At 37.0% G+C, this 144179-nt stretch overlaps 1 protein-coding gene and 3 long non-coding RNA genes across 8 annotated transcripts; 2 read left to right on the top strand and 2 right to left on the bottom strand.

The window, feature by feature from the left end:
- Window positions 1-23608: 23608 nt before the first annotated feature.
- Window positions 23609-86626, bottom strand: LOC132694657 (uncharacterized). 2 transcript variants are annotated; one of them, XR_009617426.3, is made up of 9 exons: window positions 83716-86626; window positions 46198-46317; window positions 45598-45755; window positions 36846-37032; window positions 36052-36125; window positions 30811-30866; window positions 27611-27719; window positions 24916-26810; window positions 23609-23911 (listed from the first exon to the last, which is right to left on the bottom strand). It is a non-coding gene; the product is annotated as an uncharacterized LOC132694657 (long non-coding RNA). The 2 variants fall into 2 exon arrangements; XR_013556854.2 differs by having other exon boundaries at window positions 36846-36992.
- LOC132694658 (uncharacterized) lies at window positions 65839-72099 on the top strand. Its single transcript, XR_009617428.2, has 2 exons — window positions 65839-66096; window positions 71887-72099. It is a non-coding gene; the product is annotated as an uncharacterized LOC132694658 (long non-coding RNA).
- Window positions 86627-108542: 21916 nt separating the features above from the next.
- MGST1 (microsomal glutathione S-transferase 1) lies at window positions 108543-128524 on the bottom strand. 4 transcript variants are annotated; one of them, XM_060658260.3, is made up of 4 exons: window positions 128339-128501; window positions 122191-122338; window positions 119873-119967; window positions 108543-109151 (listed from the first exon to the last, which is right to left on the bottom strand). In XM_060658260.3, exons 2-4 carry the CDS (start codon window positions 122314-122316, stop codon window positions 108905-108907), a joined length of 468 nt encoding a protein of 155 aa, XP_060514243.1. In that variant the 5' UTR covers window positions 122317-122338; window positions 128339-128501; the 3' UTR covers window positions 108543-108904. The 4 variants fall into 4 exon arrangements, with proteins under 4 accessions (XP_060514243.1, XP_060514242.1, XP_078306191.1 ...); XM_060658259.3 differs by having other exon boundaries at window positions 128308-128500; XM_078450065.2 differs by lacking the exon at window positions 108543-109151 and adding an exon at window positions 109327-112139 and having other exon boundaries at window positions 128308-128524.
- A 117-nt stretch (window positions 128525-128641) lies between these two features.
- LOC132694659 (uncharacterized) lies at window positions 128642-138150 on the top strand. The gene is made up of 3 exons (XR_009617429.3): window positions 128642-128712; window positions 129324-129512; window positions 135898-138150. It is a non-coding gene; the product is annotated as an uncharacterized LOC132694659 (long non-coding RNA).
- The last annotated feature ends 6029 nt before the right edge of the window (window positions 138151-144179 follow it).

Below are 144179 nucleotides of genomic sequence, written 5' to 3'. Positions count from 1 at the left end.
CACCCAGTGCTCATCCCAACAAGTGCCCTCCTTAATGTACATCACCCATTTAGCCCATCTTCCCACCTACCTCCCCTCCAGCAACCCTCACATTGTTCTCTGTATTTAAGATTCTCTTATGATTTGCCACCCTTTCTCTTTTATCTTATTTTTCCTTCCCTTATGTTCATGTTTTGCTTCTTAAATTCCACATGAGTAAAATCATACAATATTTGTCTTTCTCTGACTGACTTGTGTTGCTTAGCATAATACACTCTAGTTCCATCCACGTTGTTGCAAATAGCAAGATTTTTCATTCTTTTTGATTGCCAAGTAGTATTCCATTATGTGTATGTATATATATATATACATATATACACACATTTATATATACACATATATATAATGGAATTGTATACACACACACACACACACACACATATGTATATAATGGAATTGTATATATATACAATTGCCAAGTAGTATTCCATTGTGTGTGTGTGTGTGTGTGTGTGTGTGTATGTATATATATATATAATGGAATACATATATAGAATGCAATTATATATAATATAAACATACACATATAATATATGTAATTTATTACATATATTACACATATATTATATTATGTATATTATATTACATTATAATATATTATATGTATTATATATAATGGAATTGTATACCTTTATAATGGAATTGTGTATATATATATATATATATATATATAAATAAATTGAATTGTGTATAGGTACATGTGTGTATATGTATATGCAATAGAATCTATAAATGTATGTATGTATATGTATACACACAATGGAATTGTACATATATATATAAATTGAATTGAATATATATGAATGTATATATATGTATGTATGTGTGTATATAAACATTCCATGCCCATGGATTGGAAAAACAAATATTGTTAAAATGTTAATACTACCCAAGGTAATCTACAAGTTTAATGCAATCCCAATCAAAATAACACCAACATTCTTTGCAGAGCTAGAGCAAACAATCCAGAAAAGAACTTGAATAGCCAAAGTAATGTTGAAAAAAAATCAAAGCTGGAGGCATCACTATTTCAGACTTCAAGCTACATTACAAAGCTGTAATTATCAAGACAGTATGGTACTGGCACAAAAACAGACACACAGATTAGTGGAACAGAATAGAGAATGTAGAATGGAACCAGAAATATAGGGCCAACTAATCTTTGACAAAACAGAAAAGAATATCCAATAGAAAAAAGATAGTCTCTTCAGAAAATGGTGCTGGGAAAACTGGACAGAGACATGCAGAAAAATGAAACTGGACCACTTTCTTACAACATACACAAAAGTAAATTCGAAATGGATAAAAGATCTAAATGTGAGACAGGAAACCATCAAAACCTACAGGAGAAAACAGGCAGCAACTCTTTGACCTTGGCGTCAGCAACTTTTTACTAGACATGTCTCTGGAGTCAAAGGAAATAAAAACAAACATGAACTATTGGGACCTTATCAAGATAAAAAGCTTCTGCACAGCAAAGGAAACAATCAACAAAACTAAAAGGCAATCAATGGAATGGGAGAAGGTATTTGCAAATGACATATCAGTTAAATAGTATCCAAAATCTATAAAAAAAAAAAAAACTTATCAAATTCAACACCCAAGAGACAAACAATCCAGTGAAGAAATGGGCAGAAGACATGAATAGACACTTTTCCAAAGAAGACATCCAAATGGCTAACAGACACATGAAAAGATGCTCAAAATCATTCACCATCAGAAAAATATGTATCAAACCTCACATCTGTCGGCATGACTAAAATTAACAACTCAGGAAACAACAGATATTAGCAAGGATGCTAATATGCTAAAAGGATGCTAAAATGGAGAAACGGGAACACTTTTGCACTGCTGGTGGAAATGCAAACTAGTGCAGCCACTCTGGAAAACAACATGAAGTTCCTCAAAAAACTTATAATCACATTTTATTTTTCCCAATCCTTTCTCTTCATGCTTCTCTCTGTGTGGTCTTTAATCAACCTTCTAGATAATTAATTATTTCTTTAGTCATGTGAGTTTTTGTGAGTTTATACTTTGCTGCCCTAAATCTGATTTGAGAGCCCATTCCACAGAAATGATGGGTTTTTGTTTCCTCCAAGTATCTCTGGACATGTCTTACTCAAGTCTACTTTGTTTTCCATGTAAGTAATTCAATACTTATTTTTTTAATATGAAATTTATTGTCATATTGGTTTCCATACAACACCCAGTGCTCATCTCAACAGGTGCCCTCCTCAATGCCCATCACCCACTTTCCTCTCCCTCCCACCCCCCATCAACCCTCAGTTTATTCTCAGTTTTTAAGAGTCTCTTATGGTTTGGCTCTCTCCCTCTCTAACTTTTTTATTCCCCTTCCCCTCCCCCATTGTCCTCTGTTAAGTTTCTCAGGATCCACATAAGAGTGAAAACATGGTATCTGTCTTTCTCTGTATGACTTATTTCACTTAGCGTAACAGTTCCATCCACATTGCAACTCAAGTCTACTTTAATTAAACATTTTGGCTTCAGGTTCCTGGACCATAATGATAATTTGAACCATAAACACATGTGAAGATAGAGATGTTGTTATAAATTTCCACTAAGTTTTTTTTTTTTTCTATTCTACTTGGAAGCTTAGGCTCTAGGGCAGCAAACTCTGATTGACAACCAAATCTTACCTGCAGTCTGCTTTTGTACAGTGTATGTGTCACAAAAAAAGGGTTTTGTGTTTTAACATTTTTAAAAGTGATGAAAGTAATTACATAAATAAAGAATATGTGACAAAGATCACATGTATAGCCCTCAAAGCCAAAAATATTTATTATCTATTCTTTTACTAAATAAAATGGCTAATCTCTCAGATTAGAGATCAAGGAAGGACCTTTTGTTTAAGTATCTATCCAAATCTTTTGCCCATTTCTTATGTTAACTTGTTTGTTCTTTTTTTATTGACTTGTAAGTTTTCTTTATGTGTTCTGTATACAAATTCATCATCCAATATGTGTTTTGCAAGTATTATCTCCCAGTCTCTGGCCTGTCTTTTGATTTTCTTAATAGTTTCTTTCAAAAAGCAGGTTTTTATTTTAATGAAATTTAATTATCATTTCTTCTTTTAAATTTTCTGTGTCCTATCAAAGGAATTTTGCCTAATCTAATGCTACAGAGATTTATTCATATATTTTCTTCTAGTATTTTCAGAGTTTTAACTCTTACATTTACTTTGTGATCCATTTTGTGTCTTGATTTTTGTTCATAAAATCATGGGGGTTTTTAGGTATTTTAAAATATTTAAACTATTACGTAGCAGGATTATATGAGAAATCTGTGCTTTCTGTTCAATTTTTATGTGAACCTAAAGTTGCTCTAAAAAAAAAAGTCTAAAGGAAATCCTGCCATTTGCAACAATATGAATAAACCTGGAAGACATTATCTTAAGTGAAATAAGCCACACATAGGAAGACAAATACTTTATGATCTCACTTATATGTAGAATCTAAAAATGTGAAACTTACAGAACCAGAGAATAGAATGGTGCTTACCAAGGATTGGGGAATAGGGCTAATGTTGGTCAAGGGTACAAACTTTTAGTTATAAAATAAGTTGTGGGGATCTAATGTACAGCATAACGACTATAGTTAATAATACTATATTGTATTCTTAAAATTTATCAAGAGAGAAATCTTAAGGGTTCTCACCACACACACACACACACACACACACACACACACACACAAAGATTTTAAAAAGGTAACTGTGAGGTAATAGATATATTAATTAACTTGATCATGGTAATCATTTTGCCTTATATATATATATTTATATATATATAATTACAAGATAATTATGATTATAGTATATAATCATAATATGTATATAATATATATAATCATCATGTTATCCACCTTAAAAATCACATTGTATGGCCTAAATATATGAAATTTTAATTTGTCAATCATACCTCAAAAAAGCTGGAAAAAATGTTCAGTAATGTCTGTTAAAAAATTTGTGGTATATTATGAAACACTATATGCCAACAAATTGGACAAACTGGAAGAAATGGATAAATTCTTAAAAATATATAAACTACCAAAACAAACAGGAAGAAATAGGAAACTTGAATAGACTGTTAACCAGTAAAGAAACTGAATCAGTAATCAAAAATATCCCAACAAACAAAAAGTCCAGGACCAGATTGCTTCACAGGGTAATTCTACCAAACATTTAAAGAAGAGTTAACATCTATCCTCCTCAAACTATTCCCAAAAATAGAAATGGATGGAAAAATTCCAAATTTATTCCATGAGGGCTGCATTACCCTGATACTAAAACCAGACAGTGACACCGCTAAGAAAACTACAGGCCAATTCCCTGATGAACATGGATGCAAAAAATCTCAATAAAATACTGGCAAACTGAATCCAACAATACATTAAAACAATCATTCACCACAATTAAGTGGGATTTATTCCTGGGCTGCAAGGGTGGTTCAATATTCACAAATCAATCAATGTGAAACTCCACATTAATAAAAGAAAGAATAAGAACCATATGATCCTTTCAATAGATGCATATAAAGCATTTGGCAAAGTACAACATCCATTTATGATAAAAACTCTCAGCAAAGTAGGGTTAGAGGGAACATACCTCAACTTCATAAAGCCCATTTATGAAAAGCCCACAGCTAATATCATCCTCAATGGGGAAAAACTGAGAACTTTCCTTCTATAGTCAGGAACAAGACAGGGATGTCCACTTTCACCACTGTTATTTAACATAATACTGGAAATCCTAGCCACAGCAATCAGACAACACAAAGAAATAAAAGGCATCCAAAGGAAGAAGTCAAACTTTCACTATTGGCAGATGACATGATACTCTATATAGAAAACCCAAAAGACTCCACCAAGAAATTGCTAGAACTGATATACAAATTCAGCAAAGTCACAGGATACAAAATCAATGTACAGAAATCTGTTGCATTCCTATACACCAATAATGAAGCAACAGAAAAAGAAATCAAGGAATTGATCCAATTTATAATCGCACCAAAAACCATAAGATACCTAGAAATAAACCTAACAAAAGAAGTAAAAGATCTGTACTCTGAAAAATATAAAACATTGATTAAAAAAAAATTGAAGTGGAACAAAGAAATGGAAAAACATTCTATGCTCATGGATTGGAAGAACAAATATTGTGAAAATGTCTATATTACCCAAAGCAATCTACACATTCAATGCAATTCCTATAAAAATACCACTAGCACTTTTCACAGAACTAGAACAAACAATCCTAAAATTTGTATAGACCCACAAGAGACCCCAAGTAGTCAAAGCAATCTTGAAAAAGAAAAGCAAAGCTGGAGGAATCACTATTCCAGACTTCAAGTTATATTACAAAGCTGTAGTGTTCAGGACAGTATGGTACTGACACAAAAACACACACATAGATCAGTAGAACAGAGTAGAAAATCCAGAAAGGAACCCACAAGTATATGGCCAACTAATCTTCAACAAAGCAGCAAAGAATATCCAATGGAAAAAAGACAGTATCTTCAGCAAATGGCGTTGTGAAAACTGGAAAGCAACATGCAAAAGAATGAAACTGGACCAGTTTCTTACACCATACACAAAAATAAATTCAAACTGGGAGAAGACCTAAATGTGAGACAGGAAACCATCCATCAAAATCCTGCAAGAAAACACAGGCAGTAACTTCTTTGACATCAGCCATAACAACTTCCTACTAGGTATATCTCCTGAGGCAAGGAAAACAAAAGCAAAATAAACTATTAAGACTTCATTGAAATAAAACATTTCTGCACAACAAAGGAAACAATCAACAAAACTGAAAAGTAACTTTCAGAATGGGAGGAGATATTTACAAATGACATATGTAATAGTATTCAAAATATACAAAGCACTTATAAAACTCAACACCTGAAAAAACAAATAATCCAGTTAAAAAATGGGCAGAAGACATGAGTAGACATTTTTCCAAAGAAAGTGTACAGATGGTCGACAGACACATGAAAAGATGTTCCACATCACTCATCATCAGGGAAATACAAGTCAAAACTACAATGACATATCTCCCCACACCAGTCAGAATGGCTAAAACTAATAACACAGGAAACAACGTATGTTGCAAGGATGCAGAGAAAGGGAAACCCTCTTACACTGTTGATGGGAATGCTGCTCTGGAATTTCCAGACTACAGCCTCTCTGGAAAACTGAAATTCCCCCAAAAAGTTAAAAATAGAGCTTCCCTACATCTCAGCAATTGCACTACTAGGTATTTACCCAAAGGATACAAAAATAATAATTCAAAGGGAAATATGTAACCCAATATTTATAGCAGCATTATCAACAATAGCCAAATTTGGGAAGAGTCCAAATGTCCACTGACTGATGAATGGATAAAGATGATGTGCTATATATGCAATGGAATATTACTCAGCCATTAAAAGAATAAAATCTTGCCATTTGCAATGACATGGATGGAGCTAGAGAATATTACGCTAAGTGAAATAAGTCAGTCAGAAAAAGACAAATAACATACGATTTCACTCATGAGTGGAATTTAAGAAAGAAAACAGATGAACATGGTAGGGAGAAAGAGAGAGAGGCAAATCATAAAATAAACTCTATAGAGAACATATGGATGGTTATCAGGGGGGAGGCTGGCAGAGAGATGGGTTAAATAGGTGATGGGTTTACCAAGGGCACTTATGATGAGCACTGAGTTTTTTATAAGGGTGATGAATCACTAAATTCTACTCCTGAAACCAGTATTACACTATATGTTAACTAACTGGAATTTTAAAAAAATTTTTTTTAATGTTTATTATTTCTGAGACAGAGAGAGTCAGAGCATGAGTGAGGGAGGGGCAGAGAGAGAGGGAGACACAGAAGCAGAAGCAGGCTCCAGGCTCTGAGCTGTCAGCACAGAGCCCGATGCGGCGCACAAACTCACAAACCATGAGATCATGACCTGAGCCGAAGTCAGTCTCTCAACCAATTGAGCCACCCAGGCACCCCTACTAACTGGAATTTAAATAAGAATTTGGGAGTGAGGTGGGGAGGAAACTTGGAAGGAAAAAAATGTGATATATACATATAATGGAATACTATTTGGCCAGAAAAAGAAATGAAATACTAATATATGCAACATGAATAAACACCAAAAAATTGCTAAGTAAAAAAGCCAGACACAAAAGGTCACATATTGTATGATTCCCCTTATATCTACTTATATTCCATGAAAACATCCAGAACAGGTGAAGTCCGTAAAGAAAGAATGCTGATCAATGTTTATCAATGTTTATGAGGGGTTGGGCGCAGGGGTGAATGGGGAAAACTGTTTAATGATACAGTGTTTTCTTTTGGAACAATGGAAATGTTTTGGAACTAGATAGAAGTGGTACATTCACAATGCACAACACTGTGTACTAAATGTTACTGAGTTGTTCACTTTAAAATGAGAAATTTTATGTTATGTGTATTTCACCACAATAAATTCTTTGAATGTTTATTTATTTATTTTTGAGAGAGAGAGAGACAGAGAGAAAGCGAGAGAGAGAATGAGTGGGAGGGGAGCAGTGAGAGAGGGAGAGACACAGAATCCTAATGCAGGGCTCAAACTCATGAACCTGAGTTGATCATGACCTAAGTGGAAATCAAGAGTCAGACACTTCACTAACTGAGCCACCCAGGCATCACTATCACTGCAATAAATTTTTAAAAATTTAAGAATCAAGGTGAATTCCTTATAAGCTTAATTCTTTTTAATGTGACCAAATCTATAAATTTATAAATTTTTAGATATTATCATTTAACATCTATTTTATATTTAAAATATCTTTCCAACCTTCTGAAATTTGCAAAAACAAAACAAAACAAAACCCAATCACCAGAATTTTCTTCTACTAGCTTTATGGTTTAACCAATCTGAAACATATTTTGATATAAAATATGTAATAAAATATAAATATAGTAACAGCAGGCCTTCACAGGGAAAGAATCATGTGGGTTTGGAAAAAGTGTTTTGGAATGGAAAATATAACCGCAAGGCTATGAGTTAATGAGAAACCAGAGAGTATCCAATTGTCCTGTATCATAAAAATGAGAAGAATTTTTCATTTTGTTTTATGTTGGGCTTTGAAATGAGTGAAACATAAAGGAAGGCTAAAACCTGATTTTCAGAAGACACCTACAAATGGACAGTTGAGGAAATGAAATGTTTGATATTCAATTTTTATGTTTATAGTGCTGCATTGTCAATCCCATTTATTTCCCCCAAAGAATCCTTAACCTTGGCTAACACCAAAAGCTCTTGAAAGCAGATGAGCAAGGTGAGTTTCATCTCCAGGACAATGTAGTGGAACAAGGTAGCAAAATGACCTGGGGGCTGAAATACCTCATAAGAAGCAGAAATCTCAGGTAGGATGTATTTTCTCACACTGGACTTTCTACTGGACATAAAATAAGGGTTCAAGTTCATCTTTCTTAGATTTTTAAGAGGCAGTATGACTTTAGCTAATAGCTGAGCACTAGGTATAGACAAGAATGAAGACATTTCTAATCTATTCTACAATTATGATTGTTCAAAGGCACTTTAATAGAAAAGTAATTTAGTAAGTTTGTCAGGGAAAAAAAAAAACACCCTGAAGTATATGCTTGAAAGAAACTTGTTTGTATTAGCCTTTTTGAAATCACTAAAATTTAAGTTAGGGAAGATCCAATTTGTATTATGCAGATAGGAAAAACAAACTCAAAACCAAAAATTATTTCATGCATTTAACTCATTTTGGAATGAAATTTCATAAGTTTACTTGTCACTTTTTAGGTTATAAAAAAACAGATGCTATTTTTGAACTCTAGGTGTTCAAAGAGAATGGCTGATAATCTACTTTGCTAAGGACAATAAATTTTATCTCATGCTCAGAAAAAATCAGGAGGACATTTTTACCGATTTTACCAAACCAGCAGGATTAACTTCCAACTAATCTTTCTGTTTTAGCAAAACCACATATAAAAGTGAATGAATATAAGATTTTAAAATAATTCCTTAGATATGAGTAATATCTTTCTTCTAAGAGCTCAAAGCAATTTGCTTTCTGTTCTTATTCAGTCAAGAAACACTTCTGTGAAGAAGATGTGCATTACGTGAGAGATAAATATGTATTTTCACTCTCATTTTATAAATAGGAAAATTAAAACTTGATAGACTAAGTTGAGATTAAGTTTTGAGATTAAAACTTGATTTTGAGATTAAAAATTTGAGATTAAGTTTTGGCTCAAGATTACAAAGCTAAACTCAGATGTCCTGACTTCCTGACTTAATCTCTCTCCAAAGACTACTTACTCTCTGAGCAATGCAGAAATCCCCTTATCTTTTGCTGGATTTCAGTGAATGACCTTGTCAGGTCGGGCAGGTACCATGCTGTCTTCCCAAAACTAGTTTCTTTTTCACTTCCATATTTTCATCTATCTGGAATGTTCCTTACCCCTTTATGTATTCAAATACATCCTTCATGTCCCATCTCATCTAAAAATTATCCTTGGACTAAGGAGACTCAATTTCAGTTGGTTTAACCCACAAAACGAATATATTTAACCAAGGTTTAACCAATCATGACCATGATTCTGGTGTAGATATCAGCACCTTTCAGAAGAAAATACCCAGTTAGTTTGTCCTCTTTGAGGGCAGAAACCATGTCTTAGTCATCTTTGTTCATTTAGTACCTATATAAGGCCAGATACAGTAGACAATGAGAGTAAATCTTGCTGAGAAGATTGCTATATGTCGCCATGTTGATATATTTTATATATATATATGTATTAACTTATACTAATGACATATTAATAACTTAGATTAACTAACCTGCATACCTTATACTAACTATTCTATTAATAACTTCTGAAACATATTAATATGTTTAAATAACAGAGCACAGTACTGATTTAGTTGATGGCAAATAAAGCTGGCAATGACCTCACAACCACTATTGGCTCCCTATCCATGCTGCAATGTCTTTGATGTCTGTCAACTAGATTATGGTGTTTAAAAATATGAGGAGTCTTTTTATTGGTGCTCTTTACATCACACCATTCTTAGTCTCTAGCTGCAATCACTATGGTTATTCCCCTTTGCACACTTGGCTTATTCTTCACCATTTACTCATATATTACCAGGTCCTCATAGGGTTTGGAACATGGTTATGAGAGTGGGGGGTGGGTGATGGCAGATGTAGGATGGCAACTGAGTGATCAGCTTCCTCTTTCTAGCCATGGCCACATTCCCTTTTAACATGTCTCCAACTCTTTCCTGAACTTCCAGACAGACATGTTTTCTAGATGGCTATGGGCTTTCTGCTTTACTAGATCATTTTACCTGTGGTTCTCTAGGTACTTAACAATGAATCAGGCACATAGTAGATGCTCAGTAAATACTAATTAATTCATCAGCCACCTGGAAAGGGAGTGCAGCAGAGGCACTTCTGAAATACCAGAAGAGCCAAGGTGACTGATCTCAATAAGAATTACTATTCATCCCAAGAATCAGCAAAAGAACTGCTATTGCCAATAATGCTCTTAACTAACACAAGCCCAATCCAGCAAGCCATATTGGTATTTAGTCCAGTTGCCATCTATTCCACTCTTGTCAAAGGGGGATAAGAAATGCCTTTTAGTTAAAATAACAGGACCATAGACTTCCTACTTTTCCATCTTCTTGGTTCACTGGAATAAGCAAAACAGAAATGGTAATGCTATTGACAACAGAGATATGTAAGAGATTGTGAGATCATCAAAGAACTGGGATTTATCTACGAATAATTAAGAATATGTATTAAATATATGTATTAGGAGGAGGAGCCAAGATAGTGGAACAGCATGGAAGGTTTTTGTGTGTCTCGCATCCATGAAATACAGCCAGACCAACACTTAACCATCCCACACACCTAGAAACCTGATTGGAGGATTAATACAACAATCTGCACAACCTGAACCACAGAATTCAGCAGGTATGCAGAGTGGAGAAGTGAACTTGGGGAGCAAGAAGCCGAGAAAGGTAGGGAACCGCTTTTGAGGGCAGAGAGAGGACAGACTGGGGAGGGGGGAGAATACAGGAAAAGCACCCCTCCCCAAAAGCAGTTGGAGAGAAAGTGGAAAATTGGAAACAGCTGCAGGCACTACACTAAAAAGGGAGAAAGGAGAAAGGAGAAAGGAGAAAGGAGAAAGGAGAGGGCTTAAATTCCATTAAGACTCTAAACAAGGGGAGAGCAAAGGCTGCAACGCCACAGCTCGATACCTGGTGGTGCTCCGGTGGGAAGGGCGAATCCCCAGGAACAAAGTGGGGTCCGGGAGGTTCTTGGGCCACATGGGGAAAAGCGGTTCCACTGCTGGAAGGACATTTGGTAGAGACTGTTGAAGCCACCTGGTCCCAGCAGACTCCAGAGGGAGGCCACATTCGCTGGTGCTAGAATAAGGTCGTTAAGCGTGAAGCCTGGTGCCAGATGTCTGTTGTGATTTTCCGTAATCCCTGAAACGCTGCTGCTACACTATCTCGCAAACTTTTTCTGAGGCGGGCTGGCACCTGGCTGCCGTCTCGGGGCACCAGCAGCAGCAAGCGTTCCTGGCTGCAGCTGACATTTGGCCATTGCTCATTCGGCCATTGCTCGGTGAGACCCTCCCGCAGAGGGACGGAACAGGTCAAAGCCGCAGTCCTTCAGAAGTAAGGGGCCGGGGAAAACAGCCACATCTGAGACAAAACTCGGGAGTGAGGTATTGCCTGAGGCCTGATCACGGAGAGTGGAAAAGCGGGGAGTAGATGAGAGCTGAAGACAGAGGACAGGTGCGCTATTGCTGATCCAGGAGAACAGACTGGGTGGCTGGGTGGTGCCATTTTTCACCAATCCCGCGCATGCGCATGCGCACTGAGGAGCACCGCAAGAATCCACCCCAGTAGGCTAGCAGCGCCATCTAGTGGAGAACGGAGCTGTTACACAGAGCCCCGCCCAACTGGGCCAACTTCACTCTTCAAGAACACAAGTCTCACCACCAGCTTAATTTATGGACTATAAAGAGCTACATAGACTGATTTCTAGGGGAAAACGAAGCAATTTCAGTCCTACTTCAATCTGTTAGCAGGTTCATCTATTCAATTTTTTTTCTTTTTTTTTCCTTTTTCTCTTTTGCAATTATTTTCTTTTTCTTGAATACAGAAAGAGAAGAAATTCATTTTTATTTTTAATGTTTATTAAAAATATCTTTCTTTAATTTTTATTACTATATTTTTTACTTTTGTGTAAATTTTTCCAAATTCTACTTTACTGCCATCATTTTATTTTAGTATACTTCACACCTTTTCAAATTTTCAAACAATTTCCTTTTTTTCTTTCTTTTTCTTTTTCCTCTTTTTCATTTTTTTCTTTCTCTTGAATGCAGAAAGAGAAAAACTTCATTTTTACTTTCAATTTCTATTAAAAAGATTTTTAATTTTTATTACTATATTTTTTGCTGTTATGTAAATTTTTTCAAATTATATTTTACTTCCACCATTTTATTTTAGTCTACTACAGTGTATTCACTTTTTCAAATTTTCAAACACTTTCTTTTTTTTCCTTTTCTTTTTTATCTTTTTTCTTTTTCATTTCTTTTCATTTTTCTTAAATACAGAAAACGAAAAAATTCATATTGATTTTTAATTTCTATTAAAAATATTTTTCTTTAATTTTTTTCTACTATATTCTTTACTTTTGTGTATATTTTTTCCAATCCTATTTTACCTTCATCATCTCATTTTAGTCTACTTCAGGGTATTCATTTTTCAAATTCTCAAGCGATTTCCTTTTTTTTCTCCCTCCCCCCCTTTTTTCCCCTCTAATCTGTCAAACCAATTTCAACACCCAGACCAAAACACACCTAGGATCTAGCATCATCTATTCGATTTTGTGTGTGTGTGTTTAATTTCTAATTTTAATATTTTTTTAATTTTAATTTTTTTATTTCAATTTTTCTACCTCATTAATTCCTTTTCTCCCTTCAAAATGACAAAACGAAAAATACACCCCAAAAGAAAGAGTACGAAGAAACGACAGCCAGGGATTTAACCAACACAGATACAAGCAAGATGTCTGAACCAGAATTTAGAATCATGATAATAAGAATATTAGCTGGGGTCAAAAATAGATTAGAATCCCTTTCTGCAGAGATAAAAGAAGTAAAAAATAGCCAGAATGAAATTAAAAATGCTATAACTGAGCTGCAATCATGGATGGATGCAGCAGCGGCAAGGATGGATGAGGTAGAACAGAGAATCAGCGATACAGAGGACAAACTTATAGAGAATAATGAAGCAGAAAAAAAGAGGCAAAAGAGCACGATTTAAGAATTAGATAAATCAGTGACTCATTAAAAAGGAACAACATCACAGAGTGCCTGGGTAGCTCAGTCAGTGAAGTGGCTGATTTCTGCTCAGGTCATGATCTCACAGTCCATGAGTTCGAGCCCTGGGTCGGGCTCTGTGCTGATAGCTTGGAGCATGGAGCCTGCTTGTGTTTCTGTGTCTCCCTCTCTCTCTGCCCCTCCCACATTCGCTCTCTGTCTCTCTCTGCCTTTCAAAAATGAATAAATGTTAAAAAAAAATAAATAAAAAAAAATAAAGGAACAACATCAGAATCATAGGGGTCCCAGAAGAGGAAGAGAGAGAAATAGGTGTAGAAGGGTTATGTGAGCAAATCATAGCGGAAAACTTTCCTAACCTGGGGAAAGACACAGACCTCAAAATCCAGGAAGCACAGAGGACCCCCATTAGATTCAATAAAAACCGACCATCAACAAGGCATATCATAGTCAAATTCACAAAACACTCAGGTAAGGAGAGGATCATGAAAGCAGCAAGGGAAAAAAAGTCCCTAACCTACAAGGGAAGACAGATCAGGTTTGCAGCAGACCTGGCACAGAAACTTGGCAGGCCAGAAAGGAGTGGCAGGAAATATTCAGTGTGCTGAATCAGAAAAATATGCAGCCAAGAATTCTTTATCCAGCAAGACTGTCATTCAAAGTGGCATATACCAAAAGCAACAAAGATTAGAAAGGACCAGAGAACATCAAAAGAAACTCCAACTCTACAAGCATCATAATGGCAACAAATTCATATCTTTTAGTACTCAGTCTAAATGTCAATGGACTCAATGCTCCCATCAAAAGACATAGGGTAACAGAATGGATAAGAAAACAAGATCAATCTATATGCTGTTTACAAGAGACCCCCTTTAGACCTAAAGACACCTTCAGACTGAAAATGAGGGCATGGAGAACCATCTATTATGCTAATGGTCAACAAAAGAAAGCCAGAGTAGCCATACTTATATCAGGCAATCTAGACTTTAAAATAAAAACCATATTAAGAGATGCAGAAGGGCATTATATCATAATCAAGGGGTCTATCCACAAAGAAGACCTAACAACTGTAAACATTTATGCGCCAAATGTGGAAACACGCAAATATATAACTCAATCACAAACATAAAGAAACTCATCTATAGTAATACCATAATAGTAGGAGACTTCAACACCCCACTCACAGCAATGGGCAGATCATCTAATAAAAAAATCAACAAGGAAACAATGGCTTTGAATGACACACTGGACCAGATGGACTTAATAGATATATTCGGAACATGTCATCCTAAAGCAGCAGAATATACATTCTTCTCCAGTGCACATGGAACGTTCTCCAGAATAGACCATATACTGGGACACAAATCAGCCCTAAGTAAGTACAAAAAGATTGAGATCATACCATGTATATTTTCAGGCCACAATGCTATGAAACTTGAAATCAACAAGAAAAAATTTGGAAAGGTAACAAATACTTGGAGACTGAAGAACATTCTACTAAGGAATGAATGGGCTTAAAGAGGGAATTTAAAAGTATATGGAAGTCAATGAAAATGATAACACCACAACCCAAAACCTCTGGGACGCAGCAAAGGCAGTCATAAGAGGAAAGTATATAGCAACCCAGGCCTTCCTAAAGAAGGAAGAAAGATCTCAGATACACAACCTAGCCTTACGCCTTAAGGAGCTGGAAAAAGAACAGCAAATAAAACCCAAAACTAGCAGAAGACAGGAAATAATAAAGATTAGAGCAGAAATTAATGCTATTGAAACGAAAAAAAAAAAACCAAAAAACAGTAGAACAGATCAATGAAACCAGAAGCTGGTTCCTTGAAAGAATTAACAAAATTGATAAACCACTAGCCAGTTTGATCAAGAAGAAAAAGGAAAGGACCCAAATAAATAAAATCAAGAATGAAAGAGGAGAGATCACAACCAACACAGCAGATATAAAAACAATAATAAGAGAATATTATGAGCAATTATATGCCAATAAAATGGTAATCTGGAAGAAATGGACAAATTCCTAGAAACATACACACTACCAAAACTGAAACAGGAAGAAATAAAAAATTTCAACAGACCCATAACCAGTAAGGAAATCGAACTAGTAATAAAAAATCTGCCAAAAAACAAGAGTCCAGGACCAGATGGCTTTCCAGGGCATTCTACCAAACATTTAAGGAAGAGTTAACACCTATTCTCTTGAAACTGTTCCAAAAAATAGAAATGGAAGGAAAACTTCCAAACTCTTTCTATGAAGCCAGCATTACCCTGATTCCAAAACCAGACAGAGACCCAACTAAAAAGGAAAACTATAGACTAATTTCCCTGATGAACATGGATGCAAAGATCCTCAACAAGATATTAGCCAACTGGATCCAACAATACACTAAAAAAATTATTCACCACACCAAGTGGGATTTATACCTGGGATGCAGTGCTGGTTCAATATCTGCAAAACAATTAATGTGATTCATCACATCAATAAAAGAAAGGACAAGAACCATATGATCCTCTCAATAGATGCAGAGAAAGCATTTGACAAAATACAGCATCCTTTCTTGATAAAAACTGTCAAGAAAGTAGGGATAGAACGAGCATATCCCCAGATCATAAAAGCCATATATGAACAATCCAATGCTAATATCATCCTCAAAGGGGAAAAATTGACAGCTTTCCCCCTAAGGTCAGGAACAAGACAGGGATGCCTATTCTCACCACTGCTATTCAACATAGTATTGGAAGTCTTAGCCTCTGTAATCAGACAACATAAAGAAATAAAAGGCATCCAAATCAGCCAGGAGGAGGTCAAACTTTCACTCTGCGCAGATGACATGATAGTCTATATGGAAAACCCAAAAGATTCCACCAAAAAACTGCTAGAATTGATTCATGAATTCAGCAAAGTTGCGGAATATAAAATCAATGCACAGAAATCAGTTGCATTCCTATACACCAATAATGAAGCAACAGAAAGTGAAATCAAGGAATTGATCCCATTTACAGTTGCACAAAAAACCATAAAAGACCTAGGAATAAATCGAACCAAAGAGGTGAAAAATCTATACACTGAAAACTATAGAAAGCTTATGAAAGAAATTGAAGAAGACACACACACACACACACACACACACACACACACACAGATTCCATGCTCCTGGATAGAAAGAACAAATATTGTTAAAATGTTGATACTACCCGAAGCAATCTACATATTCAATGCAATTCCTATCAAACTAACACCAGCATTCTTCACAGAGCTAGAATAAGTAATCCTAAAATTTGTATGAAACCAGAAAAGACCTGAATAGCCAAAGCAATCTTGAAAAAGAATACAAAAGCAGGAGGCATCACAATCCTTGACTTTAAGCTATACTACAAAGCTGTAATCATTAAGACAGTATGGTACTGACACAAGAACAGACACTGATCAATGGAACAGAATAGAGAACACACAAATGGACCCACAAACTTATGGCCAACTAATCTTTGACAAAACAGGAAAGAATATCCAATGGAATAAAGAGAGTGTTTTCAGCAAGTGGTGCTGGGAAAACTGGACAGCGACATGCAGAAGAATGAACCTGGACCACTTTCTTACACCATACACAAAAATAAACTCAAACTCGATGAAAAACCTCAATGTAAGACAAGAAGCCATCAAAATCATCTAGGAGAAAGCAGACAAAAACCTCTTTGATCTTGCCCACAGCAACATCTTACTCAACATGTCTCCAGAGGAAAGGGAAACAAAACAAATTGAATTACAAAAACAAAAATGAATTACTGGGACCTCATCAAAATAAAAAGCTTTTGCACAGCGAAGGAAACAATCAGCAAAACTAAAAGGCAACCGACAGAATGGGAGAAGATATTTGCAAATGACACATCAGATAAAGGGTTAGTATCCAGTCTATAAAGAACTTCTCAAACTCAACACCCGAAAAACAAATAATCCAGTGAAGAAATGGGCAAAAGAGATGAATAGACACTTCTCCAAGGAAGATATCCAGATGGCCAACCAACACATGAAAAAATGCTCAACATCCCTCATCATCAGGGAAATACAAATCAAAACCACAATGAGATACCACCTTATACCTGTCAGAATAGCTAACACTAACAACTCAGGCAACAACAGCTGTTGGCGAGGATGCAGAGAAAGAAGATCTCTTTTGCATTGTTGGTGGGAATGCAAGCTGGTGCAGTCGCTCTAAAAAACAGTATGGAGGTTCCTCAAAAAACTAAAAATAGAACTACCCTATGACCCAGCAATTGCACTACTAGGCATTTATCCACGGGATACAGGTGTGCTGTTTCAAAGGGACACATGCACCCCACGTGTATAGCAGCACTGTGAACAATAGCCAAACTATGGAAAGAACCCAAATGTCCATTGATGGATGAATGGATAAAGAAGATGTGGTATATATACACAATGGAGTATTACCCGGCAATCAAAAAGAATGAAATCTTGCCATTTGCAACTATGTGGTTGGAACTGGAAGGTGTTATGCTAAGTGAAATTAGTCAGTCAGAGAAAGACAAAAATCATAAGACTTCACTTCTATGAGGACTTTAAGAGACAAAACAGATGAACATAAGGGAAGGGAAACAAAAATAATATAAAAACAAGGAGGGGGACAAACAGAAGAGACTCTAAATATGGAGAACAAACAGGGTTGCTGGAAGGGTTGTGAGAGGGGGGATGGGCTAAATGGGTAAGCGGCTTTACGGAATCTACGTCTGAAATCATTGTTTCACTATATGCTAACTAATTTGGATGTATTAATTTAAAAAATAAAATAAAAAAATTTCAATGGCAAAAAAAAAATAGGTATTAAAACATGGCAGATCCCCAATAGCATAGAGACTCAAGCACTTGCATTTTAAAAATCATGTTCATCAGCTTTAATTTATAAGGCAAAGCTTTCAAACTGAGAATTAATTGATTCTCTTACTCTTCCTTTTCACTGTTCATTAAAAAAAAATAGGTGTGGTACTCTCTCACTTATTTTTTTCCTCTCACCCATTTTTATTAACATTATTTAACATTCGTTGAACAACTCATGTATATACTAGGCCCTGTTAGGGATATAGAATTGGTCTTCTGTTTTACATTGTCTTGCAAAGGCACCTTCTGAAACATGATTTGCTACTGTAATCCACAAATGGAACATGATTGTACCCTTTGTTTCACCTTAAGCCAAAAGCAGCTCAAGTTAAATGCCAAGCTTCCCTGAGTTACAAATTTAGAATCTCTCTGAGGTGCTTGTTCACATGGTGCATTAGCCTACTGCACTGGTTGATTAGCAATGCTCTCTCAGAGTGGTATATTGACTTCCATGTGCGCTTATCATTTATCATACTTATGTTCATTTTATTCTTATCCCAATAATGACAGCTTTCATGTAAAATGAAAGGAGAAAATAAGATTAATACCTTCTTAGGACACCTTTCACACCATGCACAAATACGCAGGCTTCTGAATCAAACACATCTCTGAATTTGTATTTTTGTATCATTATTATTATTATTATTACTCTCATTCAAACATGATCTGAAGATAACCATTTGTCATTTCTTCAGGAATGGTCGAGCAATAAAAGTGGCAGAGGAGTACAGAAAGCAAGAGAAAGGGGATAGAGAGGTTATTTGATGTGCATGTTCAGTAAGGAGAAAAGCAATGACAACGGAAAATCAGACCAGTCGTCTGAGACAATACTCATTTTTAAACTTAATCATTTGAGAGTTTATTGAAGATATATATTCAGCTTTGGAGCAATTTTGAAAGTCTGTGTTGGTGTTGATATCCAAGAGCTGCAGCAAGTTTGAATGAATTCCAACAACTGTAAACTTTTTTTTATAGGTACTTCTATCAGTTCAGAATTAACAGGATAAATGACAGCTGATTAATGCACCCTATCCTCTAGAAAAATTTAAAATTAGAAATATCCCTACTCCTGGAGCTGCAAAGATACCTTTGCATGTTCTGTCACTTTATGACATTTTGTCTTTTTTGCTAGTGGGCATGAAATGGTTAAAGAGGGAAAAAATTGAGTAGTTGCAGCAAGTGGGGTCGAGAAGTAAGTGGATTTTTACTGATGTTGTACAGGAATGTCATAGTGTTTATATTTACAGTCAATGAAGGGTGCCTTTCCAAATGGAACTTCCTCAGGAAGTGATCTTTTCCGTGGAAGGTTGAAGAACAAATCTCTCACTCTGTCTCAGTATGGCACAGAATGGTCAGTTTAGATACAGAGCTGCTGAGCAAGCAAAACTCCCATAGGAATAATAGGACAAAGGCTGCTGCTTAAAATTAATCTGAGGCCATTGCATTCTCAGTGATTAGACTTATTTGCAAATAGCAATGCAGAGCATGAAACAAGGACATGACCAAACAAAACACAGATGACCTAGTGAATTGCGTGGGAGACAGGCACGTCAGCATCACCAGAAAACTGAGGAACTGACCAGAAATATATAGAAGGGCTCTTCCTAGTTCCTTAGAGAGGAGCACTAAAAATGGGTATCAGAAGCCTAGTGTATTACTTTGAGAATTGTATATGTTTATGTTTAACTTAAGTCCCAGTCTATGCCTGCAATTCTCATTCCCGAATGTGTGGGCCAACATTTTAACTTTCTCTGGTTGTGTTCCTAACGCCCTTTATTTGGAACAGGGCTTCTTAACCTCAGCACTATTGACATTTTGGACCAGACAATTCTTTATTGTGGGTGGAATGCTCTCTACGATGTAGGATGTCTAGCAGCATTCCAGACTGCTACCCATTTTATGCCAGTACCAGCCCCACGGTGGGGACAATAATAATGTCTCCAGACATTGACAAATGTTCTGGGGCAGGAGTGATGTGGAGACAAAATTGCTCCCTTTGAGAATCACTGACTTGGAGAGATATATAAACCTTATACTAAAGTCAAGGTTCTGGCTAACAGATTTAAAAATTGTCTAGTAGAATTATGGATGGAGTCTTGGCCAGGTTTATTTCTGACTGGATATGCTCCATGTAAAAGGCAGGGACTGATTTTGCTGGAAGAATTATTTGCTCTGAAGGAGTTCTTTTTGCCTCCATGGAAAGACTAACCTACAAAATGCAAGGAGCTAAGGAACTGATTCAAGGATTTCCAGATGTCTTTAGAGCTGGGCTCAATATCAGCATTCCACCTCTTATTGGAAGAAAGCGAAAGGTTTTCAGTTTTGGTTTTGGTTTGTTTTGGAGTTTTTGGGTTGTTTTTTTTTTGAGCCTCTTCTTTTACTGTCAGTAAAGTACAAAGCCAATGGAAATAAACTATTTCAACTACTTACCTATTAAAGGAGCACTTTAAAAGCTTATTCAGTCCCTAAGCATATTCATTTGGATATCTTTAGTCATCCATGGTCATATATGATTTTATTATCCTTCAATATGGATAACAACAAATATTGAAAAAAATATCTCCAAAGGAATTTGTCATTTCAGGAAAAAGAGTTTATTAAATTAGTAGCTGATATATCAGCACTTTGGAGGGTGGAAATGATGTCTGATACTATCTTCAGCCACTAACACTCACCATTTTTCAGCTCAGCCGAGTAACCCAGGTGTGCAGGTGTTTACCCAAATTATTTAAAACTCTTGATTTCTGAACATTAAGGAGGTCTTGTTCAAAACAGGTGGTCTCATCATTAGTGGGACTTGTCGTTTGGTCAGTACTGCTAATTAACAAATATTCACTTTTGACCCTCAATTTTTTTTTCTGATTGTGAAGATCAGAAAAAAAGCTGTTTTATAAATATATTTTATTGGCCAAGTGAAGAGTTGACTGACGGAGTACACACATTTTATGCACTTATAATTCCTTGAGGGATTATAGCAGTTTATGCAAGAATGTGCATAATGTATATAATCTCAGAGGAAAGTCATGTATATTCACTTGGGGAGAGGTAAGGAAGGGATTAGCAGAGGGTAAGGTGAAGGCAAGTAATGGGTTTGGGGAACACCAGGAAGTTGATGACTGGCGCATTGGAGAGATCGTGTATGAGTGTGTTTGAGGTCTACAGTTGGTAAGTATTCTGTTTGTTGCATCTGCCTGTAACTTCAGAGATGGGTCAAGATGCCTCCATAGCACTTTCTTCAACAACATTAGTGAGTTGTCAAGGAAGATTAAAATATGTAGGTCTATATTCTGGTCAGTTCATTAATCACTCAGAATAAGATTGTTCTGCTACTATCTATAGTAACTTTTCTATAAAATTAGATAATGTTAAATTTCTGGACCTGAAAGCTGAACTTTTGTAGCAAATACATCTTTATGTAGACTCTGCACTATTCACTGAAATTAAATGGCACTTTTTTTTTGCTTTGTAGCTGAAAGTCCTCATATTTTCCTCATGCTCAAAAATCATAGCATTAAAATACCCAGTGTTAGTGCAATAAGATTATTTCATATACAGAAATACAGAAATACCATACAGATTATTAAGTATAATTCAGTACAATAATTTTAACAGAACTGGTTAGTTTATTGATTGATAAAAATATTAATAATGTAAACAGATGGGGGTGTTTCAATTCTAATATTCCATAGTCTAAGATTACCAACTGAGAAAATAATTATTCCCCTAAAAAATGGCTTGTGCTCACGTTGCATAATTCTGCTGTTCTCCATTGTCTTCAATATTGGCCACCGCCAGAGGCAAGTGTTAGACAAGACAGACAAATGGTCTGATCTAGAATGGCAAATTCTATGTTTCCTTAATACGGTCTCCTGGAATGACAGCAGTTATGTATTTTTAAGTCTGCTCTTCCATTATGGCGATAAATGGTTATTTAAATACAGTCAGGTTCAAATTATACTAGTGGAAAATGCAGTAGGGAAAAGTATCAAAGACAAAGAACTTTTAAATAAATCTCATCTCTCCTCCCACCATATGAGTTAATTTCTATGCCAGATGGCAGATGTTTATGCTGGTACTTAAAAGAAGTAAAAATTAAATGGATCTCAAAACTTAATTGTTTTTAGTTTAGAAATGTTCTCAAATAAAGGGAGGTTGGTAGAAATTTTACTTAAAATGATCCCCCAAACTCAGGATCTTAGTATATAATTGTAATTTGGAAAAAAATAGGTAGCTTTCAAGTAACTGATTATTTTTTCAGTCCATTATTGAATTTTGCTATTATTTTTCAGGTAATTTTAAAAAATGCAAGCAGTTATTTTTTTCTAGAAGTGATTGCCAAAAATCTTCAAAGGACTATATTTAAATGTATAGTGATTCAATTAGCTCTTTAAAATCGAGCCATAAATGAGGTTTTTAGACACTCTTAATCATCATCTATGTCAGTCTAAGTCACAAAGGTACCTATCCAAGGCTATTTTATTTTGATGTGGATTAACACAACACAAATAACAGAGAGTCTTCCTGAAACAAGTAATTGCTACATGATTAAGTCCTGTTTACCCAGACAGAACTGATCAGCTTAACAACAAGAAAGCTTTTCTTTTCTCAAAAGGTTAGTATTATGGAGAAAAATTATGTTATTATGACATCGACATTTATTGCTCAAAATAGCAAACTTGACCTAAATGTTATATAGAGATTTTCTTTCCTTTTCTGCAAATACATTGACCCTATCAGAAATAAACACTGCCTTCTTAATCTAAAATGCAGAATAAAATTTATGGCAGATATTTCTGGAAATCTCAACTGAAGGACAGCTATAAGCTCAAATAACTCTAGTAATCACTTGATTTTTTTGTGTTCAGTAAACTCCCCCAAACATTTCCTTTTGTACTAGAATAATGGCCATTTTGTATTTGGCCAAAACAAACAAACAAACAAACAAAAATGACCAAAAAATAGTATTTTGATTAGTAAATTATAGTGAAACTTTTTCCAATTGTTAGTCATAGAAACTAGGAAATCTGTAACATTCTCGAGTATCTGTATTCTGAACAATCAATTAAACAAGTCTCAATTGAGCCCCAAAGTTAAGTTTACTGTTTTACTCTGTACAATAATATGATTTCTGTGTAAGCAGAAATATAAAACAACTTTTTTCTTCCATTTGTTTATAATGTGTGTGTGTGTGTGTGTGGCCACAAAGAAGCTTTTAGAAAAAAAAATAGTTTCATCATCCAAGGCTAAGTTTAAGCTTTGTTTTCAGTTATTTATAAAGCCTAAAAGTAATTCCTGTTGATTTTATTTGAGGCAGAGTTACGGATTGCATAATCGATGAAGGTAGCTTGGTCTGAGGATCTGTGTGGTGCTGACTTCTCAAATGTGCAGCACCTCTTTACAAGGAAGACTTCAACTCCAACCAATTTTTCCCATATTTTACTTGGGAGCTGGCATTCTTAACAGAGTCCTCTTCAGTCTTCAACATGTAGGACACAAACCCTCTTGCAAGGGTCCGGTCTAGCTGCTTTCTCAGATTATCATAGACCTACTAGGGGACAACAGGTGAATCCATGAAATTCTAGAATGGCACCTATGGAAAAGAACATTATGCATTTATGTAAAAGAGGCTGCTAGTGAAGGTGCAGTGACAAAGATACTCCAAAATACAATCACTCAAAAAGAAAATAGAACTTTATTTCTTTCACATGTAACAGTGCAGCGATAGGGGACACGTTTCTAACACATAAAAAGCTTTACTTTATCTAGATTCCTTCTGCCTCATTTTCTAGCATTCCCTAAGTGTTGCTCATCTCACATGAGTGAAGATGGCTCACCACCACCCCTGAAAAGATGAAAGAGATAGAAGGTACCAGTTTCATTGTTAAAGAAATGAGCTAGACATTGAACATATTACCTAACTGCTAGCCTGCTGTCTGCTATCTGCTGCTATCTATCTGCTAGATGGAGAAATGTAGTCCCTAACAAGACAGCCGTGTGCCCTGCTAAAACTGGAGGATGGGGATAGGCATTGTGTTCCTACAGGAAAGAAGAAGTGAGTAGATATTAGGGGGCAATTAACAATCTGTACTTAAGCATTTAATAGATAGCTTATAATATAATGCTTTTGATTAATTTATCTTGTAACATATTTTTCCTGAGTGCCTACTTTGTATACAGCACTTCACTAGGGCCCGCAAGGGATTTTAAATATATACCAATTTTTACTCAAAAGCAAGGTCTGAAATTTTTAGGGAAATCAGCTATATACACCAAATTCCATCAATAATAACATGAATTATAATGCTGCTGATAACGGAACATATGAAGGATGCTAAATGAGTGGCGTGGAAGATGTGTGCTATTCATATTCAGTGTTCATTTCCTGCTGGAAGACGGAATGAGAGGCATTAGCTGGCTCATGGGTGCCCACTCTTGTTTTGCACTTTTCACCCAATAACAAGGGCCCAATACAAATAAGGGCATTTCATACCATGAATCTATGTATAAATTTATGTGTATCCATATCTGTATATAAATTAACAAAGAGCCTGCTATTTTTCTAAATTCTGACGTAGATGTTATGCCTATACTCACCTTTTAGTTAAACAGCATCCGTTCTTATTGTTAGTGAGGTTGAATCAATCAATTGCATTCTCTAATGATGGAAGCAGATGGAAATAGAATGAGCTTCTGAATCTTCCTCAAGGGCATTGTAGAGGATGCTGCACCCTTGACTGAAAATTGCTCAATTTTGCAATAGAGTTGGCCAATGTAGACATAGTCTTATATTTTCACTAATTTTGAATTAATACTCTAGAAACCAGCAGCTGACAATGAGCCTGAACAGTTGGTTTCACACCTGAGGCCTCTTTTAAAAGACCATTCTCATCACAGTCAAACAACAGGAGGATATATTAGAGGGGAAATTAGCGCATTTTCTCTAAGACTACTTAAGTAGAGTTTCTCTTGAACTAATTAAGATTCGATTCTATTTCGGAAACTAATGTCTAAAGCAGACATTCTGTTTGGGAGTTATTAATAAACGAAAGCAGGAGGTTCCAGAACACTCGAAATGGTACATTTTTGCCTGGTGGATGTTCAATAAAAGCGCTTGTTGGAAACAATTAAGTAGAGAATGGCATTTTAAACGTATTAGCAAATGTTCAAGGTGAATGATTATGGTATATAAAATTATTAATGGGAACTAAGAACTTTGAAAAAGTAGAATGAGTGACACTCTTGACTATTGAAAACATCCCTGATGCTCTCCACATTAAGCTTGTAGGCTCTTAGAATTTTTAGATGTGTGGAGGGAACACAGGACAGCAACCTGACTTTTTTTTTTTCCAGACTATATTGGCTATAATATGAATTCTGGTTCCAATTTGAAAGGAAAAATATTTAAATATACCTATGAAATTTACATACTGGATGTGATAATTCATGCAGCCCAATTCAAAAAGATCAGCTGGTCTAAACCAGAAAATGCTAATGTAGCATGGAGGAAAATATTTTTGCCTGGCAACTTCAATAAGTGCTCACAAGTTGTCTGAGTTGCACTCTGCATTTTCATATAATAATTGCTACACGTGTAAGTAGTGGGCCAGAAAGCACTGTCTTGCCTTTCGCACAATGCATCTTTCACGGAGACCTGAAGGTGGATGTTACATTTACCTTCCAGTGATAACCATGCTATGTGAAGTTAGTGACTGCCAAAGCCCTTAGATTTGTATTTCACATCATATGACAACCCTTATTTTTTTTTTTCAAATAAAAGAAACTTCTCTGTGGTGTTTCCTGTCATTTTATTTTAATAGCAGAAATAGGCATTCACGAAAGCCATCTGCCACCCACTATGAAGTCTCAGGGTCAGACTGCCTTTTACAAGTTGCATGGAACTGAGATTATCAGGGGACAGGAGTGATAGTTATCAGTGCTACAAAATTGTGGGAAATGTTAAATTCTTAGAAAAAAGGGAGGAAACATCAAAATGCTCAATATTCAAGATTTTAGGGCAGGCATGTTTTTTAGTGCCTGATACAAAAGAGGGGGTGTGTCAAGAGAAAGAAAAATAAAGAGTTCGTTATTGGACTCCTTTATCTTTGTTACCAGTTTCCATCCAGAGGAAAAACATGTCTAATTGGGATTCTTGTAGTTTTCTGAGGCGGCTCATTCTGTTCCATGCTGATACAAACAATATCCTCTGCTGTAGCCATTTTAGACGACTCATTTTTCTTTCCTTCAAGCGGTTCATGTCTAATGACCTCAAACTAGAAATCTTTTCTTCTTCACTGTGGTATCAAAACCGTTCTTAAACCAAGGTTGATGAATTTAAGACTAGATGACAAAAGTAAGCTGTACCAGTTTCTTTGTCATGGCCAAGTTTCAATAATAACCTTCTCTTTATGCAAAACTGTTCTGTCAAAGTCCAATTACATACAGTAGAATCCTTCACTTTTCATCAGAATCATTATGCTTGACCTAGACAGCTGTTGAAAAAAATTCAGGGTTCTGTGAGAGGAATAGTAGTACAAAAACCTCAAACCATTCACAAATCCATTCCTTCTTTTCCCAGGGCACAAAAATACACTACCTACTGCCGGGTTCAGTATGGCCATGTGACTATTTGCCAATAACTATGCGCAGAAAATGCAAATGGTATGTGTGTGTGCGTGCGTGTGTGTGTGTTTAAATATAATTACTGTACTAATCAGCTTATTATACAAATTAATAATTCTTGAATAATCAAGCAATTGAGTCTTTAAATAAGTACAGATATTTCCATAAAATAAATGTTCGTTTTTACCTCCAGAGAAACTTCAATACTTAAAAAAGAATAAGGAAAGTAAGACCTATAAGTTATGTCTTAACTGAGAAACAACATGCAAGTCAGAGAATATGAATGACAGGCCTAAAGCGAAAAGGCTGAAGGGGTGGGAGATGTAAAATTTTGGGGAACATAGCCCATCACACTTTCTGTACTAATAGCCCCAATCCATTTAAATGTTAACTAGTTAAATTTAGACCTTAAAATACTGGATGTGAGCAGAGTTGAATCTGGTTGGTCACACTTTCCATTAAGATGTATGCCCTTCAGAATAAAGTGAATTAGAGAAATGGTTTCATATTCTTCACCTTGTGTTTCGTAAACGTTTTGAGTTCAAAGGGATTCTATTTAAGAACAAGCCCCTGCTGGTCTGTGGAGCGATTCTTCCCTGTCCCAGCGCGCACCCTACCACCCCCCTTCACCTGGCCACTATCCACATTGAGGTCAATAAGGGAAACGTACAGTCTCGCATCTAGGATGCATCTGGAAAACGGGCTGCTCATACACACCATTCTCTGCCGAGAGGCAGTCTTGGTACAGAGTACGGTATTTCTAGTTTGCTGTTCCAAGTCTGTAGAACACACAGCCCTGCTGGTGTCAAGCAAACATGTGCACAGGGGGAAATGAGGCATGGGTTCTTAGAAAGCAGGCAGATTGGAAAGCAAAAGGACTTTCTCTTTGAGAATTCCCTTCTCTTTATTTGTAGAGGTTATCCAACAATTTATTGAATTACAACACATTGCACCCGAGAGGACTACAAAGCTGTAGGATATAGAGGGGCCCCAAGATGGAAGGCTGCTCGGTGTCACAGTCACTACATAAAGCCTTGTACTGACTCAGGAACACGGGACTGACTGTCATTTGAGCAGAAATGCGTAACTATTAGGTTCAGGTTCTAAACCGTTGAAGTTATGTGCCAGGGTAATGCCCGTGAGTGCCTGTGAGTAGGAAGCCAGGGCATACAAACTCCATGGCTCAGGAAGGAACCTTACTCTACACTGTAATTCCAACAACTGGTAGCTTGTTGGTTGGCATGACACTTGCCCTGAAGCAAAATACACACAGCCCTTGCTTAATTATTATCATAGACTCTTGGATTTAAATTTTTAATCATACTACGATCTGAAGCCAAATCACTCTGGGGCAAAAGAAATCATTTACCAGAGAAACTACCCATTTTACCAAAGCGGGAAAAAAACCTTTTCTCTAGAGGCTACCAGTCAGGAAAAAAAAAAAAAAACCAAGAAGATATTAATCATGAAAGCTTTTCTTGTTTATGGCATTCGATAGATTAAAGTAGGAAGAATAGTGTGATGCGAGAAATGTTACTTTGCATTTCTACCGCATTAAGTGTTTCATGATAACCACTATCGAGCATTCACTAGGTGCCAGGCTGCATGAGAAGTATTTTTACACAGATTCTTTTACATAATTCTCATGACCTATAAAGTAAATAGTATTTTTATACCCACTTTACAGATGAAACTTGTAAGTCACAGTCACATAGTCAGTAAGCCATGAAACTGGCATTTGAACCCAGGACGATTCATTGAAATAACTTATCATCCCCTTAGCTTCGGTTGTCTCCAAAGCACCCCCACTTTATTTTCCTTGTTTTTTTTTCTATTGCTTTATCACTTCTATTTTGCTTTACTGTTAGTTAATTTGTGTAACATTCACTTCATCCACTTATTGTGCATCTTCCTCTGCATCTTCTCTTAAACTTTCTCCACCATGCAAGTAGGTTAAATATATGATTTAAGAGTTGCTTGGAAAGCTTCATGCTTTATACTATCTCCTTTAATGGCCTGCTATGGAACCTAGAAATTTACCTTTTAAGAACAGTTACCTGTTAAGAATAGTTTGTAAAAGTTCAGGTACGGCATCACCAGACATCTGTTAAAACACAAAAACCCCTCTGAGTGTTCATTCACTCACTTCATCACCCACTCCATAAACAACTTATTTGAAAAACAAACAAAAAAACCCAAGCCATTGCAATTTAATCGGAATTTAAATGTGAAATCATTTACCAAAGATGGAGTATAAAGAATGGGTTAAAAGTGAATAGGGTGGAGGCGATTAACAACAAAAACAGCACCCAAAGCATGAGATATTTCTCCAAAGAAAGTTACCCTGAATCCACTGCCATCCTAGGAAGTATTAGGCAGCCTCAAACAGTGAGGGAAAGTCACACTAAAGAAGAGATGCCTGGGCGGAACAGAGACCACTTAAGGTTGGGAGCAGAGCTCTCACAAGGAAGGTGGGAGTAGGTAAGAGAAAATGTTTAGTAGTTTTTCATTTTGTCTAGGCCTACTTAAGTTCTTGGCAGCCCATATCACCTTGTCCTGCATGAACTCTAACTCTCTAACTGACCATATGGCTCCTCGAGTTCTCTCAATTTCTCATTCTGTCAGGAGAAAATGTCCATGCCATGCTTTTTCACTCACAGTTTCATTGAATGATAATGATAGCTCAAGTGGACATTTAGTTTTTCATCCAAACCGTTGTAAGGGGACACTACAAGAAACCACAGCTATCCTAGGCAACCCAGACATGTGTCTTCCTATTAACAAATAACCTTTATTGAGAATACACTGTAGCAAGCACTATACTAGATTCCTTACATGGACTGTCTCAATTAATCTCCACATCAACCCTAGATATGAAGTGTCCTCTATCATCATCCTGAAACTACTGAGGAAACTGAAACATAGAAGGATTGTATAACATTTCCAATCCATTTAGCTTTTATTTCCATAATACAAGTGGGTAAAAAATGTGATATTCAGATCCATAAAGTATGCCTCTTCCATAGCCCATAGTCAATCCTTGTTGCTGTTTGAGATTGTTGAAACAAAGCCACTATAGAGACCTTCCCCATAAAGACAGACATGACCCAAGGCCATATTTGAAGTAAATTTCCACTGGGCTTTACATGTACCATCAAGGTCATGAGGGCAAAAGATGTAGTTGAGAAGCTGAGTTCCAGAATTGTTTGAGATATTCTAGCAAAAACCTGAAGCACATCCTGAATCAGATAAGATTCTCTACCTTGATCTGACCCTTGATCTGACATTTCCTTCCCACCTCTTCATTCCTGACCTTGGTTGAATCAAAAAATAAAAGTTGGCCGTACGTACTATTGTTAAATTAACCTCAAGTAATAAAAATTAGACAGAAACGTTTTTGATCTCATTTTCTTTTTCCTTTACCATACTATGCCACATTAGAGAGCCCCATGCAACAGGTAATTCAGACACCCCAAACTCATGGGATGAGTAGGAAGTTTCTTAGATGTTGGTGTTCTCATCCCCATGCTTCTTTGGGTTTAAAATTTCCAAGAGGTGGGGAATCTTCTGGAGTTTACTATTCATAATTTGAGAGGGAAGCGAATGAAAGAGAAGTTAACTGATTAATTTTGGAAAAACAAATAATGCCCTATTGTCATAAAGCTTTAATAGGCTTTTGCAGTTTTAAGCGTTTTATAATTTGATAACAATATGTAAGCCAGAGTTGTCCCTAAAGCTCAGTAGTGCTCCAGGTATAAAATACTGTCCCAAATTGCCGGGACCTGTTTGGATTTCTGTTAGAATTCCCAGCTTTCTCACTCTAGCTCAGCAGGATAGGTCATATAGCTTCCCTAACAAGCCACTACTTACCACTGAACATGGAGACTTCGAGATGTACTTAACCTTGATGGAGGGAAACCTTGTATCTAATAAAGAGGAATAAAAATCCCGAATTACTGCAAAGCACTGCAGCGGGCAAGCTGCAATTCCAGTCATATGAAACCTCTGTTTACAGTAAAATGATGATATGAATCACAATGACTCTCATATAAGGACTCAACTGCCTACCTAGTCATATTCCATATATTTATAATATATAATTTCATTTTCATACAAGCTTATTATACATATTAAAGCAATACTTTTCCTTGTACAGCCAAGATTCATTGATAAAACAATGAAGTGAACTAACACCCTTCCTAAATAAAGTTTCACCAATAGCACCGTATGTTAATGGACCTATTTCATTGTTAATGTGACTGACTGCTTATTGATTCTTGCAGGAATCCAGCAAGGGCTTCAGAGTACAATTTAGTTTGGAGAGCTCTGGGTCCAACATCTATGCTCAATTACAACTTTCAGAAGAGGAGATCAATAAAATTTAAATTGCTTATGGTAATCACAACTTCAAATCATTGCGATCAGCATAAGCAATCTGCTGACCCCAGCCAAGCTCCTAAATTGAAACTTGTAATGAGTGGTCATTTAGTTTGGGTCCATTCATATTATTTTGGAGGCAGGTGATGAACAATTAAAGATCAGCCAGCACCTTCTCTGCACAACATTCCCATCTTTATTCCCAAAGTATTAATATGCAGTAACCCTCGGGTTCACGCTTTTGCACTGCTTTAATGGGTATTCTGTATGAATAAGCAATTATATTTTCTATTAAACAATTTCAGTGTAATTGAATTAGCAGTTATAATATTGCTAGGGCAAGCAAAAGCTTTCCTAGGGAAAAATTAAGTGATATTGGGTAGTGCAAATTAATTTATAGAACTGAAAAATGTAACCAATTAAATAGAATTGCCTTTGCTCCCCCCCCTCCTCCAAAATACAATTAAGCAGCACATTGTTTCAAAGAATATGTTTCAGAGCAATTTGTTTTCAATCATAATAGCTGTTTTTCATTCATTATGAAAAGCTGTCTATTATAATGAAAATTTCATAGGCAGTTTTCCTTGACAAAGCAGGTTGCAAGTTTAAACAAAGATAGCCTGCAGATTACTTCCTTGATAAGGAGTCACCTTAGAATTACATTTTAATAAATCATTGAAAATAAATCTTCTGCATTACAGCACGAAGGTTTAGAGAAAGAAAAAGCAAATAGAGAGAAACTAATCAATGAAAATCTCCTGCTGCCAATATAATAACAGATGGACAAATGCTAATATATAAACTGTATTACACTCACACACACAGCCAAAAAGAAAAATGTAAGATAAATATCACGGAAGTCAACTGTCACAAATGAGACTTGAGTAATAACCCCATCTTTACTATTCATCATCTACTGTGCCTCCTCCAAGCACTTTGCTGAATTATAAACTAGGGTATTTAGGGCACATTTTTTGCAACCTAATGAGATGGCCATCTTTAGATTACTACTACTAAGGTTCAAAGCATCTTACCAAGTTTTTCAAAACAAAGTAAAATGTAAACATATACATCTATGTAATGCATATACATAATACATACAACATATGATATGTACATATATATTTGAAGGGAATTTAAAACTATAGCTGGAATCATTGTAAATATTTAATAAGTATACATTAGTTAAGAATTTTGTAGTAAAACTATTTAGTAATACCAATGTCATTTCTTTTATTCATGCTCAGCTCTGAAAAGACCGGCACAGAAGCCGTAAGTCTCTCAACATGAATTCCATAAAAAGAATGGTTTAGATTCTTTAGAATTCTTTGGATTCTTTGGCTAGAACTTACAAGATTTTTATGCAGGGAATGACAAGTCAGGTCTTTAACTTGGGTGAACTGAAGACTGACTGGAGGGCAGAGCCGACCAGAGGGAGGTAGGGCTTTAGTGACTCCTGCATTAGTCCAGGTTAGAAGGTGGGCATTTGAATTAAGGAACAAGTGGAGAAGGAAATGAATGCCATCAGTTTTCGGAAGCTGAACTGACAGAATTTCACATTTGATTGGCTGTGGAGAGGGAGAGGACTTGAGAATAGCTTGAGGTTTCCATTTTGGAAAACGTGGAAGGCTAATAATGCTATTTATGAGTTAGAGAACGTAGATGAAGAAGTATGTAGGGGAGGTGATAAAGTTCATGTGTTAATTAAGAGTATTTCCAAAATACTGAGTTAGATTAATGTTCTTTCTGGGCCCTTTGCCTCTAGTGAGTCAGTGGTGATTGAAAATGGCATTTATTGCAGAAATAGCTACCGATGTTCCTTAGGTAAGTTTATCTTTGCATATTCCCATTTATTTTTTATTTAGTATGTAGATTAGGCCCATTGTCTGAGAGGGTATGGCATCTGCACCTGAATAGATTTTTTTTTTTTGCAACTGACTGAAATAGCTATCTTTGGGTTAGTACCAAGGTTTAAAGGCATACTAATAATTTTCTCAAAAAAGATGGAAAATATAAGTATATTTTTAAATTCAGCCTCTGAATCTGATAAACATAGTGAATAGTGGTTTGAGGCTGCAACAAATTTTATCTAACATTCAGAAAATATTTGTCAAAAATTTATATTCATTTATTTTTAATTATTATTTTTTATTTCATTTTCTTTAGAGAGAGTGAGTGTAGGTAGGGGAGAGGGGTAGAGGGAAAGAGAGAGAGAAAGGGAGAGAGAGAATCTCAAGCAGACTCCATGGTCAGCATGGAGCCTGAAGCAGGGCTTGATCCCACAATGCTGGGGTAAAAAACTGAGCCAAAATCAAGAGTCGGAGGCTCAACCAACTGAGCCACCCAGGCACCCGTATGTTCACTTAAAAGATGTAGAAATCAAAATTTCTAATCGGGGAAAATTAGTAATGCCAAGTGTTTCCACAGTTCGGAAACAAAAAAAATTTAACAAATGGTAGTTATTTTTTATTTTATTTTGTTTTATTTTAATTTTTAAAGTTTTTAAGATTTATTTATTTTGAGAGAAGGAGAGAGAAAAGTGCATGCATGCAAATGGGGAAGGGGCAGAGAGAGAGGGAGAAAGAAAATCCCAAGCAGTCTCCACTCTCTCAGCGCAGAGACCGATGTGGGGCTGGATCCCACAACCCTGGGATCCAGAGTTGGATCAAGAGTTGGATGATCAATTGACTGAGGCACCCCAGTAGTTTTTTTTTTTTTAATTTTAAAAATATGAAGACATTCTGGAGCCTGGCACAATATTTGGCATATAACAGAAACTCAATAAATGTGAAATAAATCTGTTTATATTTGAAATGTAAATAGTGGCTTATATATTTTAAGTTGTCCATATCTTGAGGCAGTTGTTCATATATTTTAGCATCAAAGTATTTTGATGCTAAATAACTCAATTATTTAGTTATTTTCACATTGAATAATTTTGGCATTTTTTATTTATTAAATAATTATTAATTAACTATTTAAATATGTATTAATATTAATTAAATATTATTTATTTTAATAATTTAAGGCATTTTGCCATTTAATAGTTCAATATAACTTTCCATACACTCATAAACACACTCCCAAATAATTCACCTATCATCTATTTTGTTTTAATAACTTACTGCTGAGGGGCTCCTGAGTGGCTCAGTTGGTTAAGCATCCGACTTCGGCTCAGGTCATGATCTCATGGCCCGTGAGTTTGAGCCCTGCTTGGGTCTCTGTGCTGACAGCTCAGAGCCTGGAGTCTGCCTTGGATTCTGGGTGTCCCTCTCTGCCCCTCCCCCGCTCGTGTTGTGCCTTTCTCTTAAAAATAAATAAACAGTAAACAAAATTTATAAAAAAAATAAAATAACTTACTGATGAAATTTTTATGGTTATACAATATTAATAATATGGTTCATATTTCAATTTTTTGAAATAGATAATTGCAAAATATATAAATTTCCCAGGGCAATTCTTTCCATGGGTTTCATGACCATTAACTTAAACTTAACTTTCTTATATTGATTTCTGAAATTCAAGATCTGATGAAACACAGCAATATATGGCAGAGTATTTCCCTTTCTACACAAGGTTACCCTGTCTATCCATGCTTATGCATAGATTACTTTTACTTGATGAGGCTTCTTGGTTCGGATGTTTCCTCTCATTCTGTAGCATCATCTGCTTTATCCCCTGAAGACACCCCTGTACTATTCAGCATTTCCATGCACCCAATCCTTAATAAAACATAACTTAAAACTTCAGTGCACTTTATCCAACATTTATTAAATACCTGCCAAGTGCTATGATAGGTGAAAAAAAAGCTGAATTAAATTCCTTCATGTATCATTTCTTCTTCCTTGGTGATATCAGTGGTTAAGAGTGATTGCTCTGAATAATCCAGTGGGTCCTCTACTCTGTGACTTCTAAACCTCATTTTCCTCATTTTAAATGGAGATTGTAATAGTACCCACATCATAAATTTGTTGTGGAGAAAAAGCAATATTGATAAACTATTTGCAACCGTCCCTGAAACATAGTATGTGCTCAGTTAATGTTGGCTATTACTCTCCTTTGCATGGATCAATTTTCAAACCAGTAGAATAGATTATTATGGAATTATGTACATTTACTGCACTTACATCTAATTATAATCCTCAAAATTCTATGGAAAATGTCTTCCTATAGGCATTTTCAAAATTTTAATTCCAATATATTTATATATACTTACTAATCATTTCTTGCACACCAGACAGTGGTGATGCAAATATCAAAGTAAGATTTGTTTCCAGTATGGGATTAGGTTCAATAAACTGTTTTCATTCACATCTTTCCTAATGTAAGATATCTGGCTGCAGTCTTTCCTGGTTCTCTTCAAATCTCCCAGGTCTTTGTCTATTCAAATTTATTGAACATTTTTCACATTAACTACAAATTTCATCAATGATTCAATTTTGACACCTTGAACTTCTCCTTTTCACACTCTTAGCTAAGGAGTGCTTTTACTTATATGGTGGCCATGTCTTCCAGCAGGAAAATTATGTCTAAAATGATTCATCTTTGATCTCTTCTTCCTGTATACTTTTACAGGCTGTTTTGTGATACCAAAAATCAAATATATGGGACAGCACAGTGATAGTTGACCTTTTTGATTTCTACTTATACAACTTATTATCCACGTGACTTTGGTCAACTTATTTGACATCTTTCTGTTTTGCTCATCTTTCTAATGAGAGTAATTGCACTCACCTTTTGAAGTCTTAAGATACATTGAGATAGTGAAGTAGAGTGCTTTCTGCAATGCCTTTGATACCTAAGTGTCCCTGGAAAGAGAATTAGAGATTAAATTATTGTTATTTAACTATTTAGTATATTGTTCTTGTGAAGCTTCCATAATTTTCTACATAAAATGTGTGAAACGTATACACTCTCACCTTTAAAATCTTATTTAACAATTTAATTTTCCTATCAGGAAAAAAAATCAGTTTTTAGGAGTAGTACCTGGGGAGTGCAGATGGTTGGACAACAGATTCTTGATTTCGGCTCAGGTCATAATCTCACAGTTTGTGAGTTTGAGCCCAACATCAGGCTCACACTGCAACATGGAGCCTGCTTGGGATTCTCTCTCTGTCTCTCTCTGCCTCTCCCCCAGTCTTTTGCGCACACGCGCTCTCTCTCCCTCTCTCAAACTAAATAAACAAATATTAAAAAAGAAAAGAAAAGAAAAAATCAGTTTCTAAATGAAATAATTTATCCCAGTACACTCTTCGTAAGTTGCAGCCTAGGCAGTGGGAAACCACATTGTGTTTATATATTGGAATCTGAATTTCAGTCCCAGTTCTGCCACTGACTGTGTTCAGTAGGTAAGCCAGTTAATTTCTCTGGGCTGAGGTATTCTCATATGGAAGACAGATGGATTTCTGAAGTTTCTTACAACTCTATTCTGATCCTAAATATTTCCCTCCTTTCAGAAGTTAAAGCTTATGTTATGAGGTGAATTGGGTCCCCTCAGAACCCGTATTTGAAGTCTTGATTTCCGGTACCTCAGAATGTAACCTTATTTGGAGACAGGGTTATTGCAGATGTAATGGTAAGATGATGTCATATCACAGTGGAGTAGGCCCCTGATCCAATATGATTGGTGTCCTCATAAAAGGGGAAAACTGGAGACAGAAATGCACACAGGGAAACTGTCATGTGAAGACGAAGGCAGAGATCAGGCCAATATTTCTACAAGTCAAGAAACATCAAAGATTGTCATCAAACTACCAGAAGCGAGGGGAGAGGCACAAAACAGATTCTTCCTCACAGGCCTCAGAAGAGACCAATCCTATGGATGCCTTGAACTTGGACTTAGAGCCTCCAAAACTGTGAGACAGCACATTTCTATTGTTTAAGCAATCATTTTCTGGTACTTTGTTATGACAGCCTTGGGAAACTAATAAATCTTATTCCATAATTAACTAAAAAATGCTGAGTGTCAATTATGATATAAATATATATGCATATATGTGTATCTGCATGTCTGTATAAATAATATAAAATACACTATCGGAGGCTTTGTTTGATTTATTGTATCAAGTAGACTGTTGATTGAAATATTGAGCAATTAAACATTGAATTCAATTACTGAACATTAGAGTTTCAAATTGAGAAAGATATATTTTAAGGAAAGGCTTCAAAATTATAATGGCTTTTTATATCAGAAAGGTCCCTAAATATATTTCCTCCTCTTTGAAGTCTAAGAGGATGTTGCTATCTCTAAATTGCCTCTCTCAGTTTTTAACAACTCCCTAAATGGGTTTCCTGAGCAAGTAAGAAGAGTAGAAGCTTTCCCGGTCAGCAGTCAGCATTCTTGGTTCATATCACACTGGTTAGTGCTTCTGAGGTATTTTGATTTTCTTATGAGACTGCTTTTCCCATTTGCCCTGCATGTCTTTCTGTTGCCCTTTATGAGAATGTGAGCCCTGTGAACTTAAGGTTTGGAGCACTTTCATCCAATCTGAGAACTATCAATTTGACAATTGCCTAAATAATAACCCGCTATATATCCTTTCATCCTAAAGAAAGACCATAATTGATAATTTGGGCACATTCTATCACAAAACCTTCTTCCACAAAGTAACGAGGGGACCACTTCTAATTCAAAAGATTTCAATATAGGCCAGGAAATTATAATGCCCTGTCATTCACTGAAACATAGTCATAGATGCTTTTGTTAGGGAAATATCTTAGGAATATTTTTAAAAGATTTTTTTAGTTTTTATAAGTTTATCATAATGATTAAGAAGATCAGCTCTGGGGGTGCCTGTGTGGCTCAGTCGGTTAAGTGTCCGACTTTGGCTCAGGTCATGATCTCACAGTTTGTGAGTTCGAGCCCCACATTGGGCTCTGTGCTGACAGGTCAGAGCCTGGAGCCTGCTTCGGATTCTGTGTCTCTCTCTCTCTCTGCCCCTCCCCTGCTCATGCTCTGTCTCTCTCTGTCTCAAAAATAAATAAAAACATTAAAAAAAAAAAAAAAAAAAGGACATCAGCTCTGGAGTTAGACCTAGACTGGGTTCAAATCCCAATTTTACCACTTTAATAGCTTGTGGCCCTGGGATCATGATGTAACCTTCATAAACACATCTCATTCCTACGACTAATACCAACCTTGAAAAGTTATTGTGAGGATTAATGAGATAGTACTTAACACAGCACTTAGAGCATAGTACTGACTACCAAAGGCTCAATAAAGGTTCTCTGTTGGGTTCTTCTTAGCAGTGACAGTAACATCAACAGCATTGCCAGGTTTCAGTCATTATGAACAATGGAAAATTTCAGTGGGGCAGACTGAGTGCCTCCTAGGTGATTACAGGCAACTAAATAAGTTCATTTGTATTGGCCACTTCTTATAGATACAATCTAACTTTGGCCTCTGAATATTAGGACGTAAATCTGAAAGCGTTCAGTCCTATGTGACATGGGTTATCTACATAAACATAGGGTTCTATGTGAGAAAGACTGATGTAGGACACGGAGATATAATAGAAAATAAGGACATAGACTGCAAATGATTGCTTTTAATTGAGTATGTCATTGGAAGGCAAAGTAAAAACTTTGAAACTCTCTACAAGTCTCGGGATTTTATACACTGCCCACGTTTAGTTCCTCTGTCAGACCTGCCATTTTATGTGTAATATAATACTGCTTAAGGTTATCAATCTTTAAAAAAGTATACCATTGCTTTATAGCCACTCCTGCTTTGCAATACAAATGACATAATTACTTGTTCTGGCTGGAGGGGGTCCAGTTCCTCTAGTTCATTTTTTAAATGCAAATCTTATTAAGTATTTTATCCTAAAATGGCTAATGCAAAAAGGGCAGTCCTAGACTAAGATGGACAACATGCCTAAAAAATAAATACTAGGCAAGTAATGAAACCTGAATTAAATCAGCGTAGTGGAAACCAAATTGATTACTTATTGAAATATGTTAACATGGTGTAATGGGTAACTGCCAAAGTCAGATATACAATAATATTACATGAATCATTGTCAGATAATCACAAAGGTTTATAAGAGTAATAAGAAATTTTAAAATCTTTTCTGCCGAAATCTAGAGGCTCATAAAAAAAAATACAGATAGTGATCTGTATATTATGTAGTTCAGTTAAAAAGATCCTTTTGTTTTTTACAGGTTCTCTTTTTGGTTTTCTTCAAAATTCATAGGCTTGTTGTCAAATAGAATAATGGGCAGTTTTTCTATAAAATCTTGCAAGAAACTTTTAAGAATGCTAAATGCATTGTCTCTGCTCAATTCATTTTAAGATTTCAGCTATGCAACAAAGTCTTTTTGAAAATTCTTTTTTATTTTGAAATGTGGAATACACATGAAAAGTATATATTGTATATTTTTGTGTGTACAGTTTAAAGAATTTAAAAAAAAAGAAACACCCCATGTACACACCACTGTCCTAATCTAAAAAAATATAGTTTCTGTCCTTGGAGCTACCTGGAACAATGCCTTTTAAGAGATTGCTTTCATTGAAGCTATTCTGAAAATAATTGAATTAAATTGTTTGGCTGCTTTAAATGTATCCATTGGTTTCTAGAATGTATCCATTAGTACTTATAGGCTTTTTTTTTTAACCCAATTGTTTAAATGTCCAGTTTCACACAAACGATTTGCAATGTAATTTAAAAAATTGAAATGTAATGCTTCATACATTTGTTCAGTGTTTAACAATTAGAGAGCATTTCACAGCTATTGTTAGTCTCCAAGTTGTTAACTTAAAAGATATAATACCTGAATAGCTCTTATTCATTTCACAACGTTTAAATAGCAGTAGGGAAAAGCTGGAGCAGAAAATCCATCCAAACTCAGATAATTGTACTACCTTTAAATTTTAAATTTGATCCTTTACGCCTCAGTTTCCCCTAAGATACATTTGAAAAACACACTGCCTGCCAGGATTGACAAGGTATTTGAGTATTTTGTTTGCCTGATCAAAGAGAGCTCAACAAAGAAGGGAAAGCCCATTGACTCCTGCTGGGAAGAAAGTGACTTCATTAGCACATCATAGGGGTGCCCCTTTGAAAGTGTGTTAAACTGTGTTAACAGTTTGGTTTAGAGGTGGGAGTGTGACTGGTTTAAACTTGTCTCATTAATATACTAGTGTGATTCTGAGTTGGATTTTGCAAGCCTGTTACAGTATTGCCCCATTGCTCTCCCTAGAATTCCTTACAATTTCTACTTCTCCGCGGCTGACTGTTATCAAGGCTCTGTTCTTGAGTGATTTCTAGCCCTAGGACTCTTCCTTTGTTTCAGTCATCAAGAACTGTTAGCAGCTCATTTTCCCAAAGAAGGGCCATTTGGATGTATTCTGTTGTTTCAGCAGCCCTTTGTCTTCCCCTGGAAGAAGAAATGAACCCCCATGCTTTCCAGAGAGGCTGGCACTCAGAGAAGCATATTGCTTTATGTGATGAGAGATGTAGGAGGAGGCCCAAGTGACTGGACACACACACCCTAAGGGTTATCCGTGCAACCAATAATTAAGTTCTTAGAGGCTGATTACTTTCTGTTGCTTAGATGCAAAGCAAACAGAAGTGTCGTACACAGGATAAAAGCCAAAGAGCTGAGTATGTGTAAACCTCTTTTGGAAGATTTATTACATGTCACAATGTGGCTATAACTTATTCTCATCTGTCCCTCTTGGCACTTACCAACAGTGATGAAAATGGAGAGTCTTTACTCAGGGAACTCTTGACTGCATTACTATTAAATTATTTGCATATTGGTAGCACAGAGGAATCCTGGGATGGCATTTTTCCAAGTTTCATTACCCTAACCCTCACCACTCAATAAGAGTTCCCACAATCCCAATGAGGTGGAGAGAAAGCAGTGGAGCTATTTGCCTTCTGAGTATTTTCACCGTTAACTAATGAAGAATTGCAGGTAAATGACACTAACTGAAAGAACGGAAGGATGGAGGGATAGATGGATGGATAGAAGGCCCCAACAGTTTATTAACAAAGCAAAGTGGTTCATTGGAGAGGGGTTGGGGGGGCATTTAAATGAATGAGCACAATTGTATTGCAAAGCCACAGAGCCCCCTATTGGTAATACAATATAGATTATCTTGGTTACTGCCGTTCTGTTTGATGAACAGTTTCATCATGGAGTATTTGTTATGTCACAGACAGACAGATGACCATGAATCAATCTTTCTCCATCCAATCGCATGCCTTTTGCTAACTACAAAGTGTCCACCTGCATATGCACTACAGTATACTCACCTCAACAACTAGACTTACAAAAAGTTCAGCACAGACCCCATAGCATCATGATTTTCTCCATCTTACTAGGTTTAAAATTACTAGTATTTTTATGAGTTATTTTTAACATTGTTAGCTTGACTTTTAAAGACCTAACCTTCCCCTACCTCACTTACAAATGAGATCTAATTTAAAGTGAATTTCTGCCTTTCAGACCAATTAGGGTAATGTTTCCTGCTTTCCTCTTTCATTTAGAATCTTCCACCTTGTTCTTCTATCAACACATTAATGCATTTCATTAGCAGAATGAATATAGTTTGGGATAGGATTGGAGAGAACTAAAGGTCTTCTAAAATCCTTAGTAGCTTCCCCAAACAACCCCAAGTTAAATAATCACTTAATTATTTAAATGACAAGAGAATTAGCAAATGTGTGTTTGAAAACATCAACTCAATATTATTTGCATTGATCTATACCACAGACTTTAAATTTTAAGTGTATTTACTAGGGAAATGCGGCCTCCAGACAAGTGCCCTGAATCTGCTCTCAACTACATTGTTGCTCCGAATCTCCATCAACATGAAAATTCTGGAGCCATTGTTTTTGTTTTTTTCTACCCTGACATGTCTCTTTATTTCCTCATGTGCATTACAGCAGCAAAGTCTTAATCCTGCTCATGCTTAGCTGAGGGCAGAATTAACCCTATTCCTACATCTATTCCATTTCATCATGCTTTGATCCAATTAGTCTTTAACTCAAAACTTACTCTTTTAGAAATTCTTCCTCATCGAACCCTAATCCTTGATTTACCCACAAATTCATACGTTCTCTTCCTTGTTAATTATACAAATTCTAGAATATTACAGCAAACATTTGTTAATTAACTGAAGCACAACAGAATGCTTAGATAAAATATTTATGTTCCTGTCACTTTTTCAGTCTTTACTGAATTCTCATAATCTTGTACCCTATAAATACTGTTGTTCCCTAATTTGTTGTTTTAAAATTTTTCCTTTCTTTGGTCTTGTATAATCTTCCTTGAAAACATCAACCACTCTTATAGCCTCTTTTAACTATTGCCGATATACAGATAATTCCCAATGCCTCCTCAATATTTTCATCAGGATATACCAGAATTCCCTTCAACTCAATAAATCTATTTATTCAGCATTTATTAAGAGACTCCTGGTTCAGGCCATGATAGAGTACCTAGTTTTGTAATTAAATTCCCACCATAAACAACTAAAAAACTTAGAAAAATATATATGAGGGAACTGTTTTTAGGCATTTGATAGCAATTGAGACAAGGCTACAACCCATGAAAAAAGTCAGGCTCATGGGTGAGCACCATTACCACCTGTCAGAACCTTGGACATCTCCTGAGTTGACCTTATTCTGAGACTGCTTACAGGATGTCTGGCTGAGAGCAGGGGCTGGGAAAGACTATAGAGTGCTTGACAGAGTCAGTTCTGTTATGCCAAGATTAGGGCTATTGCTGGGAAAGCCTGAAACCCTGACATATGATGATCATCTGAATGTATGTACCCAAACATTTGGGCTCCCCAAATCCTCTAAATACTTAGATCCTATACAGGTGGCCTTTTCTGCATGTGGAGAAACACTGTAGAGTCCTCTCTCCCACAAGGAAACAGGGTCAGCTTCAGGATTTTCCCCACTATCTTCTTTTCTGCACGTCAGGCCAAACTTTGATTTAAGTCATAGCAAAAGCAAGTCAAAGATCTACTGGGCTTGATTAGTGAGGAAAGGGACTATGCTTAAAAAAAGAAAGAACAAAAGAAAAGAAAGGAAAAAGATATTCAATAATTAGCCAGCATTGATGGCGAAAAGCCTGTGTAGAGTACTCACAACTGAATTTTGAAGGTTCTTGATCAAGAGGACAGGACATAACACTAAAAAAAGGAGAGTTTATTAATTCTCCCAGGGTATGACTTTAACCCTTGGCAAGGACTCCAGAGAATGATGCAAATTTGTTGCTTTATAGTGGCTTTCAGAAGTTTAGAGAAAGTGATGGCCCATGATAATTGAAGTTGCAATGCTTGAACTGCCATGCGAGACAATGGGGAAAGGGATAAAAAACCTCAGGGAGGTGGGCAGGCTAGAATGGCTATATTATGTGAGACCAGAAGACCCACCAGAGGATTATGTTCCACAGAAACATAATTATGTTCCAGATTATGTTCCAGAGAAAATGTCATTCAGCAAGGCCATCAGGAATCCACTGGTGTGAGGGATACCAGAATCAATAATAAGTTCAGTGGTGGCTCTGTTCCTCAGGCCAAGTTAGATTCTAGGAAATGCTGTCACAGAACTTAGTTTGTAAATGATAAGGTTTTATAAAACACATGAGCTTCTGGGAGTGGAAGACAGATTCTGCAAAGATTCTGGGACCTGCCACTTCAGCAAATTTCTAGTGCTCAATCATAAGGGCTATCCCAGGACAATCGCACCAACGTAAAGGCTATTTACTGTATCTTTCATCACCCACCACAAAGAACCACAATACCCAATTGGCCTCTTTGGGTTCTGGAAGCAGCACACATTCTACATCTAAGAATACTCTGGCCCATGTAGTGAACTGATAGACTTGAATGGGGTCTGGAATAGAAAAGGACTCTACAGCAAGTCCAGGCTGCAGTAAATAAAACCGGCAGTTTGGGACTTAAAATCCAGCAGACTTTATGATTTTGGAGGTTTCAGCAGTGTAAAATATGCAGTATGGATTTTATGACAAATTCCAGTGGGAAAATCACAATTCAAGCCGCTAGAGAAGTCATGCCATCTGCAGCAAAAATACAAAACAAAACAAAACTATGTTCCTTTAAAAAAGCAGCTTCTGGTATGGTACAAGATTCTTAGTTTATCCGTTTGTTTAAAATTTCCTATGAGCTCAATTATATTGGACCCACCAAGTCATGTAATCAAGTGGTCCCAGCAGCAATCCATCACAAATTGAAACTGTATGTACTAAGCAAAACCAGAAGGCATAAGTAAGCTATGTGAACAGCTTACTCAGAACCACATGTCACTCACCATGGTTGTTTCACCACAGTTCCTTCAGTTTATTCATACCTATGGCCATGTGAAAGATTCTACCTAATCAGCTGAAGGAGGGAAACAAAGCCCAGTGGGTGGGTTGACTAGGTTAATGGAAGGATTGGCTCAGTATGTGGTATAAGCTGAAAATGATATGCCTGCTCTATAGTTATTCTTAGAGGTGGCCTTGAAAGATATTGGTGAGGCAAAATTTTCCCAATAGGTGGAACTTTTAATGCTGTTTATGTCTATGCATGCTTTGGTAAAAGAAAAGTGTTCTGAGTGGAAAATGGCTTAGCTAGCTTGCCAAGGAACTTATAGAAATAAATTGAAAGATCAATAACAAGAGAGTCTGGAGAAAAGGTTTCTGAAGGATATATAAAAATAGGTATAAGGTGAATATTTTTATAATAAAAACTAATGCCCACAGAAAACACCAACTATGGAACAGGCACTGAAAAACCGAGCAGACAAGATAATTCAGAAAGTTGTCTTAAGTCAGCCTTTGTCATTAGCCACTTAGAACTAGCTAAAAAGGCACCCGGAAGGATTGACCACAGTGGCAAAGACTTAGGTTATGTATGGGACTAATAGCATGGAATACCACTTACCAAGGCTAATATAGCTACTGTATCCTCTCATCAATTTTCCAGAAATAAGACTGACACAAAATGTGGCACTATTTCTGAAGGAGATACCATCACTCGGTGACAAGGTGACTACTTTTGGCTCCTCTTATCTGAGGATGACAAATGACATTTTTATTGGATGTGAGTTTGAATTCTGCTTTGTAGGACTTCAGCCAAAACTATTATCTGGAAGCCTACAGATGTCTAATTTACAGCTGTGATGGCCAATATTGTGAGTTAAGTTTGCTACACCATGGTACCCAGTTTTTGGTCAAACACCAGTCTAGATGCTGCTGTGAAGGTATTTTTTAGGAACAATTAACTTAAATTAGTAGATTTTGAGTAAAGCAGTTTACCTTCCTTAATGTTGATGGGCCTCATCCATTCAGCAGAAGGCATCAAGAGAAAACACTGAAGTCTTCTTCAGTGTTTATAGAATTCTTCCTATAGACAGTCTTTGGACTCAACACTGCACCATCAACTTTTCTCTGAGTCTCCAGCCTGCTGGTCTTCCCTGAAAATTTGAGACTTGTCAGTCCCCACAATTATATGAGCCTGTTATTTAAAATATCTGTCTCTGTCTCTCTGTCTGTTTCTGTCACTCTCTCTCTCTCTACACACACACACACACACACACGATATGAAAGTATCCAAATATTGGGATCCACTAGTCATATCTGGTACAACGTACCACCCAGAATTAGCTAGCCTTAGAACATTGGAATGACCTGCCAGAGGTAATGCTAGAAGCATCAGCTCAGAAGTAATATTCTGTGAGGATGGGCTGCCATCTCTTAGGATGCAGCATCCATATTGAATTAGAGACTTATATAGCACTGTGTCCCCCCAAGAAAAACATGCATGCATACATGAACCAGAAGGTGGAAGTAGAAGTGGGTCTACATATATACCATCATTCCTAATGATCCACTGTAAGACTTTGAGATTTCCCTTACTACAACTCTGGATTCTGTACAGTTTGAGCTCCTGATCCCCAACAGGGTCATATTCTGGCCAGTGGACATGTGTAGCAATTGACCTATATTCTTTGATTGCCATCGGGGCACTTTGGAATGCTGAGATCAGGGAACAACAGACAAGAAGAATAGTTATCATCTTGTCAGGGGCAATTGATCCTTACCAGTAAGATGAGTTAGGATTATTCTTAGATAATGGACCAGAGAAAAATATTCATGGAATCTACTTGGATGTCTCTTGGTACTCCATTGCCTGACAGTACATGTGAATGAACAAATGCAGTAACTCTATTCTGAGAAGGGTTTTGTTACATGTAACTCAAACACCCCTAGGTCACTCCACTAGTCATGGAAACCATGACAAACCTCAGAAATAACACTGAGGATGAGGGTTATTTAAATCATTGTGGAAGAGAGACTATGAACACCAGTTGTGGTCCCAAGAACAACTACAGCAGTGGTGGTTATAGTTGTCCCACTAACCTCATGCTTTTTTTCCACCCTGGAAGAGAGGTCCATCGGAACCCTGAAGGGGCTACAACCTAAATACATAAAAAGTGAATCCATGTAATGCAAGACATGGATCATGTTAGTCATAGAGTTATTCCTCTCTGATCTCTCTTTGAGGAGAATTCATCATTCAGTTGTATTGAGTATATTTAGCTAACAGCCTCCAACTGCAGTGCTTTAAGGATGCACTTCAATGTTCCAGCCAAGGCTATGTTTTTGCCAGGCAGCACCAAACTAATGATTAAACAGAGCAGGGGTATTATAACCTGGCTATTTCTCACTAACATGGGACTTCTCAAACAGGTAGAATTTGCTTCAGAGCTCCCCAAAGAGTTAGTCAAGGTTGTGTCAGATTTGTATCATGGGATGAGGCTCTTCCTGCCCAGGTCTTTTTCTTTCTTAATTTCTACTCACAGATGTCAGATCAGCCTCACAATCTGACATACCTGCCTTCTGCCTTTTTATCTTTCACAGGAGTTACCTACTTCTCCCATCCTCCAATAAACATTTTGTGCTCCTTAATCTTGCATCAATGTCTGACACACTATGGAAGCCAGAAAATATCTTTAGAGTGCTAAGGAAAACAACTGCTAAAACCTAGCATGCTATCTCCAGTGAAATTATCCTTCAAATGAGAAGCTAAAATAAAGACATTCTCAGACAAAGGAGAAAAAGCTGAGAGGATGTGTCACTAGCAGCCCAACATTACAAGAAATACTAAAGGATTTCCTTCAGCTGTAAGGAAAATAAGCCAAGATGAAAGCAGAGAGGTGAAAAGAAATAAATGGCTCTGGAATGGTAAATAAATGGATAAACATGAAACTATTTACTATTTGGAGCAACAATCATAATATTTTGTGGGGGTTTTTACATTAGGATGAAAGGCATGACAAAATTAGCAAAATATAAAAAATGAAAAAGAGATGAGACTGTATTAAGTGGAGACAACTGGTAGAAAGAGCTTACATTGTTTAAGATGTTCTAAAAGTACTAATTTAAGCTATACTGTAATAAGTTAAAGAAGTAATTTCTTGGATAACCACAAAATAATGATACTAAAAGTTATACCCCCCCCCCAGGAAAAAGCTAATAGAGGAATAACAAAAATATTTAATCAATACAACAGTAACAAATAATATATGGAACAATAAGACCAAAAAGTAAGATGTTAGACTTAAACATAACCATGTCATAAATACACTACACATGAATTGATCAAAAATCCCTATTAAAACACAAGGATTATCAGAGTGGATTTTAAAAGATCTAATTGTATATTGTTTACAAGAAGTGTACTTTAAATATAAAAGTAAAGGTATATTGAAAATAAAACAATGGACAAAAAGGTTTTCCATGTAAATACTTACCATAAGAAAGATGCTATTACCATATTAATATTAGACAAAACTGCATTGAATGCAAGAAATGTTACAAGACATAAAGAAACACTTTGTAGAGATAAAAGTCCTAGTTAATAAGAAGATATATAAGCCTAAACTACTATGGACCTAATAGTAAAGATTTAAAATATATAATGCAAGAGTTAACAGAACTAAAAGAATAAACAAGTATATGCACAAGTTCAGTTGGGCAGTTTAACACACCTTTCTCAGTAACTGAGAGTATAAACAGGTAAAAAATTTAGTAAGGATATAAGATTTGAAAAATATAACACACTCAAGTTTTAACTGATGAATATAAAACACTGCAAGATTTCAACCCAGTTGTCTCAATAACTAAGAGAACAGCAGACAAAACTCCCAAAGGTAGACTCAGAATAGCCACTACAATATTGAAGGATTACAAAGTTGGAAGACTGACACTCTCTGACTTCAAGATTTACTAAAAAGCTAAAAATCAAGACAATGTGGTATTGGTGAAGGAACAGACAAAACAGAGAGCCCAGAAGTAGGTCCGCATAAGTATAGTCGACTGATCTTTGACAAAGGAAAAAAGGGCATCTCAAAATAGAAAAAGTAGGCTTCCCAACACATGGTGCTGAAACAACTGGATATCTGCATGCAAACAAAACAAACAAAACAAAAGCAAAGAAAGAAAATAAAGAATTTAGACACAGATCTTATGTTTGTCATAGAAATGAATTCAAAATGGATTCTAGATCTAAATGTAAAATGCAAAATTATAAGCTCCTAGAATTTAACATTAAGAGAGAATCTGGGTAATTGTGAGTATGGCAATGGTTTTTTTTTTAGATAAACCACCAAAGGCATAATTCATGAAAAAATAACTGATAAGCTTGAATTCATTAAAATTAAAAACTTGTGCTCTGTGAAAGACAATGTCAAGAGAATGAAAAGACAAACTACAAACTGGGAGAAAATATTTGCAAAAGACACATCTGATAAAGCAGCATTATATATTTTATAATATACAAAGAACTCTTATGACCCAACAGTAAGAAAACAATCCATTTAAAACATGGGCCAAAGACGTTAAAAGACTGCTCACCAAAGAAGTCATATAGATAGCAAATAATCATGAAAAGATGCTCCACATGATGTGTCATCAGCAAAATGCAAATTAAAACAATAGCGAAATATCACTCCAGACCCATTAGAATGTCCAAAATCCAGAGCACAAGACACCAAATGCTGGGAAGGATATGGAGCAACAGAAACTCATTGCTGGTGGAAATGCAAAATGGTTCAGCCTCTTTGGAAAAACAATTTGGCAGTTTCTTCCAAAACTAAACATACTCTAACCACACAACCCGGCAATTGCATGTCTTGGCTTTTACCCAGAAGAGTTGAAAATTTATGTCCACACAAAAACCTGTACGTGAATATTTATAACAGCTTGATTCATTATTGCCAGAATTTGGAAGCAATCAAGATGTCCTTCAGTAGGTGAATGGATAAATAAACTGTGGTACATCCAGACAAAGGAATGTAATTCAGTACTAAAAATAAAAGCTATAAAACCATGAAGACATGGAGAAACTTTAAATACACATTACAAAGCGAAAGAAGTCATTCTGAAAAGGTCACATACTGTATGACTCTATATAACATTTTGGAAAAGGAAAAGCTATGGAGACAATAAAAAAGATCAGTGGTTGGCAGGGGTTGGGGGAAGGAGGGATAAAGAGGCAGAACAAAGAGGATTTTTTTAAGGTAGGGAAACTATTCTGTAGGTAATTATAATGGTGGGTATATGTCAATATACATTTGTCCAAACTTATGAAATGTACAACATGGAGTGATTCCTCTTGTAATCTGTGGAGTTTGGATGTAAAAGATGTGTCAACGTATTCTCATCAACTGTAACAAATGTGTTACACTCAGGTGTAGGATATTGAGTGTGGAGAAGGATGTGCATGTATATGGATAGAAGGTATAAAGGAGCTCTGTAATTTCTACTCAGTTTTTCTCTAAACCTAAAACTTCCCTAAAAAATAAAGGATATTTAAAAGAAAAAACAAGTTAATTGCCTAACCCCCCCCCCACGAAAATCAATAAGAATAAGATTTGAAGAACTGACAAACCAAATTTATCTAGTTGACATATATAGAACATCATATGCAACAACCACAAAAAGCATATTCTTCTGTGGTGCACATAACACATTTACCAAAATAGACCATATTCTGTCCTTAAAATAAGCCTTGACAAATTCCTAAGGATTTAAGTCACATTCTGATCATCGAAGTGTTTACATTAGAACTGAATAAAAGATAGACGACTAGAGAATCTATAAATATTTAGACATTAAGCAACATACCCCTGCGAAAGACTTAATTCAGAGAAAAAATCACTAGGGAAATTAGGAAATATTTTGATCTAAATGATAAAAAAATACAACATGTCAAAATTTATGCAATGCAGCTAGAGCATGCTGAGTAATAATTTTGTAGTTTTATATGCATGCATTACAAAAGAAGGATCTAAAATCAATAATTTAAGCGTCTTCCTCAAGAGTGAGAAAAAGAACAGCAAACTAAACTCAAAGAAGGTGGAAAGAAAAAAAATAATTAGGTAAGAGTAGAAACAGGCTTACAATAGAGGCAGTCAACAAAGCCAAAAGTTGGTACTTTGAAAAGATTAATGAAATTCATAAACAACTAGTAAGATGGACAAAATAAGGGGTTGGGAGAGAATAAGAAGCATAAATTATCACTATTCAAAGTAAAAAAAAAAAGGAAAACTATATTGTAAAGATATTAAAAAGGTAATAAGTGATTTTTTAAAGAATTTACATTTGCTAAATTATTAAAAATCATGAAATGGGAAAAAAAATCCTTTGAAAACACAAGTTACCAAAACCAGCACAAGATGGAAAATCTAAAGTGTTGGATGTCTTTAAAAAAAATTTTTTTAATGTTTATTTTTGAGAGAGAGAGACCGAGTATGAGCAGGGGAGGGGCAGAGGGAGAGAGGGAGACATAGAATCTGAAACAGACTCCAGGCTCTGAGTTGTCAGCACAGAGCCCAACGCGGGGCTCAAACTCATGAACCATGAGATCATGACCTGAGCTGGAGTTGGATGCTCAACTGACTGAGCCCCCCAGGCGTCCCTGAACTGTTCTATGTCTCTTCAAGTGTTTTTCTCCAAGTTAAAATCTATTGATTCAATACCATTCTAATCAATTTAGAACAGTTTGGGGGGGGGGGGGATAGTAAGTGGGAAGTGACAAGCTAATTCTAACATTTGTATGAAAAGCTAGCAACCTAGAATATTCAAGATAATCTTAATAAAATTCAAAATTAGAGGGCTTACTCTACCAGATTTCGAGATATAGTAATTAAGGCAAATATACCAATGATATCAAATTAAACCAAAAGTAAGCCTACACATATATGGTCCTACTGCAAGCTGGTGACAGTAAAGATGATCTTTTCAATAAATAGTTCTGGAGCAGTTGCATTTGTCTATGGGATATAAACAAATCTCAAAGCTTTCTGTACACCATAAAGAAAAATAAGTTTGAAGTGGATAACAGACCTGAATTTGAAAGTTAACAAATCAAATTTCTAGAAGGATTACAGAACAATATCTTTACAAACTTGGCTAAAGATTTCTTAAAAGTACATAAAGAGATGAAAGGAAAAAAAAGAATGGGACTCAGTTAAGAACATCTGTTCATCCGGGCGCCTGGGTGGCTCAGTCGGGTAAGCGTCCGACTTCAGCTCAGGTCAGGATCTCGCGGTCTGTGAGTTGGAGCCCGCGGGGCTCTAGGCTGATGGCTCAGGGCCTGGAGCCTGCTTCGGATTCTGTGTCTCCCTCTCTCTCTGCCCCTCCCCCGTTCATGCTCTGTCTCTCTCTGTCTCAAAAAAATAAATAAATAAACATTAAAAAAATTTATAAGAACATCTGTTCATCAAAAGAAAAGCAAACCACATCTGAGAAACTTTATTTGCAATACATCTGACAAAGGAGTTGTATTCAGATATGTAGAGAACTCCAACAAATCAGTGGGAAAAGACAACCTAGTAAAAAGTGCAAAAGAATTGAAAAGGCAATTAATAAAATATGATATCCAAATTGGCCAATAGGTACATAAAAATGTGCTCAACATTATTGGTCAATAAGGAAATGTAAATTTCATCTACAAGGAGGCCACTATAAAGCCACCAGAGTGGCTAAAATCAATCACTGACAATATGAATTACTGGCAAGGATACGGAACACGTGGGACTCCTAAATTTAGCTTTTGAGTGTATCAATTGCCCCAGCCAATTTAGGAAGTAATGAAAGTTGAAAAACTAATCTTATACCTATCCTATGACATACCAATCCAATGCCTACATATATACTCAAGAAAATGGCATAAATATCCACAAAAAATGAGTACAAAAATGTTAATAGTAACTTTATTCATAGAAATTAAAAACTATAAATAGTCCACATGTTCATGAAGAAGAGAATGGATAAATAAGTCATGTCATACTTATGCAATGGGATTCTATACCATAATACAAAAGAATGAACATAGAACAGTATGGGTGAATCTCAAAAACATTGTGCCAAATATAAGAAGTCAGACACAAAAAAGTAAATACTGTTTGGCTCCACTTATAGACTCCCTATGTAGTTCAAAACCAGCAAAATTAATTTATTGCATTAAAGTTAGAATGGCAGTGACCTGGTAGGGAGAAGGTGTTGATTAGGAAGGGGCATGAAGAAACCCTCTGGGAAGTTGGAATTATTCTATACCTTCATCTGAATCCCAGTTACATGGAGGTATACAAATGTAACAGTTATTGAGCCCTACACTTAAGGTGTGTGTGTGTGTGTGTGTGTGTGTGTGTGTGTGTGTGTATGTAATTTCTCAATTTATTTATATTTATCTATTTATATTTCTCAATTTATTTATAATAAAATGAAAACACACATATAAAAATATATACAAATGTTATTTAATCATTATTCATCACTTAAATTGTGGTTGCCACTGAATTTGAAGTTAGGACTCACAAAGATGAATGAACAGTGGCGCCTGGGTGCCTCAGTTGGTTACATGCCCAACTCTTAATTTTGGCTCAGGTCTCTACATTGGGATGCTCCCTGCTCGATCTTTCCCTAACCTTTCTCTCTGCCCCTCCTCTGCTTTCTCTCTCTCTAAAAAATAATAATAATAACAAAAAACATGAATGAACATCCTACCACACATTCTGGTGGTGGGGTTGTGAAGACAGGTATTTAAACAGACAAATCAGAATATCATATCATAAATTCTTTTTCAGAGTCATCATTATGTTGCTGAGGTAATAACTAGGATGACAAAAAACAAGTCTTTGTGGGGGCTGATGGCGAAGGCTTCACTCGAGAACAAATTTTGAGCTTGGAATTTTATATTTTATTTTATTTTATTTTATTTTATTTTATTTTATTTTATTTTATTTTATTATTTTTCAGCTTGGAATTTTAAATGAAATAGACATGTTCTGGGGAGAAAGAAAATAGAGTAGGTGGAGTTTGCTTTTCCAGATGGATATATAAAAAGGTGAGATTCAGGGCAAATAAGTGGGGTTCATAATGCTAATGAAATTAGTGACCTGGATTATATCCAGATTACAAAAGGCTAAGTAATTTAACACTAATGATTCCTAGGCATGAGTTAGGTGTGTTTAAATAACTGTGGAGTCTTCTTTATTTTATTTTTTAAATTTTATTAATGTTATATTTATTTTTGAGAGAGACACAGAGCATGAGTGGAGGAGGGGCAGAAAGAGAGGGAGACAGAATCTGAAGCAGGCTTCAGGCTTGTAGCTATTAGCACAGGACCCGATGCTGGTCTTGAACTCATGAGCCTCTAGATTGTGACCTGAGCCCAAGTCAGAAGCCCAACTGACTGAGCCACCCAGGCACCTATGGAGTCTTCCTTCTCCTTCTCCTTCTCCTTCTCCTTCTCCTTCTCCTTCTCCTTCTCCTTCTCCTTCTCCTTCTCCTTCTTCTTCTTTTCTTAACGTAATTTATTGTCAAATTGGCTGACATACAGTGTGTAAAATGTGCTCTTGGTTTTGGGGGTAGATTCCCATGGTTCATCGCTTACATACAATACCCAGTGCTCATCCCAGCAAGTGCTCTCCTCAATGCCCATCACCCATTTTCCCCTCTCCCCCATCCCCATCCATCCTCAGTTTGTTCTCTGTATTTCAGAGTCTCTTATGGTTTACCTCCCTCCCTCTCTGTAACTATTTTTCCCCCTTTCCTTCCCCCATGATCTTCTGTTAATTTTCTCAAGATCCACATAGGAGTGAAAACATATGATATCTGTCCTTGTCTGACTGAGTCTTCTTTATAACATGCAAGTTACTCCAGAGATCGTCATGCCCCTCTTGTACTTTCCATGCCTCCACCTTATCGAACACTCTCATAGGGAGCCACTGTAACTCCAACAGGAGTACATCAAGTACCACCAGTGTTTTGGGGACAGAAAGAAAAAAGATTGAAAATAAATGTTTTAGGACAAGGCTGTGGTAAGCCAAGAAAGGAAAGATGAGGCTCTCATCAAAGGCAGAAACAGAATTTTCAAGCTATTTCTGAATAAACACAATAGGAGTAAGAATCTGATTGGTGGTTGGAGACAGTCACTCTTCCAATCCTGAAGAATAACATCCTCGTATATTTCTTGTATATTTCTGGTTTCCACCTTGTTACCAAATTGGAACAGACACTCCCTGAAACACTCAGTTCTTAGTAAAAACAATATTACATGAATTATAAATGTAATGAGAATCTTTCTCAAAGTGTGTATTTTTAATGTTCACTATGTTCCTCTTTGTACCCGACAAATGCAACTCTGAAATAGTCCTCTGGTTTTGTGGCAGGGTTTCATACAATCACAAGGGGATATAAATAGTCTTCTATCTGGCTTTTTTTTTTCACATGTCTTACTTTTTCCATACAATTTATGTTATCCTGAGAAGTTGGAGATTCCTCACCTTTCATCTGTAAAAATATTCTGTGTTGTCAGACTGTTTGAGCAGTACATTTGACAGGCTTTCATGTTCCATCTTTCCTCTTAAAAATTGCACCATGAATAAATACTGCCCCCAGTAGTTAGTTAAAATAGTATCCGGCCACCTTTCACCCCTTTTTGCTCACAAAGTAATCTAAACCTAGCACATTAAGGGAGAGATCAAAGTGATGTTGCTGTTTTATGTACAGTAGGTGCAGCTGGCTCATTTGTGAGTTACCCCTCTCTAGGGCAGAGATAAGGCATGCAAACAGTTAGTTGTGGCCTTTCATCCGCAAAATTGAGTTCATAGTAAAATATGTGTGATGCACAAAAGAGATAAATAGGAAGAGATGTAGGAATTAACATAAAGAAGGAAAAGAGACAGATTTAAACATTTTCCAGATATTAAAATGTCACAGTATTTAAAATGAACAATTATGACAGAATCTAAATTTCTTTATGTGTGCTACACGGGGAAGAGGCCATATTATCTCTGTCCAATAAACGCAGGACAGACAGACAAGGCATGATGTAACCTCTATTCACATGTTAACCTCTAAAACTACCCTGCTAAGCAACTTCTGAAAAAGTCTTTTCTAAATCTGAACCTGATTTATCTCCCAAGTTATGAGCTTCGTCACCAGAGAGTCTAGTTCAAACATCAAACATTGTTCTTCGAAGGAAGAAAGTAACTCCCCCACTGTCAATGTAATTTTATCCCAGTGGCTGAGGATCACATTTTCCATTGTGGAGCACATTTTGCTTTTTCTTTTGTCCTCCTCTCCTTTTATAGAAAAGTCACATTAACGCCAGCCAGGATGTGGAATGCAGATGTCCAGCCACTTCAGGGATATTCAGGGAGATGGCAGGTATGACTAACGCAGGCAATGTACTTTTCTTGCCATATTTCTTTTGAGGATGCCTTCAGATTTGCGCCATATCGTTGATTTTACAAGCTGTGGAACATGGCACTATATTTAGCCCAATATTGTCTTCCAAGAGCAGACAAAAGGTTTTTTTTTTTTTTTTATTCTACCATACCACAGAGGTAAGCCCAGGCATGCCAAACAGTTTTAAAATGTTATGAACCCTGTGAGGACAACCCGGGTCCTAGAGGAAAGACATTCAGGATACTTTAAAACATTTGATCTAGGTCTTTCACTTCCTATGAGACATGTTACCAAGTCACCTTCTGGTAAAACTTGGGGATAAATAAATCTGTGAGAGGTTTATTTCTGTTTATTCTATGTTTTACCATCACTCGTTTCTGCCCTCAGTGCTCTTTTCCAAACAGAGTTTATGATCTCTTACCCTCAGAGCACATTTGCAAAAGGATGAAAAGGTGTGTTCCTTCTCTTTTGAAAATGCCTAAACTTTTAGAAGTGATCACGCAAAGTGCCTTCCTTTTGGAAGGGAGAGAAAAGAGTGGCTTGCCTTTAAGGTTGACCAAGAAGGAACTGAAAGCTAGTTCGGTCAGTCAGCCTGAGAAGAAATCTGAGGTCTCCAGAGTAATGAGAACTTGAAAGTCAACTTGTGCCAGCCATTCATGGAGATAAGACTGCAGAGCGTTGGGTTTATTCTGGGAAGAATTTCTGGAAGCCACCAAATCCTGGGCACAGGGTGGGTTTGTTTTGCCAAAGATTCAGGTGTCACCAGATTTGAAGATTCAAAAAGAGCCAGTGTCAGCCTGTCATTTGCTTCAAACAGATTTTCCTAACCATTACCCTTGACTCTCAAACAGAATCATCATTCCAGACAGCCTGGTCTATACATGTTTCCCAGAGCATAACTGTTTGCTGCTTAGAGTCACACGACTTTGATTCATGACATGGTTTCTCTCTGGGAAATGTCCCACATCTTCTTCCTGTCTGATCTCACCTTCCCAGGACTCTAATCTGAATTCCTCTTCCTCCAGGAAGTCTTCCCAGAGTACTCCGGATTTCAGTAATCTCCCCTTTCTCTAACGTAATCATGTATGCCCTTGCTCCTCATTTTTGAGATTAGTTGCAATAGCTATAATTTTAATGTATTTATTACTATTTAGCTACTTAAATGATGCAAACATGCACAGTTTTCCCGGTTATATATAAAGTTCTTTGAAGGAAGTGACCATGTCAATATCATTCTCTATATTACCCACAGAGCTTTGAGAAGCATTGTGCAGTGGTTAAGAGCACAGATGCTGAAACCAGACTTCTGGGATTAAGTCCTGGCTTAACCACTAACTAGCTGTGTGATCTTAGACAAGTTGTTTAATTTTTGTGCTTCAGATACTTCTTCGGGACAACATAGACATAACAATAGCAATTATTTCAATACAGTTTTGAAAATTAAAAAACTCAATACATTTAAACAGCAACACTTAACAAATATTTGCCATCATCATAATTATCATTATACTTATTATTATAATTATTCACATTTTCCCTGGAATACCTTCTTTTATTGCATTTACTTATGTGGATTCAATTAGAAAACATTTCTTGAGTTTCTACTGAATGCAAAGCATTGTTCTAGGCAACATCGAGAGAGAAAAAGACATAGGCAACATATTTCCTTCTCTCAATAAATTTAACATGTGAAGAATACCTATCATTTAAGGAAAACTTATTCCATTTCCTTGTTCAGGTCTTCCTGGAAGCTTTCTCTGAATGTGGCACATCACATGGCATAGCTTGCCTAACTAAATTTTTAAACACCTGAGGACAGAGCCTACCTTAAGGTGATTTTATCACTCGTAGTATCCAACAGAATGTTTTTCACATTGTAAGAACAGGGTAAATATTTAGTAATTGATTTAGCTTTATTTTGTCATTGTTTCTTTAGTGCAACTCTCAGGAAAAGCAAATACTAGCCTATTAGAAATACCTTGTTGTTGGAAGAGGTTGAAATTCCATAGTGTTGACCTTGGTGGTAGTACTAATTAGAGGCTCTAAATGATTTCAGTAAAGCCAAGGAATTATGAAGTCAATTTTCAAAAGAATTTGTATATGTGAGATATATACATATATATTATTGTATCAGCATCAAAATAGCTAGTTTCTTTCAAGGATATCACATAGGTTCTATGTTTGAATTTTTCTGCATAGATCTTATGACTTAAAGGCTATTGAAAACTCAAGGCTATCTTAGAACAGTATCTGAAATAACAATGCCCCTAAGTACAACACATTTCATTCTTTATCCTATGAAAAGATAATAAACAACACAATCATGTCGAATTTTTAATTTTCCACACTTTAGTCTGAGTGGTTTGTTTCTTCTATGAGATCTAGGGTTATAACTGTTTTCATAACTTTTAGAATTGTAGCTCTGATTTGGTTATATGCCTTGTCTTTTTATTATTCTATATCTACCATTCAGCATGTAAAAAAGAATTATGAAATATTTGTGGAATGCTGAAAGGGAAAAAATTCCCTTTTATTAATACTCAGAAATGTTGAAGGAGAAAAAAGATGATTTGACAAAAGTGTTTCTAACATAAAGAAATCAAAATTCATAGTCAGAATTTGATTGAAATCATATATGTTTTAGCTATGAATTGGAGAAGATAAAATTTAGAATGTAAAATTCAAGGTGTAAGTTTACTTTAGGCACATTTCCTTAGAATTATGAAAACCAAAGCGTTTAATAATATTGCCAAAGTATTGCCTATAAGTTGTAATTATAAAGCAAGGGAATTATGAACAATAACTTACGAATTTACCTGTGCTATTTCAATATTCATTCATTTGTACTTGTATTTGAACATTTCTATGTTCTTGTCTCTCATGACTCTTTATTTGTACATTTAATTAGGACAGGGACATGAAATCAGCATAAAGCCAATTAAGATAAATAACAAGTCACTGGGTATTGTATGGAAACCAATTTGACAATAAACTTCATATATTGGAAAAAAAATAAATAGTGATATAGAAAGAGCTTATAAACAAACAAACAAAAAAGATAAATAACAAGAGTATACTGTGAAAAGTTTTTATGTTATCTGTATTCCCAGGTCCTAGAATAGTGCCTGGAATATTGGTATATAGTAGGTGCTCAATAAATTGGAGCTGAATGTTTTTAAATGGACTTTTTGGTAAAAGACGGACATCCTTTTGTTAGATATATTTAAAAGAGGATCCCGGATAAAATTAAAAATAAACAATGAAAGAGTTATACAAACCTACCAGATTAAGTTAACTAAAAATGTCATTTCTCCTCTAACTTTCATTGCTTATGTTCTTTCAATTTCATAAGAAAATTATTTTCTAAGCCAAACTAATATCAAATGTGATCTCTATTTATGAGAAAACCACACAGCGGAAGCTATCAAAGTAGGGTTAAATTTACATTCTGTCAAATCGTTTTACTTTAAGGGTTCTTGGAAGTCAAGCATGCTGGTTAATTCCCCATAGAGATTTGAATGCTCCAAAAACAATTCAGAACTTCCACTCATCTCTGCTAAAAGAAAAAAAGAGCGTAATGAGTATATAGGAGGCGGGATAAGAAATAAAAAGTAAAAATGAAGAACGGCTGTTTAATTAAGGTGACAATGAATCTTTGAATCATCTAGGGACTTAACTGGTCATGGAATAATTCTCTGCGAGTTTTTCCTAGTATCCAGCATATAGACACAAGCCAAATCTAGTTGCAGCATGTTCAAAATGGAACAGAAACACACACACGCACACACGCACATGCACACGCACACACACACAAGTTGAAATAAAATAAATGAAAATTACTTGGAACTATAATGAGACATAAAGAGTGATCGCAAGAACCAACAATTTCTGTTGTTTAATCTTGTGTTTTAAAACTAGAAAGTGTTTTATAATGCTGTACAGCTCAACTGGATCACTTGCTACCACCATTCATAAAATGCATTTCTTTCTTATTTGCATAGTGTTTCATGATTTCTGCATTAAATATTTGTTTTCAGTGATTATTTCATTCATCCATTTATTAGCCATTCATTTATCTGTTCACTCAATAAACATTGATGGTGTGCCTATATGAGGAATAGTCTTATTAGTCCAGATAGAATAGAGATAAATACATGCTTACAGATATACATATAAGGTGCTTGTTGTTGCATTGCAATGGAAAATATAATGGGGACTGGAGAAAGAGATGGAAACAGTAGAAGTTAGTTTTGGAAAAAAGAAACAATTTACTCTCATACAGGAAAAAGTATTGATGATGATATAAACAATCTAGGAGTTGTAAATTCGCAGAAAATAGAAAATTAGTCTGAGATAATGGCGTTTATCAAAATCAACCCTGTGGACATCAGAAAAGAGAGGTAGAAGCATAGATATGAGAAACCAACATTAAAACTAACAGAAAGTCTTGGGGACACTGAAGACCATCTTGGATTGGAGGTGTGTGTTTGATGGTTAACTTGAGTAGGTCACAAGGTGCACATTGGTCAAACATTGTTCTGGGTGTTTCTGTAAAAGTGTTTTTAAATAATATTGATATTTATATCCATAGACTGAGTAAGCAGATTGCCCTCCCTAAAAGAGTGTTGTTTTATCCAACTGTTTGAAGGCCCGAATAGAATAGAAAGATTGGCCTTCCCCTGAGTAAAAGAGAATTAATCGTACCTGACTGCCTTCAAACTCACACACTAGCTTTTCCTTCCCTTGGGCTCAAACTGAAATGTCAGCTCTTCTTGGGTTTCCAGCCTGCTGGTCTTTATTAGAACTGGACCATCTGTGTCTTGGTTCTCAGGGCATCAGACTAAGACTGGAGCTACACCATTGACTCTTCTGGGTCTCCACCTTGTCGATTCACCAGCAGATGATCTTAGGACAGGTCAGTCTCCGTAATCATGACAGCCAATTCCTTATAATAAATCTCTCTTCCCCATATATATATATATATATATATATATATATATCTCATATATACATATATAATATGCAATATATATGCATATATATTACCTCTATATGTGATACATATACACACATTCTATTGATTCTATTTATATATATATATGTATATATGTATGTATATATATGTATGTGTGTGTGTGTATATATGTATGTGTATACACATACATATCCTGTTGGTTCTATTTCTCTGGAGAATTCTGACTGACACAGTATATGTGTGTATATGCATGTGTGTGTGTGTATATGTGTGTGTGACTTAGGGGTGAAGATGTATTATCAGGAATAAGACTATAAAGTTGGGGGGGGGCAACAAAAACAAAAGTAGAAGTTTAAGATGTTGAATAATTTAAGCTTCATTTTTGGCTCGTCCCATCTGCTCTTAAGCGAATCATTGCTTCAACTATGAAGCAGAAAACAACCATCCAGGGTTGACTAGGTAATATGCAGGCTGCTCATAAGTATTTACTTATTTTCTCCCACTGCTCCAAGCCCTAACTAAGTTAAAAAACATGGAAGAGTGAAGAGTACTATTTAACAATCTGAAAAGAAGGAAAACATACGTCTACATATGGTAATGGACATCAACTGATTTATTGGGTGATCATTTTAGAATAAATACAAATATAAAAACCATTATGTTGTGCACTTGAAGTTAATATAATGTTATATATCAATTATATTTCAATTAAAAAAAAAAGAAAGGAAATTATAGGAACAAAACATCAACTAAAAAATTTAAATAAGAGTTTCAAACTATCAACCACAACACAAGAGTGACTGTAAGAGCCATAGAAAATAGCTGAAGTGACCCAGCATACATACGACTTTCTGAAAAAGAACAAATATTAAAAACAATAAGTTTTTAAAGTTTTAAATTAAAATAAGGCTTGAAACTAGCTATACAATCACTCAAAGACAAGAATACTTTCGTGGGAGTCTTGGAGTCAAGGAGAGCAATTCCAGAATACTAGTGGAACAAAACACCCAAAAATAGATGCAAGAATAGCTTTACTTTACCTGTATCACTCATGTCCCAAGGCAGCATAGTTCAATTCCAAGAGAGATTCCCTTCAGCCAACGATTTCTTCTACACAGAAAAGAGAGCACAGTGAGGGAGAGACTAGTTTTCCTAGCTAGGCAGGATATTGCCCAAAGCCTACCCAGAATGCTGAGGTGATTGGCATGGCCGAGTGATTGAGAGCCTAGGAGCAGGGAAGATACGTGTTCTGGGAGTAGGGACTCTGGTTCTAAGCAATCAGGGCTCAGAATTCATCAAAGGGCCAAGGATCCCACCAACCACTTTGTGAATTCCATCCGGAAATCCACCCATGAATGGTGTGGGATGCCTCACCTGTGGACACCTGAGTGGCCTATGGAAAACTCCAATGCTCTGCACACCTCATTCCCCTCCCAACATGGCAGTTTCCCCATGTGCCCCCACAGAAGATGACTGTGTTCCTTTGCAGGTGGCTTGTGAACTTATGCAGAAAGCCAGCCCAACTCTGCAGGATTGGTAGGAGGCACACAAATTTGAACATTTTCCAGGCGCTACTTTAGGGAAAACAAATGAGAGACTGTCAGCACTCAGCTTGATAAAGAAAAAGGCACGTCATCCAAGAATTCCCTCTCCCTGACCCAAACATATCTGTTTTGCTTTTTTCTTTGGTATATATACATATATTTATGATATGGTGTGTGTGTGTGTGTGTGTGTGTGTGTGTGTGTGTATGTGTGTGTATTATATATATATATATATATATATATATATATATATATATGAAGAGAGGTAAAGAAGAAGCTTTACTTTGGGGAAGTATGACTCATGTAGACTTGATCTGTATGAATAGGGTAATAAAATAGAGGCTATATTTCCCTTTCCAAGTATGAGGGCTGATGGTAGTTTTAATGATGGTGGGGAAAATGACAAGGTGACAGTTTAAAAGGTGAGAAGTTCAATTTGTGCCAGATTTAGCTTTTATGGGTGGCAGTATATGCACATGCCCATGTCACTCAGGCAGCAGCAGACATAAAACTGGAGCACAGCTGAGAAATTATGCCTTGGATAAAGATTTGGAAACCATCTTCATACTCCATACATGTGGTGAGAGCAAGTAAGTGAAGAAGTAACAGAGCACAGATTTCAATCCTGGATCTCAGAGGGATTAACTAGAAGAAAAGGTAAAAATGGTAACTCAATGCCCAGGAATGAAAAGGTGTCCATGAGAGAGGAGAGTTCGATATTATCAATGGCAATGTACAGATTTCGGAAGTTTTAGATCACTAGATTTTGCAGAGAAGTTTGGAGGATTTTTGCAAAGTGGTACATGAAGGGCTTTACTTCATTCCTGTATACTTTTAGATAGAAAATGCTGTCTATTTCTTCCAAACATTCTCTCCGGAAGACTTAGGTCAAAGTGAAGTTGATTCTGGTTGCTCTGTTGGACTGAAAGACTGTGACGTGTTCATGTAAGTAAACAATATATCCTTCACAAGGTAGGTGCTAAAAACATTTAATGATTGATTAAATTTAATACAGCATTTATTTAACATCTATATTTCTTCTTGGTCCTACAGAAGACAAGAAGATGAATAAATCATGGTTTTTGCTCTCCACTGACTCGTAGTCTAGTTGCATCAAGAAATATGCTTAATAATAATACAAAGCTGGGTAGGTCATTTTATTGAATGTAAACAGGAAAATATGTTGGATGAATTGAGGAGGTTTTCAGAATTAACGGGAAGCTTAAGAACCAGGCTAGAGCACTGAGAGCCACCACATCCAGAAAGAAAGCTAAAATGCAAGAACCACCACAGAGGAGTGATAGCAGAGTCTGGTGAGGCTTAGGTAAGTTTACTTATGTGCTTAGGTAAAATGACCATTTTCTTTCCAGGGAAGGAGTGTAGGATTGGCCTATCATGGAGCAAGTGCCTTTAGACAGAAGAGTGAAATGGAAAAGCCGTCATTTCAATAATAGAATTCATAATTCCAAGAATAGAATAGGCAATTAGGAAGGGTCAATGAATGTTGGGCAGCAAAATAACAAGTCCTCAGATAATTAGAATCATAATGAATGCACAAACAAAATGCCAAGGGAAGGCCTAGAAGAAAGCACCTGTCCCCCAGTAGAACGATTCAATGGCCATTGAGATGGAATGACCCAGTCAGTTGATGTTAGCCAGGCTTGGCCAATAGCCATTGCATTGTTGGTGCAATTGGTGTAAAAGTCTAAGATGGTAGAATGAAGACTATTTATACATGGGTGTAGCATGCACTTACTCACTAAGGTTGAACTAGCCATTGCTCCTAATGATGAATATCAAAGCAGCCAGCCACAGAGATCTAAAGTGATGACAGGAATGAATGCTGGGTCCAGATTTGGCACCATCCCTCAGGGAGATTAAAACAGCCACTGAGAATCAGGTTGATTACATTGAACCCTTCTACTCTAGAAGGTGGTGTTATTCATCTTGACCAAAACAGACACACATTCCAAGTATGGGTTGCTCTTACTTACTATGATGGGGTTTATAGAGTATTTGACTCATCAGCACAAAATTCCATCTAAGAGTGCTCCAACTAAGAAACCACTTTACAGGGGTGCCTGGGTGGCTCCGTCGGTTAAGCGTCTGACTTCGGCTCAGGTCATGATATCACAGTCTGTGGATTCAAGCCCTGCATCGGGCTCTGTGCTGACAGCTCAGATCCTGGAGCCTGTTTCCGATTCTGTGTCTCCCTCTCTCTCTGCCCCTCCCCTGCTCATGCTCTGTCTCTGTCGCAAAAATAAATAAAAACATTAAAAAAAATAAAAAAAAACACTTTACAGAAAAGGAAGCATGGCAGTGAGTTTATCACCATGGACATGACAATGGATCATATACCGTACCATCCAGAAACTGTTGGTTTGATAGAGTGACGAAAGAACCATTTGAAGGCAGAAGTGAGATAACAATTAGGAGATGATTCCATACATAGAAAATACCGTTCACGTGAAAAATACATTTTAAGTATAAAACACTTATAATATGCTATGCTATTGAATATGCTATGTATTCAATAAATAGGATACATGGATCTAGAAGCTATGAACTAGAAGTAGAAGAAGCCCCACTTGGGAAATTGGTGATTCTCATTCTTGGAACTCTGGGCTTCATAAGTTTAGTGTTCTAGTTCCCAAAAGGGAAATGCTTTCATCAGGGAAGAAAATAAGAGTCTCATTAAACTTTAAGCTAAGGCTATTTATTACCTCATCAGACAGAGAGTCATCCTTCCAAGAAACCTGCAGGAAAGGAAAGGAGTAGCCCTACTGTTAGAAGCAACAGACCTTGATCAATAAGTGATAAGGTTACTTTTAAACAATGGGGGTGGATGTTTGGTACTCAGGTGATCCACTGTTATTCTCTCACCCAATTTTATTGGTAAATGGACATGTGCAGCAGCCATGGGTATAGCAACTCCTCACTGAAGTCTGGATCATTTCATCAGGTCAAGTAATGCAGACAAAAAGAGGTGGTAGTCATGAGGCAGGGAAATTGGTAGCAGAATTTAGTAGAGGAAGGAGACAAGGAGCATCGACTGAAGTCTTGAGAACAGTTGTGGAAATGGGCTAGTAAGGCATCCCAGTAACCTTTCTCAGGCAAGTTTCACCCCAAAAAGGGACCTATCAGAATCCTGGAGAAAATGATCCTAGAACTTATCATGCAAAGCAAATGGATCTCATAAGCTCAATGGGTAGACTGTAATAGATGCTGAGGCACTCATTGCCTCAACTGCTGGGAACCTCAGCTAATGCTTAAAGATTCTTAGATGAGTCCTCTGGCAATTGACAGGAGACAGCAGTGTTTCCCAAGGTCACCTCCCCTTCCCACTGACAGCCCAAATCCAATTGCTGTTTGGATAAAGGTCCAACTCTGAAGAATCATTCCAGTTCCAGAATTTTCTATAGGATCCAAGGAGGTATTGTCGTGATTGCATCACAATTCAACTTCCTTCTGCTATTCTTCTTTCACTCCATCACCAGTGTTGATCCTAAGAGCACACCTCAAGAAACATCCAACATGGTAACCTCAGACTCAAAATTTATTTCCCAGGAAACCTAAGTTAAGACAGTTTTCTATTTAGATTTAAAAACATGTAAAAAAGTACATAGAGTCTGGGAAAGTTCATTACAAGAGCCTTTCTAATGACAAGGGAAGTGAGTTTTCCTTAGATTATGAATATGCTCAATGTTGCAGAATCAAAATGCAATTAGCATCCTCAATGAAAAGACCTGAATCTGCAGTTAGGGTATTTTGCCCCTTATGGAAGTGGGCACCTAGATGAGGCGGTCTGGGATATCAAAATGTGCCTGAGTGTAATTATTTTAAAAGATTAACATTTTTAGTCACCCGTGAAAGAAATAGGAAAAATTATTATTTTGCATGATTGATTCTTAAAGCCAGTACATAAAGACAAACTTTAAGGAAAATAAAATCAGAGTAGAAATAAATTGTTAGCATAAACATTTCCTTCTAAATCACCCTTAATCCTTACACTGGATTCAAACTGCTTTCAGCATTAATATACTTTGGTTTTTCACCAAAATCCCTCTGGACAGCCTTTATCAGCTGCCAATATGTCTCCATCACAGACCCAAGTAGTCTGTTCACTCTGATTAGACTGTTGGAGCTAATTTAAAGTATGGCCTTTGTTATGTCTACAGCAGTCTAATCAGCTAGGAAGATTCTCTGACACCCTGGCATCCAATCCGTCTCCATGTCATTGAAGCAGAAAGGCAAAGATTATGGCCATCAAAGTATATCTTCAGGCAGAGATATAGCTTTCCAAACCAGTGCTTAGTTGAAATTGTCATGTTTTAAAATCACTTTAAAATCAAAGATATTCAGATATTTCATAGAAATTCCAGGAAGCTTAGAAGTGGCTCCGTTGTTTTATCTCGGCTAGGTCTCATTTCCCTCACTAGATGGTAAGCTCCTTGAAGGAATAGATCATATTCTTCTCAATATTTCCTACAGTACCTTGTAGGTAGAATGGCTTTATACAAATTTATGTAACAAGATAATTTACTGGGAAAGTTCCTTGTTACTTTGAATGTCTCTGATGCTCTTTCAGCAGAGCACTCACTTTGGACTAGACCCAATGTTAGGTTCTTTATCTGTATCATCTTATTTACTCTCCACAACCTTAGGAGTGACATTATTATTATTATTATCCCTGTCGAGACAACCAAAGCACAAAAAGGTTAAATATTTGCCTATATATATCTAGTTGGTGGGAAAAATGGTATTTAAATACAGACTCTCTGTCTTCAAAGCCCAGAATTTCATCTTCTTACTTCTTGATGGTAGTAGAACTCTCAGAATATTCTCTGAGTATTCGAGTGTGCTCCTGGGTACAGAACAAGTGAGGGAACTGAACTCCTGTTCCTGGCACTCCATGTTGAAAGTCATTTTGATCAGAGAATAACAAGGATAATAAGCGCAGCCCTTCTGATGATATATTTGTTAATTCAGCAAAAATATAAATGATAGCACTTCCTGATTTCCATCTTCCCTACTTCACCTTCAGGTGTTTTTTTTTTTCCTCTCATTTGAACCTTGCTCTCATCCTTGGAGGTGGACTGGTATGCTGCAAAGAACATGAGCCTTGGAATTAAACTAGCCTCATTCCTTTTTTGACTCTACCATTTACTAACTGTGTCCTTGTGCATAGTTTTTAAAATACTTGAATTCAGTTTTCAATAAAATGAGAACAATAAACCCTGCCACATAAAGTTGTTTGGATGATTAAATGACATGACAAACATAACATTCGGAGCCTATGGATGGTACTCAATAATCATGAATTCTCTCTGTCCTGCTTTGACTACTTTATTTTCTGATGAAGGGATACATGTGCAATCAGCCATCAAGTCTTAACAGTCTTTCCCTATAGCAAGGAGCAAGGAAGAGCTGCTCAAGCTGGAAATTGAAGATTTCCTATCTTCCATATGTCGAATTGCTTTAATTGAGTAATTAAGGAAGGACCTCAATTACATTTAAATACTTGTCTTGATACTTTAAATACTTGCTTTAGTGCTTTTGTATTTTAAAACCAATACCTTTGATGTTTTAGTACTTGCATCTGGGGATGTTTTCTAGGTTCTGAATTTGATCCCTGTTGTATGGATGTTAAGGCCCATTACTTCAAATACTGTAGGTTTGCTTTTAATAGTTCCAAAATAGAAAGGTCTTTATTAACCTGCCGTGAGTTAGAGGTACTGATTCATTTACATAACTGCCGAGCATTCTCTGTCTTTAGTATTGGTCAGACTCTTAAACTTCAGAAGTCTTATAGAAAGAGCACTAAACCAGGAGTTGTGACAACCTGAGTTAGCACATTGGCTCTGCTACTATCTGTCGGCAGCATCTTGGATAAATAGCTCTCTGAGCTCCTCTAGCCGGGTACCATTTCTCATTTATTTGTTCTTTGTACAGAGTCTATCAGAGTACCTAGAACAAGGTAAAAACTACAAAAAACAAAGTTTGTGGAATCGAGAAATATTTTAATCAATTAGACAATTAGTATAGGAATTGAAAGCTAAAGAGCTTGGCGCATTTTCAGCTGGCTACCTTGTGGTCACTCTTTGGATCTGGACTTGTAACAAATGAGATGAGGAATGGTAATAATTCTACAAATTTCTAACTTCAGTTTTTATTTTTTTATTTTTTTATTTTTTAAATTTTTTTTTTCAACGTTTTTTATTTATTTTTGGGACAGAGAGAGACAGAGCATGAACGGGGGAGGGGCAGAGAGAGAGGGAGACACAGAATCGGAAACAGGCTCCAGGCTCCGAGCCATCAGCCCAGAGCCTGACGCGGGGCTCGAACTCACGGACCGCGAGATCGTGACCTGGCTGAAGTCGGACGCTCAACCGACTGCGCCACCCAGGCGCCCCTCTAACTTCAGTTTTTAACAGTGAACTTCCAAATTTTCAACCAAATCTCTCCAGTCTGTAACAATTCTTTCTACATCTACCCTCCCATCCATTTTGTTTATTTTCCTCTGAAATTCCTCCAAGTTTCCAATCTTAAACAATAGCACTTCAATCTAGTTTAATAGTTATACATTTTTGTATTTCTTTTCTAGGCTGAGTTTGACCCTTACTTATTTGCAACTTTTGAAAACTATCTTCATTTACGTCATTAAAATGACAAGCTTAGCGCATTTATAAACAATAGCTTTAAGCAAAAATACAAAACAGTTTTTAAAATAGAGGTGTAAATTGACTTTATAATCAATGAAATCTATAACTACAAAGTTATTTCTTTTCCACATGGTTTCATTTAATATCTTGTTCCCAAATAGAAAACTAAACCTGGGTGGCTCAGTCAGCTAAGTGTCTGGCTCTTGATTTTGGCTCAGGTCATGATTTCATGGTTTGTGAGCTCCAACCCTACCCTGTGTTGGGCTCTGTGCTGACAGTGGGGAGCTTGCTTAGGATTCTCTCTCTCTCTCTCTCTCTCTCTGCCCCTCCCCCACGCTCTTTCATGCTCTCTGTCTCAAAATAAATAAACTTTAAAATAAACGTATAAATAAATAAATAAATAATAGATAGATAGACAGGTAGATAAAATTAATAGGCCCATCTGACCCTATGTTAAAGGCAACCATTCATTTATGTATATACAAACACACATGAAGGGACTACATATTATTCTTTTTGCTAAAGCATATAGAATGTATATAGAGAGTGCAAATCTTTCAATTATTTCTAGAATATTGCTACAAACATTTATAAAAGAAGCTTCAAAGACATTTGTTTGTGAGTTTTCTAAGCAAATATGGTGAGTAAATAAGATGATGTCTTCAAATCTGTATACTTCACTATGCACCCCTCTTCACTATGGAAATTAATTAACTGGCATCATGAAATAAACAATATAAACTCCAAATGTTAGCGAGAAAAATTCTTGCTTTTGTATTCAAACTGGAAAATGGAAAGACATACGTGAAGAGTAGACTGTCTAAAATCTTAATGTATGGGAAGAGTAGCAGAATATGCTACCCAAAAATATGCTGGTTTGATATAGTGATTAATCTGAGCTGTAGGCCTTTGGAAAAGAGTAAATGCAAGGATAAGCTTTCTCTTCTGCCTAAAGACAGACCCTCCAAAAAGAACTCAATGGCCATGAGTTCCCTCCCTGACTTTCATCAATGAAGGAAGACTTACTTTTGTCACAGAGGAGAAGACAAGAAGTAGACACGATGTGTGAACTTTGTCACAAGTGATCATACCTCCTATGATTCCAAGGACCCATTCACCTTTCTTAAAAATCATTTAGGCTCTTCTAAGACTAAGTCTACATGCTGCCTCTCCTTTCTCTGTTAAAACAGTATTTAAGCCTGAATTTTAAGCAAGCTTAGGGAGTTATTCATTTTCCCTTGGGTATCTCCAACGTGTACATATGTATCAATAAACTTCAGTTTTTCTTTTGTTAGTCTGTCCTTTATTACAAAGGTCTCATCCAAGAACTCAGAAATGTATATTCCTCCTTTATATGTGATTCCAGAAAATTACGTATCAACTATGAAATGCAAATTTGGCTTTTAATGCTCAGTTCCTTATAAATGTTTTAACCTACCATAAATACTAAAACATACAGTAATTATCAGAAAATATATATTTTTTAAATAACCATCCTGAGACCTAAAGAAATCAGGTAGTATGGAGGAAGTCATGAATCTTCCACTTTTTGTCAATAGTTTGAATGTAATAAATAGCTTACCAATTGGTTGTGAGTCTCTGACCTGTAGAGTCCACATTTTTAGTCTAAAAAATATCACAAATCTGTGTACATAAAACTAAAAGGTAGTAGCTAGAATAATTGACATCCCAGAGGGATAAAGAGAGTGCAGAAGTTTAGGAAGCCTAATTGTCTTTTTGGACACCAATATTATTGCTCTTGGTAGAACTAGCAACCCACTTTGCCCTTCTTGCAGCATATTCACAAGTGAACCAGCATGTTGTTTTGATTTTTCATTATTCACATAAGAAAAGTGCAATTCCTAGTAATTTTCAAAGACTTTGAAATCTCAATAGGAAGGAGAGAAGAAATATAACAGCAAAAAATATAAGAAAAAATAATAAATATAAAATTTGATTCATAGCTAGCAATTACAAAGAGTTCTCATCATTTCATTTAATAAAGGTATATCCTTAAATGTTAAGTTGCATACTATAGGCTTTATTGATGCAAGGGTGTTGGAGAAGAAAAAGATTAGTATGCGTAGTACTAGTTTAGGAAGCCGTCAGTTCAGAATAGATTTTTAAGTTGGCCTTAAAAAACATGAGAGGATAGTGTTGACCTAGAAGGTTCGCAGCCTCTGAAATAGCTTAACACTGGCAGACATATCTCGTAAAACATTTATTTAGGCACTAAGTCCCAGTGTCTGCAATTGGAAGGACTTTTGAGTCAACCACCTACTGGTCTATTTGGTTGTACAAAACATCTGTGAAATGAGAGACATGATAGACAAATGTTACCCTGAGTACCACTTGGATATGGATAGAATAACAGAATCACTTTAGGAACTTTAAAAATTACAGGCACTCTTTAGACTTACTGAAACAAAATCTACAAAGGGATGAAGAATTTTTATTTTTTTTACAAGCCCCAGATAATTCTGGCAGTTGGTAAGATTTGAGAATTACTAGATTTGAGTTTAAAGTATATTATTTTGTCAAGACATTTTTCTTAGAACTGACAATGAACAATGAAATACTGAACAGTAATTCTCATAGGACTTGCTGAATATGGTAGCAGCACCCTCACAATTAAACTCATCTTGGTTCTCTTTTCTTTACAAAGCTCCATGCACTCTTTATCAGCCTTCAGGAGTGTCCAAGATGAAGGCAAATTTCAGCTCTTCCTTGATAAGAAGATGGAGATCAAAGTGTCTGGTTCTATGTTAGAGAGGGCCATTGGGAAAGTGGTATGTGGTTCCAGGAAGAAGGACATAAATATATGACTAGGAATGAATACTCACTGACTCTACTTCAGTATTATAATTCTCTTTTTTTTTTTTTTTTAAAAAAAAAGCAATATTTTTTGTTAACAGAAGAATTACAAAATAGAATGATTCTAAAGGAATAATACAAGCACTTTTAACTACTTTTACTCTATACAAAGTACTAGTTTACAATGAGGTTAAACTTGCAACTCATTCAAAATTTATGTTGAAATGTGTGACTCTCTCTCTCTCCCTCTCTCTCTCTCTCTCCCATCTCCCTTACACCAAGGCTTCCAATCATGATGTTCATAACTTTTCATCTTGGCATTCTTTAATATCTGAAATGCTTGTATAATAGAATTTCAGGTATCCTGGAAGTTGGAGTGAAGACTACTTGGTTACAAAGAGCCTTCTACAGACACAAAAAATTATACCAAGTAGGAAATAAGTAGGAAATACTTATATGGTTATATAAGACCATAGAGTCACAACTCTTACTAGGCATATATCATGACACTTAACTACTGGTCCTACATAAAACTTAAAGTTCACTCTGTTTTAGAAAAAAAATTTTGCACAGAGTAAGGCTTACTATTATGTTTACAAGAAGAGAATAATATACATTCATTCATTCATTTGGTATTTGCTAAGAGTTTTCTATGTGCCAGGAATTATATGCTAGAGATGCCAAGATTAAATGACACTATTAATTGCATAGCCTAGAAGTGGAAATAAATGTAAACAAATATTGGCAACATACTATGACAGGTGCTAGAATAACAAGATGTAGTGGTTTACCCAAAAGGAGGGGATAATCAACACTTCTTTGAGAATGTGTGGAAAGAATTAAGAGTAGGTGAGACATTTAAGATGTATCTATAAAGATAAGTAGACTTTGCTTACATTATCTGGGGAGAGGATAAAAGGGAATTCTAGTGTAATGAATATTTCATCATCATTTTTCTTCATCCAGATACTCAGGCTGGGAGATTTCTCTCTCATCAAATGCTGCACAACCACTTACTTGCTGTTTTCAGTGTTCACAAAATGTCCCAGCCATTAAAAATTGGATGACCTGTTCATAATGGGATTGCTTTGGATGACAGTCAGCAAAATCTTGGGCAATGAACAGATGTCTTTTCTGCTGAAGAATCCACAGACAACATGCAGGCACCTGTGAATGCAAGACTCTCCCTTAACAACTACATGAGCAGCAGCTAACAGGGCTCCTCAACACAAGTGACATGTGGTGGCCACCAAAATGGCAACAGAGCATCACAGGAATCAACTTGCTCTTTCACATCAAATTGAGGTTGAAAAACCAGAGTGATAGTGGTTCTCTTGATGCTGATTTGCTAGCCTCATCCATTCCCTTCCCTCCTTTCTTTCTCGGTGGTCCTCATTGAGTAACCACACGACTCACCCCAAAAGTAATGACCACTACCACCACCATCAAGGGTAGGAAGACCAAGGAGTTTGTTACTTTATTTCTAACTTATTATCATGGCATATACTCTATGTTCTGCTTCCTTCAGAGCCCTCTTCTTGATCTTAAGAAGATTTTCTTCTTTCCATAGAAAGCTGAGTCTTCTAAATTTAAAAAAAAAAATATTGTTTTCAAAATTACTGCTTTTGATGATGGATCCAAAAGCCTATTCTGGAAGAAATGTCAGTTGTTTTTGTTTTTTTGTTTTTTCTCTAAATGCTTCTTAATATTTACAATTCTAATTCTCTTCAAAGTAATGAATGCCTCTGACCAATTCCAACCAGGAAGAGATTAGGACAAAATTAATATTTCTAAGTAATATCTCACTACATTTGTCTGTGAACAAAATGATAAAAAGGAAACCTGGCAGATCGGGGTGGGGCAGTTACTTTAAAGATTATATTTCATAAGTGTAAAACAATCCTCTGAGGTAGATGTTACCATACCTCACGTGATTGATGTAGTTGTTAAGATTTAGGCTGTGCCCATGGTCACAGTTAGTGAGTTGGATTCAAATACAAGTGTTCTGACTTCAAGTCTAATGCACTTTAAGTTTGATCTATAAAAAGAAATAACTAGGAATAGTGTAGCTCCAATTTCCACACTGCATATGCATGACTTCTAAATGCAAAAATTCAGACATATCACTGGCCAAATAACAAGAATAGCTAACATTTATAAGTAGTTTACTATTTAGGAGGCACTATGCTATGTACGTTATATGAGCTAATTGTATTTTTACCAAAACTTTATGAGATTGGTATTACCATTAATTCCATTTGGCACTTATGTCAAGTAGGGCTTATAGAACTTATGTAACTTTCCAAAGACCACAAAGCTAAAGGTGAGTGAGCCTAAATATGAAGTCAGGACTGATCCTAAAATCCATGCTCTTAATGATTAGTCTCTACTACTCTTATGGCTAATATACCTCTTTAGGGAACATACATCATCAAAGAAGTCGTGGTCCTTCCCTAGTTCTACCCTCTGCTTAGAGCATTAGAGAGCAACTTTGTTATGATGCTACTCTTTTGAGGAATTACATCACCTGAAACACCACCATTTGTATATCCCTTTATCATGTCACATTAGCTTTTATTAGAATTAACTGCATAAGCTAAGTCATCCAAAAACATCATATATTATTAAAGAAGACTGACTTTTCAAAAAAAATCTTTGTGGGTTTTTTGAACTGCAACCTCTCACTGTCCCAGTAGTCTGTTAAATTTAACACAAAAGTATCTTAGGTAATATTCTCTATATACTTAAAATCTTTCTTTGGCTATCTCACGATTGTGGCTCATATAATAACTCACTTCACAGGATTTAATCATTATAATGTATGAGATATACTCAACATTGTATGTAATTTTTTTATTTATTCAATGAATATTTTTGAAAACCTACAATGATCCAGGCAGTAGTGTTGCACAAGACCTTGAGGACTAGAAGTCATGGCGAGTCCAACAGACATGGTTCTACCCTAATAAAACTTAGGCCTAGAATGAAGACAGCCAATAAATAAAAACAGACAAATATACAATTACAATTTTGACAAGTAGGTGTTGCCTTGAAGGTCTCTTAACAGAAAGATTTTATAGGAGATAGAGGTCTGGGAAAGCATTCCTAAGTACACAATGGCTGAACAGTCAGAGCTAAATAAGCGGGCATGGAGCCAGGAGGAAGTACATTCCAGCCAGAGGGAAAGTCACAGCAAAGGTTCTATGCAGGACAGCCTAACTGGGTAGAAAAGCAAGAGAGTGATAGAATGGTTCTGAAGAAGTTTGAGAGAAAACAAGACCAAACCAATTAAGTGTAGTCTATTCTGTGAATAAGGAGAAATGGATGGGTTAGGAACACTGGTAATATGGCTAATGGATGATTGAATACCAAACTTGCCTTGGAAGCAATGGATATGGTATTGTTCTAGAAAGGTTTAGAGACAGTTCCCCAGGAGCCATTTGTTTACTACATTCCAGGGAGATAAAAATCTGAATATTCCTTTCCTGTCTTCTTAAAGAGAATTTGTTTGTTTGTTTTTCAGAGTAAAGATTTCTCTTCCTCTTTTTCCTCTCTCTCTTTTTGTGGAGATGAAGAAGGGTAGATGTGTTAGCTCCAATCTTCCTTATTTTCAGAGATTCTTTCCTGTGGTACAACCCGACAGCATGCATCGGTGAACATGTAGCCATCATGACTTCACCTTATTAGATATTGGTTTATGATTAACAGATGCTAAAATGTTCTATGAGTAATAAATGGTCTGTTTTCTGAACAGACATTTCTGTCAAAGTATATTTGGGAATATATGTACACACATATATACAGACAGACAGACACTGCCTTAACTCCAGGCCTCAAATAATTCTACAAATAAATGTCTTTTATTTTTTTTTAACACTTATTTATTATTGAGAGATAGATAGATAGATAGAGCATGAGCATGGGAGGGGCAGAGAGAGGGGGAGACACAGAATCTGAAGCAGGCTCTAGGCTCTGAGCTGTCAGCACAGAGACTGAAGCAGGGCTTGAACTTACAAACCTAGAGATCATGACCTGAGCTGAAGTCAGATGCTTAACCAACTGAGCCACCCAGGCACCCCAATACATTTCTTTTAAAAAAGCAGTTCACATTTTCTTTGTAAACTATTCATGAAAACTAGACATCATAAACATGAACTCAGAAAGAGAAATCATATCCACAAAGACTTTAAGTGTTTACATTACAAACACAGAATATAAAATACTAATGTCTAGTTGGTTTAAAAATAAGAGATAAATTTAACATTGTGTTCAGAGAATATAAAACTTTAAAGAATGACCAAGTAAATTTGCACACAAAAAAGAACTTCCGAAAATGAGAAATACTACACTCAAAATTTTAAAGTGAATACATATAGAATTTGGAGTGGATTATATGGGGTTTTGAGTAGATTAGACTCAGCTAAAAAGAGAATTTGTGAATTAGACAGAGATCAAAAGCAATTATCCAGAATGTAGCACAAATTTACAAAGAATTAGAAAATATGAAAAATGTGAAAGAGAGAGTGAGATGATCTGACATATTAAATCAGAATTTCAGAAGTAGGGAAAGGAGAACAAAAAAAAGATAATTTATTAGCTAAGAATTTTCTAAAACAAATGAAATATACCAAAACACAAATACAAGAATCTCAATAAGTTCAAAGTAGAGGAAAATACTCATAGTAAAATTGCCAAATGCCGAAATAAAAGAAAAGATTGTAAAAGTAGTCAGAGGCAAAGATTAACTTTAAAGGAAGAGCATTTAGACTGGTAGCTTTCATCTCAACAGTGCTAAAGGAAGTGAAAAAGAAATAGAATGATAGTTGGAATGTGCTTATTGAAAAGCATTTATCACACTATAGTTCTATACTCATCAAAATGTCTTTCAAGAATAAAGGTGGAATAAAGACATTTTTCAAAAACTAAAACTGCCACCAACATATCCATGCTAAAAACAAGTCTATAAGATGTACCTCAAACCAAAGGAAAGTAATCCTAGTTGACAGTTCTATATACCCAGACATAAGGAGCAAATAAAGTGGCATATGAAGATGTAAAGCTAGATCACTGACTGAATACAATAGTAGTAATATCTCTACAGTTTAAAAATTAAAATAAACAAGGACAATAGCATAAATGTATGGAAAGAAATAAATCAAGCAAAATTTTAATGATCCCTAAAACATCTCAGAGAAGGTTAAAAGTATTGGCTAAATTTGGACTTGATCAGTTAAGGATGCCTGTAGTAATTTAAGAATAACATTTAAAAATATAAACAGAATGGGGTGCCTGGGTGGCTCAGTCAGTTAAGCGTCTGACTTGGGCTTAGGTCATAATCTTGGGGTAAGTGTGTTTTAGCCCTGCGTCGGGCTCTGTGCTGACAGCTCAGAGCCTGGAGCCTGCTTCACATTCTATGTCTCCCTCTCTCTGCCTCTCTCTCTCTCAAAAAAAAAAAAAACATTAAAAAATATATAAACAGAATATATAGCTTCTAAACTAGTTCTGGGAAAAGAATAAATGATTAATTATAAAAAAGAAAAATAGAAGATTAAGTATAAACACAAATATATCAGCAGTGAATAGACTAAAAAGAAACCAAATGCTCCTGTAAAAAGATGAGGATTGTCAGATTGAATTTTAAAAAATAATCTAATATATGCTGTTAATTATTGTAATAATTCAGACAAGTTGAAAGTAAAAAGATAGGAAAAACACTGTGCAAACATTAACTAAAAGGATGCTAGTGTAGCTATATTAATTATCATGCAAAACAGATTTTAAGGCTGAGAGAATTTCTTGGGAGAAAGAGGGACAAAAGTTACAACTCAAATATATATGCATATATTTGCATATATAATTTTGTATCTGCTTAAATCATGACCTCAAACTACCTGACACAACACTGAACTAGAAGGAGAAATGAATAGCTCTGCGATCATAGTGGAAGATTTCAAGTTTGCTCATAATTGACATTAAAAAATCAGACAAAAATTTTACAGCATAATTAAACTTTGACACATAGAGAACATTATATCCATCAATTGCAAAATAAGTTTTTTTCAAATACACGGAATATTTGCAAAATTGACTATATGATGGGCCATAAAAAACGTTTAAACAAATTTCAAAGGACTGAAATCATACATGGCATATCTTCTTGCCTCATGAATTTAAGTGAGAAACTAGAAGTAACAATGAAGCAAACAAGCAAAAAAGAGGGAATAAACTCACACATTTAGTATTAAATATAATCTATGGGTCAAAGAAGAGTTGGAAAAAAAATTGAGAACATTTTGACTGAATGATAAAAATCCTACATGCCAAATTTGTGGGATGCAGCTAAATCTGTACTTTTAGGAAACTTACAGTCTTAAATATTTATATTAAAAAACGGAAAGAATAAAAATTATTGAGTCTAGCATCCATCTAAAAAGTAGAATAATTTTTAAATGTATAAAAGGCAAAAATAAAATCCATAATAAATCCAAAGAAAGTAGAAGAAAGGAAATAGATTAGCAAACAGCAGAAATCAATAAAATAGAAAACACACATAGAATAGAAGAGATCAACAACAGAGAAAGTTGGTTCCTTAAAAGACAAATAAACAACAACAAAAAACACATACAAATATCTGTTAGACTAATCAAGAAAAGCTTAGAAGTCACCAATAAATGGAGAATCCAAAAGAATCTATCATATTAAGAGATTTGAGTAAGTTTACTGGATATAGAATGATATATAAAACTCCATTACATTTCTATACCACTGCAACAAACAGGAAAAAAATTAGAAAAAGGTCCTATTTAAATAACATCAGAAATAATAAGAACTACTTATAAATCTAACCAAGGATGCACAAAATTCTATAGAGAAATTGAACTATTTGTGAGAGATGTCATAGTGCGTATAAGTATATGGAGAGATATTTGTGACCGTGAATTAGAAGATTCAATTATGTACAAATGTCAATCTTCCAACAGGTCTTCTAGTGACCTATAGATTTAATGTAACCCTATCCCAAATTTTAATGTAGTGCTGTGGGCAGGATGAGGGGGAGGGACATTACACAGCTATTTTAATTAAAATACTGTGCTGTTGATGCTGGAGTAGACACAAAGACTAATGGAATGAATATAGAGAGGTCAGGGAAACACACACACATATATGGAAACTTCACATATGTTGATATAAAAATATCCAAAAAAAATTATTTATATATATATATATATACACATATATATATAGTATAACATATATAATTGTATATATATAGTATATATATGTATAGTATAGTATATAGTATATATTGTAGTATTGTATACTACAATTGTAGTATTGTATACTATAGTACATAGTATTATAGTATATATTATAGTATTGTATATACTATAGTATATAGCATTATAGTATAGTTAACTATACTATATATACTATACTGTATATATAGTAAACTTTTGTATATGTCAAAGCATCAACTGCAGGAAAAAAAAATGGCAAGTCTTTTTCAAAGAGACCTCTAGAGGGTGAGGTAGTGAAGGGTATTCAGAAAGTGGAAAGACACTCATAGAAAGACATGTGATATACTTGTGATAAGAGGGAGATTATGAACCAGGGAGGAAAATGTGAATTGCATTCTCAATGTTTTTCTAGTCAAAATATTTTTTAATTGGGTTAAATGGTAATACAAATATTATGAACCTGCCTTAATTTTCTAATGTATTTTACTTCAAATGTCCAAAATTTAAAAATATATCATTTTATCTTTTAATTTTTAATGTTAATTTTTAATTGTAAGTTTTAAATTTATAAAACCATATATGACCCAGGTTCTTTCACAATGCATACTATACGCCTTCAGATTTAATTGTACATGCTTTGAAATTCTCTCCTTGACCCGACTATTATAGGTTTGAAAAGAGAACAGTAGCAGTAATATCAACTAGGCCCTCAGTTATAAACATAAAAGCACAGGAATAAGAGGAGAGAAGGGACTAGGGAGAGAGAAGAGCAGGTTTATTTCATTTAAATGGGAAATGATGGAATTTCAATGAATGGTAATGAGAAAGTGGGATTTCCTACCTTGTACGATATTTTCTTTTTTTTTTTTACAATGTTGTACAATCACCACCTTTAGTAAGTTCTAAAACATTTTCATCACCCCCAAAGACAATCTCATACTCAGTAAGCAATCGCCCTCTATTTCCGCCCCCCAGCCCATCCCATGGAAACCACCTCTCTGCTTTCTGACTCTATGGATTTACTTATTCTGCTTATTTCATATACATGGAAGTATGCAATATGTGGCTTTTTGCGTCTGGCTAGTTTCACTTAGCATGTTTTCAAGGTTCATCCATGTTGTAGCATATGTCAGCACCGCATTCCTCTTTATGGCTGAACAATTCCTTTGTATGTATGTATCATATTTTGCCTATCCTCTCATCCCTTTACAGACTTTTAGCGTGTTTTCTCCTTCTGGTTGAGGGTTGCAATGTTTCCACAACTTATTATTATTGTTTTAATTATGGTCTTCCTGGTGGATGTGAAATGATATCTCACTGTGGTTTTGATTTGCACTTCCCTAATGGCTAATGACGTTGAGTACCTTTTCACATGCTTGGCCATTTTGTATACATCTTTGAGGAAATGTCTGTTTAGGTTCTTCACCCATTTTTAAATTGGATTGTTTTTATGTATTCTGGATACTAGACCCTTGTCAGTTATATAATTCACAAATATTTTCTCCCAATCTGTGGGTTGTCTTTTCACTTCATCAATATTCCTTGATGCACAAATGTTTTTAATTTTGAGGAAGATCACTTTATTTTTTCTTTTGTTGCTTGCACTTTTGGTGTCATACCTAAGAATCTATTGCCAAAACCAAGGTCAAAAAGATTTACCTCTATGTTTTCTCCTTAGTTTTATAGTTTCGGTCTTAGATGTAGCCCCTTTTTAGGTGTATGTTTATTAAATTTATTCTATAGATGACTTTATGTGTTTTATCAATCTGATTCTCTTTTCAGTTTTATCTTCTGCTTAATTACTATGTTTAATATTTTTAAAAATTTTAATTCCAGTATAGTAAATATATAGTGCCATGTTAGTTTCAAGTGCACAATATAGTGAGTCAATAATTCTATACATTACTCAGTGCTCATCATAAGTGTACTCTTAATCCCCTTCACCTATTTCACCCATCCCTCCACCTACGTCCCCTGTGGTTACCATCTCTTTGTTCTCTATAGTTAAGAGTCAATTTTTTTTGTCTATTTTTCTTTTGTTCATTTGTTTTGTTTCTTAAATTCCACATATGAGTGAGATCATATGTATTTGTCTTCCTCTGACTATTTCACTAAGCATTTTACCCACTAGATCCATCTATGTTGCTGTGAATGGCAAGATTTCATTTTCATGGTTGAGTCCTATTCCATTTAATATATATTTATATATAAATATAAATCACCTCTTGTTTATCCCTTCATCTATCGGTGGACACTTGGGCTGTGTCCATAATTTGGCTATTGTAAAAAATGCTATTATAAACATAGGGGTGAATATATCCCTTTGAATTAGTTGCATTTTTGTATTTGTGGGGTAAATACCCAGTAGTGTGATTACTGGGTAGTAGGATATTTTTATTTTTAACTTTTTGAGGAACCTCCATATTGTTTTCCACAATGGCTCCACCAGTTTGCATTCCCACTAACAGTGCACGAGGTTTCTGCTTTCTCCACATTCTCACCAAAACTTGTTCCTTGTGTTTTTGATTTTAGCCACTCTGACAGATGTGAAGAGGTATCTCCTTGTGGTTTTAATTTGCATTTTCCCGATGATGAGCAATGTTGAGCATCTGTTCACGTGTCTGTTGGCCATCTGGATGCCTTTTTTGGAGGTATGTCTATTCATGTTTTCTGCCCATTTTTAATTGGGTTATTCATTTTTTGATTGTTGAGTTTTATTAGTTATATATATATATATATATATATATATATATATATATATTGATATTGATATTAGCCTTTTATCAGTTAAATCATTTGTAAAGATCTTCTCCCATTCAGTAAGTTGTCTTTTAATGTTGTTGATTGTTTCCTTTGCTGTGCAGAACCTTTTTAATTTGATGTAGTCTCAGTAGTTTTGTTTGTTTGTTTTGCTTTTGTTTCCTTTGCCTCAGGAGACATATCTAGAAAAAAATGTTGATATGGCTGATGTCAGAGAAATTACTGCCTGTGCTGTCTTCTAGAATTTTTATGGCTTCAAGTATCACATCTAGGTCTTGAATCCATTTTGAGTTTATTTTTGTGTATGATGTAAGAAAGTGGTCCAGTTTCATTTCTTTGCATGTAGCTGTCCAGGTTTCCTAACACTGCTTGCTGAAGAGATTTTTTTCCCATTGCATATTCTTGCCTCCTTTATTGAAGATTAATTGACTATTAATCATGGATTTACTTCTGGAATCTCTAATCTGTTCCACTGATCTATGTGTCTATTTTTGTGCCCATACCATACTATTTTGGTTACTACAGCTTTGTAGTATATCTTGATATCTGGGATTGTGATACCTCCAGTTTGTTCTTCTTTTTCAAGATTGTCTCATACTATATTTTCAAATGTCACTTCCCCCTGTGAATTATGGCCTATAAAAAGATAAAACTACAAATATTTTAGAAATACAGGGAAATATTTTTATAAACTCAGAGTATTGTCATTCATTTTAGCCAGAAAACACCAAAACAGAAAAAGAAAAGATATTTTAATTCAATTACACTAACGTTAAAGATTTGTGTTTATCAAAAGACACCTCAAAGAGAAGAAAAAGATAAGCTTATCAGAAAATATTTACTGGATATAAAACTGGTATGAGCTAGTTTTCAGAAAATATAAAGAAGTTTTATGAATCAATAAAGCAAGGGCAGATAAGTCAGTAGAAAAATCGTCAAAAGAGCTGAATAAGCACTTGCAAAAAGACAAAACTCCAAGAGTCAAAGATGTATGAAAAGTTGCTTGCCACAATAGACAAAAAGGCAAACTAAAGCCACAGAGAGATACCATTAACCATTCATAAATTTGAGAAATATTAAAAAGTATGACATTACCAAGTGTTGATAAAGATGTAGGGCAAAAGGAGGTCTCATATACTGTTGGTGGAAGTGTTTCATGAGGCTACGAGGTTGGAAAAACAGTTTGTAATTACCAAGTAAAATTGGAGATGTACATGTTCTACAGCCCAATAATTTGTCTTCTAGGTATGTCTCCCAGAGAATATCTTGTATGTTAGCCCAGGGACACATGTATCTGGATGTTCACAGCACAAGTTAGGAAGCAACCTAAATGTTTATAAGCTGGATAAATGCGGTCTATTAATGTAGTAGATTGTCAAACAAAACCGACAATAAAAGAACTATACCGTCAGGTTGGATTGGGTTTGAGTTGCGTGTCAACTGATAACAATATCCTAGTGGCTTAAATGCATTACAAATGTTTAAGTGTAGCAGATATTTTGGGGCCACTGACCAAGGGAAGAAAAACATAAGGATGTGGGTAATGGAAGTATAACAGGCTGAGCCCCAATTAGCATATTCTCTGAAATATCAGCCTCCTTTCTTTCCTCAAACCATGTCTCTCAAATCCAGGTGATTGCCAAAGGTTTACAAGCTTTTTCATTACGAGCATCAACTGTTACCTGCTGTTCCTCCAGGCCTCGGGTTTGATGAAAGTGTACTCCAAATCTGTTGGTTTTCACCTTTGCTGCTGTGGTAATATCTGAGAGTCACTGCTCTTGTGTGGACAGCCTCTCACTGCAGGTTTTTCTTGCCCTGACAGGAAAAGAAAACAGGAAGGAAACTCCAAGAATCTAGTGTTGACAGTGCACATGACAGGGGACATTCCTTTTTATTTCCCACATTTTTGGGGACACACTCTCCTGCTCCTGTCTCTTCTCACCAACTTACTCTGAAGCTATTGAACTTTAAGCATGAAGACCCCTTCATTTGCACAGGTGTCTTCAAAAGGTCTGGAAAGAGCCCCAGCAGTGTGTTCACATGATTATATGTCTTTATAAAATTTGCAAAACTAATGTGTGTAAACAGGAATGAGTTGAGACCACTCACTGTCTATTTTCACCCTGACACACCCTTCAGAAAACTTCAGCTCATGTTGAGTGACATTACAACAGCTCAGAGCATTTTTGATACTTGGTTAAGGGGAAGTTGAACTGAGAATACACTAAAAAGATTTTAGGTGGGAGGGGTGCCTGGGTGGCTGAGTCAGTTAAGCCGCTGACTTCTGCTCAGGTCATGATCTTGCACTCCGTGAGTTCGAGCCCCATGTCGGGCTCTGTGCTGACAGCTCAGAGCCTGGAGCCTGCTTTGGATTCTGTGTCTCCTTCTCTCTCTGCCCCTCTGCCTCTCATGCTCTCTCTCTGTCTCTGTCAAAATAAATAAACATTAAAAAAAATTAAAAACAAAAAAAAGATTTTAGGTTGGAGATGCTTGGGTGGCCCAGTCGGTTACAACGAAGACCCATTTCTGTTCAGGTCATGATCTCGTGGTGGGTGAATTCAAGCCCCACATCAGGCTCTCTGCTGTCAGCGCGGAGCCCACTTCAGATCTTCTCTATCTCTCTCTGTCTCTCTCTCTCTGTCCCTTTCCCACTTGTGCTTCCTCTCAAAAATAAATAAACATTTAAAAAAAAGATTTTAGTTGGATATGGATAAATATCAATTTCTCTCTATTTATCTATCTCTCCATCCATCCATCTGACTAGATATAATTACATAATAGATACAAATAATTATATAATAGATACAGCTAAATAAAGATAAAGATAGAGATGGGGAAGAGACAGATAATTGCTTGTAGTCATTTCTGGGCAAGGTTAAGTTATTGCTAAGCATCCATGTGTAGTAATGGCTTGTAGGAATATTCATCTTGGCCACTGTGCTGACTCACCTGGTAAGAACACAAGTGACCGCCAAGAGTTTATATTATGATTCGAACATATATTATTGTGTTAACCACCCAAATCACATAAATACAGGGAGAGAAATCAGGTTGAAACACATGCAACCAGAGCCTGGTCTGTAGAAATCTTTCCAACCATTCATGTATGAAGAAATCTGATGGAAATGTTCCTAAATTTGTCAACAATCCCAAAAGTTTGCATGATATTAACTGATAACACATTATAAAACTAAAATTTCTCTCATAGTATCAGTACGTGTTTAAATTTTTTGACTAAACGTGTGTAGGGGAGGAAAAAGTATTCTTCCACCCTCTTGCGGGCCCCGACGGGGTTTGAAAATTAAATTGACAATGACAGATAAACAGCAGAAGAGCACACAAATGTATTTAATATGAGTTTTGCCTGACACAGGGGCCTTCGTTAGGGAATGGAAACCTCAAGAGATGGTTAGATCAGAATATTTTATGCTAGGTTTGATAAGGGGTGAGCAGTTGTATAGAAATATGATAAGTTAAGGAGTATGGGATAAGTGCAGTGTGCTGGCAAAACTTAACAAAGTGGTTTGTGAAGTTCTCCTTGGCATCCTTTTGTCTTCAGAGATAAGGACACGTCTTTCCTCCAGGTGTTGGGAGGGCACCTCTTTCACGAGGGTTGTATGACCTGTTTCAGGAGAGAAGGGCTGGGAAGGTCAGATTGACATTCTTGCTTCTGCTATTTTTTCAAAGTTTTTCATCTTAAAATACTCCATATGCTGGGGTGCCTGGGTTGGCTCAGTCGGTTAGGCATCTGACTTCAGCTTAGGTCTGGATCTCGCAGTTCATGAGTTCCAGCCCTGCATCCGGATCTGTGCTGACAGCTCAGAGCCTGGAGCTTGCTTCAGATTCTGTGTCTCCATCTCTTTCTGCCTCTCTCTCTCTCTCTCTCTCAAAAATAAACAAACATTAAAAAATTAAAAAAAAAATACTCCATATGCCAAGGTGCCATATTTTGAGGTAACGGATCCTCAACCCGATCACATGAAAGGAAGAGGCACTCAAAGAAGATGCAATGAAAATATGTAGAAAAAAATGACACGAAGATGGCTGGCGATTAAAAATGGTTATGTTTTCTGTATTTTGTGGTACTCGTTAGCTCTTTAAGATGGATATTTTGTTTTGTTTTTATTTTCTCATCTCAATAAATACTTACTTTTATACCTAATTTTATATATTTTTAAATTTGTTTTTTCTCTGAGGTACCCGCAAAGTACATATGCTTCAGGCTCAACGAAACCTGTTTGTGTCCCTGCCTGTGTTATATTTTCCAAGGAAGATGCTGCAGAGGTCGGCCCTCACAAGAGGCATCATTCTGGAAGGACATATTTAGGGCCCCTCTTTTGGAGCCCTTGCCACATAAAGGCAAACATATAAACGTGAGCCTTACCCCGTGGAATTTCAGTCCCTGGTTGATGGACCTGTGTATATTGCCCCTCAATTTCTTTTCTCACCTGCGCATTTCTTTCCTCTTCTTTTTCCACTTGTGCAGCTTCCTCTCACTCTTCTACGCACTTCCTCTCGGTAGTACCTGATTCAGAGTTTCTGGTACTCACCACTCTGCATCGTCTGTGAGACATCCCATGCCTAGCTCCAGGCCACCACTAGAAGATTGTACTGCACAAACCCCAACCCTCCTCATTGAACATGGCTTTATACTTCAAACTTCAAAGAAACAGCTTATGAAACCCTTCTTCCACAATTCCCTTTGTCTGGAATCCTACCTCTCGTCTCGCCACTGCCATGAGGGTCTCGGGTCATATTGCTGTCCTGATCAGAGCAAGGAAATTCAGAGAAACCCCGTGCCTCCAGCGGCTCTCCTGAGAAAGGGCAGGGAAACCTTCGATCAAAATGGGGTGTAATAGAGAAATCAATGTTCTCTGCCGGTGGACTTGATCTAACCTATGGAATTATAAAAGAAAAAAAAACATTGCTTTATTATTTTAATTCAATTACTGCCTGGTTTAAATGATATTCTGTGAACTAATAGGAAACTTAACCACCATCCTCGACTTTGTCTTTAAGGCAAATTGTGCTTTCGCATTACGCATAGCTGGCTTAATAAATGATTGTTGGGACACAAACTGTTGGTGCATTGAGTAAACAAACTATTTCTTTCCCGTTTGTGAAGCTAAAACTCTCTTCCCCTATTTCTGTAATTGGAGCCGGTTGCTGGGTAAGCCATCACACTATCTATCACCTAGGCTTCACTATGGGTAATTATTAAAATGAATCCAAGTACATGGTATTTACGATCCCTACCCCACCTTTATTTCTTTTCTAAAGTGCAAGTGAGCCCTTACAAGGCTCACTTAATTTCTGCAAGAAGGTTCAGAAGCTGTAAGAACTCTCATTCCCTCTCCACTGTTGTTGCTTCCAAGGGTCACCCATTGTTTCTGTTTAAAGGAGCCATAATTTGAGGGGCGTCTGGGTCTCTCAATTGGTTCAGCATATGACTCTTGATTTCAACTCAGGTCATGATCTGTCAGTTCATGAGTCCAAGCCCTGCCAGTGTGGAGCCTGCTTGGGACTTTCTCTCTCCCTCTCTCTCTGCCCTTCCCCTGATCTCTCTCTCTCTCTCTCTCTCTCTCTCTCTCTCTCTCATAATAAATAAATTAAAAAAAAAACTTTAAAAAAGTATCCATAATTTGAGATGCAGTGCAGGAGCTCAGTGGAAGATCCATATCTGACCTAGAGCAGGTGCCCTGAAAAGACAGAGACCACACCCTCCACACATGGCATGAGTCTCCATTCAAGTTTTCCAAAGCTGCCTTTAGTTCCCCATTTCCTCATGGCCCATTGGTTTTAATTCAAGGATGTAGAACTAAGCCTTAGGGTAACACTAGACCAGTGCCACTCCAAATGTGGTCCTCAGACCAATGCTGCTCTGCAAACTGTTGCCAGTCAATGACAGCAGAAATACAGAAACTGAGAGTTCGCACGAGAAAACACTTACAGTCAGCTTACGCTGCAGTACAATGGCACATCCAAGCACATAATCAGTGAACTCATTTCCTTAAACAGGGAATACCCAGTTTGGATGTTACCAAACTCTCCTGTTGAGTTACATGTGATGTGAGGGGCAAGCTGGCTGGGCACCAGTGAGACTATGTATTGGTCTATGAGAGAGAGATCAGAAGCATAAAAACATATTTTTAAGAGCTAGTTCTTCATGATAGTTTGAAAAGCTTTGGTTCAGGGTACTGAGAGTGGGCTGACAGGCAGGGAAGTTTAATGACTGAGAGTTGGAAAGGACCCAGGGACCTCTGTAGAGAGGGTCCTGATTTCTTCACAATCTCGGAGTGATTTTCCCCTTTGCCATGCCCTTATGTTTGAAATCAGGGTATGAGAGTAAGGTGTGTCGGGTGCCAGCCTGGATAACACTCAACTGTAAACTGGCTCTTCGGAGACTGTAGAACGCTCTCCTGCCATGCAGCAGGGCAGAAATAACTTGCAGGCACACAGCACCGATGTCCAAAAGAAAAGCCACACAGGGACATCTAGTGGCAATGGGAGATCCCGGAAATGCACCCGAGGAGCCCAAGAATTTCCAAACCACTAGCTGCTTGGGGGCTTTACATTAATTTATTGAACTTCACCTCCTACCCTAACAAATCAGTCATTGCATTTGAAGGCAAGCAGAGGTCAGAAAGATTTGCAGCGCCTGAAACCTTCACCACCTGATAGACCACACCTAAAGAGTCACTGGATAGCCAAACAAAGCAAAGAGTGAAGACAGATAGATTCTTCAGGCCAGTGTGCTGAGGAGAGAATCTGGATGGGAGACCCTCATTTTACAGATGATTACTTCCATACTCTTGTTCTAGTTGTCTGCAAAACAGACCTGACCCTTGAGAGGTTGAAAAGATGCAAAGCTTCAAAATAAAGTGAATACATTAAAAACAGTCCTCCAAACTTGCTGATCTATAAATTAGCATCAGCAGAACTCTTAATGAGAGTCACTTGTGAGCTTCATGGCAAGATGACAAAGCCAAATCAAAGCCAGCCACCCAGACTGATAAAACAAAGCCCTCAGAAGAGGCAGGCTTCTCCTGGCCTTTGATGGTAGGACTGAAGCTGAAATAGATACAGTTGCATCAGAAATTCATTGTCAAAAGCTGACTCTTTCACAGGCAGACAGATGTGCAAATAAATTAAATTAGATCTAACTTAGATGATAAAAATCACAGTGGATTGTATTATGACAAAACTATTCAAAGTCTGTAAGCACTGATCTTTTTTTGCCTCTTCTATGTGTAGCAAGGTCAATTTTTACACATACTACGTGCACCCTAGTACAGCTTTTCAAAAAGTATCTACTTGATGTAATTTCAAAGTCCTCAGTTCCACCCGCCTACATCCCCATCATCTAATGACAAGAAAAGTCTTAAATGTTCCCATGCATGCTCACCAACCCTCTTCTCGAGTACAATCATCCATTGCAGGCAAACTCCTACTGCAGTTCAAACTAGTTATTCGAGCAATTTCTCTTTGCAAGGTTCTCCTCTTCCTCCAAGTGAAATTTGGGCACATGAAGAAGTTCATACGGGGGAAGTGATGTCCAGTCTCTTGTATTTCTCTCCTGCCTTCTGCTTCTCTGAGCTTTTAAAGTTTTGCTTCAGTCTTCACATTTATAGGTTCTTCTACTCTCCCACCTCAGAGTGTTCTGTCTAAATGCACTCTAACAGGTCCACACTCGTGGAATCCCTGGGCAGTTCTCTCAGCACATTTAGTGTGTCTGGTAATATCCTCCATTCCCACCCAACCTCTGTCCCAGTGTCTATGTCTACCATCCACCTGCCCCTGTCATCTCTGCTGTGACCCTCACTAGAGTCTGGCCTCACCGTGGGACCTCTGTGATAAGGCCTCCTGTTCTCAGCTATCTCACCTGGAACAGGTCAGAAACTCAGAAAACAGTCTCTGAAAGTGAGCCAGGAGAGACTTGGGGGTCTTATTTCTGGGCCTTTCCCTTCCAAACTACGTGACACTGACATTGCTATTCTCATATTGCCCTGGAGCCCCTGTGAGATGCACTTTTCCCAGAGCCCACTATCAGAAGCTGGGCATATGAGTTTCTTGGGGTTCCTGTGGCAAATTATCACAAATTCAGTGGCTTGAAACAACAGAAATTGATTCTTTTCCAGTTGTGGAGGCCAGAAGTCTGAAATCAAGTTGTCAGCAGGGCTGGTTTTCTCTGGAAACTCTGAGAGAGAATCTGTTCTATGGCTCTCTCCTCACTTCCCATGGCTGCCACCAACCCTTGGCATTCCTTGGCAGGGGTTGTATAACGCCAGTCTGCCTCTATCTTCCCATCACTTTCTTTCCTCTGTACCTCAGCCTCTGTTTCCCCTTCCCTTTTCTTCTAAGGATTTGGTATTGGATTTAGGGCCCATCCTAATCCAGAAAAATCTCCAGTCAAGATCTTTAATTTAATTACATCTGCAAAGATCCTTCACATTTATAGGTTCTAGTGGGTTAGGACTTGTACACATCTTTGGGAGGGGGCACTATTAAACCAATTAGATGGGACACAGTTCTTACTGGGGCCTCTATCTTCTCACAAAGGCCAAGGAGGTGTAGGTCCCCTCATAGGATCTCAGTAGCAGTTCATTCCTAGACCCATTCTCTCTTTTTGGTGGTTTCCTGTCCCTCTTCAATGAAGAATTCTCCTGTGTCATATCTTCCCTCTTTCCTACCAATGGGCCTCTCAATTCTAGAAGGTACCTACTCTCTTCTTGCCTGGGGTGATAAAGTCTCAGGGCATGTACTAATGGCAAAAAAATGTGTGGTTTAAAAGAGATTAAATTGTTTGAGAAAATATTATCTCCATTATAGATGTACAGATGCACATCGAGTCTGTTATATTAAGATATTGGCCCCGCATGGCAATATCTTAACAGAGATTTTAAAGGAGAAATCCAAAGTTGGAAAATAATATAAAATTTTACTGTGGATAAAAATGCTAATCATAAGCACCAATTAATGTACCTCAGCTTGTCTATAATTTTCTTCTATAGAGTACAGAACATGTTTTCCTTCGGTTGATCATTTATTTTTATCAATTTTTATTCCAGTAGAGTTAATATGCAGAGTTATATTAGTTTCAGGTGTACAACATAGTGATTCAACACTTCCATATATCACTCCGTGCTCATCAGAGTACAAATATTTTTAAAGTATTAGTTCAACAGACAACATCTAATTTATTTAGACTTTGATAAAGCTATAGTTCTAGGTCTTAGAAGACTTTGTTCACCTCCCCCTTTATGTTTTAATGTTTTATTTTAAAACATTTCTTTTTTTTTTATATATGAAATTTATTGTCAAATTTGTTTCCATACAACACCCAGTGCTCATCCCAAAAGGTGCCCTCCTCAATACCCATCACCCACCCTCCCCCCCCACCCCCCTTCAACCCTCAGTTTGTTCTCAGTTTTTAAGAGTCACTTATGCTTTGGCTCTCTCCCACTCTAACCTCTTTTTTTTTTTTTTTTCCTTCCCCTCCCCCATGGGTTTCTGTTAAGTTTCTCAGGATCCACATAAGAGTGAAACCATATGGTATCTGTCTTTCTCTGTATGGCTTATTTCACTTAGCATCACACTCTCCAGTTCCATCCACGTTGCTACCAAAGGCCATATTTCATTCTTTCTCATTGCCACGTAGTATTCCATTGTGTATATAAACCACAATTTCTTTACCCATTCATCAGTTGATGGACATTTAGGCTCTTTCCATAATTTGGCTATTGTTGAGAGTGCTGCTATAAACATTGGGGTACAAGTGCCCCTATGCATCAGTACTCCTGTATCCCTTGGGTAAATTCCTAGCAGTGCTACTGCTGGGTCATAGGGTAGGTCTATTTTTAATTTTCTGAGGAACCTCCACACTGCTTTCCAGAGCGGCTGCACCAATTTGCATTCCCACCAACAGTGCAAGAGGGTTCCCGTTTCTCCACATCCTCTCCAGCATCTATAGTCTCCTGATTTGTTCATTTTGGCCACTCGGACTGGCGTGAGGTGGTATCTGAGTGTGGTTTTGATTTGTATTTCCCTGATAAGGAGCGATGTTGAACATCTTTTCATGTGCCTGTTGGCCATCCGGATGTTTTCTTTAGAGAAATGTCTATTCATGTTTTCTGCCCATTTCTTCACTGGGTTATTTGTTTTTCGGGTGTGGAGTTTGGTGAGCTCTTTATAGATTTTGGATACTAGCCCTTTGTCTGATATGTCATTTGCAAATATCTTTTCCCATTCCGTTGGTTGCCTTTTAGTTTTGTTGGTTGTTTCCTTTGCTGTGCAGAAGCTTTTTATCTTCATAAGGTCCCAGTAATTCACTTTTGCTTTTAATTCCCTTGCCTTTGGGGATGTGTCGAGTAAGAGATTGCTACGGCTGAGGTCAGAGAGGTCTTTTCCTGCTTTCTCCTCTAAGGTTTTGATGGTTTCCTGTCTCACATTCAGGTCCTTTATCCATTTTGAGTTTATTTTTGTGAATGGTGTGAGAAAGTGGTCTAGTTTCAACCTTCTGCATGTTGCTGTCCAGTTCTCCCAGCACCATTTGTTAAAGAGACTGTCTTTTTTCCATTGGATGTTCTTCCCTGCTTTGTCAAAGATGAGTTGGCCATACGTTTGTGGGTCTAGTTCTGGGGTTTGTATTCTATTCCATTGGTCTATGTGTCTGTTTTTGTGCCAATACCATGCTGTCTTGATGATTACAGCTTTGTAGTAGAGGCTAAAGTCTGGGATTGTGATGCCTCCTGCTTTGGTCCTCTTCTTCAAAATTACTTTGGCTATTTGGGGCCTTTTGTGGTTCCATATGAATTTTAGGATTGCTTGTTCTAGCTTCGAGAAGAATGCTGGTGTCATTTTGATTGGGATTGCATTGAATGTGTAGATAGCTTTGGGTAGTATTGACATTTTGACAATATTTATTCTTCCAATCCATGAGCAGGGAATGTCTTTCCATTTCTTTAAATCTTCTTCAATTACCTTCATAAGTTTCTATAGTTTTCAGCATACAGATCTTTTACATCTTTGGTTAGATTTATTCCTAGGTATTTTATGCTTCTTGGTGCATTGTGAATGGGATCAGTTTCTTTATTTGTCTTTCTGTTGCTTCATTGTTAGTGTATAAGAATGCAACAGATTTCTGTACATTGATTTTGTATCCTGCAACTTTGCTGAATTCATGTATCAGTTCTAGCAGACTTTTGGTGGAGTCTATCGGATTTTCCATGTATAAAATCATGTCATCTGCAAAAAGCGAAAGCTTGACTTCATCTTTGCCAATTTTGATGCCTTTGATTTCCTTTTGTTGTCTGATTGCTGAAGCTAGAACTTCCAGCACTATGTTAAACAACAGCGGAGAGAGTGGGCATCCCTGTCGTGTTCCTGATCTCAGGGAAAAAGCTCTCAGTTTTTCCCCGTTGAGGATGATGTTAGCTGTGGGCTTTTCATAAATGGCTTTTATGATCTTTAAGTATGTTCCTTCTATCCCCACTTTCTCAAGGGTTTTTATTAAGAAAGGGTGCTGGATTTTGTCAAAGGCCTTTTCTGCATCGATTGACAGGATCATATGGTTCTTCTCTTTTTTTTTTTGTTAATGCGGTGTATCACGTTTGTTGATTTGCGAATGTTGAACCAGCCCTGCATCCCAGGAATGAATCCCACTTGATCATGGTGAATAATTCTTTTTATATGCCATTGAATTCGATTTGCTAGTATCTTATTGAGAATTTTTGCATCCATATTCATCAGGGATATTGGCCTGTAGTTCTCTTTTTTTACTGGGTCTCTGTCTGGTTTAGGAATCAAAGTAATACTGGCTTCATAGAATGAGTCTGGAAGTTTTCCTTCCCTTTCTATTTCTTGGAATAGCTTGAGAAGGATAGGTATTATCTCTGCTTTAAACGTCTGGTAGAACTCCCCTGGGAAGCCATCTGGTCCTGGACTCTTATTTGTTGGGAGATTTTTGATAACCGATTCAATTTCTTCGCTGGTTATGGGTCTGTTCAAGCTTTCTATTTCCTCCTGATTGAGTTTTGGAAGAGTGTGGGTGTTTAGGAATTTGTCCATTTCTTCCAGGTTGTCCAATTTGTTGGCATATGATTTTTCATAGTATTCCCTGATAATTGTTTGTATCTCTGAGGGATTGGTTGTAATAATTCCATTTCATTTATGATTTTATCTATTTGGGTCATCTCCCTTTTCTTTTTGAGAAGCCTGGCTAGAGGTTTGTCAATTTTGTTTATTTTTTCAAAAAACCAACTCTTGGTTTCGTTGATCTGCTCTACAGTTTTTTTAGATTCTATATTGTTTATTTCTGCTCTGATCTTTATTATTTCTCTTCTTCTGCTGGGTTTAGGCTGCCTTTGCTGTTCTGCTTCTATTTCCTTTAGGTGTGCTGTTAGATTTTGTATTTGGGATTTTTCTTGTTTCTTGAGATAGGCCTGGATTGCAATGTATTTTCCTCTCAGGACTGCCTTCGCTGCATCCCAAAGCGTTTGGATTGTTGTATTTTCATTTTCGTTTGTTTCCATATATGTTTTAATTTCTTCTCTAATTGCCTGGTTGACCCACTCATTCGTTAGTAGGGTGTTCTTTAACCTCCATGCTTTTGGAGGTTTTCCAGACTTTTTCCTGTGGTTGATTTCAAGCTTCATAACATTGTGGTCTGAAAGTATGCATGGTATAATTTCAATTCTTGTAAACTTATGAAGGGCTGTTTTGTGACCCAGTATATGATCTATCTTGGAGAATGTTCCATGTGCACTCGAGAAGAAAGTATATTCTGTTGCTTTGGGATGCAGAGTTCTAAATATATCTGTCAAGTCCATCTGATCCAATGTATCATTCAGGGCCCTTGTTTCTTTATTGACTGTGTGTCTAGATGATCTATCCATTTCTGTAAGTGGGGTGTTAAAGTCCCCTGCAATGACCACATTCTTATCAATAAGGTTGCTTATGTTTATGAGTAATTGTTTTATATATCTGGGGGCTCGGGTATTTGGCGCATAGACATTTATAATAGTTAGCTCTTCCTGGTGGATAGACCCTGTGATTATTATATAATGCCCTTCTTCATCTCTTGTTACGGCCTTTAATTTAAAGTCTAGTTTGTCTGATATAAGTATGGCTACTCCAGCTTTCTTTTGGCTTCCAGGAGCATGATAAATAGTTCTCCATCCCCTCACTCTCAATCTAAAGGTGTCCTCAGATCTAAAATGAGTCTCTTGTAGACAGCAAATAGATGGGTCTTGTTTTTTTTATCCATTCTGATACCCTATGTCTTTTGGTTGGCTCATTTAATCCATTTACATTCAGTGTTATTATAGAAAGATACGGGTTTAGAGTCATTGTGATGTCTGTATGTTTTATGCTTGCAGTGATGTCTCTGGTACTTTGTCTCACAGGATCCCCCTTAGGATCTCTTGTAGGGCTGGTTTAGTGGTGACAAATTCCTTCAGTTTTTGTTTGTTTGGGAAGACCTTTATCTCTCCTTCTATTCTAAATGACAGACTTGCTGGATAAAGGATTCTCGGCTGCATATTTTTTCTGTTTAGCACACTGAAGATCTCGTGCCAATCCTTTCTGGCCTGCCAAGTTTCAAAAGAGAGATCAGTCACGAGTCTTATAGGTCTCCCTTTATATGTGAGGGCACGTTTATCCCTTGCTGCTTTCAGAATTTTCTCTTTATCTTTGTATTTTGCCAGTTTCACTATGATATGTCGTGCAGAAGATCGATTCAAGTTACGTCTGAAGGGAGTTCTCGTGCCTCTTGGATTTCAATGCCTTTTTCCTTCCCCAGTTCAGGGAAGTTCTCAGCTATAATTTCTTCAAGTACCCCGTCAGCACCTTTCCCTCTCTCTTCCTCCTCTGGGATACCAATTATGCGTATATTATTTCTTTTTAGTGTATCACTTAGTTCTCTAATTTTCCCCTCATACTCCTGGATTTTTTTATCTTTCTCTCAGCTTCCTCTTTTTCCATAACTTTACCTTCTAGCTCACCTATTCTCTCCTCTGCCTCTTCAATCCGAGCTGTTGTCGTTTCCATTTTGTTTTGCATTTCGTTTAAAGCGCTTTTCAGCTCCTCGTGACTGTTCCTTAGTCCCTTGATCTCTGTAGCAAGAGATTCTCTGCTGTCCTCTATACTGTTTTCAAGCCCAGCGATTAATTTTATGACTATTATTCTAAATTCACTTTCTGTTATATTATTTAAATCCTTTTTGATCAGTTCATTAGCTGTTGTTATTTCCTGGAGATTCTTCTGAGGGGAATTCTTCCGTTTGGTCATTTTGGATAGTCCCTGGAATGGTGAGGACCTGCAGGGCACTTCCCCTGTGCTGTGGTGTATAACTGGAATTGGTGGGCGGGGCCGCAGTCCGACCTGATGTCTTCCCCCAGCCCACCACTGGGGCCACAGTCAGACTGGTGTGTGCCTTCTCTTCCCCTCTCCTAGGGGCAGGATTCACTGTGGGGTGGCGTGGCCCGTCTGGGCTACTTGCACACTGCCAGGCTTGTGGTGCTGGGGATCTGGCGTATTAGCTGGGGTGGGTAGGCAAGGTGCACGGGGGCAGGAGGGGCAGGTTTAGCTCGCTTCTCCTTAGGTGATCCACTTCAGGAGGGGCCCTGTGGCAGCGGGAAGGAGTCAGATCCGCTGCCGGAGGTTTGGCTCCGCAGAAGCACAGAGTTGGGTGTTTGCGCGGAGCGAGCAAGTTCCCTGGCAGGAACTGGTTCCCTTTGGGATTTTGGCTGGGGGATGGGCGGGGGAGATGGCACTGGCGAGCGCCTTTGTTCCCCGCCAAACTGAGCTCTGTCGTCCGGGGGCTCAGCAGCTCTCCCTCCCTTTGTCCTCCAGCCTTCCCTCTTTCTGAGCAGAGCTGTTAACTTATGACCTCCCAGACGCTAAGTCTCGCTTGCTGTCAGAACACAGTCCGTCAGGCCCCTCCGCTTTTGCCAGCCAGACTCGGGGGCTCTGCTTGGCCAGCGAGCCGCCCCTCTGCCCCGGCTCCCTCCCGCCAGTCCGTGGAGCGCGCACCGCCTCGCCGCCCCTCCTACCCTCTTCCGTGGGCCTCTCGTCTGCGCTTGGCTCCGGAGACTCTGTTCTGCTAATCCTCTGGCGGTTTTCTGGGTTATTTAGGCAGGTGTAGGTGGAATCTAAGTGATCAGCAGGACGCACGGTGAGCCCAGCGTCCTCCTACGCCGCCATCTTCCCTCTCTCTTATTTTAAAACATTTCAAAGACAAATAAGAGCAGAGAGAACAGTATAGTGATTTTCCATGAACTTATCACTCAGCTTCAACAGTTCAAAACTCAAGACCAGTGTCGCTTTCTTTACACCCACCCTTTCTTGTCCTCTATCCCATCCCTGCAGTTTGAAATTATCTCAGACACCACATCATCTGTAAATATTTCAGAGATGTTTCTAAAAGATGGAGACTTTTTTGCATATTCAATCTCATTATCACACCCGAAAAATGTTAAAGGAATTCTTTTCTAAAAAAATATTCCTTTATATCAAATATTCAATCATGTTCACATTTCTCCAATTATTTACTGGTTTTCACTTTGTTTCTTGATTTAGAATCCAAATGACTTCCATACATGGACAGATGATAAAACTCTCAAATTTCTTTTATCTATCAGTTCCTTCTCTGTCTGTGTCTTTCTTTTTCTCTGTTGCTTTTATTCTCTTTCTTCAAGCTTTTGTTGAAAAAATGGATTGTTTGTCTTTTAAAGTTTGCTCAGTCTGAATTTTTAATCTCATCCTCATGGTGACTTTTAATCCTTTGTATTTCCTATAAGTTTGTATTAAAAATTAGAGGCTTGTGGAGACTCATGCTGGTTTTTTTTGCCCAGACAACTTCATAGGTGGTGCTGTATACTACCCTCAGGAATAAATTATCGCTGGCTGTCTTCTTTTTGTGATGTTAGTGGTCATTAATAATCATTGTTTGGATCCATTAATTCATAAGGTATTGAAAAGACAAATTTTTTTTCTTCAATTATTAGCTGGCATTCTTCTACAAAGAGACATTTCCCTCTCAACAGCAATTGGTAACGCTGAGGTACAGTTTGTAAAAGAGGCAACATAAATGCTTGTTTTTTTTAACAGTTTTCAAAAACAATGGGACCCCTAACATCCTTCAAAGAAGATAATATATATGGTCTTTTATGTATATTAGATGTATAATATGCATGCATGTACACATATGTATGTGTATGTATTTGTAAATATTTTATCAACTCATGGATTTAAACATCTTTGATGTTTTACAATTTACTGCAATTATTCCTCCTGATACTCAAGTCATCCTGTATTTGACACAGGAGTCTATTCATTTAGGCCCCTGAGTCCTTTTCAAGATGACACTAGTGGTGTTGAATAGCATCCTTATTTTCTGATGTGACAAGCTATATACCAGGTTCATCTTACATTTCCTGCATCTGGCTGATAGTTCTTTTCAGTGAACGTAGATAGAAAATAAGGTTATCTCTGTTTCATTTTAGATGAAACACATCATAAGTTCAAACTAATACTTCCAATTCAAAATCAGGAGTACAGGCTTTCACTCTACTAACTGATTTCATATTTGTATCTCCTTTCTGCCATGCCCCTAAATCCTGATTTTCAACGATGCCAGGATAACTACTCATTTGCTTTATTTCACACTAAATACACAAACGTCTTAGAATAATATTGACACTACCACCAGCTATAGCATCACGGAAAAGAAGATTTTGTTTGTTTGTCTTTTTATGTTCTTTGGTCCCACTAAGGATGTACAATCAATCTGTTACGCTTTAAAGTCACTTGGGATAGTTCCTCTGTGGGAGGTTATGCCATCAACACACACTCTGAGGATTCTTTTTCTTTTGACTTTCAGTGTTTAGGAATTGCTCTTTGTGTTTAATTTAATTTTATTATTATGTAAAATATTTACATTTCCAAAGTCACATCTTCAAAACAAAGTATTTAAAGGAAGAAAAGAGTAGTTTCTATCCTTCCCCCTTCCACTCTACCTTCTTTGTCCCCTGCAAAAAAAATAGTTATTTTTTGAACCTTATGGTTTGTCTTTTTATTGATTTTTAAAATATAAGCACACACCGGCATGCACACACACACACACACACACACACACACACACGCATGCACACACACACATTCTTACAACCTGGAGATTATTCCATAGTTAACATAGAAATTTTTCTCATTCTTTATAGCTGCATAATAATCCATGTGTATCATAGATAATTCAGCTATTCCCTATTGGTGGGTATTTGGATTATTTTCAGTATTTTGCTATTCATTGGTGCTTCAGTGAATTCAGGTGCTTCAGCCTTGTTCACAAGTACTTTCATATTTTGGACTGGTATATCTTTGGGATGGATTCCTAAAAATGGGTATCTATGCAATTTTGCTAGTTCATATTTTGAAATAATTTTAAAACTCTAACTCAGAATTCTAAATGTAATGGTTAGTGTTTTTGTTTTTGGTAAAGGGTTTGGGGTGATTTTTGAATTCGTGAATTTAAAATTCGTTTGTGTGGCAGAGCAATGAGAAGTGATTTTTCTAGTTGAACAATATCCTATTTCTCCATAAAATAGTAATAAATTTAAATCCATCAAAGAAACTAAGAACAATTTTAAAATCAATAACCATGACTATATTATATGTATGCAATATAAAATCACCAGCATGAGCATAAATGTCCCAGGAAAAAACAAAGATGTTGAATTAAATCTCGTCAATGGTTTCTGAGTCTCCCATTCACTTTCATTTGCCCACAGTTTATTCTGCTCTCTGTTAGTGTAAACTACCTGAAGTGATTAAACATTAATGGTTTTAACTACCGTGTCTGACATGTGAGTGAATAATAGTGTTACACTGGAAGTGTCATGATTTCTGTACGTCTAATCCAAGCAACACGAAACTTTTACAGCCAAAAGGCCTTCCAAACTTCAACATCCCTCATGGTAACATCAAGAGTACTGATCTCAAGGAGAAAATTCAGCTACCAGGGAGCACTCATCCAGATTCAAAACATGCTGGTAAGAAGCTGTGTTTTCACAGAGGTCAATTAACAATATCTCAATCCCTTTAACAATTGAGCGAATGCTTAAAAGATTACCAAATATTCCAGCATACGCCATATCATGTAGGACATAATAATTTGTAACAAAAATAGATAACTTAAGTCAAACATAAGAGGATCAATGTTGAAATAAAGTTTTTTTTTTAATTTTTTTAATGTTTATCCATTTTTGAGAGAAAGAGAAAGAGGCAGAATGTGAGAGAGGGAGGGATAGAGAGAGGGAGACATCGAATCTGGATCCAGGCTCCGAGCTGTCAGCACAGAGCCCCACGTGGGGCTCAAACTCACAGACCGTGATATCATGACCCGAGCCAAAGTCTGACACCCAACTGACTGAGCTACCCAGGTGCCCTGAAATAAAGTTTTCTTAGTTGCTTTGATTAAATTCTGGCATAAGTTATTTAGTGAAAAAGAACTAGAGACATTGCTGCATCCATTTGTGTCCTTTTGATTCAGTTGTGTAGATCAGGAACCGACAACATTTTTTTCTGTAAGAGCCTGCATAGTGAATATTTAAACTTTGTGAACTAAAAGCAAAATTGAGTGTGTTACGCAGCTACTTTTATGACAAGAGAGAAAGCAAATTTCCACATTTTTAATTGAGGAAATTCAAAAGACAATTATAATGGAGCCCAATTCTGTTTTTGTAATTCAGATCCACTAGAGAGAAGAATGGAATTTTATTCAAAGGATACCATTTAGCTTATTTGTGGTTCAGGGTGTGCTCAATTATCAAAGTTAGTGCAAATGCTCATTAGTAAAAAAGAAAAGAAAAAAAAATTGTAGCTTATGGATCTAACAATAACAGGTAGCAGGTCAGATGTGGCCCACAGGCCACAGTGACCTGAACTCTGGCATAGACAATTCCCATTATAACATAGGTTCAATCAGTTGAACAAATCCTTTTGCTTTCCTTTGGCCTTCTTTACAAGTCCTAAATTAAAGGATCCCCACTAGAATGCAAACTCTATGAGGCAAAGATCTTCATTTGTCTATCATTAATGTATACCAAGCACCTAGAGCAGTGCCTGGCACAGAAGAGGCCCTCAGTGAATATTTCTTTCATAAAACAATGAATAAAACCTTTTCTGCTGTTTTACATGTAGATATCTGGACTAGATGGAACCTCGTTAACTCTTAGAGTCAACATTCTGGAAGCCAAGAATTAAAAAAAACCAAGGAATCTTATTCCGCTCTGTCCCACAAATGATCACCGCTACTAGTGACTGGACTACTGCAGTGATAGTATGTTTAATGTCTGAAAAAGTTTAATAGAAGGAAAGCTTAAAAGTGGGAGCAATAATGCATTTTTTTCCAGAAAATTAACAAATGATCATTTGGTTTTGGTGACATCACATTGGATACTCAGAGAAAATTAATTTAAAGATTAATATTCTAAGACATTAAACCACAAGTTGATATTTAACTTACAAACTTATCTTTGACCTCATTAATAGATGCTACAAGCTTTCTGCTGTAACTATTCCCACATCTTGCCATTCACGTTTTACCACTGGAAAAAGAAGAGTCCAATACCTGCCTTGAAAACAAATAGAACTTCTAGAGTCAGAGAATATGTCAAATGTTTTTCTAATTCAACCTCTTTCTTTTAAGTGTGAAAAATGGAGAGAGCAAGGGTAGGTGATGTGCAAGAGTGTCTCATGCAAATTAGTGGCAAAACTGTTGTTGGAACCAGTTCTTGGTTCTCAAGTCTAATTGTATTGTCATGAAATATCAGTTATTAAGGAAAAGTAAATTATATACCATTAGTTATCAAGTTTATAGATTTAGTAGCTCAGAGAAGAATTTAGCACAGTTCTTACTTTCATGATTAATGCAATGCATAGAAAGATAATATACAATTATTCCAGCAAATACTAAAACAAAAATTTTACATTTGGGCCAGTAATATTGTCTATTCTATATTCTATACACCAATAGTCAGAAATTGATTAGATTTGAGGAAACACTTGGTTGGGAGCAGGGTGCAGATCATAATTCAAGAGAACAGACTGGGCACAGTTTGGGAACCAACTTGATTATGGAGACAATAAGGCTATCCAAATATTTGTTCCTTGTCCCATCTGTCTCCCTAGGCAGCACATTGCAAATGAGAGGGAGAAGGCCAAGTTCACACACCCAGTATCATATTTTTTATTTAGTTACAACTATTGCTATCATACTGAGTCTATAACAGATTACCACGAATCTGAAAAGAATTATTACACATTAGAATGAATGCTGTTTTAATGTGGTAGAGTTTATAAGATGCTTTACATGTGTTCGAACTGAACCTTACACAACAACATCATAACATGGGCAGATGTGGTAGACTGCTTGCATAAACAGCCTAAACTCTTTCTCTCTCTGTGCATCCATGCCTTTTTGCCATGTGACTTTGCAGTTCTCACTAATGAGGTTGAGTCTATTTCCTAGCATTTTCATTCTGCAGTTACACATGTGACTTTTTTTTTTTGCCAATAGCGTGTTAGCCTATGTGATGCATGCAGAATGTTGAAAACGTGCTTACATTTTTCCATTTCCTCTATTGCTCTTTGCCATGGCCATGGTGACACATCAAGCTAGCCTACTAGAGCAAGAGTCAGCAAAACTTTTCCCGTAAAAGATGAGATCGTAATTTTTGGGGTGTTTTTTTTTTTTTTTTTTTTTGGTTTTGTGGGCCATGTGGTCTCTTTTGCAACTCTTCAATTACTCATCTCTGCCATTGTGACAGGAAAGTAGCCGTAGAAAAAATGAAAATCAATGAGCACAACTGTGTCCCAATTAAACGTTATTTATAAAAATAGCCCGTGGGCTAGATTTGGCTGAAGAGCCATCCATGGTTTGCTGACTTCTGCCTTAGAGGAGGAGACACATGGAATAGAGGTGAGTTGCCCCAGTAATCCTAGTTGAGATCATTTGGAATCAGCCAAGCTCCAGCCGGTTCCCAGAAACATCAGACAACTAGACACACGTCCAGCAGCACTGCCTGGCCAACACATAGCTTACAGCAGACACGTGAGCAAACCCAGCCAACATCAGCTCAACCCTGCAGAATCATTTGCAAAGCCACTGAGTCATGGGTGATTTGTTATACAGAATTATCGTGGCATGAATAATCATTCATATAGTAGGTAAAGTATTAATTTTGCCATTTGAGAATTAAGGATGGGGCTTAAGGAGGTTAAATACCTTGGTCATTATCTCAGGCAGCCAGAAAGTGTCAGAGTCAAGACTTAGATATAGATGTTTTCAAATCCAATGTTCTATTCACTATACAAAACTACTTTGATCCTTCTCTTTTCTCTCTCTCTCTCTTTCGTTTTGTTTACATGGAGATACAGATACAGATAAGTACAATGTAGGCTAAAAAATAAGAATTTTAGGCAGTTTCAAACTCTTCCCTGCTTCCGCTTTTAGCTTTTAGCTGTTAAAAATCCTATCACGTCACTCAGGTGTAACGTTTGGTTTATTTTCCTTACACTGCTAACGCCGATCTCCTCGTGGTGTCTCATAGTCTATGTTGTCCTGGTTCGTATTTTCCAAAACTCCAGTAAAAGGAAATAACTTAAATGGCCCACTCTTGCACACAGCTCCTATTTCTTCATTTTACTGCTCCCATTTTATGCAGGGCTGTCAGGGCTCCCTGAATTAAATGTGACTTAGGGTCTGCGCACGCTGACTGAGGGGGCTCATAGGTTCTATAGCTCATCCGCAACCCTGTACTTGAGCTGTCAAGTGTGAGAGATTGGTGCCAAATTCAACCGAACATAGCCCCTTCCCAGTAGTCTGCCTTTGACAACTCCTCCTTGTCAAATCCAACAGTTTACATAGGATGTAGAGTGAATAAAATACTCTGGAAGATACGCATGTAGAGGTGCTGCTTCCGCTGATAGCAGGAACACCTATCAGCTTCCCACAGGGCTGACATTTCAGGCTGGCAGGGGGGAGACGATCATGGGACTTTTGTGCCGCCGTTTCTAAATGGATTGTGGCGACTCCCGAGGCAAATTGCCTCACGTCTCACCAACTGCCTTCACGAAGAGTCAGTGTGATGCAACTGTGCATCTCACAAATTTATTATTATTTTTTTGTATTTATAAAGTAGACCCTTCAGGTGAATGGCTTATACAGCCCATGCAGGATTCCGTGGATCTGAGTCTCTTTGCCTTAAAGTTTAATGCTTTAGGCACCAGAAACTCCATGCTCTTCACACCGCCTGGGGAGACATCTGGCCTTAGAATCATTGAATGTTAGAGCGCTAACTGCTGTTAGCAGTGCTTAGGTGTTTCTGGAGGTTCCCCTATTACTAGGAATCAAAGGTTGAACAATTAATTTTTGACAGTTAATCTCCTAGCTGAACATAGTGTAGGTATAAGTCATTAGCTTCCAACTCATTAAGACTCAAGAGGTAGACTAGACTCTCAGTCGGAAGAAGGATCAGATAGCTAGGGAAACGGGAAAAGAAGAACACAAAGATACGCGTTGACTGTGACCATCTAAGCACCCAGGTTGGAGAGGGGCTCGCATTGTCAGTGTAGGTCTTGCTAGTCCCCACTTGCAAGGCTGTTCCAAGTGTGGAGACGAATGTGAAGTGCTATAGCCAGGGGACTCTGAGTATTTTTAATCCTGTTCAAGAGATCATCTCTGTTTTGAAATGGATGTATCAGATTATTTTAGTCTTATGCCATTTAACATTTGATTCATCTAACTCTCTTGGGTCTAAACCCATGCTCACCAAGTATGATTTTTTTTTTTTTTTTTTGCCACATAAGCCTACCTACAACGTGTAGAGTGTTAAGGGGTGGAGTAACTTTGGTACTTTTGGCAACACTCCTTCAGATAAAATCAACAGAGGCTTTCTGATCATGATTTTAGCTTCTAAGTTACTGTGACCATGGCGACACAATGGACTGGTCCCTGGGATTTAGACCAGAACATGGGACACTTATAAGACTGACTTTCGATGAATTCCCTGCCATTCTGGTTTACACTGCAGTCTCATTTATATTTTGGTTCTTACGACTTTGCGTCTCAGGTCCTGAGGGCACCTATGCAATGAAAGAGTAAATCTCTGAGCCTTCAAAACAGATGGACTCCATTCGGCATCGATTGGTAAAGTTTTCTTAACCTTTTTTAAAGCGCTGAGCCCTTTGATATTCATGAAACTCACCATCTTTCACAACATGCCCCATCCAAATAAGTACATCTTATAAATAGATGTCCCCACCTGCTTAGAAGATTCTATGCAATATCATAAGATAAAACAATAGGGCTTATATCCTAAATAATATAGATTCAATTTTATATATAAAATTGTGTGTATAGATGCTAGCTGTAGAGATTTTAATGAAACATGTCCCACCTTTCACCCTCATTCGAGAGCCACTGCATCCTCTCCAACAAAACTCCCATCGCTTCCCTACATACGGCATCTATAAGAATTACAGATAAATATCTTCTGATTTCTGCAGAAAAATCTTGACTTACGGTAGAGCTGTTTTAGGGTAGGTGAGGGGATAGCAAGGCATGAGTGAAGGGAGATGGCGAAGTTTGAAGAAGTAACATGTTGCCCAATCACTAAGTATCCATAACGGTTAGTACTGGTGATGGTGCTGGTACCGGCTGTGTGTGTGTGATGTAGGGTTTGAGAATACGACGTGTGTGGGTGCGAGTATTTATATGCATGTCTGTGTACATGAATGAGAACACGTATACAAAAATAAATAAAACACAATCCTCACTTTCAGAGTTCCAATTAAGTGGCAGAAACATGAACATATCCACCATATGCCTCGCAGATAACAGTGTGTGTAAACTGTGCACTCTCTTTTCCATGTCTGTCCGATCACAGGTGAGTTGCTCACTGTGCACTTTGCTCTAAAGCCCAGGGTATCATGTGGTCAAGTGGGGAATCCTTGGTGCAGGAGAGACTAGACCAGTATTTGTCCCCTTCATCCATCTGCTTCCATTAAAACAATTCCACTGGGGCACGTAGGTAGTTCAGTCGATTGAGCCTCCTACTTCAGCTCACGTCATGATCTCATGGTTTGTGAATTCGAGCCCTGCATCAGGCTGTCTGCTGTCAGCACAGAGTCCGCTTTGGATCTTCTGTCTCCCTCTCAATGCCCCTCCCCATCTCTCTCAAACATAAATAAACATTAAAAAAAAAATGATTCCACTAGTGAATCTCCCAACATCTAAAGCTTCTCTTGTAAGGGAAAATAGAGTTAGAAACCATTTAAAATTGTCTTTACAGGGCGTCTGGGTGGCTCAGTCGGTTAAGCATCTGACTTCAGCTCACGTCATGACCCCGGAGTTCATGACTTTGAGCCCGCGTCGGGCTCTGTGTTGACAGCTCTGAGCCCGGAGCCTGCTTCAGTTTCTGTGTCTCCTTCTCTCTCTGCCCCTCCCCTACTTGCACTCTCTCTCTCTCTGTCTCTCAAAAATAAACATTAAAAAAATTGTTTTAAATTAAAAAAATAAAATTGTCTTTGCAACTATTATTCAAACTTGGGAATTAAATGAAGTAGGTTACTTCTGGACATTTTCATTTTTTCTTAAATGTTTTCTGCACATACACATAGTTCTTATGCCTCTGAGAATATAAAACTTAAATGTCTGTTTTTTTGTCCTGACAGTTTAGTGATGGGTATCAAATATTAGTAACTGAATGGATAACCATTATGATAACCACAGTCTACTCAGCTAATACTCTGAGAAGCATTACTAGGGAAGTAGAAATTTAAAAAAAACAAAGAGAAGAATGACCATGGTTAAAGATCTCACATGAAGCTAAGAAAACTTCAGCTAACTGAATCGTTAAGCCTGATAGATTACTCAGATAATTTTTCACATGGAGAACACTTACTTGTTTAGAAAGTATTTTTTTATAGGCTCCACACACAGAGATCTTTAGACCTTTAAAAAATCTCACAAAAAGTTTGAGGAAAATGAAGCTCAGACAGGGTAAATAGGTAATCCAAATCCAAAGAGCAGGGAGAGAGAGAGAGAGAGAGAGAGTGTGTGTGTGTGTGTGTGTGTGTGTTTATGCAGGTAGATCCAATCCTTGAACTTTGGGCCTTTCACTTCTAAGCTCATGGACTTTTCCATTAATTACACTACAAGCTTTTCTGAAGCCAAGACCCATGCTATGCACAAGCTGCTTTCAAACAGAAAAAAAAAAAAAAGTAAAAAGAAACTTGTACAGAATTCTCCATAGGCCAACAGTTTCTGTTTATGTACTTAAGAGTTGCTCAAATTATGAGACCTAAAATATTACATAATGATATTCTCTTGTGCAGTAAACCTGAATGAACAATTATGAGAGCCACTAAAAGCACTTTTTTAAGAAATATGTATTTATAATTGAGACTAATCAAGAGATAGCAAAACTAATAATATAAATTTAGTGGCAAGTGTAATATTGATATTTTAGAAGTTCATCCTTTATTATAAGATATTAAGTACACATAATTCCATTTAAAAATCTAAATCTGTGTGGATTTATATGTGTTTATATGTTTGTATACTTATATATATTTCATGAATTTTTATATGTATATATTAATATTTTTATGTGGAAACCAGACAGCATTATTAGAATGCTCAACCCATTGGGTGAAAGTTTATAGGAAAACAGGATTTGGGTAGTGTCAACTTGTCCCCATGTATGATTACAAAAATAAAAAGATATCTTTACAATGGACAAATATGGTTGATACAACCTTACTAAGTTGATCAAATTGAACAGCACCAATTAACAGGGCAAACTGACATCATATGCTTATTGATATGTTGTAATGTGGAAGACACAGTGTCACCAAAAATGTTTAATCTGAACATAAGAACAAGAAAACAATAGAAAAACAAAGTCAGATTAAGGTTCATCCCGTAAAACGAGCATTTACTCCTCAAAAAAATGTCAATGTTATTAAAGACAAAAAAAAAAAGAAAAGAAAAAAAAATGAAAGAACTCTTCAATTTCATTGAAAACTAAATAGAAACAATAACAAAATGCTTGTGGGTCCTTGTTTGATTCCTGGATCAAAACTATAGCAGTTATAAAGGACGTTATTAGAAAAATCAGGGAAATTTAGATATGAATTATATATAACATTATTATATTAATGTTAAATTTCTTGTGTGTGATCATGATATTGCACTTATTTGGAGATTGTCTTATTCATAGGAGATACATGTTGAAGTATTTAGAAGTGAAGTATCATGATTTCTGCAACCTACTTTGAAATGATTCAGAAAAAAACATTGAGTGAGAGAGTGAAAGCAAGTAAGAAAAATGTTAACAGTTGGTAAACTTGGGTGAAACATATATAAAGGAACATTGTACTACTTTTCCACTTTCCTGTAGGTTTAAAACTTTTGAAAATATAAGATGGGAAAAATTAAACCAAATTAAACTATTCTTCAAATTCTTTATTTCGTATGTCTGTTTCAGCAATATTGAAATACAGGGGTATCATACATACACTCACCCTTTTTATAGATTTAAAATATTAAATGTTGAATGAATGTTACAAATTATAATCTGAATTTATCACAAGGCACTTAAATAGGAAATCAAAAGACTTAAGAATTGTGTTAAAATTTCAGTACAAGCATAAGAATAAAGGATATTGGTCATGTTAATATTCAGGCTGTTTGCCCCATCTAAATTTCTCTGCTCCCCTCCCACTTAAAATCTAAAAACAAAAAAAAATCATCATAAATTGGAAGTACAGAATTCTTAGAAAATAACTGGATGATGAGTTGTAGGATTCTCCTTACAGGTACAATCTACTCTTTAGCAACCTGTAAGCCATTGAAAAAGTAACTCCATAGCCAAGAAAGAAAGCCAAAGCACGATTTGGCTGGGGAAGGGGTGTCAAATACGCGACTGTGTGGTAGATCCGTGCTCCAACAAAGAGTCTGAAGTGCAGGATGGCTGTAGAGAGATCTGGACCACTCAAGGAATACAGAAGGCCAATACCAAGAAATGGCACAATGTTTTCAAGGTCATTCAGGTGAGCTCTGTGGGAAATTAGCAAAACACTACTTTCAAAATCAGTAGACATATATTCATTTTTCCATTTCTTTTAAAACTAAACGGATTTTTTAAAATGTGTATTTATTTCATTTTTGTTTAAATTGCCTTGCCCTTTAAAAATCTGGCTTTTATTTAACATATCATTATTTTTGTTTCTATTATTAGTGTATCTCAACATATAATAACGAAGACACTTTGCACTTTCAGGAATATCAGTCTTAAAGCTCTTTTATATTATCCCAATAGAAGCAGTGACAGTGATACACACACAATAATGTCTCAGTGAATGCTTTGTTCATGCACTGGGGCCAGAAGGGAAGCCATCTAGTTCAACTCCTAGCCCATGCATCAGTCCCTTAGCAGAATCCCCAGTGAGTATCACCTAGACTTGATTAAGCACTCTGAGGGAAAGGGGATTCTCTGCCTTTGAAAGTAGCATATTCTAAACATCTCTCCTTTCCCTATATACCAAAGCCAAGCCTTCCTTCTTTTCCTTTTGAATGGTACCCTTTATTTCTCCAGCTGCTCTGATTACCTTGCAACTTTCCTTTTATCTTGTATTGAATGTATATATGGTCTCAAATTCTTTCCAGAACATGGTGAGATAGGATTAAATAAATACATATGTAAAATGTTTTCTAATCATCACTGATTTCTGTCTGCCCAAATGCAAGTAACTTACTTTAAGCCATTCATTTATCTTAACATTTCCAAAACTTATTACTTTATGTTGTTAATTATTTGTCCCACATGTCATCGATATCAATTTTTTCAGTATTGCATACTGAAAGCATACTTCATTTCACTTCATTTGTAGCCCCGCTCAGTCCCTGACATTGGATTTACATGTGGAAATTTACATATTTCTATACTAATAGAAATAGCTTTACATGTGGAAGTAATGAAAAGAAAAAAAAGTCAAGGTTAAAAACGAAATGGGGAGATTCTGGAAAATCTTTATCTGCAAAGTATCTCCAATGGCGAATTGTTACTAGAAACTTTTTGGTGGGGTCGATAAAGTCTCAAAAATTACAACAGGAAACCCGACAGTCTTTCTTGGAGACGCTTTCTCCTGTCTCCACACTGAAAACCCAGTGTCTGATCACCAGGGGGCGCTGTGCACACATTCGCTGCATCTCTAAGGATACGGACTCCTTTCAGAACTAAGGTCAATGGTTATTCACAACCTGACTAGAAGATCAGCTTCAATAATGGCTTTCTAGAAGATCAGCTTCAATAATGGCTTTCTCCTCTGGAAGTACAATGGACATGGGGGGTGGGAATGGGAAGGGAAAGTGGGGAAGTCTCTAAAATCTCATAATAAAATATCTTTTATTAAGCTTTCACACATGACACTTGGATCTTCCCTTCAAACTTACTAATGCTATTGAGAGTCTAATTGTTATCACTTTCAAGTCCCGGGCAATGTTATGAGTATAGGGTCATGATTAGCATCATGGATGTGATTACCTTCTCTAGAAGGGAGGTACAAAAAGGTAAAGACAAAGTTTTAAACTGCTTACTGTCTTTTTGGTGGTTTTAGTAACTCCACAAAGCATTACTCACCTTTTCTAAAGTTTATTCTTTTTCACCATAACACTTATAATTTTCTGATACAGTTTGAAATTTTCACATTGATTCTCTGTCCTGAAACTATTTTAGATCCACACGCTTGACACAGTCCATTTTTAAGACTGGCTGATTTACTCTGCAGGACTGCTAACTTAACAAATATATAACTAAGTGAAGCAGAGGCTAAAATTTTATTCATGCTATCTAGCACAGACTTCTTCTTAGAAGAAAAACATTCTTGTTTAATAAATAACTTGGGATTGAATTTTTGCATAAGAAAAAAATGTGAATTTCATTTTGGTACTGGTAGAACAAGAGAATGCATGGGGCAAAAGCAGAGCCTGCAAAATGATGTCCTGCTGGGCATCATCCGAAGCAAAGAAGGTACAGTGCAACTTCCCAGGGAGAGGCCGCTGAAGGACACCGTCAGAGCTCTGTCTAACCTACAACTTGAAATGTTTGCGTTGCCGTAACGTGACTCAATTTAGTCAAGTCTATTTTAGCCACATTTCTTAAGTTGGTTTGTCGAGAGTTGAGGAAAGAGCCAAGTTTGTGCTAGTCTCACAAAATGTAGACAACGGAAACATGCACAAATGTAGGGACCAGACTGACAGGGAATCTGCAGAAATCTTGGGAGAGGTTTCAGACTCTCACTGGGAATCAAAAATGTGATAATGTAAATATGATCTAGATCCTAAAGGGACTAGAGACTCTAACTGATACCTGAATTACAGAAGTAAATTTTTCTTATTTCAGTATCCATTTCACTCTTCATATTCACCAAACAGAAGTGGTGCCATCAGCTATACTCATGATGTTTCCTATCTTAACTATTCGCCACAAAACTAACTATCTGTATGTTTGAGTATGGTTGTGAAAACACTTCTTGTTTCTTTAATTTTATGTAAGTTTACTTATTCCTTGAAATGTGCCTAGAATTGTACCATGTGTGGATGAGCATTAGAAAATACTAGATGTGGGGCGCCTGGGTAGCTCATTCGATTAAGCATCCGACTTCAGCTCAGGTCATGACCTTGTGGTTTGTGAGCCTCAGCCCCGTGTTAGGCTCTGTGCTGACAGCTCAGAGCCTGGAGCCTGCTTCAGATTCAGTATATCCCCCTCTCTGTCCCTTCCCTGCTCATGCTCTGTATCTCTCTCTCTCTCAAAAATAAATAAATATTAAAAAAAGAGAAAAGAATACACTAAATGAGAAATTGATATATAACTTTGATGTTTCAGTGTTAGGACACGGTAATTAATAGATCAGTAATAGAATCCCAACAACAACAAAAATTCTGTGGGTGAAAAAGGGACAGCCAAGATGGTGACACAGGAGGCTCCTGAACTCCCTCCCTTCCACAGCCACATCAAATGTAGAGCTCCACACAAAGTAATTACATCTGAAAGAAATCCAGAAAACAACTGCGTGACTCCTAGACATTGAACAATACCCATCTTTAAGGCTGAGACACAGTCTTGGCATAAACCCTACCCCCAGCTTACTGTCACACAACTGAGAGGGAATTTCCAACTCCCAGCTTCTTCCTGAGGAGGAGTGGGTTTGGACTTCACATTTAGTGCCCAAACATTTAAGACTCTCACCCCAGGACAGAACCCCCAAAATATCTTGCTCTGAAAATTACTGAGGATTGCATCTCAAAGACCCACGAGACTTACAACAAATAAAATAGAGAAGCTAAGGGATGTACAAGACTTGTGTGTCAGCACAGAGGAAGCAGGCAAAATTGTCCATCTCCCAGTCTTTCTCTTAAAGGTCTGCAATTACATACTTTGAAATCTACTGCCTAAGCATCAGCACGCTTGTATCTAGGTTCAGTCTTTGATACTTTGTAGAAACCAGGGAAGCTGGCGGATACCTCCTTGGCCTTCTCTCTCTAGCTTGATCCCAGTCACCACTATCTCCCTGCAAGGAGTTTATACACATGTATTCACTCCAACCTTTATGGCTGCAGTCCTAGGGAGGGGTCCCTGGGTCACCTGGCCCTGATCAGCACTAACAGTCATGAGTTAGTTAGATTTTATTCCCACAAAACATAGCAAACAAAGAATCAGTTCTCCACAAGCTCAAGCAGTCACTGCGGCTGCTTATCTGTCCACATGGCTATACGCAGGCCCAGCACAGATAGAGTTGACAAAAATGCCCAAACCCCAGTATCTCCTTAGAAGGGGCATAACTACATACTTTCCCAGCTGTTACTTAAATGTCCAGCTTCCAATTAGCTTATATTTAAATGTTGACTGTGATCCTCCCTTTGGAACACTTGACAAATCTTGACATACCTTGAACTATTGGGGGCCAGTAAACAAAGATGGCAGCTTGGACTGTCACAAAGGTCTGAGAGACAACAGGGCTCGGGCTAGGATAATTGACAAGGTTAATTTCCTACATGAGACCACTCTGTCAAGACTGAGAGAAGTGGTTGTTTTATCTAATGCACAGAAACCAACACTGTGCCAAGAAAGATGAAAAAACAGAAGAATATGTTTCAAACCAAAGAACAAGATAAATCTACAGGAACAGATCTTAATGAAACAGAAATAACTAGATTTACTTAATACAGAGTTCAAAATAATGATCATAAGATGCTCAGTAAGGTCAGGAGAGAAATGCATGAACAAAGCTAGATTTACAACAGAAATAGAAAATATTAAAAAGTGCCTAAAGGAAAACACAGAGCAGAAGAATACAGTAACTGAATTTAAAAATTCAATAAAGTGGTTCATCAACAGACTAGATCAAGTAGAATAAAGGATCAGTAAACTTGAAGACATAGCAGTGGAATTCATCCAATTATAGGCACAAAAAGAAAAAAAATAATGAAAAAGTAAATATAGTTTATGGAACTTATGGAATATAATTAAAAACATTAATTTTATGTATGTATGTATGTATGTATGTATGTATTATGGAGGTCCCAGAAGTAGAAGAGGGTGAAAAGGGGGCAGAAAGCTTAGCCCAAAAAATAATGGTTAACACCTTCCCTAACCTGGAGAAATAAACAGATATCCAGATACAGGAACCTCAGAAACTACAAAAAAATATGAATCCAAAGAGACCCACACTGAAACACATTATAAGTAAATTACCAAAAGTTAAAGACAGGAGAGACTCTTAAAACCAGCAAGAGAAAAGCAGGTTGTTTTATACAAAGGAACCCTATAAGACTATCAGAATATTTTTTACCAGAAACTACAAGGCAGAAGGGAGTGGATGATATATTCTACTGTTTTAAAAGAAAAAAAATAACAACAACAATAAAAAACCTGCCATCAGGAATCCTATACCTGACAAAGTTGTCCTTCAGATTGAAGAAGAGATAAGAGTTTTCCAAATAAAAGCTGAAAGTGTTCATCACCACTAAAGCAGCTAGAAATATTAAAGGGTGTTCTTTAAGCTGAAACAAAAGGACAGCAATTAGTAAGAAGAAAATGTATGAAAGTATAAAACTCATCAGCAAAAGCAAATATAATTAAATTCAAAATATACTAATGTAATGATGGTGGGTAAATCACATAACTCTAGTATAAAGACTAGAAGACAGTCACCTGGGTGGCTCAGTCGGTTAAGTGACCGACTTCAGCTCAGGTCATTATCTCATGGTCTGTAGGTTTGAGCCCCACGTCAGGCTCTGTGCTGACAGCTCAGAGCCTGGACCCTGCTTTGGATTCTGTGTCTCCCTCTCCCTCTTCCCCTCCCCTGCTCGTGCTCTGTCTCTCTCTCTCTCTCTCTTTCAAAATTAAACACTAAAAAAAAATTAAAAAAGAAAAGGCTAAAAGACGAAAGTAGTATAAGTAACTATAACAAAAGATACAGAATGAATGGATAAAAAAAAAAAAAAAAAAAAAAAAAAACCAAGATAAAACTAGATGCTGCCTACCAGAGACTCATTTCTGCTTTAAGGACACATAGACTGAAAGTGAAGGGATGGAAAAAGATATTCCATGGAAATGGAACACAAAAGAAAGCAGGAATAGCTACACTTATATCAGACAAAACAGGCTTCAAGCTAAAGATTATAAGAGATAAAGAAAGCCATTATATAATGATGAAAGAGGTCAATTCATCCAGAGGATATAACATTAGTAAATATTTATACACCTATCATAGAAGCATCTAAATATATAAAGCAAATATTAACAGACCAAAAGGGAGAAATGACAATATAGTAATAATAGTAGGGGATTTTAATACCCTACTTTCAACAATGGATAGATCATCCAGGGACACCTGGGTGGCTCAGTCGATTAAGCATTCGACTCTTGATTATTGGCTCAGGTCATGATCTCACAGTTTGTGGGTTTGAGCTCTGTGTCAGGCTCCTCACTATCAGCTTAAGATTCTGTCTCTCTCTCTCTCTCTGCCCCCCCAAAATAAATAAAATTTTAAAAATAACAATGGACAGATTATCCAGACATAAAATCAATATGAAAACATTGGAGTTAAATTCTATACATAAGCTCAGATGAACCCAAAGACATTTTTTTAAACGTGCCACCCCACAACAACAGAATACACATTCATCTCAAATACACATAGAACTTTCTCCAGGACAGATCATATGTTAGGCCAAAAAACAAGACTTAATAAATTTAAGAAGTATGAAATCATATCATCAATTCCAATCATAACTGTACTAAACTAGAAATCAATTACAAGAAAAAAAAAACTGGAAAATTCACAAATATGTGGAGATTAAACAACATACTACTAAACAACCAAAGGGTTAAAGAAGAAATCAAGAGAAATAAAAAAAATATGTTGAGACAAATGAAGATAAAACAGAAAACACCAAAACTTATGGGAAAAGCAAAAGCAGTTTGAAGAGGGAAGTTTGTGATGATAAATCCTACAGGAAGAAAAGGAAAGATATCAAATAAACAACCTAACTTTATACCTCAAGAAACAAGAAAATGGCAAATAATCTAACCCCAAAGTTAGCAGAAGGAAATAACAAAAATCATAGTGGAAATAAATGGAATATAGCCTAAAAAGACAATAGAAAAGGTCAATGAAATGAAGAACTGGTTTTTTAAAAAGATAAAATAGATAAACCTTTAGATTTAACAAGAAAAAATGAGGGAGGATGCAAATAAATAAAATTAGAATTGAAAGTAGAGACATTCTGGGGCGCCTGGGTGGCTCAGTCCAACTTCGGCTCAAGTCATGATCTCACGGTCCGTGAGTTCAAGCCCCACGTCGGGCTCTGTGCTGACAGCTCGGAGCCTGAAGTCTGCTTCGGATTCTGTGTCTCCCTCTTTCTCTGACCCTCCCCCATTCATGCTCTGTCTGTCTCTGTCTCAAAAATAAATAAATGTTAAAAAAAATTTAAAAAAAAGAAAGTAGAAACATTCCAACTGATACCAGAGACATACAAAGGAGACTAGTATGAACAATTAGACACCAACAAACTGGACAACAAACTTGAAGAAATGGACAAATTCCTGGAAACATACAACATACCAAGATGGAATCATGAAGAACTAGAAAATCTGAGTAGACCAATTACTAGTAATGAGACTGAATCAATAATCAAAACCGCCCAACAAAGAAACCCAGGGCCAGATGACTTCACTGGTTAATTCTACTGATCAATTAAAGAACTAATACCAATTCTTCTCAAACTCTTCCAAAACAGTAGAAGAGAACAGAATACTTCTAAACTCATTTGACAAGGCCAGCATTACCCTGATGCCAAAGCCAGATAAAGGCACTATAAGAAAAGAAAAACAGGTCAATATCCTGATGAACATAGATAGGAAAATCCTCAACAAAATACTAGCAAACCAAATACAACAGTTTAATTTAAAAAGATTTAAAAAATCATATACCATTATCAAATGAAATTTAATACAGAGACGCAAGAATGGTTCAACATCTATAAATCAACACCACATTAACAAAAAGAAGGATAAAAATCATATTGTCATCTCAAGAGATGCAGAAAAAGCATTTGACAAAATTCAAAATTCCCCATGATAGAGACTCTGAACAAATCGGACATAGAGGGAATATACTTCAACATAATGAAGTCTACATATGTCAATCCCATGGCTAATGTCATACATCATGAAAAGCTGAAAGTTTTTCCTCTAAGATCAGGAGTAAGATAAGGATGCCCACTCTCACCACTTTAATTCAGCACAGTGTGGAAGTCCTAGCCAGACTAATTAATCAAGAACAGAAAATAAAAATCCAAATTGGAAAGAAAGAAGTAAAATTGTCTCTATTTGCAGATGACATGATATTATATCAGAAACCCTAATTCCACCAAACAACTATTAAAACTAATAAATGAATTCAGTAAAGCTGTAGGATACAAAATCAGTACACAGAAACCAGATGCATTTTTATACACTAACAATGAAATATCAGAAAGAATAATTTAAAAAACAATTTAATTTACAATAGAGCCCAAATGAATAAAATACTTAAGGATAAATTTAACCAAGGAAGTGGAAGATCTATAATTGGAAACTATAAGACACTGATGAAAACAACTGAAGAAGATACAAAGTAATGGAAAGATCTTCTGTGCTCATAGATTGGAAGAACTGATATTGTTAAAATGTTCATGCTACTCAAAGCAATCTGCAGATTCAGTGCACTCCCTCTCAAAATCTCAATGGCATTTTTTTTAGAGAAATAGAAAAAACAATCCTAAAGTTTGTATGAAACCATAAAGGCCTGAATAATCCAAAGCAATTGAGAAAGAAGAACAGAGCTGGAGGCATATGTTCCTGATTTTAAACTGTATTACAAAGCTATAATAATCAAGGCAGTATGGTACTGGCATAAAAGTAGACATATAGATCAAAGGAACAGAAATAAATCAATGTATTTATAGTCAACTAATTTCCTATAACTAATTTTCTAGAAAACCCAGAAATAAACCCATGATTTGCAGTCAATTAATTTTTGACAAAAGAGCCAATAATATACAAGAAGAAAGTACAGTTTCTTCAATAAACTGTGTTAGGAGAACTGGATATCCACATGCAAAAGAATGAAAACAGGACCCCACTTTATACTATACACAAAAATGAACTCAAAATAGATTGAAGACTTGAATGTAATACCTGAAGCCATAAAACTCCTGGAAGAAAACACAGAAGGTAAGCTCCTTGACATTGGTTTTGGCAATGATTTTTTTTTTTTTTTTTTTTTTTTTTGGATTTGATGCCAAAAGCAAAGACAACAAAACCAAAAAGAAACACATGGGTCTATATCAAACCAAAAAGCTTCTGTTCAGCAAAGGAAGCCATCATCAAAATGGAAAGACAATCTACGGAATAGGAGAAAATATTTGCAAATCACATATCTGATACGTAGTTAATATCCAAAATATACAAAGAACTTATACAACTCCATAGCAATAATAATAATCCAATTGGTAAATGACAAAGGACCTGAATAGTCATTTTTGTCCAAAAAAGACATCCAAAACTATTGGCTGGCAATGGTTTTGATTAGCCTAACCTCTGTTAGGATGGCTATTATCAAAAAAGACAAGAGATAACAAATGCTGGGGAGGATGTGGTAAAAAGGGAACACTGTTGGTGGGAATGCAAACTAGTGCAGCCACTATGGAAAACAGTATGGAGGTTCTAGCCAGATGATCCAGCAATTCCACTTCTGGGCATATATCCAAAAAAAGAAACCATTATTCCAAAGAGATATCTGCATTCCCATGTTCATTACAGCATTCCCAATAGCCAAGATACAGAAACACCCTAAGTGTCCCTCAACGGATGAGTGGATAAAGACAATGTGGCATATATATGCGATGGAAGATTATTCATCCTTGAAAAAGAAGTAAATCCTGTTATGTGCAACAACATGGATGAACCTGGAGGACACTATGCTAAATAAAATAAAGCAGACAGAGAAAGATAAATGTTGTATGGTATCAGTTATATAAGGAATCTAAAAGACAGGGAAAAGAAGTCAAACTCATAGAAACAGAGTAGAAAAGTGATTGCCAGATGCTTGGGGGAACTAAGAACAGGTTGGTGAAAAGGTACAAAATTTTAGTCATAAGATGAAGAAGGTCTGTGGATCTAAAGCATAACATGGTGGTTATAGTTAATAACACTGTACTGTGTAATTGAAATTTGCTAAGAGATTAGAACTTAAATGTTTTCATAAAAAAACAAAGAGGTTGGTAAATGTGGAGGTGATGGATGTGTTAATGAACACGTTGGGGATAAACCTTTCACAACATATATTGATCAAATCATGATGCTGTGCACTTCAAATGTCTTATAATTTTGTCAATTACAGTTCAGCAGAGGTGAAAAAAGTTTGAAATTTACATGACTTTATGGAAAGGATTAAGAAATATACACTTGGAACTAGAATTCAATGTGTTTTTTTTAAGTATATTAATTATATTAGGAACCTGTGTGAATGGTATCTTGGCTTATTGCTTTTCATTGTTTATTGAATTCTCAGTGCATTAAACATAATACCTACAAAGGACAGAGAGAAAGAAGGGCAAGATTTCCCATGTTCATATTTTGAGTCTTGTTTTTTCAATTTTTATTTATTTATTTTGAGAGAGAGCTAGAGAGTGAGTGAGTGTGTATGAGACGAGGAGGGGCAGAGAGAGAGAGAAAGAGAGAGAGAGAGGGAGAATCCCAAGCAGGCTCCATGCTGTCAGTGCAGAGCCTGACATGGGGCTTGATCCCGTGAACCATGAAATCATGATCTGAGCCAAAATTGAGTCAGACACTTAATTGACTGAGTCACCCACCCACATTTTGAGTCTTATGCAAAAGTATCTTCAACCTTTCACACAAGCTGACACTCTCAACTCTAGAGAAAGATGACAAAACACAAGAATCTTCTATCCTCATTTTACCTCCTACCTGTAACTACTTTCGAAAAATCCCTACACAGAACAAAGTTATTAACCCCAACAAAGTAGGAAATTGGCAACATGTACAATTGCAGTGAGAGTTGGAGACTTCTACATCCTAATTTTCCATAATTATTATATGGACTATATAAGATGACTGCTTTTCCCTCTTCTTATGACCCTCAACATCTCACTGAGCTCCTTGACCAAAATTCTTTGATAAAACAGATAATTTCAGGAGGCAGTGTGTTTACCTTCGTACACGTTCCACTTTGTCATCTGTCCGAAGATATTTCTTGGCATTTTCTCCTTTGCCAAAGCCTACACAGTCTTCTGGGTTGGCAAAAACCTATTCCAAATACCAAGGAATAAGAAACGTTGTTCAAATACCAAATAACAGGTGAGTATTCTACCTGATAAGTTATTTGGATTTTAACAGAAGAAATACAGGCATCCAGATTGGCCCTTAGGAAAAAATTCAGAGCTCAAGCACAGGTAAGGGTCTATACTTTAAATCTGCATTTTTATTAACAGTCCAAAAATTTTTTTAAAGAAAAGAATAAATAGGGACTTAAATAAAAACCAACGTATAAAAATAGCAAAAAGGAACCATAAAGGGAAAAGAGAGCATAATTTTAAGTTATCATTGACTATTATTATGGTGAATTGGCATTTTTTTTCATAGTGATGTTGATATAACTTATCTCAAGGGTATTAACATTTGCAACTGACTGGTTCATAGGAAAGTCGTAAGTTTACCAGCCAAGGATGTTAGAGAACGGGCAAGAAACATAAAAGAGTGAGGGGCAGGAAATGTATTTTGTACTTTGTTAGGATATGTGTATCTCTTTTCTTTTGCTGAATTAACACTTTGGGTTGAATAATATAGTGAAATATAAGAAGTTGAATTGCATTCCTATAAAGGACATGTTCTACGGCATATATTCATTTATTTCTTCCTGCAATGATTATGCTCTTTGATATGACTTCCCCATCCCTTGAAACTTGAAAAATGCATTTAAGAAATATTTAAGTATGCTCCACTGCTTAATAATTCAAAGCAAAGAAAAACATGAACTACAAAATTAGCCTAATTTACACTTAGAAATCCATAAATATTATTTTTCTTAATATGATATAAACATTTATCTCAGATTAAGATGTTGAAGAGAACTGATGAGAAAGGACATGATACAGGATCAGCTCTTGAAGTCAGCTCTGTCTGGCACACACTAGATGTTCAATAAACATGTTTCAAACAAGTAAACAAATGTATTACAATGGCAAGTGCATGAGATTTGAGTTTAAAGCAGTCTGAATTAGAATCTCAGCATCACCCTTTATTGGTGCATAATGTCTCTGATCTTCAGTTCCTCAACTGTAAAATGGGGGGGCTAACCCTCATTTCCCGTGATAATATGAACGATGATGTAAAATGATCCTGTGATTTCACACATACCAAGAGCACCACACGGCTACATATCATTGGTATTCCACAAATCTGAGTTCCTTTCTCTTTTCCTTATAAGACAGGGAACATTTCTGCTATGCTGTGTGCCATGTTTCTAGAGGACACTGTGGAGCTGGTGGTAGGCAACTACCTTACTGCTTGCTGCTCTAACACCTGGACCTATTAGAGCCTTAAACATGTCTGTGTATGCCCGTGTTAAAATGTAAATGTCCTTGGGAAGGAATTATACCTCAAGACAGTAACAGGGAAATATCTTAAGGATGACTGTGAGCTCTAGACAAAAGTAAGTCTCTGGACAAAAACTCAGGACAGGCACTCCTAGAGAAATAGGTGTTTCCAGGAAGTAGTTGCTGACAAGGGACGACACCAATGAAAATAGTTTCTCTGTCAAGGTAGCTTTGCTCTACCCCCCTTACTGTGTTAGAAACCCTGCTTGAGTACAGGATATATGTTCCAAAATCTTTCTAATACCTTCCCCAACCCTCCATTTTAGGAAAAAATCACATTCTTATAATGCTGGGCAGAAATAGCACCTACTTAAGAAGTTGGAACTACACAAAATTCAAATGTCTTGTCCCAGTCATAAAAGACTCTATTGATAATCATAAGAACTTAATTCTGTCCCCAAAGGTATATCCTTCACCTGTCATAGAACTGAACACACCAGTTAACTGTCTGGAAAATGACTATTTTCTAAACTCTAGCAGGCAAAATTAACTCCAAAATTATAGAACGTTTCCTTGAAAACTTTGATACTACAGGAATCTCATATACTAATATGAGGAACATACAGGAATCTCAGGAATCTCATACACTAAGAAGCATGGAATCTGCTTACAGAATACAGGAATCTCATATACTAAGCAGCATGACAAAAGGTAAAAGCCACAATGAAAACAACCACTTAGTAGTTTCCAGGAGAAAGTGCCTGTTCCATAAATATATCAGATGCATCTGTACCAAATGACTGCATAATGCATTTGCAATATTAAACAACGTGCCATTGGGCTTTACCAAAAAAAAAAAAAAAAAAGTAAATTAAGAAAATTGTTTTCCCAAATTTCAAGTCTTAAAGGAAAATATCGCCCCTAAATGTCTTACCTTTCTTGTCAATCTAAAGAATGCAGTTGCAGTACTCATAAACATCATTTTTGAAAGAATAATCGTTGTATAGGAAGCAAAGGCCATGAATACTTCATTTTCCATAAGCTCAGTGAGGTCAACCATTTTTTCAATTTTGGTCTGGAATCTTAAAAATATTTTAGACAAGATAGGAAAAGCAGACATAAATACCCCAAATAACTTGATAGTCACATAATGTACTTACATTGCAGCATTAACTATATTGTTCTTAAAAAAGGATCTTGGGTTTATTCACAGAAGAAATCATCTTTTTTTCAATTTCAAAATAAATAGTATCAGGTTGTTTTCTAGTTCTATAACATTAAGCTTGAAGATATCAAACAGGCATGGAGCGAAAATGAAAATGTAGGGGTATGAGAAGGAAAGATAAATGGGCAAAATTCTATAGAGACTAAAATCATATTTTTGCATCAAACTGCAAGCTGGACCCAAAAGACCAGAGTTCATGGACTGATCTCATTAGAAACATCAAATTATGTACATAGTAGCACCATTAATGTTTGATTGGGAATGCCTAAATTCTAATACACGTCCTGCTTTAGAAACCCAGCTTATAGCTTTTTGCCATTTCAATAGTGTTTAGGATCCCAGGCTACAAGATTTGAATTCCAGTCCCACCATTTGGTTAACTTTGGTTCAGAGATTCGACCTCTCTGAAACGAAATTCTTCATTTATAAGATAGCAATAGTAACGGCTCCTAACTTACTGGTTTGTTGCCAGGATTTAATTGACATAGCATGTGGAATAAATTTATACTTAGCACAGCACCTGGCCCATGGAACACCCTCAGTAAGGTTTATTATATTATGATCATCATTATCAGCATGATTATGGTCATCATCAGTACCAACACAAGTGAAGAAGGGGAAGCAGGATATTAGAAACAAAATGCTAGGCAAATGCAAAGTAAGGAATTGGCATTGATGGTACTTTCATAGAAGGAATAAGGGAAGAAAGATTATCTTTAATATTTTAAATTTAATTTAATTTATTCCATTTTATTTTATTTTTGAGGAAGAGAGCGAGCACACGAGTGAGGAGGGGCAGAGAAAGAAGGGGACAGAGGATCCTTAATGACAGCAGGGAGCATGACTTGGGGCTTGAACTCATGAACCATGAGATCATGACCTGAGCCAAAGCCAGACGTTCAATTGACTGAGCCACCAGATGCCCCAGGAAGATTATCTTTATATAAGTCTTCAGGTTACTTCACATTGCAATGAATGTTACTATCTGTCTGGAGTTGGAAGTATAATTGGGAATGTACTCAGAAGGAAAGCTAAGATAGACCAGTGATACTGAAGTCAAAGTGGGTAGGGATTAAGTAAAGCTTCAAATTTAAATTTCCTACCCTGTCTGGTAGCCATTCTCTTTAATGTCCTCTCATTCTATGATCAGCCCTGCTATCTGCTTCTTCTATCTTGTCCACATAAACACACATCTTTTCTCATATCCACCCTTGGCATGTAGTACTGTCTCTTATACGCAATGTCCACTCCTGCCTTTAAAACTCAACCCCTGAATGCCAACTTACTAGAGTGACATCTATCAAATTCTGATCATTCTATCCATCTACCAATAATCTATAAATTTATATCTCTTCTTATACTGTGTTACTGGTCATCCTGTGTCTACGCATTGCTGTTAGTATGATCGAAACAACATACATATACGCTTAATTTTGTAAGAGCTCACTAGGTGTCCAATTCTGTCATGTACTTTATATGCATTATTTAATCTTTGTAACCATACCATTACAGTCCTTATATCTATATCCATTTCATAGATGAAGCAAATGTGACTCCAAGATATTAAGCAGCCAAGTTAGGACGCAAACCCATGCCTATGACTTCATATCTTGTACACTAACTACACTGTACTATCTTCTTCAAGAGACTGCAAACTGCTGGGGTGCCTGGGTGGCTCAGTCAGTTAAGCACCCAACTTCGGCTCAGGTCATGATCTTGCAGTTCACGAGTTTGAGCCCCACATGGGGCTCTGTGCTGACAGCTCAGAACCCGAAGCCTGCTTGGGATTCTCTCTCTCTGCCCCTCCTCTGCTCACACTCTGTCTATCTCTCTCAAAAATTAAAAAAAAAAAAAAAGAGAGAGAGAGAGAGACTGCAAACTGTTTAATTCTCATTCAACTAACATTGATTGAATGCCTGCTCTGTGGCCAGCTGGCATATCTTACATCTGTTATCTTGTTTCCTCTTCCAATGACGCCACGGGGTAGGTACTATTATTCCCATTTTTCAGATAAAGAAACCAAAGCTTCTCAAGTAACCCCTGTTTTACAAGGTAGGCTGAAAATGTACTTTGGATTTAAGCAAACAGAAACTATATGCCCCCATTTAAAAAACAAAAACAAATACATACAATAAACTAATCCACCTCCACAGGTCAGTAGTCTTGAAAGCACAGAATGTTATATAAGCTCTCAGTGCAAGACAATACTTTTAGTGCCATTTAACGTATCTGATCTTGTTCCACTAGTGGGGGCAGGGGTCGGGAGGAAGTCATGAATAAACTGCACTATCCCTCAGAGTTCATGTAACTAGCTTAATAAGGGATCCCTAAGCCTCTGGACAGAGATCTGAAGAAACATAGCAGGAATGTTAATTTAAAAAAATTGAGAAAAGTTTATCAAGTAGGAATTGTTGTTATTTAACAATAATTTTACATCTAAAACAGTTTCTGTAGGTCTCTACGAATGTTTCAGAATGAAATTTATTTAGCAGTGGAATGCCCAGAGAATGGTCTTCCCTTTGAGAAAATTGGTATTGAAAAAGTAGAGGGGTGCCTGGGTGGCTCAGTTAAGCATCCGACTTTGGCTCAGGTCATAATCCCACAGCTCGTGGGTCCGAGTCCCTCATCCAGCTCCGTGCTGACAGCTCAGAGCCTGGAGCCTGCTTCAGATTCTGTGTCTCCCTCTCTCTCTGCCCCTCCCCAGCTCGCACTCTGTCTCTCTCAAAAATAAATAAACATGAAAAAAAAATTTTTTTTAAGAAAAAGTAGAGAGAAAGTGGAAGCTTTCCAGAACAGCTGGTGGTAAAAGCACACAAAGATGTCAGCAGTTGGAGGAAAAGGGCAATGAGAGGTTTTTTTTTTCTTTAAATGTGAACAACACATTGAAAGTGCACCTCACAAAGTTTTTCCAACACGGAGAATGTGGCTGAACTCCTCGGGTCTGTGGTTTGGGGAAATGGGCCAATGCCAAGCTTCTGATTTCATACCACAAACCACCTCTCAGAGACCTGAGGGCCAGGTGAGGAATAATGAAGGTAAGACATTAAGAGATAGAGAAGTGATTCATGGCATGGAATAAAATGATGCTGGACTAGACTTTTTTTCAAAGCTGATTTGTCAGTAAGTTGCCTTGAGCCCACGTCATGGCTGGACACTGTAGTCAAAATGCAATTACTGAAAGCTTTTTACTAGAAAAGGTTGCCAGGAGGGAGGAGAGCAATATAGTAGTACTAATAATTAAAAGAGTAAAATGTTAGGTGTTTTGAGTATTCTAGGAGTGAGGTACAAATCCAAGTTGGTTATGAATTATGGAAAATAAAATATTATGGGGCGCCTGGGTGCTTTAGTTGGTAAAGCCTCTGACTCTTGATTTCGGATCAAGTCATTATGTCACAGCTTATGGGATTAGGCCCCACATCGGGGTCTGCATTGTCAGTGCAGGCCCTGCTTGGGATTCTCTCTCTCCTTCCCTCTGTCCCTTCCCCACTCTCTATCTCAAAATAAATAAATAAACATTAAAAAAAGAAAATAAAATATTACAATGATGTCATATTTGTATAGTGTACTGTTCCTTTCATTGTCCATCATGGGTCAGCACAGCAGAGAATACCTCCATCATTTTTGCCAGAGAGTAGGGCTCGGTCCCCTAAGGTAGAGGTGACTGCTTCTCCTCTGAAGGGACAAGGAGAAGAGTGTTGAGCACACAGAGACTCTGGAACTAGACTAGAGTCCAGGTGAATTAGATTCTGCCACTTACTGGTGGGGATTTAACTTCTCGGGGACTTACTTACCTCTCCTGTATAATGAGGTTAATACTTCCTTTCTCACAGGATTCTTGTGAGTGTCAAATGAGTAAAGTCTGAAGATCTTGGAAAAGTACTCGGACCTGGTAAGTGCTATATAAGCATTTGGTAAATAAGTTCCTACTTTGGCACTGTCCTAAGCGCTGAGGAGATCATTTTAGAGTTTTCAAAAAGCTTTTACATGATGTCACTTGATCTAGAAAACTCTAAGGTAGTTGGAGCAAGTCATATTTGTCTCTGCCTTTAAGGTATAAGGAAACCGAGGCCTGGAGAGGTAGAGTGAGTAATCTGACCCAAATTCACAGTAGAGGGACCAAGACTAGAATCCAGTTTTCTTAAGTGTTCAGCTCATCATGGGCTATCCACCATCAAGGCTAAGAATTCTAGACTACTTTGGTTTTCTGGGAGTCTTTTTCTGCCCAATCTCATCTTCCTACCTTGCTGTCCCCACCCAACACCATGCCTACCCCCATTGTATCTATTACAGTTGAGTCTATCTCTCAACTATGGACTATTCCTCTTGTCTTTACAGGCTCTTGGCCAAAAGGACAAAGTTCTTATTTATGGTGGCCTTGCAACATCAATATTGCGAAACACACAAAAAATCTGGGCATACATCTCCGGAGCCATGACTCCGCAACTTTTCACCTTCTAAAACAAATAGAACGCTACCACAAGATAAAGAAAAAAGATAATTCAATGGCCTTTTTGCTGGTTATCAATTCTAGAATTTCTGGACCGGTTGAGGCAACTGCAGCCCTGGCCTCCTATACTTCAGAACCCAGGTGCCGGGAGGAAAACGCTGAGGGATCTGGGTGGATGTGGGGTAAGGCTGTTCTCAGGGGCCAGTGCTGACCTCCCTTCCCAGCCTCAGTGACTAATAAAGTCCGCTCTCAAACAAACCCTTAGAAAAACTGTACTTGTCCACCACAGAGCAATATTCAAATTTGGACTATTTGTCATTTTAAAAAATGACCAAAGATGGTCAACGAACACACATAGTCCTCTTATTTTGGAAACAGCACAGGACCATAAACTCTATTATAATCTACGCTAACTCCCAGGGCAGGAAGCCGCCAGGGGATGCAAAAGGTGTGTGTAGCTTGATTCTAAGGCCCTAAGAACTCTAGTCTTACATGGCTGAAAGGCTGTAACCTGAGGGTCTGGGGGAATTTTCCATCTGCCGTACAACAATGCTTGATTACAACCCACTTGGCATTCCCTTGGAGAGAAAACAGGCAGAAGGCAAAGGAGAAAATAAGAGTGCCCAGACTACCAAGAGGCCTTGGGACTATTTCAAAGGAAACAAGGAGATGGGAGATTTACATGCACCCTTCTCTCCACTGCCCCAGTCCAGTGATAGCAATACTGTCTGAGGCCTCAACTCCCAAATCAGAGTTTCCCACGGCTTCTGCCTCTGGACTGGGGAGCTGGCTACAACATTACAAAGTTTAACCTATGTCCTCCTGCACTTTGCGGCTGCTGTGGCCGTTGTGGTTATCTCATTATCATTAGACTTGCTGGTGTTTTTCTTGCCTGTGAAAGTGAACCACGAGGAGCAAGTTTTTCCTGTATTTCCGGAGGTGGGAAAGCCAACTTGGCCCAGGGCTGCAGGAATTCACACTCTCAGGGTGAACAGACGTTGCTTCAACGGTAGCACCTTCACATATAACTACAACTTGCACCTACTTTTCATTCTCCCTAAATTCCAGGGGGCCCATTCAAAGTGGACGTTCCTCTGGCTTGAGAAGAAAACATGAGTAACTCACCACTGAAACTCAAGACTGACTCAAGTTTCTTTCCCGGAGTTTGACAAAGGGGAAAACTTATCTACAAGGGAGGAGGGGCTCAGCTCCCTTTCGGAGGTGACAGATTGAAAAGCCAGCGCGTAGCAGCTAAATGGAGCAAAGGAGTTTCACGCGGGCAAAGACCACTCCAGCCCACACCCGCCTCCTGCAAGGCTCCTGCCCGCCCACCACCCTCTCGGTGCCCTCTCCTTCCGCATCCCCTGCCCGGCACGTACAGTGAATCCGAGTAGGAATCCAGCCACAAACCTGTCCCCAGCGGGCGTGTTGCGCTGCCACCTCGGGGCGTTCACAGCGCGGGCAGACGGGACAGCAGGCAGGCGCCCTACCCACTCTGCTAATTTCCTGGTACTCGCGCTGCAGCTCCAGAAGCAGGACTCCCAGCCCTGCGAAGCACCTCCCCCAAGTCACCCGATTGTTGTGCGAGGGAGGAACCGCGGCCCATGCGTTCCCCGCTGGGACCTCCTCCGCTGCGCTCGGGTCGAAGCCCTGCCCTCCCCCCGCCCCCCCCCCCCGCGCTGTGTCCCCTATTCGGGGGGGGGGGGGGGGTGTGAGCGGTTAGTATAGGACCTTGGTCTCCTCGGACCTTTCCAATGTGGGAGTGGAAAGCAAGGAAAAGGCAGGTGAGTCCTAGTTAGCTGAAAACAGTTTTTAAAGGTTTTACTGTAGCGTTTTTGAAAGCTTTAAAGCTTTATAGAAGATTTAAATCTCTGGGGGAGAAAACAAAACCTGATTAGAAATCATTGATAAAATTGCCTTCCAGTGAACTTCGCTTTGCCTGAGCACGTGGCAGGCAAAAGCTGGCAGGGACACCATATAACATTTAGTAAAGAGCACCTATAGTCTTCCAAATCTGGGATCCCAAGCAACTTGCTTCCTCACTCTGTCCCCTCTTGTTCAGGGTCCAAACTGGATTTAGAGGAGATTATATTGGATCAGTTGATTACACAATCAGCTTAGTACGGTTTTTCAGGGACATTTAGGGAGTATTTTAGGGAGGCATGGTTATTCTAACGTCAATATCTAGATTAGGGATATTTCCAAGCTTCCTAGTCCCCACAAAAATATTTATGGATCTAGCTTCCCTGGTTTTATCTAAAACCGTTTAAGGATTTATGTTTGCAATCTATGTTACTTCTCTCCTGGTAATACTTCTCACACATTTACCACCTCCTGTGTAGTATACTGCCTTTTCTTTTTTCTTTTTTTTTCATCCTAATTTTACCTACTTCAGGTTCTAAGGAGTGCCCTCAGGACTAGCTGTCCAGGATTTGATGGACAAGTCCTTGTTCTACCAAAAAAGGAAGTAAGACTTACCAGTTTGCTCTAGGAAGCAGAAATTAATCACAAGTCTGAGAACAACTTCTGTACAAGCATCTCAGTAGGAGTATTTGGGAATCTAGCATCAGTGCTTCATTTTCAGGTCTGTATCTTTGAAAATTATACTTGTTTACTTATCTCAGTAAAGTGTTCTGGAACCTGTCTATAACACTAACAGGAGTAGGACGGACTTTGAGATGAATTCTCACCATAGGAGGTTAGTACTCTTTTCATCTATTAGGAGGTGATACAGCCCAAACCATAATATTACAGACAAAGGCACAGAGAGCTATTATTAAGTAACTTTATCTCTAGAATTCCAGTTGAGCAGTTCTAACATGTTTTTGAAAAGAAAGGAGCGAAAGGAGCACCTGACTCATCTGATGCTCTAATTATAAAATGTATCCAAACTTAACTAATCAATGAAGAAACCGTGAGCTCCTGCTATCAATAATCCATGAGCAATTATTGCCTGTTATATATATGACACTGTCTTTAGTACAATGTCAACCCTTGGCAGTAATTAATTTAATTCAAAAGCCATTTATGAAGTGAATTCAAAGCACTTGGCTTGATGCTAAAATCTGAAACTAAGATAAATAGCATCAGATAATTTTGCTCAAGGAGTTTATAATCTAGAAAACAAAGACAATGGCCAAAAATGTAAGAAGGCGACCAGACTTGAGGAAGAAAATATTTCCGTTTAGAAATGAGAATGATAATTGGGGTATGAACTAGGGCAATAAAGAATTGACACCTTTGGGGCACCTGGGTGGCTCAGTCGGTTAAGCTTCCAACTTTGGCTCAGGTCCTAATCTCATGGCTCATGGGTTCCAGTCCCCGGGTTTCAGTCCCCCTCGTGCTCTGCACTAATATCTCAGAGCCTGCAATCTGCTTCCTATTCTATGTGTGTGTGTCTCTCTCTGCCCCTCCCCTACTCACACTCTGTCTCTCTCAAAAATAAACAAACATTTAAAAAATGAAAATAAAGTTTTTATCCAATTTGTTTTACCTTGGGTAAAGGGAGGGGTTCAGACTTTGAACCCTTCTCTTCATCATTGTTTTAAGTCTATAATAAAATCTTTCAGGGAAGTCCTATCCAAGCTCCAGGACAAGTAATTCCCTAGTAAATATTAAAACAGTTTAAAAGGTCAGTGATTTGGGGGTGGGGAGAGCAGTGGTCATTCAGCACAGTAGCTGCCACAGCAAAGACAAAGGAAATCAAATCAGAAAGGTCTAGAAGAATAAAGCTTTTGCAATCTTGCAGTTCTTGCCTTTTAAAAAATCCACAGAGGAGAAATATCAGAAAGGACTGACATCACTACAAGGCATGGCTTACTGTAAGTGGAAGGGATCAGGTGCCCATCATTTCTTGTAATTATTTTAGATTTTTTTTTTCTAAATCCACAGAAAACGTGTCCCTATAATCTGAAACTAATGGGGCATATCCTTCTTGAAGATTTGAGTAAACATGCCTGAGAACTTTTAAGAAAAGTGAAATAAAAATAAGCAACATTCTAAGCATACAAATTTTATTTTAGAATTATAATGTGCTTTTTAAAACTATACTAGAGGGGTGGCTCAGTCAGTTAAGCATCCCACTTCAGCTCAGGTCATGATCAACTCTTGATTTTAGCTGATGTCATTATCTCACCGTTTGTGAGTTCAAGCCCTGTGTTAGGTTCTGCACTGACAGCTCAGAGCCTGGAGCCTGGATCATGTTCTGCGTCTCCCTCTCTCTCTGCCTCTCCCCTGCTCGTGTTCTCTCTCTCTCAAAAATAAATAAATAAACAATTAAAAAATAAATAAATAAAAGTATACTAGATTGTTTATTTCTTCCAACAATCCTGTAACAGAGTTCTTATTTTTTTTATTTTTCCTACTATATATATATATACACACACACATATATATACACTGTGAGATAATTCCGGAGCATTTTGGGTTTTACCAACTTCTGACATAAACTCTGAATCTACTACCTACATAAGGTAAAAGTAGCTACAATGAGAGAAACAGGACTAAAGAATAACAAAACTCATGAAACTAATCAAGAGAATATGGCAAAGGTATAGGATAGGCAAGTAGGTCAAAAGAACGGAATACAGTCCAGAAATAGAATCACACTGAATCAGTCAATTGATTTCCAACAAGATGCCAAAGCAATTCAATGGAAAAAGGGATGTTTTCAACAAGTGGAGCTGTAACAACTAGACAGCCATATTTAAAAAAATAATGTACTTTAACTCTAGCTCACACCATACACAAAGATTAATTCAAGATGGATCATAGACTTAAAAACTAACACCATAAAACTTCTAGAAGAAAACAGGGAAATACCTTGGGGGTGAGCAAGGATTTCTTAGACCACGCACAAAAAACACTATCTATAAGAGAAGAAAAATTGATAAGGTGAACTTCATCAAAATTAAAATCTTCTAATCAAAAAATATCATTAAGAAAAATGAATAGGCAAGCTATAGGCTGGAAAAAAATATTCTCAAAACATTTATCTGATGAAGAACTTGTATGCAAAATATACAAAGAATACCTATAACAATAATTAAGAGACAGAAGTATACAATTAAAACTAGAAAAATGTGCAAGAGATTTAAATAGACAATTCACAAAAGAAGTTATATAAATGCCCAGGGTCATATACAAAGGTACCTGATGTCATTAGTATTCAGAGATATGCAAATCAAAACCACGATGAGATACTTCTTCCCAAACATTAGAACAGCAAGAATTAAAAAGACAGAGAAAATAAAATATTGATCACGGTGTGAAGCAAGTGAGATTTTTAAAAATTTTTTTAATGTTTATTTATTTTTGAGAGAGAGAGGCAGACAGAGAGGAGCAGTAGAGAGAGGGAGACACAGAATCTGAAGCAGGCTCCAGGCACTGTGCTGTTAGCACAGAGCTTGACGCGGGGCTTGAACTCATGAACCATGAGATCATGACCTGAGCCGAAGTTGGATGCTTAACCGACTGAGCCACCCAGGTGCCCCAGCAAGTGAGATTTTTATAAATTGACTGTGAGAGTATAAAATGTAACACCCACACTAGGAAAACTCTTGTAGTTTCTTATAATCATAGATCCAGGCTATAATCCAATAATTCCATGCTGAGGTATCATTCAACAGAAATGAGGACATATAGACACAAAAAGAATTGTTTAAGAATTTTTTTGCAGCTTTATTTATAATTGCTGAAACTTGGGGAAAATTAAATGTCCATCAGCAGAAGAATGGAAAACAAATTGTGGTAACATTCACATAAAAATACTAACTAGGTCAATATAAACAAAATAAAAAGAAACAACCAACACAGAAAAAAACACATCGGGGTGCCTGAGTGGCTCAGTCGATTAAGTATCCCACTTCAGCTCAGGTCATGATCTCATGGTTCACAGGTTCAGGTTCCAGCCCCATGTCAGTCTCTATGCTGTCTGCACGCAGCCCACCTCAGATCCTCTGTCCCCCTCTCTGCCCCTCCCCTGCTTGGGCATACTCTCTCTCTCTCTCTCTCTCTCTCTCTCTCAAAAATAAATAAACATTTAAATAAATATTAAATAAATAAACATTTAAAAAAAGAAAGCAAAATACAAAAGACTGTATCCTGTAAAATTTTATTTATGTGAAGTTCAAAGAAAAGGAAAGCTAATCTGTGACAATAGAAATGAGAAAAGTGGCTATTTGCAGTCGGATGGGGTACCAATTGACTGAAAAAGAACCTAAGAAAACTTTTGGAGTGATGGAAATGTTCAGGATATCTACATGAGAGTACTCGTTTATCAAAACTCAATGAACTACACATGTAAAATCTATATACAAATTATATATAATTCTCTGTGTACAAATTATACTTCAATAACAAATTAATTTTTTAGGTTTTTAGTGTTTATTTTTTTGAGAGAGAGACAGGGACAGAGCACAAGCAGGGGAGGGGCAGAAAGAGAGAGACACACAGAACTCGAAGCAGGCTCCAGACTCCGAGCTGTCAGCTCAGAGACTGATGTGGGACTCAAACTCACAGACCATGAGATCATGACCTGAGCCGAAGTCAGATGCTAAACCTACCGAGCCACCCAGGCACCCCTCAATAACAAATTAATTTTAAAAAACTATGAATTCTTGGGGCACCTGCGTGGCTCAGTCAGTTAAGTATCCAACTCTTGGTTTCAGCTCAAGCCATGATTTCATGGTTTGTGGGATTGAGCCCTACGTTGGGCTCTGTGCTGGCAGTGTGGACCCAGCTTGGAATTCTCTCTCTCCCTGTCTCTCTGTCCCTCTCCCCTACTCGCACATGCATTCTCCCTCCCTCTCTCTCTTTCTCAAAAAAAAAAATAAACATTTTTTAAATTTATGAATTCTACGAAAGGCGGCAATGGGCTAAACCTAAAATAATTGCATATTCACCTCTATCAGTTCCTTCTTAATATTGGTTTGAAAGTATTGAAGGAAAATGTAGGTAAATATGTTACAGAGGAAACTGTGAACTCCTTGTTTATTTCTGTGCTTCTCCCTCCTCCATAGAAACAGTAGGTATTGCTTGTTTTTCCCAGAAAAGGGATATTCTTAAGTGCAGTTGTCTGCCAAGGATTAAGCAGGACATCATCCCTTTCACTGAAGCAGTCAAATAGCAACACCTAATCCCGCCAAGATTCTCTGGCAAATGTGGCCGGCAACATGGAGACATAATTCTTCATTTGTAGGATTAATGCTAACTTCTCGGGCACATACCACTACACTCATTCATGGATGCTACTATAAGTCCAGGGAAGGCATCCTGACACTCCAGTTTAGTTACATAATTTAGGTTAATTTAACCAAGCCCTTCAGTGTAGGTGATATATTGGAGACTTTAAAACACTGAATTCCCAGAAGCAAACGTGAAAATATTTCAAGTTTAGAAAATAAGCACTATGCACCATTTGCTAATATCTCCGTAATTGCTCTTGCTTCTTTCACATCATATAAGCTTACTGACAGCAATAAACAGAATGTACTAATCCCATCATTTCTACCATGGAGCCTCTGTTACAAATATTAGAGCCTTCCATGTGCTGAGAGAAATCACTTGGCAAATCTCGTAGAGCCTACATTTTTTTCCTGCCAAACCTGTTTAAAAGTCTTCTTTTTCTCAGTTTTGATTTAGTAACTTTAGATCTCTGCATTATGTTGTGTTTTGCACGGAGCTATTGACTTCAGCTAAGGAACCGTGAACAATAATTATTTTGCATGACTAAGCTCTGGTACACCATTGTCAGACAGGCACTTTACGGTACCAGTAGTTTCAAAATTTAGAACAGAACTGTCAAACAAGCAAATGCCTACACCAAAGACTTCTATTTTCAAGCTACAGGCATGAGTTCTATGATGTGCAGTAATAGAGTGAATCTTTGTGCTCTTGTGAACGCTCCTGACTTGACAGTCCTAGAAACGAAAGCTGGTTTCTTTCTAGAACAGATATATCAGTGGTAGCAACAATACAAATTTTCAAGCAAGTCTCAGGTATGGCATGAGTGCTGGAAACGGGAGACTTGGGCACTGAGATTATTAAATGCTAAGAAGTACTGTATTTATGATGAGCACAGAACAACATACCTCAAACTGAGAACATCTGATTTGGCTCATCTTAGTTGGACATCTTTCCAACCATTTCAGAAAACATTCAGAGGGTTACCAGTTTATACGAACTAAAATTTTTATCCTAGAAATCATATAAATCTAATAGAAATGTTTCTCAACTTTTTAAAAAGCGCAAGAATGGAGCACATTACAGCAAATATTCATAGACAGGGACATAGATTTTCTATAAATTAAATGTATTTTACTCTTTCAGCACAGCCAGGTATGACCCATCAAGAACACAGGCCAAACAATTTCTGTTTAAAAGTTGACATTCTACCCTTTACACTTTTACAACACTTCAATTTTTTTCCAAAGGTCTTTTCTTCCACTGATAATTTGATTCTTAAAACAGCACTTTAGGACAAGTATTACCTTCTTGGCATAGATTTAAAAACTTAAGAACAGAGGTTAAATGACCTTGAAATGTGCTATGATCATTGAAAAAATAAAGGGAAGGATGGGGAACATGGATAAGATGCCTCTCAGATGCCTCTGTCTTTAAATATTTCCTTTTTATTGACCCAGGCCAGTGTTCAGGATCTCCGAAATAAATTCATACTAATCTATTTTTGTTGATTTATAAATCAGAATTCTTATATTAAATAAAAAGAGGAAGTTCTGCCTTCCCTTTGGCCAGACTAGTCCTACCTACATTACAATGTACTCCTTTTCTAAGTGGGAAACCAATGGAGAAATAACAAATTGTCCAGAACAAAGGAAATACTTCACCAGGTTGTAGTAGAACTTGGAAAATGATCTCAGGTGCCCTTCAGGGGATACCTTCCACGTGACTACAGAAATATTACCACAATTTTTAACTGGATTCTCCAATTTATCTTATGTCCCCACCAGTGTAGCCTACCCAGCTCTGCCTATTTGGACTTTCTGGAACACAGCTCTGATAAAGTCACTCTCCTATACAAGAAATTCAAGATAGGATTCAAGAAACAATGATTTCAACCGGCCTACCTTTCCAATCTCATCTGTAGGATGCATTATATTACAGTAAAAGTAAAATGTTGGGAAATGGACTGGACTTTCTTACTTCATTTGGTCACCTTCTGGGACATCTAAATCTTGATGTAATACGGAAATAAGTTGGACCTGCACCCAGCTATAATAGTAGCCAAAGGAGCTTCTCTTCGAAAAGAGCATAAAGGACTCATTGGAAATTGCTAACGAGACATTTTGAAAATAGACAATAAATCCTAGTTATACATATGTGAAACTATAAAATTTGCATTATGGAAAATTTTTAGTTTACTAAAACTCATGCCTTTCCTGAAACCCTCAAAAGGAGGTGGCAACTAAAAAAGAGAGATTTTAAATAACTCTATAGAAGATAGAAGAGAGATAAAAAGAAGAAAGGGTTGCTAGAGCAGAAACTTTACAAACCAGAGCCAGTAGGTCAGCAGGAGCTATTGGAGAAAGGATTGAGATGGGGATAGGTGGCTGGGGAAGAGAGGAGCTTCAGAAGAAGAACAGATGTAACCAATGAGGATTCTCATCAGGATTTCAGGCACAATGTGTAATGTAACCTTCCTTCTCTTTCATTCCCCATATAGTCCTTAGTAAAGTATCCAAGTCTCTCCAAAGTCTTAGGGAGTTGATTTTCTTTGTGGAACTCCTAAGAGGTGCTGAGTTGGCCTCCAACAAACAGATCGAGAATGTAGAGGGCCCTTGAACACAGCCATGTCTTGCTTAAACCACTAACGTACAATGAATATAGAGCAACTCTGATGACAGTTCCAAGTCCTCCTTGGGAAGAAAATGGCAATAATTGGATTCAATCACTCAATAACTGGCAATAAGTTGATCCAGAATGATTTTTCCCCCTATATATTCTACTCTATTTTTGTCCAGCAAAACCCATGCTGCATCTTGCTTTAGAAATTTTACTGTGATATCTTGGTCTTTACTTGGGCACTTGCCCTTAGTGCAGTCCACATATATGGAAGTCTATTTATAGCTTCTATGGAAAAGTTTTTCTTTTCAATATGATCTTTAAGTGCTGACTGGCTGCAAACAATAATATTCTCTACGTCTGCTATCTCTTTGTAATATCAGTGACCATCTAAGCTCTTACTCACAATGAACAAGCAAGTTAGAGATGGAGTTTAAAACCTCTAGTAGGATAAAGTTGCTTCCTGCTTAACATGAGATCTGAAAATAGATTGGTCTACATTGACAGTGACAAGACTCTTTCTGTCAATACTGTGAAGCTTCTATCCTTCCTAATCTCTGTCAGCGATGGCTTAGGAATGCCAAAATGCTTTAATAGCTTATGGGGCCAGTGTACAAATGATTGATATCTTAACTGTATATGAATTTCCAGGACAGGCAGAGAAATCAGAAGACTGGGAGAAAAGAGTCTAAATGCATTGCTTACTTTGGGGTTGGTTAATCGACATATGTTCTACCAGTTTCCATTGCTGTACCTCTCCTCTGTTGTCTTATCTGAGAATATCTTCTTTTTTCACTTCAGTCTATCTAAAATTCACATAGCTTAACCTAACTTCTATTTTCCCTTAATTTTGAGGCTTTTGCCAAATTAAAAGTGATTTCATTCTCTACTGAACTTTTGTTTTACCTTTTTTATGGTATGTTTACATTATCTTATGATTTGATTGCTTTCATAACATTATAACACTCCCACTAGACTACCCATACTCACCTTTAAATACACAGTGAATATATAGGGCTCTAAGCTTGTTGAGAAACAATGTGCATGTGTGTACATGCATGTGGACACACACATGCACACATACACAGACACACAAACTAGAAGGAAATAAACAAAATGGTGATAATTGTACTTTCTGGCCTATAGGCATCTGTATGATCTCCATTTTCTTCCTTTTATTTATCTCTATTTTTGAAAAATGTCCATCATAATATCCATTACTTTTTTTAATGTAAAATACAATAATAAACATTTTTTTATCAGAAATTCAAATATTTGAGTACTCCCTTTTCCAAACTTTTTTTCCCCACAAAATACTCTCAAATGATATCAATAAAATACAAGCCACTGACCACGTAGGGTTATTTGCAGGAAGGATAAATAATCTTAGTTCTCATGTTCAATAATGAAAACAAACTCAAGTAGCACCAGTTCAAGTGGTTTTCAAACTACTTTTTTAAATGTTTATTTATTTATTTTTGAGACAGAGAGAGACAGAGAGAGACAGAGAGAGAGAGAGAATGCACAAGGAGTAGGGGAAGACAGAGGAAGAGAGAGAGAGAATTCCAAGCAGGATCCACACTGTCAGTGTGGAGACTGACACAGGGCTCAAACTCATGAATGGTCAGATCATGACCTGAGCCAAAATCAAGAGCTGGATGCTTAACCAACTAAGCCACCCAAGCACCCCTCAAACTATTTTTTAAGTATAATTCTGTTTTTACACAAAATCTTACACAGACTCTTAATATTTAAATAATTTACACCAAGGTACAGGTTTCTCAGGTGGTCCTAAATCTCTAGTGGTTGGAGCAAATATGCATTTCCTTGGCTAGGAAATCCCTAAATCACTTTCATGGAATCTTGGGGTTCCTCTAGTCCAATCCCCTTATTTTTACCATAGAGGAAAATGAGATCCAGAGAGGTTGTAATATCTGTCAAGATAACTCAGCTGGTTACTAGAGCTTACACTTTCTAAGTCTAAGGTTCTGGCTATTATGCCATAATGTCCTAATTCCTAATTGCAATTATTTTAGAGCATTACATTTCTCTGACTCAATTCTAGATTGTGACATACATGTGATTTGAATTCTTGGCTCCTTACCCTTTGCTAGTCTTCAATGTCTAGAGTCCTGCTTTCATTTGAGACCTCAGAGATAGTTTCCCTGCCAAAAATCTGATACTCAATAGCTTTTATTGGATTTCCCAGGGCTTGTCTTAATGCCTGGCCTGTTATCTGACCATATGCTCATTGCTACATTGTTCCTCTTTTGACAGACAGGATTTGTTTGAACCTGAAGGTTCATCTTTTCTATTACACATTTGGGCTGACCTTGCATTTTGAAAGCACTTCAGCTTCCATGTGCCTTTCTCTAAACTTACCACCGCCAAGCTGAGCAACACATTCAGATTTTTCCGCTATTATGCTTTCTCTTTTTTGCCAAGCCCATAGAGAAAATCCTTGAGTACATTCTGTCTTGGTCTTCTAAGAATGATTGAAGTGATATATAACTTCTTTTTTTTTCATACACACAAGTCTACAAAGTAATGGTATAAGACAACAAATGACTAAGCTTTTCTCTAAAATCAGGAACAACACAAGGGTACCCACTCACACCCCTCTCAACATAGTTCTAGAAGTCCTAAAGCAATCGGGCAAGAAAAAGTAACAAAAGTTAACAGAATTGGAAAGGAAAAAGTAAAATTGTTTCTATTTGCAGATGATATGATTTTTATAGAGAAAATCCTGAAGACTCAACCAAGAAACTGTGAGGTCTAATTCATGAATTCAATAAAGTTTCAGTATACAAAATTCATATATTAACATATAAAAATCAGTAGTATTTCTCTACACTAACAACAAATTTTATGAGAAAAAAATTAAAAAGGCAATACTATTTATACCAGCATCAAAAAGAATAAAATACTTAGGAATAAATTTAACTAAGAAGGTGAAAAATCTCTATGCTGAAAACTAACACATGGATGAAAGTAATTGAAGAAGACACAAATAAATGAAAAGGTAGCCTGTGTTCATGGATTGGAAAATTATTGTTAAAATGTCAATACTACCAAAAGGCATCTATAGATTCAATGCAATCCCTATCAAGATTCCAATGACATTTTTTTACAGAAGTAGAAAAATTACTCCTAAAGTTTATAAAGAACCACAGAAGACTCCAAATAGCCAAAGAAATCCTGAGAAAGAAGAACAAAACAGGAGAATTCACACTTCCTGATTTCAAGCTATACTATAAAGCTATAGTCATCAAAACAGTGTGGTACCGGCATAAAAACAGACAAATAGACCAATGAAATAGAACCAAGGGCCTAGAAATGAACTTAAGCATATAGAGTCGCCAATATTTGACAAGGAAGCCAAAAATAGTCTAAATGTATGATGTTGGGATATTTGCATACTCCCACATACAAGAATGAAACTGGACCCGTATCTTACACTACTCACAAAAATCAACTCGAAATGGATTAAAGACTTAAATGCAGGACCTGAAACTGAAATTCCTAGAGGAAGGTATAGTAATAAGCTCTTCACCATGGGTCCTGGTAATGATGTTTTGGATATTACACTGAAAGCATAAGTCACAGAATAAAAATAAACAAGTGGGATTATGTCAAACTAAAAGGATTTGTGCAGCAAAAGAAACCATCAATAAAGTGAAAAGACAACATAAAGAATGGGAAAAAATATTTGCAAACCATGTATATGATAAGAAATTAAATAAAAATATATATAAACAACTCCTTAGACTCCATAAGGAAGTAAGAATAATAATCCAATTTAAAAATAGGCAAAGGGACTGAATAGACATTTCACAAAAGAAGATATATGAAAGGCCAGCAGGTGCATGAAAAGATGCTCCACATCATTTGTCATGAGGGAAATGCAAACTAAAATCACTATGAGGTATATCACCTCACACCTGTTAGAAGGGCTGTCGTCAAAAAGACAACAGATAACAAATGTTGGTGAGGATACAGAGCAAAGGGAACCCCTGTGCACTTTTGATGGAAATGTAAATTGGTGCAGCCACTATGGGAAACAGGATTGAGGATCCTCAAAAAAGTATGGGGCACCTGGGTGGCTCAGTCCTTTGAATGTCTGACTTTGGCTCAGGTCATGATCTTGCGGTTTGTGGGTTTGAGCCCCGCATCAGGCTCTGTACTGAAAGCTCAGAACCTGGAGCCTGCTTCAGATTCTGTGTCTCCCTCTCTCTCTGCCCCTCCCCTGCATGTGTTCTGTCTCTCTTGTTCTCAAAAATAAAAATATTTAAAGTTTTATTATTTTTTTTTAATGTTTATTGTATTTTTGAGAGACAGAGAGAGAGAGAGAGAGAGCAAGCAGGGGAGGTGCAGAGAGAAAGGGTGACACAAATCCGAAGCAGGCTCCAGGCTCTGAGCTGTCAGCACAGAGCCTGACACGGGGCTTGAACTCACAGACGGCAAGATCATGACCTGAGCGGAAGTCGGACGCTTAACTGACTGAACCACCCAGGTGCCCAAAGGCTGTATGCTTTAAACTGGTACAGTGATGTATGTCAGTTATTTCTCAATAAATTTTTTTAAATTGTTTACAAATACATAGAGATTGACCTGATTGAAAAAAAAAAAAAAAAGTAAAATGTTTGCAGAAGGATTCATGCAAGATTATTTTTCACTGGAGTTTAAGATGAATAATTTTGTAGAGTATATTAAGATAATTATAGTCATAAATCCTTTCATGTATCTGCCTTTGATTTAATTCATGTATGGCCACATCCTTCTCTTTGTTTATTAGTCATTAAGTGAGCCTTAGGTAAAACCATAATGTAGGCAAGAGTTCATCTGGCAGAAAATGTCATGCAGTCTTTTCTCTGCACCTAGAAATATATGAAAATGTCTGCAGTGCTGTTCCGGATCTAAGAGTCAGCTGTCCTGATTCTTTTATGGGATAGCATGGCAGCTGCCTATACTCTAAGGTTAGTGTCAAAAAATTTGGACTCATCCCCCTGCCCAAGTTCTCTCTCTCTACTTGTTAGAGGTTTTTTTATTATTATTTATTTATTTGTTTGTTTGTTTTTTACCTTCCAAGTATCAGAATACCCAACCCAAATTCAATTAAAAGAGATTTATTAACTCACGCAATTGGTTAGTCCACAAGTATATTCAGTTTCTTTAAGGACTTAGATGAAGTTTTATAAAATGAATTTGGAATCTCTCTCCATTACTCAGCTTTGCTTGCTTGATGTTGGCTGCATTGCAGGCACCCTCTCCCCTCATGTTTGCAAGGTAGTCCTGTCCCCAGAAATAGATCAAGTCGTAGAGGTAAGCTTTCCTGACCTTATTTGGTGTTAATTAGGTCACTTATGCATCTCTGAAAAGGGGTAGATAAAATAACTTACATTGAAATACTTACACTGTTGTGGTGGTTAGTTGGTCATGCGTGTGGTGGTTGAGTGGTCCATGTGTCAACATGGAAGGTGTTTTCAGATGAGATTAATATTTAAATTTGTGAACGTTGAATAAGCAGATTGTCCTATATAATGTGAATGGGCCTCATCCAATCAGTTGGTGACCTAAATGGAACAAAAAGACCAGCCTCTGAGAACAAGAGGGAATCTTCCAGCAGACTGCCAGTGGTGTTCGTCTACACTATCAGCTCTCCTTAGTGTCCAAGCTGCCAGTCCATACTGAAGATTTTGGACTTCCTAGCTTCTATCATCACACAAGCCAATTCCTTATAATAAATCTATTTACCTCTTTGCCTAGCTAATTTAACTACTTATCCATCTATTCATCTATTTATCCTACTAGTTCTGTTTCTCTGGGAAACCCCAGGGACCCCTGACTAATACAACTGGTGAGTGACTCTACCTCCAGAGGTAGGGATAAGAGAGAGCTTCATCCAAATGTTGATTGAGAGACTGGGAATGGTTTTAGGAAGGAAGTAGGGAGGCTTGGCTTCTAATAAGACAATGAACAAATACCCACAAAGGCTTAACAATTGTTTATGACTTTTTGTCCTCTCTGCTTCCTTTTGTAGCTCATTCTTTAGGACAAGTGATTAGGTTTGAATCTCAGTTCAGCCACTTATTAGATAAATGACCTTTGGTAAGTTACTTGGCCTCTGTCTCTGTTCCTCATTTTTGTCTCTGTTTCTCATAGAGATAATAATAGTTCCTACCTCATAGGGTTTTGTGATGATTAAATAAATAAATACATGTAGGGGTGCCTGGGTGGCTCAGTTGGTTGAGCGTCCAACTTGGCTCAAGTCATGATCTCATGGTCTGTGAATTCGAGCCCCACGTCGGGCTCTGTGCTGACAGCTCAGAGCCTGAAATCTGCTTCAGATTCTGTGTCTCCTTCTCTCTGTGCCCCTCCCCCGCTCGTGCTCTGTCTCTCTCTGTCAAAAATAAACATTAAAAAAAATAGTAATAAATAAATACATGTAAAATTATGAAAACAGGGCCTGGAACAGAGAAAGTATGCTATTGTAATTATTATTATTATTATTATTATTATTATTATTATTCATTATAATCTCCTTTGATCCCTACTTCTCCCCTATGTATTGAATTCCTAGTTTTTCCACATTACATTTCTCGCTGCTCTCAGCTGAACTTGCCTGGCCTAGTTTTTCCAGGTTCTTTCTGGCTCCTCTATCATAATTTACCCATGGCTGTAAGATTTTTTATCAGTGCATTCTTTTTATAGTTTACAGAACTGAACAGACAACCTAAAATCATAGATTTTTAGAACTTGCGGAGATCATCTAGTCCAGTAGTTTCCAAAGTAGGGTGCACAGGAGTCTTGATTCATTCAGTTGAGGGAGAAATATATTGGGATTTATATTTTTATGCATTTTAAATGTGTAATTTAAGAAAGAAATGAGCTTGCTAGTTAAAGAATGGGTTCATAATGGTATATGTATATGTATATATGTATATCTTATAATACATATATGCTAGAGAGTAAATGCCCATTTTTTTACTGATACAATAGTGTAATCAAAAAAGTTGAGATAGCAGTGATCTCACAGAAGAGATCACAGAGGAGGCAAGTGACCCCAAAGAAGGAAACAGCTTACCAAGATCTCAACTATTATTAGAAGAATCTGGTTTTCAATGGGAGACAGTGTGAGATGACCATAGCTAAGTTATTTAAGCCCATGGGGTCTGAGTTTCCTCATCTTTAAAGGGGAAATTATGGGCCCTACGAAGTAAACTTGTTGTGAGTATTAAATTAAGTGAAAGCGTATTAAAGAGGGTAGCACAGGGGAGCCTGGGTGGTTCGGTCAGTTAAGTGTCAGACTTTGGCTCAGGTCATGATCTCATAGCTTGTGGGTTCGAGCCCCGCGTCAGGCTCTGTGCTGACAGAACCTGGAGCCTGCTTTGGATTCTGCGTCTCCCTCTCTCTCTGCACCTAACCCACTCGCATTCTGTCTCTGTCTCTC

The sequence above is a fragment of the Panthera onca genome, chromosome B4 (assembly GCF_046562875.1).
Source record: "Panthera onca isolate mPanOnc1 chromosome B4, mPanOnc1 haplotype 2, whole genome shotgun sequence".
Classification (NCBI taxonomy): domain Eukaryota; kingdom Metazoa; phylum Chordata; class Mammalia; order Carnivora; family Felidae; genus Panthera; species Panthera onca.
This window is presented reverse-complemented; position numbering and strand designations above follow the sequence as displayed.

Bases quoted from the DNA above. Each gene is read 5' to 3' on its own strand.
- MGST1 (XM_060658260.3), bottom strand. From the start codon at position 122,316: ATGGTTGACCTCACTGAGCTTATGGAAAATGAAGTATTCATGGCCTTT. The intron at 119,968-122,190 runs GTAAGACATTTA...TATTTGGAATAG, and splicing joins TCTTTAGATTGACAAGAAAG to GTTTTTGCCAACCCAGAAGA. The intron at 109,152-119,872 runs GTAAACACACTG...AATTTCCCACAG, and splicing joins AAAGTGGAACGTGTACGAAG to AGCTCACCTGAATGACCTTG.